Source organism: Sarcophilus harrisii, chromosome 1 (genome assembly GCF_902635505.1).
Source record: "Sarcophilus harrisii chromosome 1, mSarHar1.11, whole genome shotgun sequence".
NCBI classification, from domain to species: Eukaryota; Metazoa; Chordata; class Mammalia; order Dasyuromorphia; family Dasyuridae; genus Sarcophilus; species Sarcophilus harrisii.
This window is the reverse complement of record NC_045426.1, coordinates 288262611-288406789: the sequence shown is the minus strand read 5'-3', so window position 1 is coordinate 288406789 and position 144179 is coordinate 288262611. Positions and strand designations below refer to the sequence as shown.

Genomic DNA, 144179 nt, shown 5'->3' with positions numbered 1-144179 from the left:
TCCTTGGCTCTAATATATGGAAAACTTGTCAATAGAATATTAAACCAGGAATCACTTATTCAGCTGAGTCAGAGCTGTGCTAGTAGGATGGTACATATATACCCTAAGAACTGGGACATGGCTTCCAACTCTAAATGTTACAAAATAAAATGAGTACAATATCATATGGCAGGCACGAGCCCTATTCCTAGTTTTGCTATTTGTCCTTTGGTTTTGAGATGGATAAATGACATCAAAGAGTGAGGCAGAGTTGCACAAAGACACAAAATTGCACAGTCTTACTCTCTCCTCATGTCCTTGGAATTAAGTAACAAGACAAGTGTCAAGATTGCAAGTGACCCAGGATATCTCCTAGATCTGCTATACAATGATTAAATGAATATCAGAAAATATTTAAACATCTGATGTGGGAAAATTAGGATAATGCATTGTTGATGGAGTTGTGAACTGATCCAACCAACCAAATTGCTGGAGAGCAATTTGGATCTATGACCAAAGGACAACCAAACTGTGTGAACTTTGATCCAATAGTGTCTCAAAGAGATCATAAAAAATGACCTTCTTGTGCAAAAATATTTATAGCAACTCTTTCTGAGGTGGCAAAATATTGGAAATTGAGGAGATATCTCTCAATTAGGAAATAGTTGAATAAGCTGTGGTATATAAATGAAATGGAATACTATTCATTGTGCAATAAGAAATGATAAACGGGCAGATTTCAGAAAGACCTGGAAAGACTTGTATAAATTGATATAAATGAACAGAACTAGGAAAACGCTGTACACAGTTTGTTATGTGATGATCAACTATTACTCAGCTCCTCTGAGTAATGCATTTATGCAAGATAAGCACAAAGGATTCACAAAGGAAAATACTATCCACATGAAGATAAAGCACTGATGGAGTCTGAATGCATATCAAAGCATATTCTTTCACTTATGTTATTCTTTTTCATGGTTTTCCCTTTTTGATGTGTTTCTTCTTTTACAATTGTGACTAGTAAGGAAATATGTTTTACAAGATAACATATATGTTAATTATATCAAATTGCCTACTTCTCTGACTCTTTCCAGTAGCATATAAGGTTCTTATTCATTTGTCTTTGTCTCCCAATCATTAGTAGAGTGCTTGGCACTTGCTTCATAAATCTTCTTGTCTTCCCTGCTCCTTACTAGAATTTCAGTGTAAAATTTGAAGCTTGGGGAACAATTTGAGATCCAGGAGCTATGAATTAAGACATTATTGCTTCAGAAAAAGAGAGGCTGTTAGGCAATAAACATGAGGATTCATAATACCTCAAATGTCCTAAACATATATTCTTTAATATAGAGGAAGAGTTTCACAGTCAAAAGCACAGGGCTCTTGGAGGTGAATATGGAGTTAAAAAAAAAAAATCTGGCTGAAGAAACAGTGGGTTAAATAAGAAAGAATAGGAATCTTTGGAGAATAAAGTGTTCTTCATCATCTCCCTTCAATGAATAAACCCCTATTTTCCCTCTCTCTGTAGATCCTATTTCACTCTCTAAAATACTTGCTTAGAATTCATATCCAGCTTCAGATCACTAGCTATGTGATCCTAGGCAAGTAGCTTAACCTCTGTCTCTGGTTCCTCATCTATAAAATGAGGAAATGTACTTCTATCTTCCATGGTTATAAACACTAGTTACGTTTATCTTTGAGATTATATTTGCGCCCAAGATATTTCTTTTCAGATTGTACATATTGTAGTTAACAAAAAAAAAAAACTTGTTTAGACTTTAGCAACTCTTTTGCGGGTATACTCTTTAGACAAGTTAAGTGACAACCCACAATCCCTCAGTGTGCACCAGAGACAAAATCTGAACCCAGCCTTTTCAGGACTATACCTCTAAAAAATATTACACAGCCTCTATTGAGCCAATCAGTTAACATTTATTAATCCTTACCATGTGTCAGGCACAGGCAAAGTGCTGGGAATACAAAGAAGCTTAAAAAAAGAAGTCTTGGGACTCCAGCCATGAGACCCCTTCAGCTTGTAGCCAAAGCTCCTATTATAAAAGAGCCAAACTAAAACCCTCTCTTTGCAGAGGTTCCAAACGTGCCATGCTATGCCATGCTAGGCTATGCTATGCTATGCCAAGGAGCCTCTGCCCATTGGATAATATTCTTTTCCAGTGCCACCCTCTCTTTATCCTCCTATTTTCCTAACCAGACTTTATGCTTCTCTGTCAGAATTTCTAACCTTCCCAATTCCTATAATAAATCTCTTTTATCAGTCTAGGTTTTCAGGTCTGTAAATTCCTTTACAGAGAATCTCTGTGCCGCCAGAAGGGAGTTCCCCAAAACTCCCTACCCTTGCACCGAATCCCAAAGGGTTGCAGGGGAGCCAAACCTCTCCATTTGGTTCCCTGAACCCCAAACTTGCCACTAGACCTTATCATAGACCACCAGAAATTCTAATATCATTTTGGTTCCCTAAATCTAGACCTTTATCATTTGGTTCCCTACTAAAGGAAACCCCAAAACCTAAACCTCATCAATCTGAGCAATAAAAGATAAAAGCAGCAAAGTTGGGAAATATTGAATGACACATATGAATGTTTAGAGTTGTATTTTTAATTATACAGCAGAATGGTATTTTGATTCTGGAAAGATTTTTATAGTTGGATCATGATGAATATAAATAATGGATTCTCTAATGTAGGTACATTATTTGAATTTACATTATATATCTCCATTGATTTGGAACTGTTTGGGACAAAAAGACCTACCCAAATTGACTACTACCAAGATCACTCATAGAAAGCAGAATTATTTATTAGAATTTCGAGAAGCGGACCCCATCCTGTCTGCAAGCCAAATTTCACAGCAGGATAGGGAAAGTAGAATTGGAGATTGAAGATTGAAGGAAGTAGAGTCCTGATGGCTGGTACTACAACCCTGAAAGATATATACATGTGTAAACTCGAGGTAAGCAATCAGGAGTCTGGGAGACTATTGGCTGGGTCAAGGGAGACCCCAAGGGATTAGCCCTCCTAAATTTGTTTTTGTGTTGGGATTGCATTAGACCCCAAGGAAAGGACTTCTGAAAAGACTCTCGGGTGGCTGCAGGACTTGAGGGAGGACCTCCACCAAAGACCAGGGTGGTATAGAAGCAATCCGTGAATTTCTATCAGCATTTTGCTAGGGAATTCAAGAAAAATAGAGCTCTGCATGTGTCTGTGTATGTATGTTTGTCTGCTTTGCATTTTTTGTTCTGTGTTAAAAGTTAGCAAGCTTGTAAGAGATAAGCCTCTGTGTTGCAGGCTTAGAAAATTATCAGGCTGAATTGTGGGAATTGGAATTCCCAAAAGAGTAGTAACTCTTTCCTGGCTTACTAAAGAAAAGAAGTTTGAATGGAATATCTAGGTAGATTAGATCTAGGTAGAAAGTTCACAAACTAAAGTACTGGTTAATTTAAAAATAATTTTAAATTGGTATGTGTGTTAAGATTGGAAACTTAAGATTGGAAATAAGAAGTCGCAGATTTTGGAAGGGAGGAATAAAAATAAGAGTAAGAGAGATAAATAACTGAACACGAGGAGGCTCTCTGACCTGTTGGATCTGTGGGAAAACTAGGTCTAAAAAGAAAAAAAATTTCAGGAGAAGAAAGAAAAATCATTATTAGCAAGTTTGCTTTCATGGAATTAGAGAACAGAAAGTTTAAGAAGACTAAACTGGGTAATTTTTTGCAACATTTGATTGAGTTTTGGGAACTGACTATATTTTAAGGAGGTACTATAATTTTGAAAATGAAATAAAATTGAAATTGAAATAATTTTGAAATAATTTTACTGTTGCCTTGCACATGTTAGATTTAGTAAGAGGATAAAATCTTACAAATTGTTTGAATATTATGGACTTTACAACTGAAGAGAAAAACTTTTTTTATTATTATTTGGTGGACTTCAAATTGACATATAGGTTATTAAACAAAATGCCAGTAGTTTCTCTTGGTTTGTATCTCCCTACTTAAATGGTATGTTGTTTTCTAGAAGTATTGGATAATTTGTAAATCATAAGTTTTATGAAATTTGGTTCAAAATTAATTGTGAATCTTGAAGTTTAAAGTTTAAAAAAAAAAGGTGATTTAAAGACAAGGGAAAAGAGAGATTGATTTACAAAAGCAATTAATAGTTTAAATGGAGCATCTAGTCAGAAGGGTTATTGGTTTGGGAGTGTTTAAAGTATGTTGGAGAAGGTTTGAGCAAGTAGGCATTGGGAGGAGAGAGACAGAGAGATGGGACAGGAGAATGAAGGTGATTTAAGAAGGATTGATTAGTGGGAGCAAATGATTTCAAGAAGAAATCAGTGGGAAAAAAAAAACTGGTTGGAAAGGGTAGTCAGAGAGAGAAAGCTGTGAAATGGGATGTGTTTTTGCAGGGGGAGAACAGAAGTGGAAAACTGCAGCCGCTTTTGGCTAAAGAAAGTAAACTGATTTAAAGGGACAGGCTGCTCTTACAAGATGTTAATTGATTGAAAATTTGTTTCTTTAGATACATAATGGTTTTCATATTTAAAGAATATGATCAGAAATGTGATATATAGTTTGAAAGGATTATTTCCAAAAAAGTTTAATTGATGTTTTTAAGAATTTTTCAGATTCTTTTATGTGAACATAGCAAGTTTTAATTAACTCTATTGATGCCAATTATTTAAAAGGACTCCAAGGATAATAGTTTTTGCCTTCGTCCTTTTGAAAATGTTTTTGTTATGGACAATATGTAGTTTGGGATTTTTCTGTGTATTGGGTATTTTAAAAGCAAAATGATTAGTATAATATTCAATTTATGGAGCATCTACTTGGGTATATAAGAATTGTGTGAACATTCTGGGATAAATTTTTTACTGTTAAAAGTCTTATAATATGTAGATGATCCTCTTGTGGCAGGGAGGAAAATGAATGACCTTGTCCAAGTCACTATCAGTTTGTTAAATTATTTAGGATCACAGGGACTGAGAATTTCTTAAGACAAATTGCAATTTGTGAAATGTGAGATAAAATATTTAGGTCATTGTATAAGTGAAGGGAAAAAGAAATTAGATCCTGTAAATTACTTGAGGGAAAGAATGGAAACAGTAAAGGTAAGGGATTGGTCATTAAAATTTTGACTAATCTTATGTTACCTAAGAATGTTGCAATGATTCATGTGCAGGGGCACCAAAGAGGAGATTCATTTGACACAAGGAGAAACTGCTTTGCAGATGAGGAGGTGAAATGGGCTGGAGAAGAGGAATCTGTAAGTATGGAGGAGATGATACTCCGATGCCTCCACCTTTCCTTACCCCACAAGAGAAGCAGGAAATCCAAAGCCTGGGTGCTCAGGAAGATAAAGAGGAGCACTGGTTCCTTCTTGACGGCAGAGAGGTACTGACCACAGCAGATATGAGACATGTACTCCAACATTTACATCAGGGCAGTCATTGGAGTGTCTGAGACCTGTGTGATGCAGTGCTGACTAAGTTTGTGGCACTGACTTGTACACAATATCAGGCAACTTGTCAGCAGGTGTCCTGTTTGTCAGGATGTCAGGATGAATAGGATGGCCCAATGACAAGTCCAAAAAGGAGGAAGGCCCTTTGGTATCAGGTCTTTCCAAAGCATACAGGTGGACTTTACCAAACTGCCATTAGTGGAGCGCTTCAAATACCTGTTGGTCGTAGTGGATCATCTGAGCTCATGGGTGGAGGCCTTTCCCCTTACCCAGGCAACTGCCTCAGCAGTTGTAAAAGTCCTCCTTGAGCATATCATTCCAAGGTATGAGTTGGTGGAGCAGGTAGATTTGGAACTAGGCACCCATTTTATGGCTAAAATCCCCTGATCTGTGGCCCAAGCTCTAGAAATATCATGGAACTTACATATCCCATGGTATCTGCCCTCATCAGGTAAAGTAGAAAGGATGAATAAGGAAATTAAACAGCAACTGACTAAATTGGCTGAGACACAATTGCCCTGGACCAAGTGCCTTCCCCTTACCTTATTAAGAATAGAATAAAACTCCAAAGGGATGTGGGATTATCACCTTATGAATTATTGTATGGTCACCCTTATCCAAAAGAGGATTCAAAATTCTTCCTTGGATCCAATATTTGAAACCAAGGATTTGTTTTTAAAGAAATATGTCATGTCTTTACTGTAACATCTGAAAACTTTACAACTAAAAGGGCTTATTGCTCAGACTCCTTCCTTAGGATTCACAGTGCATAAGTTCTAGCTTGGAGACTGGGTCCTGGTTTGGATGTGGAAGGAGGACAAGCTGACCCTGAACTGGAAAGGACCATTTCAGATCCTCTTGCCATCAGACACAGCAGTGCTACACAGGAAAGAGGGTGGACTCAGCATACCAGAATTAAAGGACCGGTGGACACTCCAAGGGTGTGGACTTCCAAACTGAATCCAGAGAACAAGCTGAGGCAAACATTGAAAAGGAACTAATGAACTGTGCATGTAAAATCTTGATAGTGGTATTGATCTGGGGGACCTTATTGGGAGAATTGCCTGAATCAAACAGGTACAGGGCCATGCATGGATGGGAAAGGAAGTAAGCGCAAATGGATTTTTACTTGTTGACCAGAGAGGGTGGATAATCTATAGATTGTGGTGAGCATGGAAACAGATGGAGCAAGTTAAGTATTGTTTGTAATGATGGGTCAGTGCTTAATTGTGTCCACCAGCATTTATGAGAGGGTAACGAAGACAAACTGGTGATGATCCAGATGAGGAGATTAACAAGCAATGTGTAGAGATGTTAATTGAATTTGACCACAATGTAAGTTCTTAATGAGGAAATATATATATACAAATATATTTATGAATAACAGGGGGGACTGTGTGGGAAAAGGTGAAGAACTTACAGATTAAGCACATGTTGATCAGAGACTGTTAGCTAAAGTAGATCAAGCCTATAGACCTCAGTTTCAGCTTCTCCAGGTCATTTTAGATAAGGCCTGGACTACATTCCATTGTCCAACAAAGGGATTACGTGGCCGAAGAAGCTATAAATTACCTTATCTGCTTCATTCCATGACCAACTAGGGGAACAGTAGACTTAATGTGACCAATCACAACATATAGAGGATGGGATTTTGGAGGTTCTTTGTCTGAAATGTATAAAAGCTGTAAGCATTTTCAAAGCTCTGGCCCTATCCTGCTGTGAAATTTGGCTCACAGACCAGGATGGTGTCTGGTTCTCAAGATTCTAATAAATAATTCTTCTTTCTATGAGTGATCTCAGTAGTAGTCAATTTGGATAGGTCTTTTTGTCCCAAATAGAACTCATTGCCATTTGTTGTTTTTCAGTCTTATTTGAGTCTTTGTGATCTTATTTGGGAATTTCTTGGCAAAGATACTACAGTGTTCCTCATTCTATATATGAGGAAACTGAGGCAAACAGGATTATTGACTTGCCCAGTGTCACAAAACTAGTATGTACCTGAGGCCACATTTGAATTCAGGAAGAAAATAGCTGCCCCACTGCCATATTTTATATAATTATAACTTCCAACAGTATAAACTCAAATACATGTGAGCACTTTCAGGAGGTTCATTACTTGTAATAATTGGGATTTTTATTAGTCATCATCAAAATAAAGTTTTTAAAGATAATTGGATTTTTACTAAAAAAAAAAAAAAAAAAAAACTTCATAAAAAACCAGCAATGAATGAGAAACTTTTCTTACATTTATAACGAGAGAAAGTGGGTGTTGATTAATAAAACCATAAGTACAAATTGAAAATATAATCTATAACCTTTCAGTTAATATACCTTGGAAAACAAAATTCCTGGTAGTTTTGTTAAAAAGAATATTTTGCTAAATGGTTGTGAAAATCAGTGAGATGATTATTCTAATAAATTCTGTTTTAAAACATGGCTTGCAGTGAGTTTTTTAATGGCTGTAAAAATGATGATAAAGTGACTTGTGCAGTTTCTCAAGTACATCTACAATCTCATCAATATTTTTCATCTGCCTGCTCTGCCAAAAAAAAAAAAAAAACAACTAGATAGATAGGAGAAATTCAATTGTTTTTCCTTGCTTCTTATTTATTATTGATTAAAACTGCTCCATTGTGGGGAAAACTTGTATGAACTGGCACAAAGTGAAGTGAGCAGAATGAAGAGAACTTTTTGTATAACAACAAACATCTTTGAAAGAACTAAGAACTCAGGCCACAGAAACTGATGATAAAGGATACTAACCCACCTCCTAATACAATTTACTCAAAATACAGAATGAGACATACATTTTTGGACATGGCCAATCTGGGAATGTATTATGTTTGACTATGCGTGTTGGTTATGAAGGGTTTGTTTTTGTTTTTTCTCATTCCCAGTTTGGAGAGAGAGGTGAAGGAGAGAAAATAGATTTTTGTTAATTGAAAACAATTTTTTTTAAACATTCAGATTATGTGATAATCAACTGTAATGATCAACTATGATAGACTTGGCTCTTTTCAACAATGAGGTGATTCAAGGGAATTCCAATAGACTTGTCATAGAAGGAGCCATCCACCTCTAGAGAAAGAAATATGTAAATTTTGTTGTTGTTGTTTTATTGTTGTTTGCTTGGTGGTGGGTTTTTTTTCCCTTTCTGGTGGTTTTTTTTTTTTAACCTTTTGATTAGATTTTTCTTTTGCAACATGATAAACATGGAAATGTTTAGAAGAATTGCACATGTTTAACCTATACTGGATTGTTTGCTGTCTTGGGGAGGGGGAGAGAGAAGGAGAAAAATATGAAGTATAAGGTTTTGCAAAGGTAAATGTTGAAAACTGTCTTTGCCTGTATTTGGAAAAATAAAATACTGTTAAAACAGAGGGCAAAAAGGAACTTGCTCTGTATAAATAAGTAGGTAAATAACAGTTACGTTGGCTTTAGTAACTGTGTGCTATATGCAGTGATGAACAAATGGCCTAGAACCAAGTTTTGACTAGTTCATTACCAATCATAGGCATGATCCCAGATGGGGAGAGTTTTGCCTTTCAACACAGTTCTGTTTAGAAATCCTCTACCAAGGTCGCATATTATTACCACTATCAACATACCCAAAAATAAAGAAAGACCCATAGCTAGAAGTAAAAGGTAATTGCTTCCCCTTCCCCTCTCCCCGGCAATTGGGGTTAAGTGACTTACCCAGGGTCACACATCTAGGAAGTGTTAAGTATCTGAACCAGAACTCAGGTCCTCTTTACATCAGGGATTGTGCTCTGCTAGCTGCTCCAGGTAGCTGCTTTTGGAGTATGATTTGAGTGATATCAGTTCTTAATATTCATCTCATTAATAGATCAGATAAATAGGGAAGGAACATTGTATCAAGAAGGTTATAACTAAAATTCCATTAGCATATTCATTAAGGCGAGTTTTTCAGAACTTGAAGGAATGAAATATAAGATATACAAGGGTTCCTTGGTGGTGACTGTCATATACTCTAGTGAATGGTCAAGCAAAGGGACCTCAGGCCAGAGAGAATAGAGCTAGAGTGAATTGGCATCTTAAAAAAGATGATTAGAGAATGAGAGGTCGAGGGAGGAATTAATAAAACTTTCATTACTTTACAAATTCACTGAAAGTAAGCTCATTTTGCTGTATATCTCAAATGTTTCTTTCACCAAATAGGTGAATATTAATAATAGGTAATAGAATTGTTTAATTGCCTAAGCCATAACCCAAGAAAAAGTTCTCCTTCCCACCTCAAATCTTACAGTCACCAGGAATTTGAGGCCTATCCAATCTGCAATCAGAAGAATTAGATTTCAATTAAATTCAGATGTACAAGTGACAATAGGGATTGGGAGAGGAAGGAAGATGTCAGTTAAGGTAGAGCTGAATCTTTTAAAGGTCCTTTGGATTTACAGGCAGCATTGTATAGTTAATGAAATATTAGACAAGAAGGCCTGTATTCAAATCCTAATTATATATTTCTGGACAATTTCCTTATCTAAACTTCTTTGAGCTTCAATTCATCTGTAAAATGGAAATTATGGAACCCCATTCACAGGGCCTTTGTAAAGATCAAGTGAAATTGTGTTTAGAAAGTACTTTGAAAATCTCAGCATGTGATATAAATGTAAACTATTATTACTGACATTACAAAAAAGCTAAATATAGATGTTATTTGTGAAGATATTAACATTTATATTACAAATAGTATAGCTATTAAGAAAAAAAAGTTGGTTGAAAAGGAAGGCTCCTTGAGGAAGGAAGCAAGTCAAGTCACCAAGAGTTTGTGGTTTGAGAAAGAATCAATAGCTTGACTGAGAAGGAACATGACAACAAGGATTACCTGGAAGTCATAGGGGTAATGATTTAAACTCGTGTCAACTTCATAACGTGAGACTACATATTTGTAACTTTCTTCAACTGTGTCCAAGTGCCCCCACACTGCAGTAAAAATAGTCATGCACTACAGAGTTTGAGTGAGTTGTACTTCAGTAAAGGATAGAGTAAAACAGGAAATCAAGGAAAGATGCCATCAGAGAAGAGAAGTGAGAAGAAGGTCATTTATTCCAGGTTCCTATTTGGGGATAATCATCAGAGTGTTTTGTATCATTTCTTAAAGAATAGACCAAGGCAAAAAACAGAAGAGGAGACACATCATAAGTGCTTAAAAATTCAGACTCTTCTTTTTCCCACCTCCCTTAGCAGTTACACAGAGAAGTCAGTAAGCTCAGCCAAGTTGGCATGAACTCAAGTGAAGATGGACACTGCTTCCCTGCTGAGTCAGGACAGGTGGGCATAAATGAGCCAGCAGGTGGCAGTAACCTCAGTTCTGATATGATTGAAGGTCAGACCTCAGATTTTACAGTGACTTAGAATTGCAAAGCTTGCGCATGAATTTAGCTACAGATTCCTGTAAGTGTGTTATAGAGAAGAAAACCTGGAATGAGGCAAAACATGCTTGAACAAAGCAGCTGGGCCATGTGGGTGATGAGACAGATAAGCAATAGATAATTAGGAGCTAGAGACTGGGCAAAGCAAAAATCACACATGTTGGGGCAACTCTTCATAGTAAGTGCTAAGTTATCAGAGACCACCCCTGAAGTGTTAGCCTTTTAGTAGATATTTTGGGTTTTCCGGGACAGGCTCACCAGTTAAGTATGTACTTTCTGTAGTAATGGAATACACACAACTGCCAGAGTCCTCTGAAACAAAAGCTGTGTCTTTAGAGTAGACAGACCTGAGGGACTCAGGCTATAAAGTGTTTGGGGCAATTTGCTTCCTAATTCATTTCTCAGGGAGTGTAACCAAATGTCTTGAATAGGGACTGTGAGGTGCCAACAAGAAGAAAACAAAGGAAGGATGGTCTGAGAGAGTGATGGCTAGGCAAACAGAAATTAGGAAGTGGGATGGAGATTTAGGTTCGAGAAGTTGGGAATAGGTAGAACTTTACAAAGCTGACTGGTAAGAAAAGTGTGGGGATGAAGCCAGTCTGTTAAGGGAGGAAAAACATGGGAACACAATCCCAGTCCATCTTGAAGGAGGTGATAGATACTTGTCATATCTTGGCTTACAAGGATATATGTCTATATAATATTTTATATACTACACTAATTATAGTACATTATATAAATTATAATAGTACATGAATACAAGCCTTCACTGACAATAAGATAATCAAGGTATCTGGTTATCTTTTTTTCCTCCTCCAGACTTATGATTTTATTGGTATGGGAAACTGGATGAATAAATATCTTCTGCCAATGTAGCTGGTCCTTGTTCTGAAATTGATAGTCTAACAACAAAGTTTCTTAGAAACATTTTTTGTGTCATAAACCTTTTTGATGGTCTGGTAGATTCCTTTTCAGAATAATGTTTTTAAATGAATAAAATAAGACATTGAGAACCAAAATATGTTGAGGTAAAGTCTAGTTTTGGGGGTTCATGGTATGGGAACCAAAATATGATGAGGTTTAGGTTTTGGGGTTCCCTTTAGTAGGGAATCAAATGATAAGGTCTAAATTTAGGGAGCCAAAATGAGATTAGGGTTTCCAGTGGTCAGGGAGTTAAATGATAAGGTCTAGTGGCAGGTTCGGTGTTCAAGGAACCAAATGGAGAGGTTTGGCTCCCCTACACCCCTTGGCACAAGGATAGGGAGTTTTAGGGAACCCCATTCTGGTGGCACAAAGATTATCTGTAAGGAATTTACAAACCCAAAAACTTAGCTTGATAAAAGGTTTATTATAGGGATTGGGAAGTAAGGTTAGAAATCCTGACAGAGAGACATAAAGTCTGGTTAGGGATATAGGTGAGGGTAAAGAGAGGGTGGCACTGGAAAAGAATATTATCCAATGGGTAGAGGCTCCTTGGCATAGTATAGCATAGCATAGCCTAGCATGGCATAGCATGGCATGTTTGGAACCTCTGCAAAGAAAGGATTTTAGATTGGCTCTTTTATAATAGGAGCTTTGGCTACAAGCTGAAAGGGGCTCATGGATGGAGTCCCAAGTTGACTCATCTACAAGCTGGGTTTCAGCTTGAGCTGAAATTTGAATAGAATAGAAGATCTTTAACTGAATAAGGTTGGAATTGTTTTGCTCAGGACTGAACCAGCCCCACCTAGACAACAGAATGAAACTGTTTCTCTTATTTCCCTAGGTCTCTTGAAGGAGACTTTCTCCTTCAAGGATTTTTAGAGTTTTGGGATCCCTTCTTGACTCTTGAATTTAATAAATAATTCTAAAAAGTAGTGAAAGGGAAGGAAGTATACTACAGATATAGGGAACAACCAGTATAGGGTTCTATTATTCCAATGTGTTTTAGTGTTTTTAACCTGCTTGTGTAGTAAATTTAGTTAATTTTTCCCTGAGGCTATTGGTCTAATCATGTAATTTTTATGATTTTTGTTATTAATGTGATCTATATGCTTATAGTTTTCCCAGTGCTAAATCATCCCATGCATTCGCAGCATGAACAATCTTTGACTATATTATAGCAGTCTTGGCTGATATTTTATTCAATATTTTGAGTCAATAGTTATCTCTTCCTGGCTAGAATATCAGAAATATATTTGTCTTAGGGAAGATCGTAGGTGAATGAGTGTGCAGAGACAAAATTGATCAGGGTACAAGATTTTGAATTTTAAAACGTCAGAAGAACCATAAGAAGTCCCAAATGAAGTCAATAGAAAATGGAATCAATAACAACTGAAGTCAGTAGAAAAGTCCACTGACAATGGTAGCAGTGACTTATGACAGAGGAAGCACCTGTAAATAGATACAAAAAGCTAGTCACCGGAGAACATCAGCAGCTTTGGTAACCATGAACTCTTAGAGAAGTACTGCTTAGTGTCTCTACAAAGGGACTTACCTTTGAAATCCAAAAGGAAGTATTGGGGGTGGGGAGAGGAAAGAGAGACTCAATGAAGGTAGAAAAGCACTTCCTGATAGAAATCAGGAGGCATCCCTTGACTGTTGCACATCCTCCTTATATGTAAACCTTATTACTATTGTACTATCTCTGGGGAATATGTTTCCAATTTGGGAGAGAACTGTTTTGTAACCATCTTGTTATACCTTCTCAATAAGTTCTTTACTAAAAGCTAACTATTCTCCTAGTGGTTGATTGATCTTAGAGAACACACAACAAGAGAGCTTTGGGGCTACAGTGTTAAACTCCAGCTCAATCAGGAACCCTGAGGATAGAAACAGTCATACTTTGGGGACCCAATCTGTGAGTTTAGCTGTGAGCTGATAGAAATGAGCCCAGAGTGGGTGATAATGAGAGACTGCTTAAAAGACATTTCATGTTTACCTCTGATCCATATGCTTGTACAACTCATGAATCCAGATCTCTAGGCATAGCTTGGACTTTCATTCTCAAGCTAAATCACATGCTTTGTAGTGGTAATTTTCTCAGAAGCATGACATTTGCAGAAATCACCTCCAGTGGGAGGTATTAAAACTTTCAAAGTATGGAGCTCACAAGTGTGATGATAAGATTAGAAAGATCCTTTTCAGAAACACTTTTCATTCACCTATGCTCAGTAATAGAAAAAACAAAACAGAAGAGGCAGTTAGGGACTTGAACTCGTGTCAGGTTTCCCTTGGCAAGTGCATATTTTTGCTGCCATGGGCATGTAGCTGTTATAATTGTTGTTAGAGTGGGAGAGGGGAGAGAAATCACCTTCCTCCATAGCCAGAAGTCTGGGAACAAGTTGCTATTCATTAGAAACCATTTTTATCTTGATCCTTTTTTTTTAAACACATGGAGTTGCTGACTTTTTCTAGCTCAAGTAATAATGACAAATGGAGGAGTTGTCAGTCATCCATTAAAAGGATCTAGAGCACATATGGCTCACTAGAGGGTTCTTGTCTAGAATACAAGTCTCCAAATGCTTCATAGAATGGTGCTTGCTACATAGCTTGTGTTTTGCCTAAACATTTACTAGCTATGTGATCTTGGTCCAGTGATAACCTCACTCAGCCTGAATTCCCTCAACTCTAAAATGAAAAAAAAAATAAAAAAACATATTTCATAGAGTTGTTATAAGGATCAGACTGGATAATTATATAAAGGAATTAACAAATCTTAAAGCTTGTTATACAAATGAATGATTATTGTATTATGATGATGAAGTAGTAACTGACTGTATAGGGTAGATCATTAATGTAGTTTGCCTGGTATTTATCACTTCTGAAATTAACATCGCCAGTGTCTTTAATATTTGGCATCATTCCTCACAACTTCTCTGTCCAAGTCTCTCCTTTACACACCCCAGATGCTATCCTTTTTTTGTATGAAAGAACTATAGTTAATATACTATCATAAATCAAATCTCCAAATTTATATTAGTACTAGCTCTTAACCAATTCATGTGTGACTATGTGTGTATATAGATATAGGTATAGATATATACATATACAGATAGATATAAACACAGAGATAGATATAGATATGTGAATAGAAAGACAGAGATATATATAGATAGATATAAATCCAACCATTTCATTGATGATTTTTGCCTTTCTCTCAGTCATTTTCTACCTCCTTCCAGATTGAAGATTCCATGAAGAATTAAGGAAGATCTGAAAAAGCAATCTTTTCTAAGGATGTACCTGGTTGTGTTCTCTGTGGTTGTTGCCTACCTCTCAGCCATTGTAGAGGGCTGAAACTATTGAGTCGATGCACTGAGGTCAGGACTGCCGAGCACTTGAGGCTAACTACTTATTGGACAATACTCTATGGGCATATGCTTGGAAAATGGCCCTTCCCACTATCTGTGCTGGCTCAATGATAGGTGTATACAGAGGATTGTAGGAGAGACTAGGGGGTGGAGTAAGACTAGCCAGAGTCACTTTTTGCGGTAGACGAGGAAGAAAGAAGGAGGTTGTGGAGATTCTGCTTCCATCCTGTTCACTTCTATCCCTAAAGACCAAGAATAAAGACTAAGGACTTTTGCTTATCCTGACTCCAGCTGATTCTGAGGTGTCCTGGGTGCTAGCACGGTCATCACAAGCCATGAGGGATGAGGTAGATTTTACATCTCTAGAACATGTATTGGTTTTTTCCATTATTCAGTGTTTTTAATTATCATAATAATTTCTCTAATGTAATTTGTGTCAACTACAGCAGGCCATTTATTAAATTTGCTTCTATGGAAGCTATGGAAACGTCCTAGCAAAACGATGTTGAGCTGTTTCAATCATGTCAGACTTTCTGTGACCCCATTTGAGGATTTCTTGGAGTGGCTTCTCATTTCCAGCTCATTTTACAAATGAGGAACTGAAGCAAATGAGTTAATATGACTTGCTTAGAGTTACATAGCTAGTAACTATGTGAGGCAAATTTTGAACTCAGATCCTCCTGACTCCAGGGCCTGTGCTCTATTTAAAACATGTACAGCATTTAAAATGAATAATTCTAAATGCACCTGCATAAATGGAATTACATGTTATTACAATAGCAATACACATTTGGTATCATATTTGTCATGAACCATTTAGTGACTATCAGTGATTTCAGTATTAGTAGAAGTTGATGATGCTATTTTCACCACAAAATTAAGTTTATTTAACTGATGACTACAACCTTCTTGTGGTCTTTGCTACAATTAAATTAGGCTTTGGGATCTGACACAATGAACACTTTCTGCTTGTGTTTACTCTTTGGTCCTCAGAACTAATTGTTGTTTTAATGCCATTTTGATAGTCTAAGTGTCGCTAAGGAAAACAGTTAAGTCAATAGTTTAACCAGCTCAGACTATTCATCAGTCTTGGGCTTAGTGGCAACCCATTGTTCCTGGATCAGTATTAGCACACAAAATGGGACTTATTTTTCTAAAATGCAGGTGTCCTCTTATGCATTTCAGATTTCCTAGGAAATCTTTGATGAGTGCTCTGTAAATTTAATCATTTTCAGATAAAGTAGTTGCAATTTTCTATATTACAGTCAACACTTTAAGATATTATTTACATAGATTTCATTTGACCACTCAGGATGAAAGGATCTATTATACAGTAAGGAGCTTTATGGGTGTTATTCATTCTGCTCTTCAGACTCTCAAACTTTTCTTCTTTTTTTTTCCCTCAAATTTTTCAAATGCAGTATAGACAAAATAGCAGGCTCTTTTTCTTTAAAGGTCAAAAAAAGTCTTTGAACTTGAATAATTATTAGGAGAGGCAGTCCCATACAGTGGAAAGAATACTATTGATATGAAGATAGGCATTCTGAGTCCAAATCCTCTCTTCCACTTACCACCTATGATCTTGCCCCTCTGACGCTCAGTTTCCTCATCTGAGAAATGAGAAGATTGAATTAGATGACTTCTAAAGTCCCTATTCAGTTTAGTTTAATTTCCTTTAAAAAAAAATCATGAACACATCTTTGGTTCCAAACCAGAATTTTTAGGACAAAGGAGACAATTGAACACTGTATCACCATTGGGAGGAATAGGGGTGGAGAAAGAGGAGAGAGAAGAAGAGAGAGAAGGAATGAGAGAGGGAGGAGGAGGGAAAAGGAAAGAGGAAGAGAAAGGGAGAGGCAAGGGAATGAGTGCAAGTGCTCAAGAACTCTACCTGGAAAACTTAATTATAGCTTCCCACTGTGCATATGCTTAGAAAAGAACACTGCCTAAGATATGTGGATAATTCTTGCAATTAAGACTAGTTAACTCACTCGTCCCACATCATTATGCAGCTGACAATGTTTCAAAGGACTACAAATAGCAAGATTGTTTCCCAAATGTAAAAATTGATGTACAGAATGGCAACTATTATTTGGTACTTGGAAGAAACCAAGGAAATGAATTTCTCAAGCAGCTTGAGCCCAAGCTGTTCATTAGTCAGACCATTATTCTTAGAGATATCTTAATTGTCATAGAAGTTACAATTAATGGAATTGAAGAATCACAGCAGAATGGAATGGTGGATTTAAATAGGATAAGGACATATGAGGAGAGCCACTAAATTGTTTAGAGGAATGTAGTGGGTGAATGGAAGTCCTGTTGCTAACAATCACAAGTGAGTTTGTAATGAGACTTTCACTTTTCTTTAGGGAAAAAGATTTGATTAGGGTTTCAGGTCAGTTACAGAAGTTATACAATTTAAAGCTTGACAGATGACATGGGCCAAGCAATAAAAAATTCTCATCCTTTAAAAATCAATAACCTTGATGAGCTAGATGGCACACTAGAAAAAGCGCTGACAGGAGGATCTGAGTTCAAATGTGGCCTCAGATACTTAATACTTACTAGCTATGTAACCCTGGGCAAGTCACTTAACTCCAAATGCCTTTCAGAAAAATCAATATCCTAAAACATAGGCACACTTTTTATTTTTAATTAAAGGGGGAAAATAATTACTCTTCCTAAATTTATGTTTTATTTTCTTGTTCAGTATCATGCCATTTGAACTACCAAAAAACTATTTTAAAGAACTAGAAAAAAATAACAAAAATTCAAATTATTGAACAGAAGCATTAAAAAACTAATGGTCCTTAATCTACAAAAGCTAATTCATAAAGGCCCAGATCTTTATATAAAAAGATCAGTATTTCAATCAAATAATGAATATTCATTAACCAGAAAATCAGTAAATTCTCCCTGTGTCAACAATTTTGTGCTCAACATGGTGGTGTGTTCAAAGCAATGACTGTATCAGGGAATATTTATTAAGTGCTTACTACTGTCAGACACTACAAAAATACAGAAGAATATGAAGGCTCCTGCCTTCAAGAAGATCAAATTTTAATAGAAAGGACAAAATGTAATTAAGTAGGCATATACAAAATATCTAGAGAGAATAAAGGAAGGCAATTTCAGAGGAAAGGGACCACTAGTGGGGGAAACCAAGAAAGTACTTCTGAGAGACAGAATTTGGACTGAATCTTGAAGGAAGACAGGGAAACTAAGACACAGAGGTAAAGAATAAGAGCAACTAAGTGGTGCAGTAGAGTGCTGGGACTCAAGTCAGGAAGACATCTTCCTGAGTTCAATCTGGCCTCAGACACTTGCAGAAGACGTAAAATAAGCACTAGAAGTGGTAAAGAGAAAAAGATTTGGGAGAGAATGTGATAATAGAAAAATTATTATGACTTACATTATGACTATTATTACATTGTGACTACAAATAATTACTATAATATGGTTATAAATTAACTACAAAGAGCATGTGAAGAAAGACACTATCTGCATTCAGAGAAAAAACTGATAAATGGAAGTATATATAGATTCATTTTACATACACACACACACACACACACACATATATATATATATATATATATATATATATATATATATATATATATTTGTATACAGATAAATGGTAGCCATGGCAGGGGCAGAAAGGGAGGAAATATTACATGATAACTTTAATATAAAATTCCTTTTTATATAATTTCTTTTAAATAAAAGGAATAGTAAATTGTACATAATAGATTTGAGGGGGAAAAGGGGAAGGGGTATATCTAATCATTTATGGAACAGTAGATCAGAGTTGGAAGCCCTCAGGCGACATGGATTTATAGTAGTTGTAGAAATATTTGGGACCCCATTTTTAGAGGGTTCTATGGGGAAAGGACTATGCTTATCTGTACTAAGTAGGATAACTTCATGAGCATATCAGGGCTTTTTTAGTGTTATTAGTGCCTTACCTTGTATTTTGTATTGGTGCCACTTTAGCATAGCAATTTTTGGTTTTATTACATATATCTGGTGTTTATCTGCAGCCACAGGCTGAGGGCTATTTGTTGGGACCTAGCTGACTTCTCTTAATTAAGCACATAGTCTCTGGACTTAATTTAGGAAGCAGTTTTGGCAAGTGGCTTCTATGTTCTTCCTTAGACTCTGTTTCTGTTTATTATCTTACTATTGTAATTTGTGGGGTGGTTGTAGGGATCTTGATAAAATAAAATTACAATATACTTTTCTAGAGTGTATTAAGATTTTTGAGAAATAGCATGGCATAGTTGCTAAGAAAACTATTCTCAGGTCCAGGAACATTTGGGTTCCTTGCCTTCTTCTCAGACTTCTTACTGTGCCAGTCACTTAACTTCTCAGTTTCCCCAGGCACCTCTTAAAAATTATACATTGCAGACTTACATTAATATAGTTTCCTTATCTGGCAATTCACCATATTTAAATGAAATCTTAAATCCAGGCTACCTGACTTTCAGGTTTCTACTTTAGATACACTACTGAGTCAAATGTGATTGTGTATCATCTTTTTGTGACCAACTACTGTTAGTACTCTTCATACTTGAAGAATCCAGATGTAGTTAAGGGATTGTGTATGCTAGAATGGGTACTAGACCCCTTACCCAAATTGACTACTCAGAGGCATCTTCAGATGCAAACAGGAAGCATTTGTTAGGTCCTTGCAAGGAAAGGTCCAAGCACACCAGCTGAACAGACCCAGAGCCTCTCAGTTCAATGCTTTAGGCATTGTACCTGGCCTAATGAGCCCAAAATGTTGAATAGATTAAATAGCAAAAGATTTTAGTTCATTGGATGGACTGAAAAGGAAGTATTGTTTATAGGAGATAGGAGAGAAAAAGATAAATGTCTGAAAGAGAGGAAACAATGGATGGTCCTGGAGGAGATGGAAAGGAAGGAGATTTAAGGCCAGATAAAGAAGAACTAGTCTTGATGAAGTGGGACAGTGCTTCCTAATGGACCAAAAAGTGGAAGAAAAGGTTCAGAGAGTTTAAATAACTTAATCAAGGTCACACAAGCTAGTGAATACCAGAGATAAACTCAAAGACTCAAATCTCTCATCTTTTGACTTGGGATAGTGCTTTTCCCACATCATGCTGGTTCTCAATAACACCTCTAATAGTGTTCTCAGTCCATTTGTTGAAAACTGGAAGGCCAATCAACACAATGACTTATGAAAGTCATAATCTTTTAGGGGAAGGGCCACTTTCCATTATGGAAGAAGGCAGATATATAGTTCCAAGTGCCACTTTGGAAGTTATTTATCATAAGACCTCCTTTATCAGGCCATTAATTGTTCTAGTACACAAAAAAATCTTGAATAATTATTGTCCTTTTGTCCCATCTCTAAGAAATGTCCTACCCAATTGAACAGGCCATTTTTAGCCCGTTTTAATTTAAATATAAAAGATTATAGGGGCAACTAGGTGGCAAAGTGGATAGAGTACCAGCCCTGAAGTCAGGAGAACCTGAGTTCAAATCTGACCTCAGACAATGGGCAAGTCACTGGGTTAAGTATAAATACATTTTTATGATTGGGTTAAGTATGTTAACCTAGAGGATGCATATTCCCACTAAACTTTTTTAAGCTCTGTGAGCAGACAGTTATAGTAGATAGGTACCAATTATAAATGCAAAACCTATATCAGACATCGTTGGTGGAATTGTGAATACATTCAGCCATTCTGGAGAGCAATTTGGAACTATGCTCAAAAAGTTATCAAACTCTGAATACTCTTTGATCCAGTAGTGTTACTACTGGGCTTATATCCCAAAGAAATCTTAAAGAAAGGAAAGGGACCTGTATGTGCAAAAATGTTTGTGGCAGCCCTCTTTGCAGTGGCTAGAAACTGGAAATTGAGTGAATGCCCATCAATTGGAGAATGGTTTAATAAATTGTGGTATATGAATGTTATGGAATATTATTGTTCTGTAAGAAATGACCAGCAGGATGAATACAGAGAGGTTTGGAGAGACTTACATGAACTGATGCTGAGTGAAATGAGCAGGACCAGGAGATCATTGTATACTTCAACAACAATACTATATGATGATCAATTCTGATGGATGTGGCTCTCTTCAACGAGATAAATCATATCAGTTCCATTTGTTCAATAACAAATAGAAACAGCTACACCCAGCGAAAGAACTATGGGAACTGAGTGTGAACCACTATATAACATTTCCAATCTCTCTGTTTTTGTCCGCTTGCATTTTTGATTTCCTTCTCAGGTTAATTTTACATTATTTCAAAGTCTGATTCTTCTTGTGCAGCAAAATGACTGTATATATACATATACTTTAATATATTTAACATGTATTGGTCTACCTGCTATTTGGGGGAGGGAAGAGGGGGAAGGAAGGGAAAAGTTGGAACAGAAGGTTTTGCAATGGTCAGTGCTGAAAAACTACCCATGCATATATCTTGTAAATAAAAAGCTATTTTAAAAACCCATATCAGCTTTACTTCTGTAATTCAGCCAAAAAGTGGACATAGTTAATGATAAACCTAAAGTATCATGTGGTAGTTATGCATAGTGAATTTGATATAAAGTGACAAATTCATATTATATTTACACAACTAAACCAAGCCATTAGTGTTTTGTTGTTGTTGTTATTTCTATTTTACTACTCAAGGACCTATAAAAAAGCATCAACATTAAGTTTTCCCAGAGCCAACCTACCCTCTATATCTTCCATGATCCAGGACAGATTCTTATATTCTCTCTTGATAAGTGTTCTTACTATTTCCTGGTACTTCCCAAAAGACCAAACAGAGAAGGAGTTTTTTATGTAGACTGTCCAAAAATGAGAGCATCAGACATCAAAAATGATCTTTTATATGAACTCTACCTTCTTAAACATTTAAAGCCTTAATTACCAAATGTATTGTTTCAGTCAATAAACATTATCTACAGTGTGCCAAGGAGAGGTGAAAAGTTAATAGATTATGATTGGATAAGAGGTTTAGAATTCTTGAATATAGAAGTGATACATTTGTGGATAATTGTAAAGGGCTGAAACTCTGAGTAGGTGCTCTGGAATCAGACAACCAAGCACTTAAGGCTAATTACCCATTGCACAATATTTTATTAGCATATGCTTGGAAAATGGCCCTTTCCATTATTCTGTGCTGGCTCAGTCTTTTGGTGTATACAGATAATTGTAGGAGGGATAGGGGGTGGAGTAAAACAAATCAGAGTCACTTTTGCAGCGGATGAAGAGAAGGGAGGTTGTGGAGAGCTTGTGTCCATTCCCTTCACTTCTGCCCCTAAAGACCAAGAATAAAGACCAAGGACTTTTGCTTATCCTGACTCCAGCTGATTCTAAGGCATCCCGGGTGCGAACTCGGTCTTCACAGATAATGGCAAGATCAAAAGTATGACTATTTTCATGTGTGTCAGGTGAGGTGGATCAGTAGATTGAGGAACTGAGTTGTTAATGGTGCTTGATAGAGTGTCTATGTTGAAGTCCTTTGGTATAAGGAAAGGAGTTGGGGAAAAGAAAAAATTTGTGTCACGTATCAAAGAAAAAAAGGGGAGTGACCTTGGGGTTTATAGACAATAACTACCAAAATTTTGTTTGAAAAGTGGATATGAGAGATGATTCAAACCAGTTCCACTTGTGCAGTGATGAAGAGAGCCATTTACACCCAGAGAGAGAACTATGGGAACAGTGTGGAATACAACATAGCATTCTTACTCTCTCTGTTGTTATTTGCTCGCATTTTGTTTTCTTTTTCAGTTTCTCTTTTTCTTCCTTCTTGATCTGATTTTTCTTGTGCAACAAGGTAACTGTATAAATATGTATACATATATCGGATCTAGCATGTATTTCAACATATTTAACATGTATTGGACTACCTACCAGCTAGGGGAGGGCGTGGGGAGAAGGAGGAGAAAACTTGGAACAAAAGGTTATGCAAGTAGGTCAGTGTTGAAAAAATTACCCATGCATATGCTTTGTTAATAAAAAGCTTTAATTTTAAAAAAACGAAAAGAAAAGTGGATATGAATAGCATGAACCTCAAAGGAAGTTGAGTGATGAATATAGGAGGAGAATCTGAAAAGTAGCTAATGGGAACCAAGGAATAAAGATGCAGCTTTTATTGGAAAAGGTATCCACAGAGAGTGTGTGATTGGGGATGAAAGGCAATCAGATTTCATTAAGCAAATAAATGGAAAGAATGGGAAAGGAAAAGACTGAAGATAAAGGGCAATTTGTTATATATATAACAGGCATTCCAGAGAACACAGTTGGGTAGGCTGGGTGGTATTTGGTTGTAACTTTGGGATGGGAAGGTTCTTATAGGAGGAATCAGGTGAGGTTTTGAATGACATTTTCTTACCTCAATGCAACAAAATTATTTTGGCAAATAGATGCTTGGTTTAGCTCTTTTTTTGCAGGGAGGAATTCCTCAGTCAGGAAAGAAAAACCTCTCTCTTCCACTTCTTCCCATGCTATAAAGTCTGTCCTGCCTAAATAGAAAATCTATTCTTTCTATCTTACTTTTCCTTTTCTTGGTTTAAGCATAGATGTGTCTTGATCATTCTTTGTCTTCTCCTATCTCCACTTGATCCCTTTCCTAATTTAGCTAATTTAGGAAGGCATGAGTAAATATTTTTTAAATTCAATTTTATTTTCAGATTTGAGTTCCATTCTTCTTCCCTCTCCCTCTTCAAGAAGACAAGAGACAAAAAAAGAGAGAGACAGAGACACAGACAGACAGAGACAGAGAAAGACACAGATACAAACAGGAAAGGAGGGAGGGAGAGAAGAGAGAGGAAGGGAAAGAAAAGGGAAGGAGAGGGAGGAGAAGAGGGAAGGGAGAGAGAGATCATGATTGTGTTTTAGTCTGCATTCTGAATCCCTAAGTCCCTCAGCATTCTATCAGGAGGTGGATAGCATGTTCCATAATGAATCTTTTGGAATTATGGTTGGTCATTTATATTGATCAGTTACTAAATCTTTCAGAGTTTGATTATCTTTACAATGTTGATGTTGCTGAATAATTTATTCTTCTGGTATACTTTATTTTGCATCAGTTCATACAAGTCCTTCTAGGTTTTTCTGATGCCCTTGGATAGTTTCTTGGATATTTTACTCTGAAAACGGCCTATGTATATCCTTTGACCATTCATCAGTTGGGGAATGGCACCTATTCTTGTTTTTATCAGAGAAGCTTGCTGCAGATCACTCCTCCTCCCCTGCCAGTTTCCTGCTTTTTTTCTTTTCTTCTAATTTTAGTTATATTGCTTTTGTGGTGCAAAAACTTTTTAATTTTATGTAATAAAAATTATCCATTTTATTTCCCAAGAAATCTTCCTCCCCTCCCCATCATGAACTTTTTATCTGTTTATAGATCTGACAAGACAATTTTTTCCTATGACCCACTAATTTGCTTGTCACTTTTTGTATCTAAATCATGTATCCATTTTGAGCTCATCTTGATATACAGTGTGAAATGGAACTCTATGCCTATTTACTGCCAGAATATGTCCTTGTTTTCCTAAGTTTTTGTCAAACAGTAAGTTCATGCCCTAATAGCTGGAATCTTTGAGGTTAATTTAATATTTTAAAAATATTTTTTAAAATATCTTTAAAAATGTGTGTACCTAATCTGTCCCATGTCAACTTCTGTGTTTCATGCCCAGTACCAAATTGTCCTGGTGCCTACCAGAGTTTTATAGTATATTTTGAGATCTGGTACAAGGGGTCCTTCCTGCCCACTTTTAAAAACTTGATTTCCTTGATATTCTTGACCTTTCTCCCTACAGATGAATTATTTTTTCCTAGCTCTATAAGAAATTATTTGGGAGTTTGATGGGTATGGCAATCAAGAAATTGTCATTTTTATTAAATTTGTTTGTGAAAAGAAATTTGAAATTGTCTCCATATAATTCTTATGTATCATCTTGGCAGGTAAGACTCTCAAATATTTTATACTTTGCAGTTATTTTAAGTGGAATTTCTCCATCTCTTCCCACTTAGTTTTGTTGATAGTATCTTCAATTTTACTGTAGTTAAATGTTTTGATTAGTTTTTTAGTTGACTTTGTAGGGTTCTCTGAGGGAAACATCATAAAACCTGCAAAAAAAAATGGGTTTTGTTTTCTTCTTTACCTAAACTTATTCCATTAACTTCTTTTCCTTATTACTAGACATATTATTATTATTAGACACACTAAGTAGTATATATCAAGTACAATTTTGAATGGTAATGGTGATGATGAATATTCTTATTTCACCCCTGATTTTACTGATAAGGCTTCTAGATTATTCCCACTACAAATAATGTCTACTCTTACCTTTACTTAACATTTTTTCAAGAAAATTTTCATTTATTTCTAAGTATTTTAGTGTTTTACTTAAAAAGAATGGGTATTGTATTTTGTCAAAAAGGCTTTTCAGCATCTCTGAAATAATAAATTAAGCATTTAATTTGTACTACTTTTGATGATTTTGCCATTGATATATACATCAATAATACTGATAGTATTCCTAAAAATAAACTAGTCCTGGCTTCCTAGAATAAATTCAGTTTAATTAAAGTGTATGACTTTTGTGATATATTACTGTATTCTCTCTGCTAGCATTTTATTTAAACTTTTGCATCAATATTTTATTAGGAAAATTAGTTTATAGTTCTTTCTCCCTTCCATTTTAATCTCCCTAGTTTAGGTATCAAACTATATTTATCAGAACCCATTCTTTATCAATTTTTTTCAGTTTATACAGTATTGGAACTGCATATTCTTTAAATATTTGGCCATGTTAATTTATGACTTGATCAATTTCTTTTTCTAAGACAGTTGAGAAATTTCTATTTAAAAAAATATTCATGTATTTAATTTATAGTCAGTTTCAATGGCATATAGTTTGGCAACATGGCTCTAATCTCTTTATTGTGAATTCACTTTATTCATTTTTAATATTGCATATTTTTCTTTTTTAAAAAGTTGAAGTGGTCAGTGGTTTTGTCTTTTAAAAACACTATTTGGTACATATAGTGCTTTATACTTACCTTTATTGACTCTCACAACTCTTTTGAAAGGTAGGATTTAGGTGTATTGGACTGGGCATGGTTGAATTTAGACTACTGCTGGACTCAGACCATTCTCTGGGTTCAGAGTGACTCATATTTGGTCTTGATCTCCTTCTTTTGTCCACTGTAGGCTGTGTTGGGCCATGGGCTAAAACTGTTTATGGACTCAGATCCACCCAGCTAAGTTCCTGCCACTTGTTCCATGATCAGCATTCAGATAGGATGGACTTGGACTGTCTCCCTAAGACCATAATTCTCAACCCTAAGTCTAATCAGGAACTAGATAGTGACTGATAAAAAATACCAGATAACAACCATTTCTTCATTTGTTGCTTGTTCAGGAATCCCTTCAATCTCTTACTAATCCACGGCCTTTTGCCCTTGGTGCTCTTTCTCGATCTGTTTTTCATTTCTAGGAAATAGAACACTATCAGTGAGCCCCCCACTCTGATGCTGGCAGATCTATTTGTCTTCTTAAGCTACATTGGACTGCAGAAATGATTCGTTTTTGCTTGGCAAACTTTGTTGTGATAATTGGTTGTATTTTCTTTTTGGCTTAAAAAGGTAGTAATTGGTCATTTTGTAAATGATTTGAGAATTTTGTTAAAAATACTTTGTTTAAAAATTTTTTGCTTTTACGCTGAATAGGATTTGTCACGTCATAAGAAAGGAAAATATTTTTATGTCATAAGAAAGGATGAAATGCATGTCCAAAAACTATTGTGATTAATGTGAGATCTTAGGATCCTGATGTTTCAGCAGGTCAATGAAAGCAACATCTGCGATCTGAAGGCTAGTGAATAATAATTTGTCTCTGAGAATAAACTAGGAAGGATACCTTGAAGGATAAGATGGATTTTTAATTAAGAATTTGAACTTTCTTGTGTCATCCTAGTGGGAAATTTTATGTCCATTTTGAACATGTTTTTTACTAGAGACAATTTTTTCATAAAATCTGTTCTATACAAGTAGATTATAATTAGAATAATAATTCAAGGAAAAAAAAACTCAACTGAGACTTATTGGAAATTGCTATTTAAGACCTTATGGGATCATTAATTGATGATGCTAGGTATATTCATCAAGCTGTTATTCATGATGCAAACCTATGAGGTTTTATTCTTTTACATGCTAAGAGCTTATCATGGGGAAAGGCTGGAAGAACAACTATTTGCATAAGCTGAGGTAGGCTTCTTCTGATCAGTTTGCCCAACATGATATTTCTGAAATGGAAACTCACATCTAGCTCACTCATGGTCATCTGTACGACTTGTCTGGAATTGACATCAAAATAAGCTACACTTTCCCTTATGTTCCTGTAATCATTTTGGATAACAGCTGAAAAATATTAAGTTTTTATAAGCTAATTTAAAGAGCACATCTAACTTTGTATATATATATATATATATATATATATATATATATATATATATATGATATACTAGCTACATATTGCTGGTTAAGTTAAAGATCTTAAATTTTCCAGTGCTCTGGGGATAATTAACTGTCTTGTTCACGTGAAGGAAAGGAATAAATACCTTGTAGGAGATGTAATATTTGTTAAGGAGTCTGTTGATTTGGAAAGAGCTAGAAGTTAAATAGTTTTATAGTATATAATATATGCACTGCTTTAAATTTTAAACTGGGATTACTTTGTTATTCAATGTAACAATATATTCATAGCAGAACCTTTTGTTAACTTTAGATAAATTTGATAACTTTAGATGAATTTGTTTTCTGCATTGGAATACATCTTTATATATATATATATATATATATATATATATATATATATATATATATAAAATCTGATATCTATTTGTTTAGACAGGTGCATAGGTGATGGATATTGGTGGTAAGTAAAATTGAATTCCCTGGTTTAATAAAAGATTCCATAAGGTTTGAACTAATTTTCACTATCTTACCTGCTGACAAGAGAAAACTTTTTCAAATCAATTTTGTAGAAAACTTCTACACGTGACCTGAGTTGGAAAAGAACAGACCAGACCCACAGGACTGCACCAGACAATCTAGAGGAAGGGAGATATCTATTTTTTTACTTTGCATCTTTTACCTGTAAGGTATACTGATCAAAGGGGCCTGCCCTCTTTTACTTTGTCAAAATTATTACAGGGGATTACCACCTTTGCTTTTCCATGTTGCCATCCATTTTCCCTTTCCTATTGTCTTCCCTCATAAGTCCCAAAAAATCCTTGATAAAGATCTAAAGGAGATGGCCAAATGACCATTCTTTTTAATACTCTGTTGGCTTTGTTAATAAAATGGTTGTCTCCCCTCTAACCCCCTCCCCCCCCCCAAAAAAATGACTCATCTTTCCTTCTGTTTTCTGATTGGAATCAGTCTATTCTGTTTTCTAAGTTGTTATGATGTTTTGTGTTGAGCAAATTAGGCTTCCTCTCACTCTACCACCTTGATTCCACCCCATAATTTCTAATTTGATCAAAATGGAAAGGAGGCTTAGTATATTCAAAAGAATGCCAGTCTTTGAAGCAAGATGCCTGGATTTGAATCACAACTCTACTACTTCCTTTTTAATCTTGAGGAAGCTATATCACATCTCTTTGGCACATAGGTGCACAGTGGATAAAGCACTAGGTCTGGATTCAGAAAGACTTGATTCAAATCCATCCTTACCTTAGAGTCCTTATTAGTAAAATGGAAATTTAAAATAGCCCCTTTTGTCATAGAACAAATAAGATAACATTTGTAAAGTGCTTACACAGTCCCTAGCACATAGTGGACAATAAATACTTGTTCCTTTCCTCTTTGCCCTAATCTATAAGATGGAGGTGGGGGTGGTGATCTGGCCAACATTATTTTTAAGATCTCTTCTAACTTTAAATGTTAATGCCCGCCTGAAATATGACATAATATACATCAATTTAGCAAGTAAAACAAGACATAACTTCTTCCTTTTTTTCTTTTCTATATGTGGTGTGTTTTGATACCATATTCAGTTACCACGTTTATATTTGGAATATATTTTAATTCTTAAGAAAAGCAACACCATACACTGAACCATTGCACTGTATTGCTTTTTATTCAATTAAAACACATACAGATTTCATTATCAACACATATGTGTATATATATATGTACATATACACACATTTATAAACATATTTAACAAAGCACAACAGAGAGTGCTTTTCAATATTTATTTGATTCTGTGGAATACAAAGTTAAAAACCATAATGCACTGAATTTCTACATCATATTTCTGGTCTTCAGACTTCTCAGCAATATGTATGTATATGTAAATTATATACATGCATAAGAACCAGAACTTGGGGAAAATATTACACAGTCAAAAAGCTTGGCAATGAGATGCCATGTAGGAAAAGCTCTAGCTACGAATAAGTACAAAATTAGTTAAAATACTTTTTAGTCCATTATGGCTTTGCATAATTATTGGAGGAAGAAAATTTAAGATATTTCTTGATAAAGGCACTTTGAGAGCAGTAATAAAATACTTCTTTGAACTTAATTTAATCCAAGTATTCTTATTCCGTTTTTTACATTTCTGCCTAGACTGGTACAATGTCCTAAAGGCAGCTGTAATGAAGAAAAATAGTTAACATTTTAATACAAATATGAAAACATGAAAAAAAAATACATACACCTCTTGAAATAGCTTTTGGTCCACATGAAACAAGAAACAGTACTGAGACTGTAGTGTTTCATTTAATATTGAACTAACGATAAAACCCAACCCCTTCACAAAAATGATGTGTTCTAGTTCCAGTGTGAGATTTGTCCCAAACTATAGACTTCCCCCCACCCCATTCCCCCAAAAATATAATGTTAAGCCCCATCGGATCTTCAAAGTCTGTTTTAACTGAAAAGCTGCCATCATATAATTTACTAGGAATGCTATTTTGATGTGGTGGTAGGGAACACCCAGAATGCAGTCAAATTTATAGTTCAGTATCTCGGTATCTGGCTGGTTGTCCATAATATCCACGCTTGGAATGTTCTGACAGCTGCTGGCGGTATTCTTCTTCTTCAATGTCACTGTTGTAACTTCCCCTAGAATCCTGGTATGGTCTGGAAGGTAGTTTCTGAGGTTCAGGAGGTCTAGAACTAACAAATTAAGTATTATCAGTTATACAACCCAAGCATTTGTCTCCCTTTAAAATCAAGGCTTATTAACCATTTGAGGGACTATTGTTGTTGCTAGTATCATGGACCCTTGAGCAATCTCAAGAAACCTGTGGATTATTTCTTAGAATAGTATTTATTGCATCTATTTATAATGAAAAGAGGTGCTAGGGCAGCTAGATGGCTCAGTGGATAGAGCACCAGCCCTGAAGTCAGGAGGACTTGAGTTCAAATTTGGCCTCAGACACTTAACACTTCCTAGCTGTGTGACCCTGGGGAAGTCATTTAAACCAAATTCCTCAAAAAAGGAAGGTGAAAAGAGGTGCTAAATTTCAGTTACAGATTAGTGACTAAAGGTGTCATTCCCCACCCTCCTTCTCCCCCCATCTAAATTCATGGAATCCTTGGTAGTTGGTAGACTTTAATTTAAAAATCTCTGCTTAAACAATGGTAGCAGTATAACAAAGAAGAGTTAAATCATAAAAGGAATGCCATTTTAAATTCATTTCTTGAAAGGGTAAGCAGAGGTAATTTTTTTTTCTGAATAAATTAGGGATTATTTCTAATCCCATCTAAGATCAATATGAGAAAATAGGTAAATTCACAGCCCTTTGGGGAAGATGGTATCTAAAGCACTGATTCATTCAAGTTTTGCTTTCATCTTGGTGAATTAAGGTTGTGACTTTATATTCTGTGACAAGTTTTTCTGCTATGGGGTGTGCAGATCTGATTCACAGAATGGATGAACTGCCAGCTTCAATTACCCATGTCAGTACTCTCATTAATTGAGACTGATAATTCAAATGAATATGCTACACATTTTCTCCTCTATTAGTAAAGAAGTACTTCATAAACACTAGTCTACTAAGTTTTATAACTCCCTTAAGAAGTAAACATTTTAGCAAACGAGTTCTAATTTTACAGGTGACAGAATAGAGATCTCAAAAGGCTTACACAGAAATCACAGAAGAAAATTCTATAAAACTGTGCTCTGATTTAGGAATTTCTTTGTTCTTGTGCTATTCATTCCATTGCCATTCAAATATGACTTCTCTCAAAATAGCTCACTTAACATTTCAGTTGTTCCACTGGGAAATAAATAAATATGTGAATTTTCAGTATATTTACAGAAATATTTGACATGTCCCTTGTCCTCTAATATTTTTATTTTAGTTAGTCAGGAATCAATTGGCTAACTTGGATTTCTCTGGTATTAAGAGAAGAGTAGAAAGAAGAGACTAACATGGCTTCAGGAAATGACAAACATAAAATTTGTAAACCTTGGCTCCTAACAACACTATAGTCAGTCATTTAAGACTTAACAATTAAGAACAGACCTTCTGCCTTACCTTGTGACCTGGGATGAGCTGGGGTCTGGTTTTGGTGCTTTCATGGGGACAGCATAGATATCAGGATGCTTCTGAGCAATTTCAAGCTGTGACAAAAGATGAAGGAATTAGAAAATTGACCAATGGAGCCCATGCTTTCTTTCCTTCCTGCTTCCATTACCCAGAGTGAGCATACTAGTGGAGTGTTTGAAATTGATATTTGATGAGAAAGAGTTCTATTATTAATTTATAGGAAAGGAACAAAAATGGATGAGGTTATCCCATACTTGTCTCTGGATATAAACCACCCCACATTTTTCACCTCCCTTGGGTTCAGTTTCCATGTTAAAATGTGGGTGTTAGGCTAATGAAATTCTGTGGTTTCTTGTAGTTCTACATCCATGTTCCTATGATGAGTGGCTTATATCCAGTGACAAGTGAAATGTCACGTGAATGAAATGTCAAATGCGAAAGATATCCACAAGTATTCATGCTTATCTGTGACTGACTCATAATGACAGGCATATCCACTAAGCAAAAGAAGTCCTCAAGACTTTTTATTTAGCAATAAGAAAATATTATTTTCAGTTTCAAAACTTTTTGAAACAGTTCAAACTTCAAACACTCAATAATGTAAATTTAACTTTAGAGAAAAAAAATGTTTTACCTTATCTCTAACACTAAAATGAAACCAATATGCCAATATACACAATTTATTCAAGTGATCATAGAATTCCACACAATCAATAAAATAATCCAAGCCAGTTTTATTTTTCAAATATATCTTACCCTTGCATTCTGTGCTTCTTGAAGTTCTTGCATTCTCTGTATCCTTGCCTTATGATCCATCTTCTCAAATATTTTAACTTTGCCCAGAACTGACTTTGGAGTATTGTCTGTTTCTTCCCCATTTCCTTCATCCTCCTCCTTTTCTTGGGATGGGAAAATAGATGGCTTCAATATAGAACGTCCAAAGGCAGGTTTTAGAGGAACAGGTGGAGCATATGTTTTAGTGGCTGCCCCGGGAATTTCATTATTGGTAGTAACAGAGTTGTTGGTCTTGTATTCATGGGACTTAAATATGTCAAAGGATTCATCTTTGTTTTGGAGTTTGGCCTACAGATAGCAAAAATAGATATAGCTTGAGTTTTTATCATAGGAGTATAGATAGAACATAGAACTACAAGGAACCACAGAATTTCATTAGCCTAACACCTACATTTTAAATATGGAAATTGAACTCAAGGGAGATGTAAGTGATTTGGCCAATGCCATAAAAATATTAAGAGCGAAGAGATAAAATTTAAATCCAGGTCATAGGATCATAGGATCAATAACTAACCTGGAAGGGACCCTAGAAGACCAAGTAATCCAACATTTTTATTTTACAGAGAAGGAAACAGAGGCTTAGAGACATTATGTGATTTGCCAAAGGTACATATCTAATAAATAGAAAATTGAGGATTTGAATTTAGCATCAGTGATCATTCCAACAGAACATGCTGCCCTCCAGATGATCTGTATCTAAAATGAGTGGGTTATATAGCATATTCTTGGTATCTGTTTCTGCAGACACTCTGATCTTGGTATTCCAAAATAGGAGGGTAAATGGATTCTTGTCAGTTTATCCCTTTCTTTCCTAGAAGGATAATCTCATGAACATTTCAAAGAAAACCAAATTAGACTAGATGTCCAAGTCTAGATGCAAACTGTAAGACTAATCCTAAAACTGATAGTAGGATATTGGGGCATCAGACTTCTTGTTTGAGTCCATTTGATTTCAGAATATCTGATAGGTTTTAATTAACAGCATGTTGTTCTTGATCAAGGCAAAAATTTCCTCACTTCTTCCCTCTATTCTAAAAATACCAAAGTATTAAATTAAAGGGAAAATTTTTATCAGAATAAAAATAAGTTGTTTATGAAATAGTTTCAATTTGTGGTTAGAGAGATGTCAGATGATATAAGTCTGTATTGCCTTGTATTTATTCTGTGCTCCTCTATACTTCATAAGTTAGTTTAGGTACAGACTCTTACAGTCACAAAAAATTTTCTGAGAATAGCCAAATCCTAAAATGTGGACAGAGAGCTGTCATTTGATAGAAAGAAAAATATAGATATTTAGATATCTTTAATTCCAAGGTTCCAATATTTCTAACAATTGTGTGAAAGATTAAAAACCCTAATATTTAAAGGCCCAACATTTCCTTTCTTTAGAGTGCTATTCTTATATTTTTTATTTCCTAATGTTGAGCTTCCAGTAGGCTAAAATAAAAATAAAACCTAATATTTACATAGGGTTTTAAAGCTTACATGTTATATAAAAATACATATACAGAAAGTGATTTAATATGTTATAGCTATAATAAAGGCTAAAAGTGGTCCAGTAAATAAGAGTGCTAGCCCTAGGGACATGAATTCAAATCTGACCTCAGACATTTACTACCTGCAACTTTGGGAAAATTACTTAATCCTATTTGCTTAGTTTACTCACCTGCAAAATGAACCATGGAAGGAAATAAGGCAAACTAGTATTTATGTCAAGAAAACCCTACAAAGGTCACAAAGAGTTGGACATGACTGAAAAAACAGTATTTAACAAAATAATCTCATTTGAGACTTGCAATAATATTCTAATTTCTATAAGGTATTATTAATACTATTTTTTCAGCTAAAGTTGAATTACCAATTCAAAGTCTAGAGCTTAATCCAATATGTTAAATTCACTTTTAATCTTAGGAAAAAAAGAATTAAGTTTTTATTCTTATTACAGAATATGTGCCAGAGATAAGAGTGCCATATTGGAAAAAAAAAAAGTTTCCCATCAACATACCTTTGGTGGCTCAGGCTTGAATGCTGGAGGTGGGCTATTATCCCTAAGTTGGTCTCTACTAGCAGCCCTTCTTATCTGACCTCTTGGCTCTGGGCTAGGTTTCCTTATGCTCTACAAGAGATAAAGATTTACACAACAAGAACATCAATGCAGAGGCTTAAGTGACAGCTTTTCTTCCTTCCTGGGATGTTGTCTATTTTGTCTTAAGCTTAAGTACAGGCTTGAATCTAGTAGGCTTAATTTTTTTTGAATCAAAAATTTAAGTAAAAATTTGATTATTTTAACTTTTTTATTTGTTCTAACCCAGTGAATTCATTAGTGGAGCAAAATCTTTCTACTTTCTAATTTATATAGTCTTAGAAAAAATTGTTTGTGGCACCAAGAAGTTAAATGACTGGCCTACAGCTACCAGATACGTCTTGACTGCGACAGGATTTTGAACCTGGGCATTAATCTTCCTGAATTCAGGGCTAACACTTCTATCTATCTTGTGTTCCACAGAATGTCTATTACTGTTACAACCTAATGTAAGTTAGGTTTCTGAAGTTTATCTAATAAATAGTATAATAAAACTCATATAAAACTAAAGATTTTTTTTCTCCAAAACTCCTCTTTGTAGTTTTATGTAGTTGTTTTTAGGAAGGATGGCCTTTTTCACTCAATTTTATTTTCCCTTTTCATTTAATAAATAGCAAATTCACATGTTTCAATCATTAAAATCAACAGTAGAACAAAAGTAGCAGTAGTCACACATCCATCCAAACATAACATTTGCATAGGTCAATGTATGTGCAAAGACTATGCATAGTATATATTATGTACGTGCATGTATTGTGTGTATATATACATACATTAATCATAATTTAAAAATCAAAATAGGGGAAGCTGATTGGAGAGATAGAACCAAATAACAAACATGAAATTTATGCTAAAGGAGTATTAAAAAGGAACATTAAACTATTGAGATCCATAACACTGCAAATGGCTACCTAGATTACCAATGGATGTCTTTTACTATTTAGTTTACTAATAAATGATTACTAAAACTCTTATTGTTGAAGTAAATAAACAAAGTGAGGAAAGAAGAAAGATGAATAAGAGAAAATCATCACTTCACTTACTTTACAGGATTTTTCTTCCTGCCCACTTACCAAATTGCTGGTGGGTTTATCTCTTACCTCTTCATGTTGCACTGGTTCAGATGAACGGGTAATTGAAGAAACTTGAGGCTCCTCTGTTGGTTCATCAAGTTCATTATCAGTATATGCCCCTCCCTCTCCATCTGTATCTTCAAAGTCGCTGATCAAGCGGCTGTCACAGCTCAGATAGTCAGCACCCATAGCAGTTAAGTAGGACATTCGGTCATCCATGTCATCATCCATCCCTTCCAACTTAGGATGTAGAAAAGGAAAAGATTTTGTGGAGTTAGTAAAGTTTGTCAATAATATTGAAAGTTAATGCTGAAAATTCATTTAAAGGTGATAAAGTAGACCTCGTCTTTTAAAATTGACTTTTTCTTGATGGGGTAAGACATCATAGCTACCTTTTAAATTTTAATATTGCATTTTAATGATTCTCCTTTTGGATTTTAATATTGACTACAATCTTCAGTTCTAAGGCATAAAGTAAATTCCTTCAGCTGATCTGCACATCCAATCTGCACAGATTTACCTATCAAAATGTAGTCAACTCATTCTTTGTAGCCTAGCTCAAATTTTTCTTTTTACTCCATTTTAGTACCAAGTTTGTGTAACATTTGTATGAAACTTATTTATTACATATTGCCTTGTATTGTAGCTATTATTCTGTAAGCTTTATATCCCTCTTACTAAATTTAAGTTTCTCAAAGGCTGAAATCGCATTATGCACAACTTTGCATCTCACATACAAGCTAACTAGTGGATGCAAACTAAATGCTAACTAATGGATGACTTATTTACATTTGTTGTCTGAATAATGACATCCAGAAAATTAATATCGTTATAGAGCTTTAATGTCAATCACAAGACCTAAAAATAACAAAGACTTTCAACTATATTAAATTAACAACAATGTATCTCAAGTACAAGATAATTTTACCAGAGAAATCCAGGACTAGAAGTCATACAATCTCACCCTCCAATTAACAATGGGAGTTGAGGGAGAAACTTCCAGTGAATGGGGAAAGCCATAAGAGCAACTCCCTTTTTAAAAAATTATCTTATTTTTTCCCAATTACATATAAAGATAATTTTTAACATTCACTTTCAAAAAATTTTGACTTCCAATTTTTGTCCCTCCCCTCCTAGTTTATTTGATATCAGTTATATATGTGATATCAAAGAAAATACATGTCTATATTAGTCATGTTGTAACAAAGAACAAAAGGGAAAAAAATTACAAAAAAAAGTGAAAAATAGTATGTTTCAATCTGCACATAGACAACAATCTCATGGTTCTGTTCACTTCGCAACAGTTCATGTAAGTCTTGCCAAGTTTTTCTGAAGTATGTTGTCTACCCCTCCTTTCTTTTTAAAACTCCCACTGAAATTCAAGTCTCCAGTCGTTTTCCTCCTTTCACCATTATCCCTTCAGCCTTCCGGCTTTTTTGGGGGACAGCTCTTTCAGTAGTTTTCCTTTAGTTTGTCTGCTACCTTCTCTATCTCCCCCCCTTCTTATGAAAATTGACTTGGGTCTACATATATATATATTTTTGGTTAGAGTTATTGATGGACTCTTTTAAAAGAAAATTATTACTTGGCTGTTGGTTATTTACATATAAACAAAATATTTCTGTTTGTGTGCATGTTTGATTGTTTTTGGTTTTTCTTAGGGGGAAAGGAGGTCTTGCTGATTCCCAGAAAAAAATTTGGTAAGGTCTAGGCAAGATGAAATTTTACTTTCTCGTAAGGACTACATTTTTCTTTTGAAATAACCTCTCTCACCAGTAGCTATACTAGTTTAAAATACTTTTATCAAAGGAGATTTTTTAACTAGCCTCACTTATATATTCCAAAGAAGGCTATTTTTAAACTTCTTTTTAAATAATTAATTTCATTGCTTTTTAAACTTCTAGTCATATCATATTTTTAAAATTATTTTCATCAGCGGTTTTTTCATTTCCAAGTTCTCCCTGTCTCACAAAAACTATACTCTGCCTTGGATATAAGGGAATTTTAACACAACTTTGTAGCTTAAAAATAAAAAAGAAGTGTGTATAGATTTCTATACATTTTAGGTGTCTCTTTTCCAAAGTACTCTACATTTCCTACTTGTTGAAAAAGGATTTGTTAAATTCAGAACTGTGCTAACCAGATGTTTAATTCAATTTTTTGGAAATAACATTACTACTTTGTTTAAGATTCTGAAAATGAAAAAATTGGGCAGAGTTATAGGACATCTTATTTACATACCTTTCCTTCTGATACCCAAACTGCTTCTCCTTGCTGCTGTTGAATTAAATCTTTTAAGCTGCCAAACCAGCTGTCATTAGCTGAATTGAGACTGACTGTACCTATTGAAAATAAAACATTTTTGTACAAAACCATATTTCCCAACAAAAGATAGTTTACTTAAAATGTTGTTATTCCAGCAGTTCTGTCATACATAATAACAAAAACTAGCATTTAACATATGCAAAAATTTTATATATGTTATCTCATTTGATCCTTATAACAGTTTTTTGATAGGGGCTATTATTACCCTCCTTTCTTAGAAAACAAGAGTGTAGAAAATGATTGTGATTTCCCCTGATTTAAACCACAAGTAATTGTTTAAAGCAAGAATTTGGGCTATGTCCAGTGCTTTATCCTGAGTCACCTAGGTGTGGCTACATAAAAAAATGTTAGTGATTGTACTAATATCAGACACAGAATAAAATGAAAACTTAGTGATTTAGCTGTTAAAATAAGCATCATAGATTTAAAAGAAACTCTGGATCATCAAATTCAGTCCTCTCAATTTGCATATGCTGTAACTTTGACCTAAGTGATAAAATTTGTGAAACTGGGATTCAAACCCAGGTTCTCTTATTTAAAATCCTTTTTTATTTTTTGGTCAGGAAATTTTATTTGAGGATTTCCTATTGACATTTCTATTTCAGAAAAGTTTTTTTGAAAACATCATTAACAACAAATGAAATTATGTATTTTCAAAATCACAAAATATTAGGTAAGTTATAGATAAATATCTTAAAAAAGGATTATATCATAATGTTTACTTGTCTGTATAAAACAATGACATGTTTTATTAATATCCCTATCCAATTTAACAGAATATAGGGGAACTCCCTTCAGAAAAACCTCAACAAGTTTCTAACTTCTAGCCTTCACAGCTTTGTCTGAAGCCCAAAGACATTAAGTAATTTGCCCATGCTGAATAAGTGTTAGAGCTAAATTGTGACCTCAGGACTTTCTGATGCCAACTCTATCATTATCCACTGTCCATGCTGCCTCTTCGACTTAACCTTTATATAGCACTTTAAGATTTTTGTAAGATTTTATAATCATTATTCTATCATTTCATAATGGAGCAAGTATTGTATTATGAGGTTCGAATTTTGGATTCTGCTGCTGAGATTTCTTAGGTGTGTGAACCAAGGGTACATCACAACCTCTCTGAGCCTTGGTTTCTTCAATTATAGCACCCAAGATATTAACAGAATATCCTTCACAAAAGTGTTGTGAGGACCAAAATGAGAAAAGGAAAAGAAGTCAGATTTAATGTACCAAGCATGACCTTAAAATACTTGTCAATTCCTTTGCCTGTGCCTGGATTACCCATAGCTAGGCTGCTTTAACAACTTTAAGCCAAAGGATTTATGGGCTATTGCCACCCACTCTAAGTTGGTGGGTACTCAGAGAACATAAACAAATAATCCTGATTAAAGTATAATCTTCAAAATGTAATTTAGAAGAGGGGCAGCTAAGTGGTCAAGTGAATAGACCTGGAGTCAGGAGGACTGAGTTCAAATGCAACCTCACATATTTGATGTTTATTAGCTGTGTGACTGGGCAAGTCCCTTAACCCAACTGCCTTGTGAAGATCCTCTAGTTAAAAAAAAAAAAATTCAAAAATGCTTTCTAAATTAAAAAAATGTTTTGATCATCTGTTGGGTTTTAGAATATCCATGACCCTACTCCCCTCAAGCAAATTTGTCCTATACTAAATTTGTACTATACTAACAGTATTAGATTTATCATACTTCTAAATTTATGCAAATACTTTTAGTATTTATGAAAATTTTAAAATTTAAAAGGATAATATCTACTAAAAGCTATTTTTCAAAATGTGACAACAAATAAACATTCACAGGACAGAAAAAAGCAAACAGGAAAAAAATGAAAGATATGGGTTTAGGAATATGGCAATCTTATTTATTTCTGAATGGTGATAACCCAAAATGTTAATTTTTAACCACTCTTAGAAAAGTGGCATCTCTAGGGCTAATAAGGATAAATCAGTCACACAAATGGTAATGGCCAATAGGTCTAAGAAATGAAAACACTTTAAAGAAAAAAGGCAAAGCAAATAAAGAATAAAAATGCTATATTATTTTATTTCTGTAAAACAGAAATGTATACACGTATTCATATACCCCCTAAACAAATGTGAAACCATAAAGATTGATTTAATAAGTAGATCCAATTATTAATGATAAATATGATTCTTTCCAATTCTGAAATTGGCACAATTTAAACAACAGAGATAAATGTGAAAACTACTATGTACCTGAGTACTATCATTAATGGCATATAACATTATTTCTTTTAATGAAATTCTATTGATGACCTTTGTATATCTCAACTCTTAAAGTTGTTCAAAGAAGTTAGAAAATTACCAAAACACACAAAAAATGTTCCAAGGAGGAAAAAAAAAATCCCCAAACCTTGGCATTTGAGGAGTAAGCTGGAAATTTCAAAGAATAATTATGATTTATTACTTCCTAGTTATGGTCCCATATGATTTGTGCCAAAGATTTTGCTATCTGTGGCCATATGACAGTCTTGTAACATAAGAGAAACAATCTGAAAATAGTCCTTCCATGACTAAGCTCACAGAGCATAAAATGGGAAATTCTGAAAGAGCATTAGAGCACAAAAATGCTCTTTCACTAAATTATATTTCAAGTACATCTAAACTAAAAAGGGTAAAAAAAGGGTGATACATATTCAATCTACTTAGGAACAAGTGGAAAAAACACATTCCTGTTATAAATATATTTTTTTAAAATAAGAGCATTATAACAGTTAATTTACTAATAGTATATAAAGGTGATACTTTTTCATTAACTCCTTATTTATTTGGGGTAGAGTGAGAAAAGTTTAAAAGTCTGTAAGTTAAAAGAAAAAACATCAAGTGTTACAATCAACTATCACCTCTGAATCAATCTCTTCCAGCAGAAAAATCGGCAATTTTAGTTTAATATGTCAACGTCATTTTAATCAAAGTCCTACAAAATTTACTGATGCCGTAAAATGGTCAATTTAAAATAAATGTATGCCCTCGGTTTTGATGCTTAGGAAACAAACACAATTACACAGTAATTCATGGAAGTCACATAACTTACACAAATCCTTATAAAAGAAAAATATCGTGGCATAGTGAATACACAAACTAGCAAAAAACCAGGAAATCCCAGGCTCAAGTCTGGAATCTGATACATAGTGGCTGTGTGATCAATTTACTCAAATTCTTACTACTCTAGGTAACTCTCTAAGATCATAGATTACAGAGAAGTTGCTAACATGTATTGGTACGTGGACTTTGCTTACACAGGTCCAGTTCCTATTCATGGAGATCTAAACTGATATGAATATAACTCCCGAGTAGTTCTGTAACACATTCTAATTCTTACATAAAGAATCAAAGATCTAATTGCTTTCATGAGCAGTTTGCACTAGATGTCCACTCAGAACCTTTCTAACTTTCTTCTGTGATTCTATGAATAATGCCCCATTTCCCACAGAGTAGTTCTATACTCATTTGTTTAGACCAAGAATACAGGTATCAAGAGGGATAAAATATCATCAATTATTTCACCAGTATGTGAAAACACTGTTTCCATGAAAGTCCTATACAAAAAGTTCAAGAGAAAGGCTTCTGAATTTGGAGCACACAACTTACCATTTAATAGTAGAGCATATGAGCAATTAGTTTGAAGTCCCAAAATAACAAAACAAAACAAAAGAAAATCTCTCTGCTAGACAGAAGCAATGTCAAAGGACAGAGATTCATAAAGCATCTCTGACAACAACTCTGTGATTTTTGGGCATATTGCTTAATGTCCCGGGGCCTCAATGAGGATAGACTGGATTGGCCTCTAGGATCACTTTAACTCTAGATCTAAATTATTCATGTATCATGGCATACTCAACACTGTAGGATTACACTGTTGTTTCTTAAGTTTCATAAACTTTTTCCCAAATTCATTATTTAAAGCTCACACTTATTCCTTCCCTCATCAACCTTTCTTGCCTCTCTATCTGAAGAGTTAAAGTTTGCTTACCTGTAAAAAGATGAGCACAAGTCTTTTTTAGTTTATTGGCTTGATCATATAGCTTCCGAGAACTCTTATTAGATGTAGGATTCAACCTTTGTCTCATTGCTTTTACTCCCTGTCTAGAGTCTGGGTTGAAGAAGATCACAATGGGGAACCATTGGGTATAGTTTAACAAATCCACGGCTTTAGGGGTCACATCCAGAAGTGCATGCTTATCCTGTTATGAAAATAGGGATAAAAATATGGATATTTTTGTACCACAGCAAAAGAAATAATTTATATAAGTAGACAAAGTAATAGAACACTTGGAAATCAATCAATCATGTATGATAGTAGGGAAAAGCAGCAGTAGCAATCACTAAGCATTAAGCATTTATATTCAGTTAAGGATAACAAGGAAACTATTTTTTTCCTAAAATATTCATGTTTTCCTCATTAGCACTTCTTTCAGAACAAATCTCAGCAGCACATTATTACTACTCTGTCAAGAACACATACACTCTAAATCCCCTTCTATTAAAAAAAAACAAAAAAAAAACCTTCACCGAATCTTGCCATTCTCTTTAAGTGATCATCCCTTCTTCTTACCACTGAATTCTTAGAAAAGGCTATCTAAATTTTGTACTCCACTTCTTATTCCCTGGCAGTCCCTTGCAATCTGACATCTAAACCTTACAATTTGACTTCAATTGCTCTATTCTAGACGATTAATATCTCTTTAATTGCTAAATATATCTTCCTCATTCTTCTAGACCTCTTTAGCTTTTGAGTATTCTCTCCTCCACCAGCTTTTGTGACTGTCCTCTCTTAGTTCTCTTCTTTGTCTAATCACTTATTTTTCAATCTATTGTATCTATTATAAACTCCACCTGAAGTATGGATATACCCCAGGGCTTTGTCTTGAGTCCTATTCTCTCCCTATACTTTCTGGATGATTTATCTCATGGATTTAATTATTGTATCTATCCTCAATTTATCTTGATTTCTTTGGAGCATTTGGTCAATTTCTTATCTCTGAGGGGGTTTTTTGGGAGGGAAAGAAGTTGGATGTGACATTGTACTCTCTTGGTTCTCATATATTTCTGACTACTCCTCAGTGTCTTGCTTGATCATCAGCTATGTCATTTCCCCTGACTTTATACATACTTGATGATCTCATCAGTTCCTACAAAGGTGGTATCTAAATCTACATATGCTCCCCTAGTTTCTTTCTTGAGTTCCAATCCCACATCACCTAACTATTCATTAGACACTTTGGAGTGGATGTCCTTTAGACACCTCAAACTCAATATATCCAACACAAAATCTCGTCTCTACTGAACTCAAATTATACAACAAATTATTAAACAATCTTGAATGACATTTAAATGCCCAACAGGCGTCTCAAAGACAATGTGTACAAAAAGAACTTATCTCTTTCCTTAAACCCATCCCTCCTCCTAACTTTTCCATTTCTTATAAGTATAACAACTTCCTTCTAGTCACCCAATTTAACAACAATGAACATATTGTCAATTCTTTCTTCTTCCTGACCTTTCATGTTGCCAAATCTTGTCAATTTTACCTCTCTGTGATATATCTCACACATTTCCCCTTTTGTCATTTAAATAGTCATCCTAGTTTAGGTCCTAATTATTATTTGCCCATACTATATTGAGAATCACCTGAACCTTTCCCTGCTTCCAATCCCTTTCATTCTTCCTACAGACATCAATATGATTTTGCTTTTTAAAAAAGCACAGTTCTGATTAAACATTTTCCTTTTACCTTTAGGACAAAATATGAACTCTGTTGTTTGACATTTAAAGGACTTCACAATCTGATTCCAGTCTACCTTTCTATTTCCCATTCTTCCTATTCACTTATTTGTTATGCCAGACTGGCCTACTTTCAATTTGCTACAGGCAACAGTCTACCTCTCTTCTTGGTACCTTTGAATATACACTCTGGTTTCCATGCCTGGTTTCCTAACAAACCTTTTTGAATTGTCTGCCCCATTTACTCCTGATGAAAATAGAGTAGTTGAATTATCTTCTTGTTGTTGTTCAGCTAGTCATGTCCAACTCTTTGTGAGCCCCAAATACTGGACTGTTTTGTCATTTCCTGCTCCAGCTCATTTTACGGATGAGGAAATTGAGGCAAACTGAATGAAATCATTTGCCCACGGTCACCAGATAACTCCAACAATCTATTTTACTACCTAGCTGCTTCCTGAATTACCTTACCTGTTCAATAATCTGTCTTACAGTATTCAATCGCACAACTCCACTGGACTTCTCGGATCCTGCATCTTTTGGTTCTGTCTCTGTGAGAATAGTATTTTTGAGAAATACAGATTAAATATTTTGTATACATAAATAACTAAATCATTAAAAAAAAAAAAAAAAAAAAAAAGAAGGAACAGTGCGACTTACTGGCAGTTTGAAACACACCAGGCAATTCATTGGCTAATTTCTCCATGGCTATATCAGCTATGGGTCCAAACAAGACCACAGGCCTCTTGAAACCAGCTAAAGGAGACAAGAAAAATCTTCTGGATACATATACAATTTTAATACTGTGAGTGTACCTAAAATGGTTGTTTGGCCTCTAGGATAGTAAAATTTGATGCGAGTGGTCATATAGAGCAGGCCACAAAAAATTGATCTCCAAATCAGGAAGACAAGGTTATAATTCTGACTCTGATATATACTAGCTATATAATTTTGTCACACAGTCACTTAATTACTAAATGCTCCACAACTTTTTAACTTATAGCTGTAGAAGAGATATAATTTGCATTTGTAGAGGTTTCTTCATTGGGAGTTCCCTATATTAAAGAAATCACAGATCCAGTTCGAATGAAAACTTTTTTTCCAAAAAGAAAAGTTGTTTTCCTCACTTAAATTCAGAATTTAATAATCTTCCCTGTCTCCACAGTTACCTCTCTGGAAATGGTCATTTGTTCAGCTCTTTAAAAAGAGAGCAAAAGAGACAGAGAGAGAGGGAAAGGAAGGGGGGGGGGGGGGGGGTAGAAGAGAGAGGAAAGATTAAAGAAAGAAACCATGGAATTAAATTTCTTAAGCTAGAAAAGAACTGAGTCTGGAAGGGAATGCAAAAACCAGAAAATACTCTATTTTTGACTTAAACTCCCCCCCCCCCAAACTTTTTTAAATACCAAGAAAGGGCTTTTCCATACATACTGACCATAAAAAAGAAGATTGTCTATAAAACCACAGAATATTCTTTAATATTTCCTATCCTTTTCTGATTACAAACACGAGAATAAGGTTAGGATATAAATTTCTGAATAGCACTTTAAAAGAAAAAGGAAAAAAAAAAAAAGGAATCCTGAAAATATTCCCTCAGAGAGTTTCAAAAACACTTTTACTAAGAAATTGGCATAGTTTGTTGTCTGGGTAATCTCTGATAAACTAAATCTCAACATAATCCTATTCTGAAGGCAAATAGGCCACTATAGAAGAGAAATCACTTCTGTATTTCTCACCCTCTCGAAGTAGAACCCTTTCATAAGCTGGGAATTTGGTGCTAACAGATACTATAGCAGTTAAGTCTTCTCGACTTTTTCTCAGATTCTTTTTAATTCCAGATCTCTGACCACGCATTCTCCAGAAATCTGCCCTGTCTCCAGAGTTGTCCCTCTGAGCATTCTGTACACTGGCCATTTGTTCTGCCCTAAAAATAAATAAAGAAAGAAAGGAATTAAATTTTTGAATCCAGAAAAGGATTGTGTTAAATACATATTACACTGAGAAACTGGGAAATTATACAAAATATAGTCAATTCTCAAACTTGTTAAAAATGCTTGTTTTTTATTATGATCTTAAATGACAAAAAGGGCATTTCCAAAAACACAGATAACAAAAAAGAAAAATGTGTGTAAAACTGTTTATCTTCCTTTTTTTAAAGTATGTAATAAATACCACATATTACTTTCATATACACACACACACACATATATATATTTATTTATTTTATTATAACTTTTTATTTACAAGATATATGAATGACTAATTTTTTAGCATTGACTCTTGCAAAACCTTCTGTTCCAACTTTTCCCCTCCTTCCCCCCACCTCCTCCCCTAGATGGCAGGTAGACCAATACATGTTAAGTATGTTTAAGTATTACATATTACTTTCAAATTTGTTTCCTGGTCTCTACAGCTTTCTGAATTTCTTTTTATTCCCTTCTGTGTAGTTTAAAACATGTTTCAGTTTATTTTTTTTAAGGCATCACCATTGCTACCTCCCTTTTCCTCCAAACCAAAAACTGAAAAAGGGAAAAAAAACAACTTTCTATCCAATAAGCTCAGTCAAACAAAATGAGCCCACAAAGTCACATCAAAATGTCTTTTTCTGCATCTTAGTCCATCATCTGTCAGAATGTAAAATGCTTCATCATGTGTCTTTTACAAACATAGCTAGATGTTGTATTGGTCAGAGTTAAGTTGTTCAAAGTTGTTTTTTATTTACCATGTCCTGGTAAAAGAACTGTTCTGCTTCTAGTTCATACTATAGCAATTTATACTGCTCAAGATTCCGTTATATTCCTATATCAAAATTTGTTGAGCTACTTACCTCAATTGATGAGCTCTTAGATACTAGTTTTTTCCTTTTTCCCCCTCTTTTTATCACTTCCTCTTCAAGGATTTTGTTTTGTTTCCAATTATTCCCTTCCAATATTATCTACCCCCTTACTAACCAGCCCCCCAAAATGATCCCTGAATAATGTTCTGTTCAGTTTATTTCTGCACCAGACTCTGAGTGTGTTCATCCCTACTTGGTCCATTTCAGACAAGTGAGGTTTATTTGGTGCTCATGTTCCTCTCTTCCCTCAATTTTTGTATAATCTTCTCATGTATCCCAATTATATCATTATATTTATTCCGTTAACATTATCTCTTTCCCCTTCTCACACGCTCAGAACAAAACCACTCCTCTTTCAGGACCTCTGATTTTTAATTTAACTCTTTAAATACTCTTTGAGCAATAGGTTTTGAAGGGCCACTTATTCTCCTTGAATTAAAATGGTAGTAGCATTATACCACCATACAACTGCCTCTGGTTGCGCAAATAAAATTCCTAAAGTTTCTCTTGATTTATGTATTTCTAAACTTCTACTTAGCTTGATCTTCTCATCAGAAAAGCTTAAAAATCCTCATTCCATTAAAGGGTTCTCCCCAACTATATCCCACCCCCCCACCTTCTAACACTCTTTTCTACAGGAAAAATTAGTTTTACAAGATCAATAATTATTGATTATAAGTATTTATCTTTTGTCTTCAGAATATTATATTCCAAACTCTTTTTTTAATGTGTAGAAGCTGTCAGATTTTATGTCAATCTGCCTTTGTTTCTTTGGAAATTGAATTTCTTCTTCCTAGATATTTGTAGTACTTTTTCTTTAACTTGGGAGTTCCTTGGGACTTCTCTTTTGGTGTTTCTTTCAGATGACCTGTAGATTCTATCTTTACTCTGCCTTTTGATTCTAATACAGCAGGGCAACTTTTACTTATGCATTGCATTTTACACTAAAGCAGATTGATGTTAGTTAATATAAAGAACTTTTAAGAACTATTTAAATCTGAGCCATTATTATTAAAGAAAGCACTTTCCCACTAAAACCATAGGTTTTAGTGATCGGTTCATGGTACAAATTGAAACATAATTTTTTTGAACATGGCCATTGTGGAAATTTGTTTTGTTTGCAACTGTATAATAGTTACAAGGGTTTGTTTTTCCTTTTATACCAGAAAAGAGAAAAAAAGAATTTGTCAATTGAATTTAATTGAAAAAAAATAATTTATAATAAGCTATAATAATAAAAAGCTATACTTTTTGGGAACTGCTCAGGATCAATTAATCAACAAGTATTTACTAACTAAACAAAAAGTTCATAGCCCCTTTCCTGAGAGTCTAGGTTGAATGACAACTTAAATTCAAGTCAAGAAAAGAAATACTGCCTTGGAAATGATTCAAATGTGAACATGAGGTAGAATAGTTATATGTATATCAAACATATATAACAGAGTTGATGGATCCCTTCCTTTCATCTTTAAGCCCAATTTATAGGGAAAAGATGAACACAGAATACATCATTATAAATTTGATTAAATAACCCAGAATTTGGGGATATTTGCTTTTATGGGGCATTTATGAATGTCATAATTCACATACCTGCTTTTATTTGGAATTAGGCCTTTTTCCAGTTCATTTCCGATTCTCACAGCTAGCCAGTTACCCAGCTTGCCATCATACAGCGTATCTACTACTCTGAAAATCTCCCCTCTTGTGAATGCTAAGCTTTGAGGTGATTCTTTCTCACATTCAAAGTGGCTCCTGATGAAAAACGAGTCCCCTCTGCCACAGGCCAGAATGTCCCTATATACTGGAAAGGACAAGCATCTTTTAGATTGGCTGACTATGATAATCCTTCACTGTCAATTATTTCCTATGTCTCTATGAAATCATCCTTTCTTGCGAGTTCAGCTCATTATGGAAGAATATGATAAATCTTTTTCCCATTAGTCTTCCACAATTCAAAGCCATTGGGACATATCACCTTTTCATGACAAAAGGCACGAATGAATTTAGATTAAAGAAATGATACCCACCCTGCTCCTAAAGCCAAAACCAGAGACCCAATGACCCTTTCAAGTATAGCTCCTTAAGGTAGACTTTCCATTCCAAAATGTGTTCATTTTTATGCAGTTTTTGAAACTGTATTAGTAAAATACACACATGTATAGCTTCCCCAGTTTTTTTCTTTCCAAAGGTATCCTGACTATGAACTCATTACACATTTTATGAGCCTATCTTTAATACAAAAAATAATTTTTTTCTTAATTTTATCTAGCAACCAAAAGTTTTTACAATTAAAAAAATTCTTTCCATATTTTCTCTTGACAAGTTAGGGCCTCAACAACCTGATCATTAATGACCAAACCAAATTTCTCAGCATAAAGAAAAATGTCCTTACCATCTGCTCTGCTCTGAACTAAAAGAGTCACCATTTCACCTTTGGGGATTTCTAATAGGCAGAGAACTGCATCTTCTCTAACCAGGCCTCTGAAATCCTGAGAGTTCACCTAATGCAAAAAGAAATAAATAGCAAAGAAATGATATTTCTGGACATAAATTATTCCCCAATTTCTTTTAAAAGAAATGCATTAAAAATGACACTCATTCAGAATGAATTGTCTTCACTCTGAGACAATTCAGTCAGTCTTAGCTTTTTTTTTTTTTTTTTTAAATGTCATGGACTTAAGAGTCTTGTGGAATCTTACATAGTACATGCTTGAAAGAAAGACTAAATTTCAACTGGAGGTTACTAACAACCAAAACAAATTTTCCCCCAGTCAAATTCTCAACCCCCTGAAAATGGCCGGTGGATCTCAAGTTAAACTCTTCATTTCTCTCCATTATTTTCCTTATCAGTTTTGGCATGTATCACTTTCTACTCATGTGTTTGCCTAAGCCTCTGTATTGTGATGCTCTATCCAGTCTGAGGACCATAGCTGAATTGATCCTTTCTCAGTTCCTCAGTTAAATTTCAAATTTACCTGACCCAAAGCAGTCAGTTGATAAACATTTATTAAGTGCCTGCTTTGTCTCAAGCACAGTGTGCTAGGGAAATAAAGGAAAGCAAAAGACAGTGCTTGTTTTTAAAGAGCTTCCAGTCAAAAGTGGAGCAGGATATCAACATACAAACAAGATAAATTGAAGGAAATAAACTGAAGGAAGGAATTAGCATTAAAAAGGATGGGAAAATCCTTGTAGAAGGTGAGGTTTAGCTGGGACTTAAAGGAAACCAGGGAAGACAGGAGGGAGAGAATTTCAGGCAAGAGAGATAGATGCCCATGTGTCTTATGGATTTTGCATTCGAATTTGTGCTGTGTTACTATGTCAAAATCTTTCATTAGCTATTTAGTAGTCTGTTCTGATCCTGAAGAGGGTTCTGTATCAGCTACAGATTACAATTCATTAATTCAACTTATTTGTTTTTCTAGCACAAAAGGCTATTCTCCTATTCTTTGCAGAGGGAGGGTAATTAATATAAAATTTAATTGGGAACAAGGAACATCTACTTCCTGATCTCCAGATGTACTTATTTGTAAAAGTTACATCCTACAGTTTGTCCCACATTGTTAGAATGACAACAGAAAATAAAACACTTTGTTGGGTATAAAATTGAATGCTATTACTTTCCACATTTTGAAAAAACTGTTTTGTCTTTAGCATCTGACACAAAGAAATGTAATATTGTGATGCCACAGCTTTATTATTATTATTATTATTACTACTGGAATTTAGATTTCGGGAACACAAAAAACATCTCTGAAATTTTCCAAATTTCTAGATCATTGTATTGTTTAGGTCTTGCATTATTCCAGACATTCATCCATCTCATGTGTGTGTGTGTGTGTGTATATATATATATTTTTAATTATTCAGTAAAAATTTTTATTCTGTGCTCTGCTTCAACTGTACCCCTCTAATGCCTATACTATTCTAAATACTATTTTTAGTGCCATATAGTATCTTTTCAACCTTGAAGAGAGGAGCCCAAAACTCTAAAAATCCTCTTTTGCCTTAACTCTGCCTCAGTGAGGGACCCTGCCCTGAGGAACAGTTTCATCCTTGTTATCTGGGTAGGGTCAGTTCAGTCCTGAAACTCACTGAATTCAATTCAAATTCCAGCTCAAGCTGAAACCCAGCCAACTTGGGATTCCACCCACCAGCCCCCTTCAGCTTGTAGCCAAAGCTCTCATTATAAAAGAGCCAAATGAAAACCCTCTCTTTGCAGAGGTTCCAAATGTGCCAACTCCATGCTTAGCATGTCACAGGCCTCTGTCCACTGGAATATTCTTTCCAATGCCCTCCTCTCTTTATCCTCACCTATTTTCCTAACCAGACTTTATGACTCTCTGTCAGGATTTCTAACCTTGCTTCCAATCCCCATAATAAACTTCTTTTATCAATCTAGGTTTTCAGGTCTGTAAATTCTTTTAGAGAGAACTCTGTGCCACTAGAAGGGAATCCCCAAAACTCCCTACCCTTGCACCGAATCCCAAGGAGTTGCAGGGGAGCCAAATCTCTCCATTTGGATCCCTGAACTCGGAATCTGCCACTAGACCTTATCAACCTCACTCTGAGATATCTGTAAATTTACCCTTTCTGGGATCTCGATTGGTACCAATGAGGAGTCTACTATTTCAGTGGAAAACATTAACAGAGCTCATGATCAATGTTTGCTTTTCATTTGCTTCAGAAATGTCTCTCTCCCATAATGGGGCAGATAGTCAAGAAGAAAGAAGACTATCTTGTACTTACCTTTTACTATCCTCTTCCTTTAGGGATGATTACTACTAGATCTGATTTCCTATTCAGACTCCCTCCATCACTTCAATCTTTTGTGCTATTCACTGTTTTCTAAATTAAATTTTAAAAGTCCACTTTTTTCAAATAATTTCAACAAACAGGACAAAGTTCTAGCAATGATTACACTTACCTTCAAAATTTGGTCCCCTTCTTGTAAACCCTCTTGTTCTGCTGAAGTTCCTTCTTGAATGCCGGCAACAAATATGCCAACATCATTTCCACCAGCCAGTCGAAGGCCTACACTATCTCCTTTCTTGAATTTCACCATTTTAGTGTTTGGGCTAGAAATATTTTGCCAGTAGAAGTGGGGGAGAGAGAGAGAGATAGAGAGAAGGCGAAAAAAAATTTTTTTAATTAAATTAAAGACAGATAATGTTAATAAAAATAAATTTAATTCAGATTTAATTGAAATTATTTCAGAGACTTGTTTCCTCACAGACTGCTAATGGGGCCACAATATGAACTAGGGGATTCAATAATAAATTGGCAACAAAAAAAACATGAATTGTAATCTGCTTCATTCAGTAAGGGGAATCACTTGAACATGATGAATTTAATCTTCACATCTATAAAATACAGATATTATCGCTGTATTTCAAAAGAAGCACTAGGAACCATCACAAAGAAATGAATCCTAAAATAGTTATGTTTTCCCCAAAGCCTCTTATCTAGTGAATGCAACTATTTGGAACACTGTCAAGAATTAGGCCTTTGAGCAACTGAAACAGATGTCACAAACTATGAATTCAAAGTTCATGTATACATTGTACTCACAGGAGAGTTCCATAGACCATTTCTTATGGTGCATTTTATATCTAACCCAAAGATTACAAATGAAGGAACAATAACAAATTAGGAAGTGGAGGAAGGGAGGAATGATAGAAGTGGGTACTGTCATAAGTGACACCCTGACAGTAAAGGAAGCTGAGTACAACAAATAATTTTTATAATGAAGTCTCTAAATCAAAGTGTTTATTCTGTTTTAGAGAGATTAGGTTTAATTTTAAAAAATCTTTCCCTATTCAGTTATTGGGGTATTCTGGGAAAAGATTCTCAGATCATGCCAAATTAATGGGAAAAGACAGAAGATTTTAATAGTATAATTTGGATTTATTTTTTTAAATTTTACAGGAACAATTATATAGAATAAAAATAACTTAATTATGGAAAACTATAGAAAACAACCTGTAAAATATATGATGAGGACTAAACTGAAAAGTAAGAGATTCTAAGACTCTAAGTATTCAATATATATTTTTTAATATACTCATTTTCAAATTTCTCTAGTAATTAGATTCTAGATTTCCTTTTGGTAGCTCATCTAATTATAACATTTTTAACAACTTTGTACAATTGTTAGCACTTACAGCTTAGAATCATGAGATTAGAGAAGGAAAAAATCTCAACAAGCCATTTAATCCAGTACTTCCATTTTACAGATGAGAAAAATGAAAATCCCAAAGGCTAAGTGACTTGTCTAAGCTCATACTCATATAAAAAAGGTCAGAGGAAATATATGAATCCATAGAGGTAATGTTCTTTCCACTGTCCAACACTGGTTGCCTACTTTCAAGATTATGGCCTCCAAACCTTTTGTACTGAGATGCGTCTTGTTGGCAGGAGAGACACTGTGCTGCTCTTGACAGAATTGCAAATAAACTAGGTAGTTTTAAATGTCAGGTTTCCTGGCTGAAATATTTTGAAGGCACAAAAAATTAGCCATAAAAAGAATATTTTTTGCTATAATGATAGGCAAATCACTTGACTTTTCTTAACTGTAAAATGGGGAGGATAATAGCACCATCACTACAGAATAGAATAGTTGTGAGGATAAAATGTAAAGAGCTTTGCAAACCTTAAAGTACAATACAAATGCCAACTAATATGTATTGTTGGTCAGGTAGTAATCACCTACCCTTAGGCAATTCTCAAGAGTTACATTTTTAGGGACAGCTAGATAGTGTAGTGGATAGAGCACCAGTTAGGAGGACCTGAGTTCATATGTAACCCCACACATTTAGTATTTCCTAGCTGTGTAACCCTGGACAAGCCAATCAACTCCAAATACCTCAGCAAAAACAACATAACAACAAGAGTTACAGACTTTTCCAGTTTGTACTGGTAAAAAAAAAATCTACAGTCCAATGGGAAAACCACAGGTTCGGTCAAAAACAAAATACAAAACTGTGAGCTCACAGCTACAAAATACAAAAAATATTAAGAAGGGTAAATGGAAAGAGATCATTTGTCTCTATGCAAATATATTTTTATGGGTTTTGCAAGAAATACAGTCAAGTATTAAAGCATTAACACTCATATTTCACTAAAGAGGAGACATACATAAGAACGCACCTATCTTGGACCAAAGGAGTTTAGCTACTCAAATTCCATAAGACTTTGAGGTGGTCTCACACTATGGAACATTGGATTACAAGACAACACCATTATTGTGAAAGATCCTTGTATTGGAGCAAGTTGGGGGCTCCCCCCCATGGGGGTGTCATGGGGGCATGACACCATAATGCGATGGACTAAATCTGTATCACAAATAAAAATAAGTCCAATAACATTATAGTTATGCCTTTTCTTTCTCTTCTAAATATCTTTATAGCAACATCCCTGTTCTACCTGACATGGGTTATAGCCTCCCAAAAAAGAAAGGGAAAAAAAAAGAGAGAGAAAGAAACTAATCATTCGAAAAACAATAAAATTTAAAACACAAAGTTGACTTCTCATTTTTATTGAACTAGTAAAACAAAACAAAACAAAAAAACACAAAAAAAATTCCCCCAAAAGAGTTTGTATGTAGAAAAAGTATATATACTTGCGTGTGTGTGTGCGTGCATGCACATATGCACAGATATGCTTTGCACAACCCCAATGAAAATAATTTTGTTTTGTAATAATATAAATGAATGAATAAATCAGAACCAAGCCCATAATCGACTATAATATTGTGGGGCCATTCTCTTCCAAAACTCTCTTTTTGTTGGCAGAACACATATTAGTATTTCATATTGCAAAATGAGAAAAAAGCTAGCAGGCTAATTGAATCACCTATGATCACCTAAGCTAAATAAATAACATAGTTAAGATGCCTTTGAGATAGTCAATAACTAACTGCCCTTATTTATATATTATCTCACCTAATATTGTATTTTGAAGTGTTTTTGATTATCTTCTCACATAAAATCGAATGTGAATATATATGTATGTATTCATCCACACAAATACAACAACACACATATGTATGTGTGGGTGTACATGCATGTGTCTATATTGTTGTCATATTTCTTTTGTTTTTTGTGTCCAATTAAGAGAATAGAAAATAAGAATAATAAAAGGGAGGAGGGAGAATCAAAACATACCCATATATTGCTTCATCTTCAGAACTCGGCCGAAGAAAAGTTCTTGATGCTGCTTTAGGATGAGAAACTGCATTTTTTTTTTTTAAAAAAAGTGTCTGTTATTAACAAATAAATTATTTCAAATTCATTAAAATATTTATTAAATACTCAATATGTACAGATCATTGTGTTAGGTAGTGAGATAACAATAGTTTCTGACCTTAAGAAACTTATATTTTAAAAAGAGTTGGACAAAACATGCAATGAAATAAATATAATAAAAAGTTTGATAGGAACAAAGAGCAAGGGGAAAATCCTGACAAAGTGCTCTAGAAAAAATCTAAGGAAAAAAAAAACTATTTTCATTCAACTGAAAGAAGGAAGAAGGCAAAATCCCCAGAAAAAGTATGCTGAAGGAAGACTTTAAGAAATGAAGATAAATAAAAGAGTAACGAATTCCAGATATGGTGAGTTACTGTTGCAATTGCATAGATGCTAGAAAAAGCAGCAAGAAATAAGAAACAAAATTAATAATTTAGTCAAACTATACTGGTGTAAAATAAGAATCGACAGGTAGCATGGAGTCAGATTGTGGATAGCTTTAAATGTCAGGATAAGGAGGCTATGTTTTATTCTATAAGAAAATGAGAGCCAAAGAAGATTTTGATCATGGAAGTGAAGTGATCAGACCTTGCCAACGGTATCAAAAACATACTGGAGAAAGGAGAGGCCAGAGACAGGGAAGCTGGTGAATTAGCTATTTTAATGTAGTTTAATTAAGAATTATTGATATGAACAATTTTCAGATGATGAAATTAAATCTATTTCTAGTCACTGGAAAAAATGCTCTAAATCACTATTGATTAGAGAAAAGCAAATTTTAACAACCCTGAGGTACTACTTTACACTTCTTAGATTAGCAAAAAAGACAGGAAAAGATAATGATAAAGAGAAAACTGGAATACTAATTGTTGGTGGAGTGGTAAATTAATCCAACCTTTCTGGAGAATAATTTGAAACTATGCTCAAAGGGCTATCAAACTCTGCATATCCTTTGATCCATCATTGTCTCTACTGGGTCTGTATCTCAAAGAGATCACAAAAGAAGGAAAAGGATCCACATGTGCAAAAATGTTTTAGCAGCCTTTTTTGTAGTGAGAAGGAACTGGAAATTGAATGGATGCTTATTGAGTGGCTGAATAAATTATGGTATATGAATATAATGGAAAATTATTGTTCTATGAGAAATGATGAGCAAACTAATTTCAGAAAAGCTTGGAAAGACATGAACTGATACTAATAGAAGTGAGTAGAACCAAGGGAACATTGTACACAGCAACAAGATTATGATATGATCAACTGTAACAATGTGACTCTTTTCAAGGCAATTCCAATAGACTTGTGATGGAAAGAGCCATTCGTATCCAGAGAGAACTATGGAGACTAAATATGGATCAAAACATAGTACTTTCACACCTTATTTTCTGTTGTTTGCTTATTTTTTCCCTCATTTTTTTCTTTCCTTTTTTGAACTGATTTTTCTTATACAGCATAATGAATATCAAAATATGTACATGTTTAACATTTGTTGAATTGTTTGCTATCTATGGAGAAGCAGAGAGGGAGGAGAGAGAAAAATTTAGAAAGCAAGGTTTTGCAAAAGTGAATGTATTACAGAGAAGCTTGGAGAGAATTACATGAACTGATGCTAAGTGAAATGAGCAGAACCAAGAGATCATTATATATGTCAACAACGATACTGTATGAAGATGTAATCTGATGGAAGTGGATTTCTTTGACAAAGAGACCCAATTCAGTTTCAAGTGATCAATGATGGACAGAAGCAGTTACACCCAAAGAAAAAACACTGGGAAATGAATGTAAACTGTTTGCATTTTTGTTTTTCTTCCCGGGATATTTCTACCTTCTGAATCCAATTCTCGCTGTGCAACAAGAAAACTGTTTGGATCTGCACACATATGGTGTATCTAGGATATGTCCTAGTATACTAGGACATATTCAACATATATAGGACTGCTTGCCATCTAGGGGAGGGGGTGGAGGGTGGGAGAGAAAAATCGGAACAGAAATGAGTGCAAGGGATAATGTTGTAAAAAAAAAAATTACCCTGGCATGGATTCTGTCAATAAAAAGTTACTATAATAATAATTAAAAAAAAAAAAGTGAATGTATTGGCTAAAATAAAAAGCTATTTAAAATGAAAAAATATTATTAAGGAGCTGAAGTAGGAGGGTATTAAGTGGAAGGAGTCATTTGAAAGAAACTTTGTAGATAGAACCCAGAAAACTTAAAAAATTAACTGGGTGAGCCCAAGATAGAAGGAAGGGGACAAAGATGTCTTTGGAAGCTGGATAACAAGGGAAGAAAAATGGGGAAGAAGAAGGGAAGAGTTAAAAAGAGAAAAGGATGTTCAGATATGAGTTGAAATACAGAAGACTTTTTTAATTTTCAAAATTAAATCCTTACCAAGGAAATCTTCTTGGTATTTGGGTTCCTTATTGTTTTCTGGAACAATAGGAATATCACTAGTGGGTTTAAATGGCGTGGGTGTTGCTCCCATTTTGGAAAGTCTATTTGATGTATCCTCTCTAATATGGAAAAAAACACATATGCTTTATTAATTATGCATGTTTTAAAAATGTGAATTTTATAAAGGCAAAAATAAAAGACACCATCTTACTTTGTTCTTTCTTTCAGCTTTTCATTTGAGGAATTATAATCAAAATCAGAAGAATGGATCCTTTTCTCATCTGGAGAAAATGATTGGTTTGATTCTATTTCTGAAATATCTAGTTTTTGAAGTAAAAAAAAAAAAAAAGCATATTATTAAAATATTTAATTGAAATTCTAATAGCCCCTAGGCATAAAACATAGAGAAGGAAAGAGGCAAGGAATGCACAGTATTTTATTATTCCTCAAGAAAAAAAGTGTTTTTAAAATTTTACTAAAATTAACAAAGAACCAGTTTTAGTATTTCAAGTGTCTTCTAAAATCACTAATCCAAAAACCCTTTGTGAAGTTGCACCCTAGTATTATCTCAGGAATTTATCTTCTCCTCTTAAATAGTTCTTTGAAAATGAGATTCAAGTCTCATTTTTATATAAGCACAATTATATCTTATTAATTGATTACAACAGGGATTCTTAACTTATTTTGTGTCATGGAACCTTTTCACAATCTGGTGATTGTCAAATACACAGGTAAATACATAAAATATGTGGGATTAACAAAGGAAACATGTTTTATACTTTTATGGTAAAAGATTGTGTTAACAGAATAAAGGATTTTGTTTTCCTGCTTTTCCTTTCCTTCTTTTAACTGTTGGACAGCGGAGGAGAATACTCTGAGTTTGAATCCTGCCTGGATCTTTTGATCTCATTCAGCCTCAGTTTCTTCATCTGAAAAGTTGGGATAATAATACCTCACAGGGCTTCTATAAAAATAAAAAGTTAAATCATCATATGTAAAATGCTAACTACATAAATACTGCTATTTCATACTCTTCACCATGGGAATAACCTTAACCTCATCTTTGGGCAAAAAAATTCCAAAGCTTCATTTCCAGCTCCAGATTTTTCCATCTAGGGATGGTATTATGCCAACAGCTCTAATTCAATAAGGTCCTGAACTAAACTCCATCATAGTTAATAATTTCTTTAAAACTAGGCAGAACTTTAGAGATAATTGAGCCCAATATCCTTATTGCTATTAAACATAAAACTGTGACCTAGTAAAATGCAGTAATTTAAGGTTACCTGGATAGTTGGTGGCACATTCAGGATCAGAACTTAAGTGTCTTGGTACTTGGTACAATTGGTCTGATAACTGATACAATTCTTCCCACTGTATCACAACTACATTCCACAAAATCTGATCCTCTTTCCACTTCCTGTGTTCACTGCTTTATGTGTGGTACCCACACCATTTATCCAGGCTCAAAACAGGGAGGCTATCATTTATTCTTAATCTCCTTCTTCTTTCATATTATTAATAATTCCATTTCCATATTATATTTTTCACCTGTTACCTTTCTAATTCTCTTCTATCATTCTGGTTAAAATCATACTTAGTTTCTGCTTAAACTAACTTCCTAATTTATTTCCATGCCTGCCTTTAGTTTTTTTATTCCATTCTACTCACTTCTTTGGAAGATTTAAACTTCCTAAAGTATCACTCTGGAAAAGCCACTCTGCTGCTTGTAATATTCAAGAGCTCTCCAGAAGGCACCAAATAAAAATCCAAATTTCTTATTCTGATATCTTCTATGATCTTACTCCATTCTATATTTCTAGGTTTATTTCACATCATTCCAATTCATCCACTTTAGGTTTCAGGGAATCTGTACTTCTCAGTTATTTGTCAAATTTCCCCACTACATTCCCCTACCTTTCTACTTTTGCTACTGTAGTTACCTAAACCTAGAATGACTTATCCGTATACTTCAAGATCCAGCACAAATGCCCCATCTACCAGGAAGTCTTTCCTAATACCCAGGTTCTGATTCACTACCATACTTTAACAATGAACTAAGGATGACATCTCCTTTCTCTGAAGTAGAACTTAGTTATAATTTTTAAAAATTTATACTATGAGAACAATTTGTTGGGGCAGCTAGGCGGTACAGTGGATGGAACATTACCCCCTGAATCAGAAAGACCTAAGTTCAAATTCAGCCTTAGATACTTAATAGCTGTGTGATCCTGGCAAGTCACATAACCCTGAAAACCTCCTTTGTCCCTTTCCCTCATTTCTTAAAGGTAGAGAACCTATATATAAAAAATATACAATTTCCTTGAATTTCAAGGTTGGGGAAAACAAGGACAGAACTTTACTCAAAATTTTATATTATCCCTTTCAGTTTATATTCAATATATTTGCTGAATGCCACAAATTGTCACAAGGAAGAACAATTAGAAAATTCTTAACTTTAATTGTATATAATTTGAAAGGGATAATCGTTCATATTAGGAACAAGTTTTGCCTGAATACAGGCTATTAGTTTAAAGTAACCCCCTTTGGAATTTCACAAATATGTTTGATTTTCCTGGGAAAAAGACCAAATAAGAAAGGATTACTTAAACTAAATTTTACTAACCTTCTGAAATTAAAATATTAACATTTAAATATGAAACTGAATTTTTAAATTATTCCTTGAAATCTTATATGTCTATATCTGTCCTTTTCTAAATGGTTTTATGTACGTGGACAAAGAAAATAAAATAATTCTTGAAACTAAACTCACCTTTATGTCAGCCCAAATGCTATCTTACCTTCAATTTCTGAGTCACTGTCATGTAATGAAGGTATATTGATTAGAGTCTGCTTGCTGTCTCTCAAGACTACTAACTGGAGTTTCCCTCTTGATTTCTCTATCAGTTTTCGGGCATCAGCTAAAGACATATTTTCTGTTACAGTGCCATTGATCTGTGAACATCACGGACAATGTAAATATTCATTAAAAAAAACAAAAAAAAACAAATTATTTTGTTTTCCAGAAAATCCAGTAGATTTTTCAAACATTCAAACATAAGTGTAAGACCCAACTAGACTTAGGCTTAACTTTAAAGTTAATTCTCCCTCTCAAACAGCACTATAAAAACATTTATATACTCGATTTAAACTGTATTCTGCTTGTTCATAAAATGTGGCTTATCTAAATCTGTGGGATGACTTAAATAGTTCATTCAAAAGCAAAATGATTTTAAAGAATTAATCAAATGTTTGAATTTATTTTCTTAATTTTTCTCTCTCCTTGTGGGCGATACAAGCTTTCACAATATGAAAGGGAAAAAAGAAAGTACTTAAACCTTGTGGAGGAAAATAACACAACCCATTGCAACACTTTCTAGGTATTCTTAATATCTTTTTCAGAGAAAACAATAACATTCTTTTTCTCCTACTTCTCTTTACCTTCAAAATTTTATCTATTTTTAAAAAGTTTTATAAATATTTTGTATTTTCATTATAATATTTATAGATTGCTCTCATTTCATAAAAGGTATCTTGTAGTAAAGTAAAAACATTTAAGACTAATAATACATCTGAAAGTGCATGCAGTATTTTATCTCTATAACTCCCCACATTTCTTTATTACATGTTCCCCTCCTCCTAACTTCCCAACCCACAGAAAAAAACAGAAAAACAAATTTCTTGAAACAAATATTCATAGACACACAGATGGGGTCGCAATAGCATATGCTTATTTCACAATCTTTTACCTATACCTACTTTAAGAATTATGTCTCCTTCATGAAGATTGCCATCCTTAGTTGCAAGACCAGTTCTAGTCATTTCTTTTATGAAAATCTGACTCCCAAGTCTGAGTCCATATTCTAGAAATCAAAAACATATCCACCATTATATTTTATAGAAAGTCTGTGTTACTTCAGTTAATTGGGTAAAAAAATATTTTTAAAGTCATCACTCACTACTCCAGACTACCTGACATATAAATCATTCTCTTAAAACTAAAGATCAAAGTAGTTCTCAGAGGCATACTAACATATCATGTACTCAATTCAGATGGTACACAATTTAATTTATATTTGAAATTTGTTAGGTTGACCACAGTGTCATTTGAAAAGCCAAACTTTAAAGCTGAATTTCAGTAGAAGCAAAGAAAGGAAGGAAAGTTAAGCTATAGTATAAGAGTTTAACTTTTTGTCCCTTAAATTAATTCTTCAAATCCCTCATTTCCAATACAATTGAAGAAGTATCACTTCTGCAAAGTCCTTTTCCTGGTCTCTCCAGCTATACTGCAAACTTCTTTCCCTCCCCACCAGATTCAGCCTTGCCATCAAACTATTTTTCAGTGGGTTTGAACTGAGACTGAAAGAACTGTCAAATTATTATTATTGTATGTTACTTATACAATTAAGTAATGCTAAAAATATTTTAAAATATTGTCTTCCATTTTGCATTTAAAGCTCTACACAACTTTCAAAATATGTATAATTTTAACTTTTAAAAATAATATTACTTCAAATTTGCATTCCAAATAAAATATTACACTTACAACATCTGATTTTTGTTCTATAATTGAAAATTTTTCAGCGTTAAGCTTTCTGAAATTTAAAGTAAAAAAGTGGGGAAAGATCAGAAGAGAAGTTTGTGATACTTTGTATATTTTATAGTGCTACAGGTTTTAAATTCCTACGAATTTAACCCCCACCTTTAACTATTATTATTATTGTTAAAAATTGTTGGAACTATATCTGGGAAGGGAGTGTGTGCAAAAGGATTGCGAACAAGAGAAATTTCTATCTCATCCCCATTTTATTTTTATTTTTTAAAATAAATTATTTTTTTAATTATAGATTTTTATATATAAAACATATGCATGGGTAATTTTTCAACACTGACCCTTGCAAAAACTTCTGTTTCAACTTTTCCCCTCCTTCCCTCCATTCCTTCCCCTAGATGGCAGGTAGTCCCATACATGTTACATAAGTTAAAGTATATGTTGAATATAATATATATAGACATATTTATATAGTTATCTTGATGTACAAGAAAAATCGGATTTAGAAAGAAGGTAAAAATAAGTTGAGAAGAAAAAACAAAAATGCAAGCAAACACTAACAGAAAGAGTGGAAATGCTATTTTGTGGTCCATACTCATTGCCCAGTGTTCTTTCTCTGGGCTCACACCCCCATTTTAAACAGCAGTGTATCATATAAGTAAAATCATCAGATTTTATAAGAGAAAGCTTTTCAGGACCATTACTCTCTCTTTCAGATAACCTGACATAAACCATTCTTTTATAAGTGTAAGATCAAAATGATTCTCAGAGGCACACTAATACATCATGCACTACTTTTAGACATTCAATTCACATACCACACAATTTAATTTTTAACTTTTGAGTCAAGAGATTTAGATTTAAAATTCCAGATCTGATTTGTCTTCTATTTTTCAACTGCAAAATGGAAGAACTATACTAAACAAATTTAAGGTCCTTTCCAGTTCTAAATAAATTATGAGTTATTTTATTCTCTGTCTCCCTTTGAAGCTCAGCTGAAGTATATCTTCTTTTGTTTAGTTGTTTCAATTTTGTTCAACTCTTTGTGACGCCATTTTGGTGGATTTCTTGGCAAAGATAGAGATCTATACTAAAGATACTAGAGCTATTTCTTTTTCCAGTTCATTTTACAGGTGAGGAAACTGAGGCAAACATGCTTAAATACTTGGCCAGGGTCAGACAGCTAGTAAGTGTCCAAAGCCAGATTTGAACTCAAGAAGATGAGTCTTCCTGATTTCAGGGCCAATACTATCTCCACTGCACCACTTTGCTCCCCTTGCATGTGACCTTTCCTAATCATCCAATTATAAGTTCTCTACTGAACTAAAAAATAAAACAACAATAAACCAACCTCCTTTATATTTATGTAATAACAGATTATATTTACATAGTTGTTTTAAGTTTAGCAAAATGCTTTATATATGTCATTTCTTTTAATTTTCTTAATTCTTTGAAGTAAATACAATTTTTATTCACACTTTACACAACTGACAAAAGACTGATTTACTCAGGGTCACTTAATTAGTAAGTCTGAAGAGGATTTGAATTCATGTCTTCTTCACTCCAAGACAAGCACTCTATCCCCTTTGGTATTGGTATTAAACTCAAATAGAAACTGGGTTCCTAAATCAATACTATACATCCGAAGTCCTCTATGGATTAAATTTTGACTTAAGAAAATCACATATTATCATCTAAGTTTTATTGTTCTTAAATTTTATTTTGTTAGATATTTCCCAATTTGGTCCAGCCTTCATTCAGAAGTGTTCGTGATCTGTGGGCCAAGCATATGTTTTGAAAAATAAAAAGTTTTAATAAAAAAAAATAAAGAAATGGGGTGTAGAATGCTTATAAATGACAAAAAGGTTGACACATTTGAAGAAAGAAAAATTTCTAAGTGCAAAAATTGCCCCAAAGTAGAATTGCCTCACTAAGTAATGGATACCTTTTACTACAAATACTTTAAATGGAAGCTATATGACCACTTGTTTGTGACACTATAGAGAAGACAGTTCAAATATGGCAAGGAGTGGAGTCTTTCATCATTTTGATTCTGTGACATGGAAATAAGTTAGACAGATTTTTGTAGTTATCAGTTTAGTATCAAAGTAACCTGAAGTTTATAGTAACATGCTTTCCTATATTAAAATGCAGACTCTAGCCCTTTGTAGAGATTGATTCTTTTGGGGCTTAGTTGAATATTTTCCAGAAAATAAACCTAAGCACAGCTAAATGTTATTTCTCTTATTCTGAAGGTAGAGAAAATGACACTTAAATCACAAATGTACGAGGCTGAAATATGGAAAATGATACATCATCTAAGAATAGACAAGGAGAAACAAATGGGTATCCTAGAGCAATGATGCTGAATAAAAGCATCATAAGTTCAGTGGGGTAGGGAATAAATCAGAAATTCTGTAAGGTGAAATTCAAGCTGCTGGCATAACTCATTCGAAAAACATTCAACACTGAACAATGTGGCCTTATAATAAGTTCACTTATTTCTGTTCTCACACCTTTTCTAAGTCCTTCATTCATCATGGTAAGGAAGACTGCTTGCTTTGTGTCCTGCCATGGTGAATAGTTAAGGGTTTCATAGAATCTTTCTCCATTCTCCTACACTGAACTTTCCAAGTACAGTGTTAACAAAAGAGCCTGTTAAAAGGAGATTTCTTAACTTTCACTCTTAGTAATGTGAAACTTTAAATTGAGTCCCAGAAAATAACATTCCTGCATAATCCCTCAGTCAACCATTTCTATCGAGTTATATAACTAGACCCTTTATACTCTTTTATTAGAACAAATAACACTCCTCTCCCCTCAAAAAATATTTCAAAACTAATTGACATGATGTGTCCTTTGAATACCAATTAGATTTAAATAAAACTATATCTTTCTTGGGGTTATAAAAGTACAAAAATTTTGCAAAACCAAAATGAGCCTTGATAAAATAGGGCAGTTAGAAAGAAGGTAAAAATAACTTGAGAAGAAAAAACAAAAATGCAAGCATTTTTGCTAGAGACAAACAAGACATCCTTATAAGTTGCAGAGAATACCAGAAACCAGGGAAAAGCTAAACTAGAATTATATCAATCTAATTCTAGGCAGCTTAGTATCAATCAAGAAGATGGCAGAATAAGTGGATGACTAGTTTGGCTCATATTGAATAAACAGTCTTTGTCTCATATTTCACTTCTAAAAATACCCCCACCCAAACAAATACCAAACAATTAAACTTCAGTGGCTTTTATAGCAGATATACATAACTTTATGAATTAGATATGCCTTTTTAAAAGTTTGTATATAAAGAGAATCTGTGTTGAATACTATTTTTCTTTTACTTATAAGTTTGGACAAGAGTTTCTTTGGGGTAATAATCACTAGCAGAGAGAAGCATTGAAGAGGACGGCATCAAAATTATCCCTCTGTAGGCAAAGAGATTCTTTCAAAAAGAACATTAGAATGTGAATGTTAAAATTTTGGTCTTTTAAAATAAAATGTGCTTAAATGGTAAAATTGGTCTTTCAAAAAACATTTTTTTCTCAAGGAGGATAAAACCAGTCACTTAAAGACTGGTATCTTTTGTAGCAGCTTCTAAATCAAAACAATTTACTCTGGGGTAAATAATATTGATCTTTTCCCCCACAAATCACTTATTTCTTTCTTTAATTTGGACAGAGACATGGAATAGAAATAGAAGAATGAAAGAAAACAAGTGATTATAAAGACAGGCCTCTGCTAGCATGTTTCTTTGGTTGCTAAATCAGAAGGACACTCACTACAGTTGGATTCAGAAAAGCTGTTAAAATCCTACTTCCCCTACTTACTGCCTGTGTGACTTTGGACAACCTGCCTCACATTTGTGGGATGTAGTGTCCTCACCTATAAAATAAAAAGCTTAGACTAGATAACTCTTTTCCAATTTTAAACCCTATCAATCTAGAATCTAGGTCCAAACTACTTATGCTATTATCTCTTTTTATACCTTATCCTCTGATCTTTCTGTAGAGTTATTTTCCTTTAAAAGGAATGTGCCTTTGGATTTTTGCCTTTAAAAAAGATACCATTTTAATATTATAATCTTATTTCAGAAGAAATTTGCATATAATAAATCACCATTACCTTCACTGGATTTACTTTTTGTCAAAAGAACATCAATGGGTCTTTCTATGTCATGCTGCTCCATGTGATCTGGCTGATGTATCTCAGGAGTGGGACTTCGGGAATGCAGTTGATCTCGACTGTGGCTCTTCTTCATCTCATATCTAACATTAGCTGGATGTCTCTGGTTACATTCTCCAGATGGACTGTAATTCCTTCGATAACCATGGTCATAACCAACATCTCGATTAATAGGTCGGCCTCGGCTCTGGTCTCTCCTATAGTCCTGATCTAAACCCCTCTCTAGACTGCGGCCCCGACTCCGTTCACGGCTGTAGCTCCTTTCTCGGCCACCACATTGGTCATGAGGAAATCTTTCAGGGCTATTTTCCCAACTGCGGCTACGTTCTCCATTGTCACTGTGCCAGCTTCTCTCACTGTATCCACTGCGGGCACTTCTGCCATCGAACTCTGCCTGATCATCCATTACATGGAAAGCCCGTTCATCTGGATCCATAGAAGGGCTGCCCCTTAGAGGAGCAAGCTGTACTTTTCGGGGTCTTTTGACAACCTGTTGAAACATGTACTTGTAATGAAAATGTGAAATGGTCATAAAAATACCAATCCTATTAGTAAAAAATAAAATATATAAATTGATATTTATATCTATATTCATTTAATTATTCAAGTATTTTTTTCTCATTGATATTTCCTATTAACTTTAATGCATTTCTTTAGAACCAAAGAGATTGGTAATATTTACATTTGCTTCTTTTCATATCTGCATTTGCTTATCATGAGAAAGCCTTCTCATGTACCCACGCAGACAGCTTGGGTACTTGCAACAATGAAAAAACATATGCAGCAAAAAATATTAAATATAAAATTTGTCTTTGGCAGGGATGATAGACTATATATACAAAATGAAGACATATTGACAGATATGATCAATGTGCTCATTTGTTTTACTTATAGTCTTTAGATATAAGGATTCCATTGGAATATGAATAGGGAGAAAATTTTTTAGTTAGTCCTGTTTGGATGTAAAGGAAAAAAAAATAAATTTGTGTACAATTTTAGAGAAATAAAATAAAACCTGTCCCTTTGTTTATTAACACACATATAGTTTTGACTGCTAGAGGAGAAGCTGTATCATCATACTGTTGTTAAAGCTTTTTCAAAATTTATTTATAATAAACAACTTAAATATGTAGATCCCTTGTAAAATGTCTTAAAATTCTCTATTGTATTTTATTTTTACTCTTGCAGTATACTCTAATCTTTTCACAAAATATTTCATTTTTTAAAACAGGTTGTTATTGAGCCTACAATGATGTACTTTGGCAAATTAGAAGCTTATGGGAGATGGGAAGGGGAGAAAGAAGTTCTTCCATCTTCTCCTTTAATTAAAACCCACGGCACCCATTCCAAGCACATAATACATATATAAATACATACAAAAAAAGCATTAAAAACAAAAAACCAATTTTATTCTAGATTATGTAATTCCTTCAGACAATTAAAAGTTACCACTTTTTTTCTTCTGGGCAGAGAAACAAAAAGCTATTGAAACAAAACCAATATAAATCCATGGCTTACAATAGCAGCTATCTTCCCACTTTTTCTCAATTGTTGAACAGCAAATGAATGGGGTACATCCTCCATTGGGGTGCCATTAACCATAACCACTCTGTCATTTTCTCTATAAACAAAAATATAAAACAAATTGTGATAAACCACATCAATCCCAAGCATACAACAATTTTAAAACATTCAGTGAGTGATACTCATCAATGTCATCTGTTACAAGGAAATAAATTTTAACTCCACAGAGTTTTAAAGGTCATATCCATTTGAAATAATTTAGAAAACCTATTAGGGATGATCACAATATGGTGATTTTTTTTTTTATGTCAATGTAGTTTTCATTTATATTCAGTAAAAAAGCAGTCTTTAGGAGTCATGGGGAAACCTAATGATTCTTCCCTTTAAAAAAGTGAAAGTGGTTAGATATCTAGATGAAAAGAAGAAAAGGTTAATATTGTTTAGCTCCAGGCTATGTATCAATTCAGTCACTGAGTAAGGGACTCAAAGCTCAAAGGCTCCCAGAATCTGGGATAGGAATTCATGCCACAGAGTCAATGGTCTGCACAGACCATAAAATTAAGGCTTCAAAATTGAAGTAGAATATAGGTGGCAGTGACTAGACCATCTAGAACCAGACTCACCTAAAAGGTCTAATTAGTAGAATACTTTTCAGGCAGACCCATTAGAATATAGATGGAACTTGAAAACTATCTTTGCATGTATTTGGAAAAATATAATACTATTAAAAAAAAAAAAAGGAGATATAGGAATAAGTAGAAGAAACATTAGATTTCAAAGATCAGAGCACAAAGAACTTTAGAATTGGGGTGTATCACTCTGAGATACCAGTACACACCTGTCAGATTGGCTAAGATGACAGGAAAAGCTAGATGAATGTAGGAGGGAATGTGGGAAAACTGGGACACTGATATATTGTTGATGGAACTGTGAACAAATCCAACCATTCTGGAGAGCAATATGGAACTATATTCAAAAAGTTATCAAACTGTGCATACCCTTTGATCCAGCAGTGTTTCTACTGGGGTTATATCCCAAATGGATCTTAAAGGAGGGAAAGGGACCCACATGTGCAAAAATGTTTGTGGCAGCCCTCTTTGTAGTAGCAAGAAACTGGAAACTGAATGGATGCCCATCAATTGGAAAATGACTAAATAAATTATGGGATATGAATGCTATGGAATACTATTGTTTTGTAAGAAACAATGAGCAGGATGATTTTTCAGAAAGGCTTGGACAGATCTACATGAACTGATGATAAGTGAAATGAGCAGAACTAGGAGATCATCTGATACAAGGCAACAAGACTATATGATGATCAGTTCTGATGGACATGGCTCTCTTCAACATTGAGATGATTCAAACCAGTTCCATGTGCAGTGACAAAGAGAGTCATCTAAACCCAGATAGAGAACCATGGGAACAGAGTGTGGAACACAACATGGCATTCTCACTTTCTCTGTTGTGATTTTGTTTTCTTTCTCAGTTTTTCTTTTTCTTCCTTCTTGATCTGATTTTTCTTGTGCAACAAGATAACTATACAAATATATGTGTGTATATATATATGTTGGATCTAACATGTATTTCAACACATTTAACATGTATTGGACTACCTGTCAGTTAGGGGAGGGGGTAGAGGGAAGGAGGGCAAACTTTGGAACAAAAGGTTTTCCAAGGATCAATGTTGGAAAAATTGCCCATGCATATGCTTTGGAAATAAAAAGTTTTAATTAAAAAAAAAAGAATCAGGATGTATCCCAAGACAGTCAATAGTATATCTTTTAAAAGAATTTCTACTTAAAGGGAAGAGAATAGGTCTAAAAACTTTCACAAGCCATGAGAAATGCAAGGTCTTCTAAGAATGAATGCATAAGCTGGAGCAGTACTATAGGAAAATGAAATATACCTTTTTCACAGTACCTGTATAAGACTTCTAATCCATCTTGAAAAGGATCCAGCACACTAAGACATAGCAGTCTAGTCAGCCAAAGCTACAACAAAGACATTGGAACTGACCCAATACTAAGAAGGGGGAAAAAATCCTAAGAAACACAATTTAAAATACTTAGGTTTGGGGACATTCTAAGAATATCTACAATTTCCAAAACATACTTTTTTGTCTGTTACTAAATGCTTCCTAGCCTTTAGAAGAATGTTTTTCTTGTACTGCTTTGTAATTAATTTTTTTTTATAATACAAAACTTTGTACTAGGATCAGGTGAACTGGAAAAGGAAGAGGGTTAGATTACTGCTCTCCTGCTAGAGTTGCCAGAAACACCCAGGAGATGGAATTAATCACCCAGATTTTAGGCCGGAGGTCAGAAAATGAAATAGTCACATGGTAGAGGGCAAGGATTCTGATCATCCTTCTCCCTCCAGGTACACACTAGGTAGCATTAAACTGACACCTTAAGAAGGATTGGGTTGTTAAGAAAAGCTTTGCCATTATATATCTATTTCCTGGAAAACAAAACAAAAAATGTAACTCCTGTAACATAGTAGCTTAAAAAAAAAAAAATATATATATATATATATATATATACACATACACACATATATAAATGTGTATTTTCCTAACAGTGTTCTACTATAATATTTCTCTTGTAATTCTATGCACTTTTAAAACATTACATGGAAAAAGGAACGATACCTTTCAGGAGACAGCCAAAGATGTCCATGACAACAAAAAAGGTTAAGGACACTTGCCCTAGAGATTATCCTAACAGTCAAATTTGAGAACCTTACTTTATTAAATATGCAAGACTGCTGAAATGACATCTCACAGGCTCTAGTAGAACCCATGTGCCATGGACCCCTTCATTCAAATGACTTACTTTCTTGATCATTCCCCCCCCCCCAAAAAAAAAAAAAAAAAAAACTATCTAAAGACCACTGCAAAATTAGCTTTAAGAAAAAACTACACAACTGAATTTTCTAAAGGCAAAATCTAAAACTAGAAAAAAATTATGAACCATTTAACATTGCAATGTATTTTTTTTCAATAAGGATAGCAACATTTAGTAAACTAATGCTTCAGAACAATCTGAGTAAATGATTCTTAGGGCTAATTCTCAAGAGGAAATTTAGCTCACTCACTTCAATAAAGGTTCTCTATGTGAAATTCATACATATTTTAAAAGAGAGAAAAATAAGTTTGAGAGAGTGTTATTGAGGAGAAAATAAAAATAAAAGGGAGATTTTTATTGTTTCTTTCTCTCCATCATACCCCATAAAACCAAAGATTTCTCTTTGCTTTTTATTTTCCACTTAAATATTATTCCATGGTGACATGGTCTTTTGATTTAAGATGTAGCCAAAGTGGGAATGAGAGTTCAGAGAACAATGTTTTGGAATCTATATTCTGAATTCTCTTCTATAAATACACCAAAAAATAGAGAGATTGGATCTATGATTTCACAGGTTTAGCCATGAATCATAGGTGAGGAAACTCACCCTGCCTTCTTTGCAATTAATTGTGTTGAATACTAAAATGTCTTTGAGTACCAAGAAGTTCAGTGACTGGCCAAGTATGAAAGGTTAAGAGTTGAAGCCCTTGTCTTCCTGACTCTGAGACTAGCTCTCTACCCATAATGCCAGATCACTTTACATATAGAACTTTCAACCAAGGTTCCTTAATCTTGGGTCCATGACCATGTGTTATTGAGAGAGAGATTGAGACAAAGAAAGACATAGAAAGAAAATAAACTTTATTTCAATATAAAGATTTCCTTTATAATACTAGGTATTTAATTTTATGCACTTAATTTCTGAGAAGGCATCACACAAAAAAAGATTACAAACCTTTACTCTAAGCTTTCTATCAGTCCAAATTATCTTTGGATCTATTTTACATAGTTGTAATAATTGCATACATATTATATTTTTGCCTGAAATTTCAAATATTTATTTTCATGGTACATATACATTTAATTTTTAATATTTATATGGCATTGTATCTGATTAATATAGCATAGTTGCTTATTTACTCCCCAATGGTCAGATCTTTATGCTGTTTCCTCTCCACCTACCCTCAATTATACAGGTACTCAAAGGAACATCTTTTACACAAATTACTCTTCCCCTTTCTAAAAATATAATTTCTTGGGGGATAAATATAAAAGTAAAGCCAATGGATTAAAGAGTATATTAATGGGAGCAGCTAGGTGGCACAATGGATAGACACTGGCCTTAGACACTTAACATTTCCTACTTGTGTGACCCTAGGTATGTCACTAAATCCTAATTGCCTCAGATAAAAAAAAATCAAGCATCCAATAGTAAACACTCAAAAGGGTGTATGAATGGTTTTGTGGTTCTAGTTACATTTTCATAGGACACAAGATGATAGGAAAGAATCTTAGAGGTAGCTGAATACTACTCCATCAATTACACTCCAAAAGGAGATACAAAAAGATTTATAATACTAAGAGCAATGTTTCTGATTGAACTTTTTACATGTATCTTTTCTCATTTAAAAGATGTTGAAAACTTAAGAATTATTTTCATTTACCATTTATTTAGTAAGGCTTATGCACTAACTTTCCCACGTCCTGGGCACATTATAAACTCTAAAAAGAATTCTAATTTAAAATAATTATATTCTTTAAATAAAAACCTTCTTATCTGTAGATAAATCTGTAGGGGAAGAAGAAATAAAGACACTTACTGAAGTAGTCCATCTGCAGGCCCACCTGGAAGTACATCTGAGATGACAATCGAAGTTTCACCATTTTCAAAGTGAGGGTTGTCCCTTCCCCCAGATACAGCGATACCAAATCCCCTTTTGGAATCCTTTTGTGATGAAGAAAAATTGGATGAGAAAAGTTAGCAGAAATTCATTCCATGTAGATTATTCATATTTCAATATAAAGACTCATAGGAATAGGGGTAAAAGCAGTTGCCAAAATTGTAAGTCAAAAAGTATGCCACAGTTTGTAGGCAGAATTAGAATTTCAAAATCCTCATTTAAATGATCCCATCTTCTAAAATCTAAGATGGAAAAATGGTAATATTGACCAGGACATCAATCCAAGCTAGCAGAAGATATAAGGTATTAATTAGTATTAATATCATTATTTTGATAGGAGCAGAAAAGGCAAATGTTTGAGTCATATTGGCCTGAAAGAAAACTATTTCCATCTGAGCTTACTTATATGAGTAAATAAATCCATGAAATCCTGAGTTTTACTGAGACTTTCGTTGGATATCCAAGGTGAAAATTTTCATAATAGTATCATGATATTATTTGCCTAATATTTTAATGAAAATATTGCTCCCTTTTCCATCTAGCATCTGTGAGTCTAGATTTTTGTTATATCAAAACAAGGTATTACAATAGAATGAATGCTAAAGTAGATATGTTGTCTTCTATTAAATCAGACCTTACAAAAAATATGTGAAAGTGTCATCCTTGATGAGGTCCTGAATGGTGTTTTGGACCAAGAGAAACTAAAGAACTGATCTCTGAGGCAAGCAGGTAGAAGGTACTGATGGATCAGTTTAGCTCCATGGTCCTACCCACTGGGGAGGTCATTCTGAAGTCATTCAGTCTGAAATCCAAGTTATGTCAAACTCCTGAGACCCATCCTATGTAGAGATCTCCAGCAGTCTCACCTTGCCTGTGAGACCTTGCCTCACTTCTGCCCTGTCAGAAATCCCAGTCATGTCAACTGAGATTAAATAAAACCTCTTGTGAATCATCCCATGGGCTGCTACCTTTCTTTGGGTCAGTCTGCCATGACACTCTGCCTCATGGTATCTTTCTCCTTACACTCCTCCCCCTACCCACATAGTATCTCCCTCTCCCATAACTCCACTATGCTTCCCAACCCCACTTCTCCTCCTTACAATTAACTCTTTTAGTATGGTAAGTCCCTTTCAGGATTTAGCCTCTCAGCTAAGGGGATGCCCCAATCCCATGGGATGCTCTCTTTCTACTGGGTAATTGTGAGTTCTACTGAGGAACTTGTCTTTCATATGCTCTCCTACTCTATTTCCTATTTATTATTCCCAGTGTCTATTGTATCCCTTTATTTTGTCTGTAACCTATTCCCCTAAATAAATCTACCTTTTGCCAAAGAGAATGGTCAATGTGAATTCTTCACATGACCGAACCCCAACTTTTGGTGCTTTTCATCATTTGGTGACAAATCCCACATCACAGACCACATCAATCCTCATCTTTTTTGTTTTGGAAAAACTATTTTTCATAAAAATATTACTTGTGTTAACTTTTAATGGGCATACTATTGTTCTTTTCAAATGAGTATTTTATATTTCTATTCATTTTTATACCCCAAATAGTAAATATCTATATGACAAAGCTCTTGGTCTTCAATAATCATTAAACTTTTAGGAATCCTCAATAATTTTTGATATTTCAAATTTCAAAATATTGAAAAATTCTGGTAGGGAAATCTTTAAGAAGGAAATTTTCTCAACAAATGCAAATTTGCAAGTCAGTGAGCCTTTCTGCCTCAGTTTCCTCAACTCTAAAATGAGTATCTACTTCATAGGGCTATTGTCAGGATAAAATAAGATAATATGTGTTACCACAATAGTACCTAGAATAGATACTTACATGCTTTTTCTTCCCTAAACATCTGAAAGGCAGAAAAACCACTTACCTTTTGCAGTGTCACAGTATACTGCTCCCATACCAGCTCCTCCATGCCTGGAGCCTATAATATAATAAAAAGATCCAATTAAAAATCACAACAGTATAAGTACTGAGACTGAAATGAGAGTTCACAAATTTATCAACACACACTCACGGAATTTTGACACCCAGGAAGCAATAAATCTATTCTTTTGGTAAATAAAGCCTTGAAGTTGTTGGGCTGTTTCTTTGTTTTTTAAATTAGTGTCGTTTCTATTTTTTATACCCGTGTCCTCCAAACTAAAAGATCATCTAACTTCAAAATCAGACAAGAAAATGTAAATTCAGAAAGATTAAATTATAATCCCAAAGTCACACAGCTAGGAAACAATATCCTGATCAGAACCAGAACCTAGCTTTCCAGATTCTCTGCCTTAGTCTCCCAATCATACACCACAAACATTTAATAATTTCCTGGACATCTCCAGCTATAATGGTAATGGCCAAAGTAAAAATAAAAGATGACCCTGAACTTTATGGTTTGTTAGCAGTTTTGGGAAAACATAGAACAGAAGGATTTTTGAAAGGAAGATTCTAAACAATTTCTTTAATTCATGCTATCTCCCTGGTTTCCAGTAACTCAACAGAGTACCCTAGTAATTATCTTTTACATTGGCCTGAATCACTACTGAGAAAGAAAGATTTGTGAACACAATAAACTGGAGCAGAAACAGTGGCAACAGTGTGGTTGTTTATCGAAAAAAAATGACAACCATTCCCCTCTAGGTTCCACAAAACGTGAATCTTCAAAGAAGACAAAACATTTGTAAATGACCAGAATTACTTTGTGTGAATTTCCTATAAGGACTTTCTCCCACACCCAGTGCCTTTCAGGCCTGGAGGCTTTACATTATTCCTTTTCAAAGCACCAAGGTAATTGAAACACTAGTTTCAAAATCAAGCCAAAACACTTACTTTCTTAAAGGTTTTTGGGAAGGAAACCAGTTAAATTAGAAAAGAAACAATAAATACCCTATTTACTCATTTCATCTCAGATTAAATCTATTTACGAAATAATGCAATGATATTTAAATTAGTATAATTTTTTTTAATCTGCTCAACTAATTAATGTGTGGAGTAACTTACTAGAATGTTTGCATTATTCCAGAGGTAGCTCTACTTTGGTAATAAATTTTCCAAACACAAAATACTGGAGGAAAATTAGGACTATTTATCTGGATTTACATACATCCCGAAATGAGGTGAACTTGTATAAAACACTTAACTGTACTCAAAAGTAGAATTAATTTTTTTTTAAAGTAAAATGGGGATTAAGAATGTATGCAAGGATGTACAAATGAGACAATAACTATAACAAGGACTTTGGGAATCATAAAATATTATAAAAATGTTAGCTAGTGTCACTATTTCAAAAAACAGCACATTTAGAACTATGCCCTAAAGGTCTATAATCTGTGCAGCAATATCACTACAAAAGAGGGGAAAGGATCCACATGTGCAAAATGTAGCAGCTTTTTGTGATAGCAAGGAACTGGAAATTGAGTGAATACCCATCAATTGGGGAATGGCTAAATAAGTTATGGTATATGAAGGTAATGGAATATTACTGTTTTATATGAAATAATGAACTGATTTAAGAAAAGCCTGGAAAGACTAACACAAACTGATGCTGAGTAAAGTAAGCAGAACCAGGGAAATATTGTACACACTAACAGCAAGATTATGTAATGACTATGATACTTATCTTTCTTCAGCAACAGCGATTTAAGACAATTCCAATAGATTTGGGATAGAAAATGCCATCGGCATCCAGAGAGAGAACTAGGGAGACTGAATGCTAATTGAATCATACTATTTTCACCTTTTTTTGTTTTTTTTTCTCATGGCTTTTCCCTTCTGTTCCGATTTGCTTTCACATGACTAATAAGGAAATATGTTTAAAATGATTGAAGATATATAACCTATATCAAATGGTTTGCTCTCTTGGGGAGAGGGGGGGAGTGGAGGGAAGAGGGAAAATTGTGAGTTTTTTTTTATTTTTTATTTAAGCTTTTTATTTTCAAAACATATGCAAGGATAATTTTTCACCATTGACCATTGCAAAATCTTATGTACCAACTCCCCCCTCCTTCCCTCCATTCCCCCTCCTAGATGGAAAGTAATCTAATACATGTTAAAGATAGTAAATAAACATGTAAATCCAATATAGGCATACTTATTTATAAAATTATCTTGCTTCACAAGAATTATCAGATTAAAAAGGAAAAAAATGAGAAAGAAAATAAAATTCAAGAAACCAACAATAAAAGAAGTGAAAATGCTATGTTATGATCCACACTCAGTTCCCACAGTCCTCTTTCTGGGTGTAGATGGTTCTCTTCATCACAAGATCATTGGAACTCTCCTGAATTGTCTCATTGTTGAGAAGAGTCACATCCATAAGAATTGATCATTGTTGTATAATCTTGCCGTTGCCATTTACAATGAAACCCTGGTTCTGCTCATTTCACTTAGCATCAGTTCATGTAAGTTTCTCCAGGCCTCTCTAAATTCATCCTACTGATCATTTTTTATAGAACAAATAATATCCCTTAACATTCATATACTATGACTTATCCAGCCATTCTCCAGTTGATGGGCATCCACTCAGTTTCCAATTCCTTGCCATCACAAAAAGAGGTGCCATAAACCTTTTTGCACATGTAGGTCCCTTTCCCTCCTTTAAAATCTCTTTGGGATATAAGCCCAGTAGAAACGTTGCTGGATCAAAGGGTATGCAGAGTTTGATAATCTTTTGAGCATAGTTTCAGACTGGTGAGAGGGAAAAAACTGTAACTCAAAATCTTACAAAAGTGAATGTTAAAAACTTTACATGCAGTTGAAAAAATAAAATACTATTGAAATGTAAAAAATAAACAGCAATGGGGCAGGTAAGTGGCTCAGTGAATAAAGCACCAACCCAGAAGTCAAGAGAAAATGAGTTCAAATGTGACCTCAGACACAACATTTCTTTCTTGGCTGTGTGACACTGGGCAAGTCACTTATTCTCAATTGCATTAGTTAAAAAAGGGGAGGGGAAAAAAACCAGCAAGATACTGAACAAGATGAGGTGAGATCTTTCAAGACAGTTGTGAAAATCTAGTAAGGCCATCTAATTTCAAAGTTTGAGTAGGCCTGAAGGACTTTAAGCATGAAGTCAAGGGCATACTTAAATTCCCTCCCTGCTATCCCCTAAGTGCATACTTAAGTCCCCCTGTTATCCTCCTATGACATCAGTGTCTTTCTGTTTAGGTCAAATATGGGCAACTATGTACTTATGGGTCAAGTTCAATTTCTTGGGTTGTTCCCGAGGTTAAAATGTAAAATCCTCAGCCAATAAGGATGAGGGTAAGTGGTGGGAGGGGGTATTTGTGTTAGGGATAAAAAGTGTTGACCCTGCCCCCTACGGTGCCTCCTCCCTTCCATTGTCTGCTCAATGGGTGGGACTCCAGTTTCTCATGAGAATTTTGCTTTGCTTCTAGATATCTCTCCAGCTTTTTTATTAAATGCTGTCTGAACCACACAATACCCTCTGAATTTCTTTACTATTTCATCCAACCAAATTAGGTAAACCATATATACAATGGACAATATTCTAAAGCAATGAGGCAAAAGCTTATAATCCAAGGCTCTTCCACAATAAGATCTCAGTGCCCTCTAATTATTCCTGTGCTTCCAGCTGGGCAACTGAAATTCAATTTGTCATAAACAGAATTAATTCCTCCTAACAGGGAAAACTTAACCAGAGAGGAAGATATCTTGCCTTAGAGCTTAAAGACCTCATTTAATTAGCATGAAAGCCAAGTCAACAAACGGCCATTTCTCTTTTCATTTTACTGGAGAGAAGAGGAAAACTCTTTGGTGGTTAATAACTGGTTGGTTATGGAATAATAATTCCCAGACAATGTGTTACCAAATTTGTGTATTCCCAACCAAAAAAAGCAATATGGGCAAAGTGTGTCCAGTACTGGGATTCAGGAAAGGTCATAATTCACAACTATCAACTAGAAAATCAAGGCAAGGAGGAGGGGAGGAGAAGATAAGCTACATTACAGGCTTTTTCTCTTGTTAGTCCATTAAGATTCCTTCTCCAGTAATAGTGGACATTTATACCATGCTTTATCTTCACAAAATCTCATGCAGTAAGCAACTGAGGTATCATCTACATTTTACTGATGGGGAAAATGGAGGTTTAGAAGATAAATGTGGTAAATAAAATTTAAATTAAAAAAAAAAAAAAAGGGCTCCTCTGGCAGTGAGTAGAGCTCTGTAATCCAACTGGATGAAATCTTCTTAAACTTTCCAATGCTCACTCCCTAACTCTAAACAGACATAATCTAATTCCTATTCCACAGTCCCATAATTCTTTCAGAATAATGCACCTCAATTCTGAGAAAGGACTTTGTTAAATTGTAAGAGGCAGCAACCAAGTCTTATGTAAACTTTGTTAATCTTCCCCTTCAGCTAATACAACAAATTCAGTAGATAATTTAGACATTTAAGGGCCTTAAATGCTAGGAACAGGAGTTTGTATTTTATTATATAAATCATGAGGAGTACCATTGGAGAGATTTTTGAGAAAGGACATGACAATTCAATACCTAATAAAATAACAACCTGACCAATTTCAGGTAATGAAGAAATAAAGAAACCCCTTTCTCCTGTTTACTTAGAGGAAAAGTCAGCATTGTGAGTGAAAGATGTATACACTCTCATACACAGGACAGGCATAGTTCAACAATTTCAAAGAAAATTCTACTGGGTAGGGCATATCCAAAAATGAATTACATAAAGATAAAAGGCACTGGAATTTTAAAATAATGATAACAATTTTAGTCCCCTTCTATCTTTGAGGAAAAATAAGTCATAATCTGAATTCAACTTAATGAAAGTTTCAAAAAGAGATTAATAAAAAGTTAATTTTAAATTATTTATTAATTACTAATTAAATTATTAATTAATACTTAAAAAACTATTTATCCCTCAAAATTATATCAGATATGTGACTAATATTACTCTCTCAAATTCACACTTAGAAAAATGGAGGTAGAAATGATTAAGTGGAAAAATAATCCAATTCAACAAACAGTGAGGAAGGATTACAATGTTCAAAGGATTTGTGCATGTTGCTGAGGTCAAAAGGACAAAAAAAAAAATCTCCACTTTTTGAAAACTGTATTCTCCATAGTATGGGGCTGTGAGGAAACACAAGATAATCTGGGAGAGAAAAACCAGCAATTAGAGGGAATTAAGAAAGACATTATGAAGGAGGTAGGGCCTGAGCAGTCTTCAAAGGAAGCCAATAATTACGAGAGATAAGGAGTGAATTACAGTCTGCCATGGTTTTTTCCAAAGTCAAATAAGTGGTTTCAATTAGATCATTTCTAAAGGCCCTTTTAACTCACATGCTACAATAGCTAAAATTTACAAACTTCCAGGATGAGATTGTTATACACTTCACTTCAAGTCAGCATTATGCCTTGAATTTACATGGCTTTCTTCCCCCCCTAAAGGTCCCAGAAGCTATCAGTGGGAAACAAAAACTAGAACTAGCTCTTTAAATCACTGTGAATTTAGCAAAACTGCATCTTTGGCTGAAGGTCATAGATTTGCTATTAATATTCTGAGTCTGCTTGCCAGGCCAGCTGCTTAGAGGTTTTGGAGAGATTTAAATACAGGACTACAGGAAGACTCTCTCTCTTTCCTCTCAAGCTAATATTCAGGGCAGCTGTTGCCTATAGTAAAAGAAAAATGGCAATTTTTAGCTGAATTTTTTTTTACACTTCTGTGGGGATGCAAAAATCAATATGTAAGTATTTATTAAGCAATTATAATGTGTTGCTACAAAAGCCTATTTTTAATTACCATGCTGATGCTATGTGTTGACAAGTAATAAATTTTAATTCTATTTAATATTTTCCCCCAGTTACATTCAAAATAACTTTTGTATAACTTCACATGTGGTTTCTTAATTGTGAATGGGGATAAAGGAGAGAACCTAAAACTCAAAATTTAAAAACAAATGTAAAAAAGTTGTTTTCTATAACATTTTCATAAAAGTCAAGATGTGAAAAAAAAACATAGATCTCCCACTCTAATGAAAACAAAAACTCAAGAATATAATCAATAAATAAACTAAGTGACCAAAAATATAAACTGAGTAGACAGAAAGTAATAACTCCATTACAGTTAGAAAGACAGAAAAAAAAAAAAAACCTCCCATTCTTCCAGAAATGAATAATAGGACACATTAAAAACGAGGAAGTAAAAATGTGAGAAGGAAAGAATTTTCTGGAATGTGTAAATGATAGTATGGGGTCATAGCCTCATAACTGAATCTAACATATAGGTTAATGTTATAATGGTTTTGTTACTAGATATTTTTCCAAATTCTGCTGATCTAAAATATTATTAACATTAAACAGACTACAGTTTGATTTTTATAAATGGCTATAATTTCTTTAGTGAATTATATGCAATCTAAAAAGAAAAAAAGCTGGAGAGAAGCAAGAGCAAGTATTCCTAACATTGTCAGGAAGGATAGATGAAAGAAAGAAAAGAAGGTTGATTTCAATCTTTTGAATTAGGTATAGTCGAAAATGTATACAGGTACATAGAGTATCATAGCTTAATAATACAGTGCTGAGATAACATCAAAACTTTCTTTATATACCTTTATTACCAACTTAACCTAAAAAATGCTATTTTATTTAAACCCTATTGTGTTCCCCATTGAAGAGTTACTGAATAGTTCTCCTTAAGACTTAAAAACAAACAAACAAACAAAACGCTCAACATAAAATTTAAGGGACTTTAAAATACCCTGACTATAAAAGGTACTCTACATCACTACTGATCAGAGAAATGCAAATTAAGACAACCCTTAAGTACCACTACACACCTCTCTCAGATTGGCTAAAATGATAGGAGAGGGTAATTCCAAATGTTGGAGGGGATGTGGGAAAACTGGTAACTAATACACTGTTGATGGAGTTGTGAACTGATACAACCATTCTGAAAAACAATTTGGAACCCAAAGGGATATCAAAATGTACATACCCCTTCTACTAGATTTATATCCCAAAAAGATCTTAAAGGAGAGATAGGAACCCATATGTGCAAAAATGTTTGTGGAAGCCCTATTTGTAGTGGCAAGAAATTGGAAACTAAGTGGATGTCCATCAGTTGGAGAACAGCTGTATTTAAGCTATAGTATATGAATGTTACATAATATTATTGTTCTATAAGAAACAATCAGCAGGATGATTTCAGAAAGGCCTGTAAAGATTTACATGAACTGATGCTAAGTGAAATGAGCAGAACCAGGAGATTATTGTACATGGCAACAACAAGGTTATACAATGATCAACTCTAATGGACATGGCTCTTTTCAACAATGAGATGATTGAGGCCAGTTCCAATAATCTTGTGAAGGAAGAGAGCCATTGACACTCAGAGAGAGAGGACTATGGGAACTGAGTGTGGATCACAACATAGCATTTTCACTTTTTTGTTTTTGTTTACTTGCATTTTGTTTTCTTTCTCATTTTTTCTTTTTTGATTGGATTTTTCTTATGCACCAGGATAATTGTATAAATACGTATGCATATATTGGATTTAACATATTTTTACCATATTTAATATATATTGAATTACTTGTCATCTAGGGAATGAGTTGGAAAAGGGAGAAAAACTGGAACACAAAGTTTTGCAAGGGTTTGTTGAAAAATTATCCATGCATATGTTTTGAAAATAAAAAGATTTAATAAAAAATAAAATGAAAAAATAACCTGAGTATTAAATAGTTTATAATTTAAATATATTTCTCATTTCATGGGAGAAGGAACTGAAGGTAACAGGGTGATAAATTTGTTTTTTTTCCAGTTCTTAATGTCTAAGAAAAACAGGTTTGTAAAGTTAATCAATGGAAAGAAATCTATAGTTAGAATTTATTTAGGCCCTTTTAAGGTTCAACCTACTTTACAGATGTTATCTTATTTTATATCAATCGTGAGAAGTTAGTGCTATTATTGTTCCCATATTATAGAGGAGGAAACTGAGGCAAATAGGTTACATGATTTGTGTAAGGTTCCCTAACTATATTAACTGAATCAAAATACTTTTAACTCTCAATTTGTAATCCTTTATCCTGTAAATCCTCTATAAATAACAGTTCCCCAGCCAGTTATTCTTTAATTCTTAGAAAAGTAAGAGGAACAATGCTAAGCACTAAGAACATTTTGGTTCTCTCTCTTCTGTATCACAGAGGGTCCTGAAAAATACTAAATATTTTTGAGCATTCACTTTACTTGGTACATCCCATACAGAAACTACAAATAATGTTTGTCTGCTTAGCAATTAGGCGACATAAATTGTGATATATAAATGTTATGGAATATTATTGTTCTGTAAGAAATGACCAGAAGGATGAATACAGAGAGCCTTGGAGAGACTTACATGAACTGATGCCAAGTAAAATGAGCAGAACTAGGAGATCTTTAAACACTTCAACAACAATACTCTATGAGGATCAATTCTGATGGAAGTGGCTATCTTCAACAATAAGAGGATCCAAATCAGTTCTAATTGATCAGTAATCAACAGAACCATCCACACTCAGCGAAAGGACACTGGGAAATGAGCGTAGACCCTAACATATAATTTCTACTTTGTTATTGTTTGCTTGCATTTTTGTTTTTCTTCTCAGATTATTTTTACATTCTTGCTAAATCCAATTTTTCTTGTGCAGCAAGATAACTATATAAATATGTATACATATATTGTATTTAACATATACTTTAACATATTTAACAAGTATGGGACTACCTGCCATCCAGGGGAGAGGGTGGAGGGAAGAAGGGGAAAAGTTGGAACAGAAGTTTTTGCAAAAGTCAGTGTTGAAAAATTACCCATGCATATATTTTGTCAATAAAAAGTTATTTTTAAAAAATGAGTAATTTCTGACAACTATTCCTTCAATTTCAGGGCACTTACCCAAGATTTCTTTTCACAAACTGACTCCTCACTCTTCTTTGCAACAAGCTATTCATTAACAAACTAGTCTCCTCTGTAATTAATAGTTTTGAAACAAAATTTTTCCATGTTTCCCCACATAAATACCACTATTATCCCTTATATCAAAGCAGTAAATAGCAGTATGACAATTAGGTTCAAAGGGTTCATTAATTCATTCACACTACATGTGAGCAGAATTAGTGTGTAAAACAGATACTGGCAGGATTTCATTTTGATGATGATGTGGACAGCCCCTCAAAGTTGCCAAGTTTCCTAACCAAAATGGAAGCCCATTTACAAGCTATTGTTTAATTTTGTTTATAGAACACAAAGATTCAAGTACACTGCCTCTCATTGGCCCTAGTTTGTTTATATATATATATGTATATAATAGTGTAGTTATATAAGTATAAATTTAATCTGTTTTCCAATGTTGTTATTCCTGTTAAAAACTGGTGATACTTCTATACTCTGTGAAACCAAGAGGCTAATAGGATGTAGAATTCTTATTCTTAAGGAACTTAAAATTGAGTTTGGGATTTTACAATTTCTATTTTTGTTTTTGGAAGTAATGGGATTAAGTGACTTGCCCAAGATCAGAGTTAGTGTCTAAAGGCTAGGTTTAAATTCAGGTCCTTTTGATTACAAGACCATTGCTCTATCCACTATGCAACTCTCAATCACAATTATATTAAGTCTTTATTTTTTCTTCCCTCCTTTGCAATTTTTCTTAAACAATTTTCTTAATTCTTTACAACTTTACATCACACTCTAAAAATCAATCAGCCTACCTGGAAATACATTCTCCTTCAAGAAATAGATTCCATAAATTCACCTAAAAGATTCACAATATTCTGTCATGTTAAAAGAAAATCTTCACTCTGAGAACCACTTGCAAATTTTTAAATATGTGAAAGCCTGTATTTACATTTAACCACATCCATCTAAATTCCCTACCCCCTCTTTTTTTTGCTAAGGCAATTGGGGTTAAGTGACTTGCCCAGGATCACACAGCTAGGAAATGTAAAGTGTTTGAGGTCAAATTTGAATTCAGGTCCTCCTGATTTCAGGGCTGGTATTCTATCCACAGTACCACCTAGCTGCCCCCAGCACAAGATTATTAAAGAGATTTTGTAGCACATTTGTTGTATAAAACTTGTATATCCTCAGTCTAACTAGTTTAAATTTTTTAAAAGACTTAGGAACCCCGATCAGCACAATACCAGCCACAATTTCAGACAACTCAGATGAAACATCCTACATATCGCGTGATAGGTGACATAGTTAATGTAAAGGTTAAATGTAGTTAAAAATGCAGATTAAAGTTGATGGGGTTTTTTTTTTGGGGGGGGAGGACATGGCTAATATGAGAATATTTCACTGGATTACACATGTTTGAAAGGGATTTTATTCTTCTTGTCTTCTCAGCTGTGAGGTGGGAATACAAAGGGGAAAGAAAAAGGAAAAGAGAAAATTCAGATCTAATTGAATTTTCAAAAAATTTAATGAAAAATAAGTTATATATAACAGACAATTATCATATTGTATATAATACATTAATATTGGGTGTTGAGTTTAGAAAAATGAATGACAAGTTAGTGGTGTATTTGAAATATATAAAGTGATAAATGATAATGAAATTTAAAGTAAGATAAATATAATCATGGAGATCTAGACCTAAAGGGAATCTTAGAGATCATACAGTCTAAACCCTTCATTATATTTAGAAACAGAGACTCACAGAGAGTTGTCCCATGGTTTTTGTTCAGTTATTTCAGTCATATCCAACTAATTCCAACCTCATTTAGTAGTAAACATCAAAGGCAGATGAATGCTCTTTTGTTTGTATCCTGCTGCATCAAAAAGATTACTGGTAGGAGAGATCACTTTAAATTGGGAGAAATTTTTAAGAAATGAAACCCAAATCCCATACAGTTATATTTGTTTTTAAGGTGACTGATTAATCCAAAGTAAATTGGATTCTATGAAAACATATGAAGCTGACCAGAGGCCTGCTTTTTTCCCTTTAGAAATCACTGTTTTCAAATTCTCAACCAGATGTAGAAGTTAAATTAAGTTATTAATTTACAGAGACTTATTTATGAAATCTCCATTAAATATTATCTTTAGTATTTGACATTCCTGCTACAATGCAAATTCTAGAAATAAGAGGTAAGAGATGCTACTGTTCAGAGTTATTAAATGGTTTATAGAGGCACAGAATTTTAAAAGAGTTGAAATACATCTCAAAGGTCAGTCAGCTAATTCAACATAGGCTTGAATCTGAATGCCCACTAGATATCATTACCAAATGGTCACCAGCCTCCACTTGAGATTCTCCAATGAAGGGAGGAACTTGCTAAAGCATCCTTTTGTACTACTGAGAAATTCTAGTTGCAAGGAAGTTTTCTCTGAAATCTTCCTCTCTGAAATTCCCACCCAAATAGAACAAATCCAATTTCTTTTCCACATGATCACCATTTAGGTACTTAAAGACAGCTAACAAATCACCACTACCTTTTCCAGGATAAATATTCTCAGTTCCTTCAATTCATGTTTATGTAGCCCACTCTCCTGTCCCCTCATTATCCTGGAGGTTAATCTCTGGGTATACCAGTTTATCAATGCCCTTCATAAAATGTGACTCCCACAACTCAATAGTGTTCCAATTTATTTATAAATAAACTAGGATTTGAAGTGTAGCACTCTAGAGAGAATGCTAGGCCTGAAATCAAAGGAGTCAAGTTAAACCCTATTTAGACACTGTATGACCCTGAAACTAGCCCACATCTTCCTCTCTGAAATTTCCATCCAAATAGCATCCTTTTCTCTTCATTTCACTTCCACACTTAGTCACTGAGTCTCTCAACATCATTGTTTCCTTATCTGTATCTAATATAATAATTCTCACAGAAATTCTTGATTATTAGATATTTTTATAGTATCAGATTAAAATCTCTACCTGTCCACCCCTCAAAATAGTTTACTGGTTTAGATGGTTGAGATCTTTTTAAAGGATACTAACTCTGTTGACTAACATCCCTCCCAGATTTCTCTCACCTTTCTAAGTCACTTGAAAAGAATAAATTTGTGCAAAAGACAAGAGTAGAAAGTATAATGAGAAAGAAAATAAACAGAAAACACAGTGTGGGTTATGAATGAGTATAAGAAAACTAGATAGGGGTCCCCCAATATGCATGGGAAGTAATTAAGAATTTTAAAAGTAATATACTAATAGGTACAAATTAAATTGTGGAACAAAGTAAATCCTGGAAAACTTGAAGTAGAGAGTAATTTTTTGATAAGGGACATTGGTAGACATTGAGAGGAGAGTGGGAACATACATGTACCCTCTCCCCCACTCCACAGTGCAAATAGAGGACAGAATGTATAAACGACAATATGAAGGCCCTTTTGTCTAAAATATAAATAATATGCTTTGGTCCAATAAGAATACTTTGGTCCAAGACTGACAGACAAATGAATGAATGGATGCATGAATAAACAAACAAACAAAAAAAATGATGAGGTTCCATGGATACTAAAATATAGTATTTGCAGCATAATTTTTTGATGGGAACAAAAATTTATTGATATGTATCATATGCATGTAATACAACAGAACAGCTCCATACTATAAAATGTGAAAAATAAAAGAAAGTCAAAAGCATGGAATGACTGGTCACAATGAATACAAAATGAAATAGAAGGAAGAATCCAGTATAAATACAAAATGACTATTATAACATCAATAAAAAATGCTTGGGCTGAAAAAATTAATAAAATACATTTTCACTTTTCTTTTGGAAGGAAAGGGAAGAATCATAAATGCAGACTGCTGTATATATTTGTGAGATCACTATTTTAAATGTTTTTTTTTTGTTATAATATAGGAATCATTGGGTGAGGTGACAATGAAGTATACATGGAAATAGTTGTAATGTCAAAATAAAATAAAACAAAAAAGCATTAATTTATTTTTAAAATGAAACACATCTAGATCTTTAATTAGATTAATAATTTCTGAAGCCATGTGAAAAAGACGTCTTTTCATTTTCAAAAGTATCTAACCAGGAAGATTTTTTTTACATATATTCAGTATCAACATGCTGCACCCTGCACCTTCAAAAAGGAACACAAAACTCTTAAGGTACAGAAAGGAAATACAATTTGATTTCCCAACATATAAATATTATCTGTTCAGAAAATATGAAAGATCAATAAGTTTGTTAAAAGGAGTTTTTTTTTTTTTTTTTAACTTCAATGATTCTATAGTTTCATTAAAAATAAAAAGACATGTTAAATCTACAGTGGCATACCAATAAAAAGTTAATTAGTAACATTATACTAGAATATAAAATTTAGCTAGCAACGCACTGAAAAGTTAGTTTTATATTTAGTTAGTAATCTTGAGAGTTAAGAGGATAAATAATCACTAATTATAGCTAATATTGATGTTGTCTTTATCATATTTACCAACAACGCAAGAGGTCAATCACTAATTGGGTTTATTTCATATGATGCTTAATAACTGAAAATTCACAACTGAAAATTCACAAAAGGTCAAGAACTAATTCTCAGAACCACCGAGCTGTTGACTCATGAACATGAGGAGTACCAGGCGGCGATAGGAAGGGGAAAGGTGAGGTTTCCTGTCTCAAGTTCAAAATTAGTAAAGTAGATCTATCTACCCAAAATAAATAAAGAACAAAATAATATCTGCTAAAAATTGGCTTTACTTATTTAAAAAAAATGCATTAAAGGCAGCTAGGTGGCACAGTGAATAGGGCACCAGCCCTGAAGTCAGGAGGACCTGAGTTCAAATCTAGTCTCAGATACTTAATCTGATTTGGAAGTGTGCTATGTGACCCTGAGCAAGTCGGGGGGAGAAGGAAAGGCACTAATTGAAAAAAACTAGCATAAAATTGATTTTAACACCCAATACTTTTCAGATGAAAAGGCCAGAATCAAATACCAATGTTAAACAATTAAAGTATGTTTTCTACTTCCTTCTCTTTATTCCTTTACCAACATCTTTTCACTCAGTTTCTTCAAACTACAGTATCATCCTGATTTACATCTGGCCAATGGACCCAGATGACTCTGGAGGAGAAAGTGAGGCAGGTGACCTTGCACAGCCCTTCCTCACTTTAACCTAATTCAGCTGCATGTCATGGCATCATCTCTATGATGTCATGGTCCTCTTTGAGAGAGGAGGAAAAACAACAACAGTATAGAGAGAACAGCAAAGAATAATGTATAATAACCAATCCATATTTCCACTAGATGGCAGAGTTAATACAAAAATATTTAAGAAAAGGGATGGACTGCCATGCAAATAAATGTTTAAGAAAAATGAATTAATCTGACTACTTACTGTTTAAAAAAACAACAAAAAAACAGTTATAACATGCCAGACATTGTGCAAAACACTAGAAATTCAAAAGAAAGGTAAAAGACAGTCCCTGCTGTCAAGGAGGGGGAACATTGTGCAAACAAGGATGCACAAACAAGATATATACAAGATAAATTGGAGATAATCAACAGAGGAAAAACTTTAGCACTAAAAGTAAAGAGGAAAGATTTCATTTGGATGGGAGGATTTTATCTGGGGCTAGGAAGAAGCCAGGACAGAGAGGAAGAGGGAGAACATTCCAAGCATTGGTGACAGCCAGTGAAAATGCCCAGAGCCAGGAGATGTAGTGTAAAAATCTGTAGAGGGCTTAGCATAGTGCCTGGTGCACAATAAGTGCTATGGAAAAAATATTTATTCTCTTCCCTATGCAACTTTTTTTACACTACTATATTATAAGGTACTGCAATAGTGTAGGCCTGAGGCAAGGAGGGTCCCCAAGGTGGTAGCAGTGTCAAAAGTGCCAAAAGTTGTTAGGAAGATAAAACTGACAGGGTCCCTGACAAAAGAACAGACATGGAATGAGAACAGGTGAGGAGTTGAGGAGTACCTAGGTTTTGGGGTGACTGTAGTGTCCCTAAGACAATAATGAAGACATTTGGAAAGGGGTTAGGGTAGCTAGCTTAAAGTTTGATTTTGGACTCTGAAGCTACCCAATAAAATGGTTATGAAAAAATTACCATATATACCTCAAAGGTTCTTATCCTTTGTTATGGGTCATTAATTCCTTTGATGTATGATGAAATTTATGACCCTCCAAAAATTGTGAAATCTACAGATTTTCAGAATTTTTTATTTTTAGGATTTTTGGTTTGTTTGTTTTATGAGGCAATTGGGGTTAAATTGACTTGCTCACAGTCATACAACTAGTTAAACCACAAGCCTCTGAGACTCAATTTGAACTCAGATCTTCCTATTTCAAATCCAGTGCTCTACCTATTGCACCCATCAGCTGCCCTTAGAATGTTTTTAAATGAATAAAATAAAATATGTGGGACTACAATGAAAAATAAATAAATTGAAATTTAGTTAACAAAACATTAATAACAAGTTCACAAAATGAATAAAATAAAATATGTGGGACTACAATGAAAAATAAATAAATTGAAATTTAGTTAACAAAACATTAATAACAAGTTCACAAACTCCAGCTTAAGAAACAATGTGAATTAAAATACTATATTCATGTTGAATTATTAGTGTTATATTCCTTGCTGGAATTTCTTAATGAGGCATTGTGGAAAAAGTTGGTGTTTGGGCCAGGAAGTTCTGGGCTCTAATCTTACTTTTGCAGCACACATGTTATTTGATATTGGCAGGTGTTAGTGCTCAGGGTAAATCTCTAAGACTATCCAAATTGCAGAGTAATTAAAGACTGCCATTAGTAGAGAGAATATTGCATCCTCAGACAATCTGCACTGATAGAGGGGTTCTGCCATTAGTAGAGAGAGTATTGCATCCTCAGACAATCTGCACTGATAGAGGGGTTGTAAAATTTCATTTTATAAAACTCTCATTCTAAAAGGTGAGGTATGTTGTAAAAGAAAAAACATTGAGAATCAGCAGAAATATGGGGTTTCAGTTGTGCCTCTCATACAAGTTATGTGACTAGTCAGTTACCTCTCTGGGTCTCTATTTCCTCAACTCTAAAATAAGGATTATTGTCTGGCCCATACCTATTTCATGGAACTGTTTAAGGATCAAATGAAAACACATGTAAAGTACTTCTTAAATCTTAAAGCTATACCTACCTACACACACACACACGTGAGGGGTAGGTATGATGCTAGATATTATTTGATCCTCAGAATATATGTAATGGTGAAGTGGGAGAGAAACTGTTCCCTTTACTGAAGCTGTGCTCCCTTTAAGATTATCACCACAAAGCTGTGTTCCCTTTAAACTATGTCCCCTTTCTGATCTCAGAGACAGGATCTCCCAGGCTCCAAGGAATCTAGAGAGAGGGCCCATGTTCCCAGGGTGAGAGAAGCAACACTATTCAAGGGCAAATCAACTCCCATTAATTTTTTTTGAAATTCTAACTTACTTCCCATTCAATTGAGAAATTCTGATCAGTTCAGTCTGTCCCAGCCTCCCACCAAGAGATACCCATATAACAGATTCCCTTAAACTCACTCCTTGTGGAAGGACTAAAGTAGCTTGATCAGGTATTAGGACTGCCCACTGAGAAAGCATTCTCAGAGCCAAATTCCATTTCCCCAATAGGACTCTGCCACTATAGAAGTCAATCTCTTAGCAAACTGGTTTCTATCTAACAATAAACTTTCATTTTGCAATTAATAATTCGGGAATAAGTGAATTCCTACACTTTAAACCTGCAGCCGATTAAAAGGGGATTTTTGACAACTCTCTTATTGCCATTCACCTCATCACTCCTGGGGAATTAAGGGGATACAAACCTCATCAGTGGAAAATTATTATCCTCATTCAGGTCACAGATGGAGTTTCCTTTCCATTAAACCCTAACCTGATTCTAAGCCTGCCTATTTCAAAGAATGCTTAAAAGATCATTAAAGAGAAAAAAATGTTAATATCTATTTAAAGTTGTAAATTGAAAAGCATTATATCAACTCAAAAAAATATCAAATGGTTATCTCATTGGCATAGAGAATGAATGTCCAATAAGGAAACTTTCTCTGTCAATGCAGACAGGCTAAAATTCTCCACATTACAATCTGAGAGTTACATTGACAGGTTAGGTAAATTCCCAAAAATCACATGACCAGTATGTATCAGAGGCAAGACAAATTTAAGGTTTTAGTAATTCAGTAGCCAGTTCTTTCTTGTAAGACACTGGGTCAGGAAGGCCTTAGGTACAAGCATTTATCTCAGATATAATATCCATATAAATCATTTAACCTCTCCTAACCCTTCCCACTTTGTAGTTATCAAAAACATCATTCCTATTACTGGGGAGCAACGACTAGAGTAGATCAGAAAGGATTTGTACAAGTGAAAGAGACAGCGTACATAAATGGTGGGACTATTAAGCCACAGATTCATATGCCATAGTTGTTATTGGCATATAGTTGGGAGTTGTTATTGTGATGGAGTTTGTGCTAGCTAGATCTTGAAGAATAGGAGTAACAGGTATAGGAATGCAGAAATCTTATTCACCCCATCAGTGGTTATTTGAATACATGGAGATGTGGAGTGAGTTTATAGATGGCTGAAAAAGCAAGTCTTTTCTGGAGATTGGAGACTAAGTGTTAGGAAGCAGAAGAATTAAGTTCCTACAGATTGAGTGGGGCCAATTTAAGGACAAATTTGAATACCAAGAAAGGAGGTAAGCCTTAAAGATGAAGTCTTGCTCAAAAAACATTAATTGGCCTAGGAGTAACACTCAAGTACATATTAGGCAACCTAGAGAAAAGCTGAGTTTTTCAGGTATGCCTAATGGTGTTTACCTCACTACAAGTAGAGAAGGAGTAACCTAAGGAGTGTGTGAGTGTAAATAGAGCTTAAAGAAATACTAATCAGTCATTCAATATCATAGTAAATTAAGAAACCTCTGCTTAGGGATAATATTAAAGCTAATTAGGGGAATATGTATCATACATTTCTAAGAAATTAATAGAAAAGGGAGCAAAAAAGAAAAGTTTTACAAAATTCTGAAGCTTTAATTTAGAAGTATTCTAAACATTCCCCACATAGGAAATGACTAATTATTTGAAAATTAAACAAAGAATAGCTTTGAAACAAAGCAGCTCAGCAGCCCAACCCAAATGGAAGTTTTGAGTCCTCCTAGGCTGAGGAAAAAAAACAGGTGGTCAGATCAGGAACTCTTCATCCAGAAGTTCAAAACTCACCATACCTCCATTCATCTTTTGCTTTTGTCTCTAAGGAATAAGTGGCTCTCTGCCTAGCCAAAGTTCACTGCTGACGTCTACTAATTAGAAAACCCAAATAAATGTTTTAGAAATATTTTATCATAAAGGGAATTTTAGTCCTACATTCCTTTTCTTAAGAAAACCAAATTTTCTTTAAGAATCTTTCTCTTCTAATTTTTGTGGTGGCACTAAAAAAAAACAAAAAACAAAAAAACAAAAAAAAACCCAAAACCTTTTCAAATAACTGCTTAATTGAGGAATTCCTCAGAAAATAACTCTTCAGTGCAAAATTTCTTGTGTATTGTGTGTGATAGGCTCTTTTGGCAGTCTGAGCCCAAGAGATGCTCAAGCCTCAATCTTCCTTCAAGAAATGTTTTTAAAGCATAAAATAAACTATGTAGGATTCTTGTGTGAGACAATGACTCTTACCCAAATTAAAATCAGAGACTCTCTAAGTAAAAAGCAAAAAAAAGATTTATTACCATCTTGTGAAAAAAGGCAAAACACAAGATTTTACAAACCCTTAATGTAGAAACCATCCCCTGTATTACACCACCACCCCCACCACCCCCACCACCCCCACCACCCCCACCACCCCTCTGCCCCTCCCCACACACCTTTTCTTCCATTGTCTGGGGAAGTCTAGGCTTACACTCTAATCTTAGAAATTTATCCCCAAAACAAAATACTATATAGGCAGTCTGAGTGTTAGACAATCTAAAGATAAACCAGATCACAAAAAATGAAGAAAACATTTCTATTAGCAAACATACAACAAGGAAATAGGAAACACAAAGTGGGCAGGGAATAGAACACTCTAGGTAAACAAAACAAGCAAGTTTTAACATTTGTTTATTTTTTTCCTGAGAAACAGAATTTCCTGTAAGGACAAAGAGTCAAAATCTAGTAGGTTGTTGAGTATGGGTTTAGTTTTTTTTAGCATTCTATATACAAATTACTTAACAAAGTACTCATTTTCCCTATCTGTATTTACAGGGCTTGAATTAAGTCCCCCCCCCCCACCTTTTTTTTTCTGAGGTAATTGGGATTAAGTGATTTGCCCAGGGTCACACAGCTAGGAAGTGTTAAATGTCTGAGAGTAGATTTGAACTCAAGTCCCCCTGACTTCAGGGGCTGGTGCTCAATCCACTGCACCACCTAGCTGCCCCATTAAGTTCACTTTTTAACTGACAAAGGAGAGGTATATAATTTCAGTAGTGTCAGGCAGAAAATTAGAATAATTTACACTTAGAAACGACATTAGTTTTAATATTTTAAATGTCATAATCACATATAGCTAGCTGCAGAACTTTTCAGTTCTCAACATTTTTAAAATTTTTAAAAAGTTACCTTAATAGGATACTTAATGGATACTAGAAGCTGACTTGTCCCTATGTACTTGCCCTAAGTTTTTCCCCACGGAGGAATGCCATATTGGTATTTCACTGTGCTCTAAGAATTTGGACTATTTAGTCCAAATTATATGATTTTATAGCTAAAATTATATGCCTTATTTGGAACTATGCTCAAAAAACTATCAAACTGTGCATACTCTTTTGATCCAGCAGTGTTTCTACTGGGCTTATATGCCAAAGAGATCTTAAAGGAGAGAAAGGGACTCATTTGTGCAAAAATGTTCGTGGCAGCCCTTTTTGTAGTGGCTAGATACTGGAAACTGATGTATGCCCGTCAAATGGGAGAATGGATGAATAAATTATGGTATATGAATGTTATGGAATACTATTGTTCTGTAAGAAACAACCAGCAGGATGATTTCAGAGAGGCCTGGAGAGATTTACATGAACTAATGCTAAGTGAAATGAGCAAAACCAGGAGATCATTATACATAGCAACAAGACTATATGATGATCAATTCTTGTGGAAGTGGCTATCTTCAACAATGAGAGGATCCATATCAGTTCCAACTGATCAGTAATGAACAGAACCAGCCACACCCAGAGAGAACACCATGGGAACTGAGTGTGGACTACAACAGAGTATTCTAACTCTGTTGTTGTTTGCTTGCATTTTGTTTTCTTTTGCAGTTTATTTTTCCTTCTTTCTTGATCTGATTTTTCTTGTGCTACAAGATAACTGTATAAATATGTATCTATTGGATTTAATATATATGTTAACATATTCAATGTATTGGATTAACTGCCATTTAGGAGAGGGAGTGGGGGGGGGGGGGAAGGAGAAAATATGGAACAGAAGGTTTTACAAGGATCAATGTTGAAAAATTACCCAGGCTTATATTTTGTAAATAAAAGACTTTACTAAAAATTTTTTTAAGTTATATGACTTATTTTTAACTGGAAATACGAAGTGAATAATTTTATATCATTAGTACTATCTAAAACCAAGAGCTAACATGAATTGCATACAGAAATATTACAAGCATTTCTAAAAAAAAAAATCAGGGGTAAAAGCATAGCTGTCTATGGTTATTGTTGTTTATAAAAGTTCTAGAAAGCAGTATCATCTCGTTTGTAAATAATCTTGGTGAATGAAATGAACTCTGTTAGCCCAGACATATATAATCTTGACTGTTAAGTAGGTCCTGCCTTTACTTGTCTAATTGCTTGTTAGGAGGGATTCTCCATTGTAATAAAATTACTTTTTGCTTTTACCTTGAGAAACTCCTTGATTTATTTGAACCAGTGGTCTTGTCCCACACATTGGGTTCCTTAAAGAATAACAGCATATCTGAATATAACCAAAATTATCTATTTTATGATCAATAATTAATATAAGCTGAGATATTTTGGGGGAAAGGTTGGAAAGGCTCTGATGTGAATTGTGTACCCTTTAATCTGTGGGGGAAGAGTGATTCAGGGTCTCCAACTCTCCTCTAAGAGGGGTACACCCTCCTGTCCATAAAGGAAAGGATTATTTCTCTAATCTCATTCAGTTTTGAATGGAATTGAATTGAAAATCAGTCTCTCAGATTCATCCTGAGTGGGGCCAAAGATCAAAGCAGCCCCAATATATCTAGCATTGTATGTCCAGACATTTCACAGAAGTCCTAATAGGATTTTACCCACTGATGGAAGATATTTTCTTCTCAGTCTTAACCCACCTTTTCCAATTCCTAATCAGGAAGTCCTACCTTTCTGGCTTTAGCCCACTGATGAAGATATTTTCTTCTCATTGTCAACCCATCTTTGCAAAAATCATCCTAACAGTATTGTTTGCCCACTAAGAAAACTGTCTTCTTAGCAAGTTTTCTTCTTAATGTAAATAAATCCCCTTTCGCCACAAACTTTGGGTTTTGCGAATTCTTTCACAAGGAATCTGAGACAGCTACCAGAAGGGATCTCTGGCTCTCAATTCACACATTCTATCATAACCTATGTTATTCTAATTTGTTTATAATATCATTCTTTACATCTAGATCATGAACCCATTTCTACCTTCTCTTGATATACTGTTTTAGGTGTGGGTCAGTGCTTACTTTCGGCCATACTGGTTTCCAATTTTCCCAGCAGTTTTTGTCAAATAGTGAATTCTTATGCCAAAAGCTGGTGTCTTTGGATTTGTCAAACACTAGATTGCTATAATCATTGACTATTTTGTTCTGTGAACCTAACCTATCTCAACGATCAACTTCTCTATTTCTTAGCCAGTTCCAAATGATTTTGATGATTGTTGCTTTGTAAGATAGTTTTAGATTTGGTACAGTTAGGCCACCTTCATTTGCTTTTCTCTTCATTAATTCCTTTGAAATTCTTGACCTTTTGTTCTTCCAGATGAATTTTGTTGTTATTTTTTTCTAAGTCAGTAAAATAGTTTTTTGGGAGTCTGATTGGTATAGCACTGAATAAATAGATTAGTTTTGGGAGCATTATCATCTTTATTATATTCACTCAACTTATCCAAGAGCACTTGATATTTTTCCAATTGTTTAGATCTGACTTTATTTGTGTGGAAAGTGTTTTGTAGTTTTGCTCATATAGTTCCTGACTTTCCCATTGCAGATAGATTCCCAAATATTTTATCCTATCGACAGTTATTCTAAATGGATTTTCTCTTTCTATCTCTTGCTGCTGGATTTTACTAGTGATATAAATATGCTGATGATTTATATGGATTTATTTTGTATCCTGCAACTTTGCTAAAGTTGTGGATTATTTCTTATAGTTTTTTATTTGATTCACTAGGGTTCTCTAAGTATACCATCATATCATCTGCAAAGAATGATAATTTAGTTTCCAAATTATCTACTCTAATTCCTTTAATCTCTTTTTCTTCTCTTATTGCCAAAGCTAGCATTTCTAATACAATATTGAATAGTAATTGTAATGGGCTGAAGCTCAAATTGATGCACTGAGGTCCCAAGCACATGAGGCTAAATAGTAATTGGATCATACCCTATTAATATATGCTTGGAGAAAGAATGGCTCCCGCCCAGTCTTTGTGCAAGTTTTGATGTGTTGTATAGAAAATTACATAGGGACAATTTTGGTGGGTGGAGAGAGGAGGGGAGAGAGGCAGAGGGAAACTGCTGGCCGGGTTCCTGTTGCAGCTGCTCACATTCCTATGGCCATCCCACTCTGCCTCCACAAAGAATAAAGATCGAGGATTTTCCCTTAACCTGAATTCCTGACTCTGGATGATTTTAAAATATGCAGTCATCACATTAATGGTGATAGTGCAGACAAGATTAGAAGGGAAGCAATAAACTGGGAAAACATTTTTATTCAACTTTGAGATACCATTACATACTTCTCAGATTGGCTAAGATAAAAGGAAAAGATAATGATGAATGTTGGAGGGAATGTGGGAAAACTGAGACACTGATACATTGTTAGTGGAATTGTGAATACATGCAACCATTCTGGAGAGCAATTTGGAACCCTACTCAAAAAGTTATCAAACTGTGCATACCCTTTGAATGAGCAATGTTTCTACTGGGTTTATATCCCAAAGAGATCTTAAAGGAGAGAAAGGGACCCACGTGTTCAAAAATGTTTGTGGCAGTCCTTTTAGTACTGGCTAGAAACTGGAAACTGAATGGATGCCCATCAAATGGGAGAATGGATGAATAAATTATAGTATATAAATGTTATGGAATATTATTGTTCTATAAGAAATGACCAGCAGGATGATTTCAGAGAAGCCTGGAGAAACTTACATAAACTGATGCCAAGTGAAATGAACAAAACCAAGAGATCATTATACATGGCAACAGCAAAATTATATGATGATCAAATCTGATGGATGTGGCTCTCTTCAACAATGAGATGATTCAAATCAGTTCTAATTGTTCAGTGAGGAAGAGAGCCATCTACACCCAGAGAGAAGACTGTGGACCACAACATAGCATTCTCATTCTTTCTGTTATTGTGTGCTTGCATTTTGTTTTCTTTCTCAGATTTTTTTTCTTTCTTGATCGAATTTTTCTTGTGCAGCAAGACAACTGTATAAATATTTTTACATATTGGATTTAATATATATATATTTTTAACATACTTAACATGTATTAGACTACCTGCCATCTAAGGGAGGAAGTGGGGAGGAAGGGATAATTTGCAAGGGTCAGTGGTGAAAAATTACCCATGCATGTTTTGTAAATGAAAAGCTTAATTAAAAAAAAAAAAAGAATAACAGCATATCAATGAAAATAATTGAAAATTATTCAGAATTATGTAAATAAAGTGACTAATAAACTGTATGTGTTTTGATACAGATTCTGTTACTAGTTTTATATATGAAAATATTTATAGCATATTATTGTTCTGTAAGAAATAAACAAGAACATTTCAGAAAAATGTGGAGAGACTTACATGAACTGATGCTAAGTGAACACTGTGCACAATAACAGCAACATTGTGCTATGATCGACTGCTTTTCTTAGCAATACAATGATATTATACAATTCAAAAAGGCTGAATACAAAAAATACTATCCCCATCCAGAGAAAGAATTAGAGTATGAATCCAAATCAAAGCATATCATTTTGTTGCTATTTTTTCTTTCTCACAGTTTATCACTTTTGTTCTGATTCTTCTTTCATAATATGGAAATTTTTTAATATGATTATACATGTGTAATCTATATCAGATTACTTGCCATTTTAGGGAGAAAGAAAGAAGGAAACAGGAGAAAAACAGAAATCAAAATATAAAAGTAAATATTGAAAACTAATACATATATATAAAATAAAAACATCTAGAAATCAAATCATAAATAATATGTGTTATGTGGTTTTCAGAGAGCAGAAGGAAGAAGGATACTGGGAAAAATTACAGTGTTATAAAAAATAGACAGCAATAAAAACTTGTTTTAAAAGACTGAAATCATGGCTTTAAAAGTTAATTAAATGAAAAAAAAAACTCTTAAAATCAACTTTTCTGTACGTTACTAACAAAATTCAACATAATGGGAAAAAGAAATTTCATTGAAAAGATTTTTAAAACATGCACAAAATATCCGGGATTCAACCTACTAAGCAGACACATAAAAAGCACCCAAGCATAAAACAAAACACATACACACAAAATCCCCACTCTACAAAAATAAAATAAGTGAACTGAAAGAAATTAATTGTTCATGGTGACCATGCCAACACAACAAAAATATCATACAATCAATTTTAATTTAGCTATTTTAGTGTCATACCAATTAACCAAGTGGCTACTTTTTTTAGACCAAGTCAAAAAAATAGGAATTTTCTTAGTGGAACAAAAGGTTAAGAATCTCAAAACAAATAATGGGGAAAGGGAAAAAAATAAAGGGAGAGAAATGAATAGGAATGAAGTGTTACCACTTATTAACCTATTGTATGAAGGACTAATCATTTTCATTTGATAATGATTTTAAAAATAGTAAAGTTCACAAATGGAAAAGACTAGGGAAACAAGATACAAAGTGACAGCACGTCATAATCTAAAGCCATGAACTTCTAAGAAAATATTCCTTACTAGACAAATGGTGGTATAAACAGAAAAGCAGTCTGGCAGAAATTAGTTTTTGACATCATACCACAATAAGTTCCAAAAGGACTCTCCTAGGGCTGCTGGTCAGTGATAAGCAAATTCTAGAGACCACTCCTTGGTTCTAGCCCAGGCCATGAAATTATCCTATCAATGACATGAAGAATTGGATAAAGATGACTTTCTCCAGGTAACTTGCTAAATTCCTTTGGAATTTAGATCACTTCAACTGGCTACAATTACAATAAATTTTGCCCCTTAGTTTGAGTTCAAGTCTGCAAATACTTTTGTGACACTACCGACACCAGTCTGTGACCTCCAATCTTTTGGGGTTTCTTCCTAAACTCAACAACACCAAATTGGAAGATGGCAAAAGGGAAAAAAACACATAAGATGGGTTTTAGGGGAAAAAAAAAGTCCCAAAATTATATTGTTGGTAGAGAGCAAAATTAACTGTTTTGGAAAAAAAAAAATTCTAATTATACCAAAATTGACATTATATAATAAAGAATCTATAACCCAAGGAAATTACTACTAAATAACTATCCCAGGACATCAGAGGCAAAGGGAAAAGAACAATCTGCAAATACATATATGTAAACAAAAACTGTTTTAGCAACTTTTTAAAAAGCAATGGGCTAGAAGGAAAATAGATGTTAAGTAACTTTGTAAAGACTGGGGAATGACTAAACAAATTATGGCATGTGACTTTAATGAAATATTATTGTACCTTAAGAAGAGAAATTAAAAGATATGGAGAAACTTAAGAAGATACACAGACTGAAGAAAGTAAACATAAAAAAAAAAAAAAAAACCACCGAAAGGACTTCAGAACAAGGATTAATACCAGAACCAATCATCAAAGTCATAAAACTGAGAGTAAAATATGCCTAAAAGCATAGAAGTGGGTTGGACTAAAGGTATGAAATAAAAGGAAAAAGAAAATTTTCAGATGCAACCAATCATTGATTTATTTCACTTGGTTATACTCATTACAAGGAAGAGTTCTGCTCATTAAGTTTTAAACTGTGAGAGCAGGGCCTCTTTTGCCTTTTTTTTTTTTTTTTTTTTTGCTTTTTTTTTTTTTAATTTCAGCACTTAGCATAGTGATTAACATATAAAAGATGCTTAATGATTGTTTACTGATTGGTAATAGGGATGTGAGGGGGTCACTAGGCACTAAATATAATAAAAGAAAATTAATAAAAATGACAAATATATCCAAATCATGCTTATTTTAGAACACAGAGGCTGAATTTATATGGCTACATACTGACACCTGTTTAGAGAGTCTATAACGTTCAAATTTAAATCAAAACACATTTTCCCCAGAGGGAAAAAAAAATGTTACTGCTCAGTCTACCCCACAATAGCCTATTTAATCATCTCTGGAACCTAGAAAGAAACATGGGATCTCTATCCAGTAGACAAAGCAAAAGAAAGCACTTTCTTCTCATATTTCTAGATACAGGAAAAACTCTTGCCAAAATTCTCAGAGTTATCTTTGACATCCTTCTTTTATTTTCCATTGCCACCTTTTCCAAGGCACCCAGATTCCTAGTGCTCTTTTTCTGTATCTGAAGCTTTGGCACTTTTCATTCTCCCGGTCTCCCCAAAGATCCCCATGGATCATGCATGATCCATGATTCATGTCCCCAAATCGTTTCACCTCATTTTCCCATAACAAAGTTTCCATATACAATCAGCACTGCTCATTAATAAAAAGGCTTGCAAAACATCTTCCAGTGCTGATTGATGCATTTATATATACACATATGTAATCTACATTTATATATGTACCACACATATATGCAATATACATATATATATCACACATAACATACAAAGTAAACTCTGATGAGATAGAAAACTTAGGTTAAGATCAACTCACTGACTTTTGTCAATCAAAGGTCAAAGGGTGCGGGGAGGAGACAATGTGATACAAAATAACCTATGCATCTAACTGGTTAAACTTCAATAAGTACAGATAGAAAACCGAAGGAAAAAAAAACAAATACCCAATATAACAACAAAAGATTTTTCAAAAGGTGGATTTCTACCTCTGCCTTCCCTTGCATTCCTTTACAGTCTCAGTTTTAGGAAATTTCTCTTCTTTCAGAGCCAAATTTCTAACGTTTCCTCCTCCCTTTTTCTTTCTTTACTCCTTAATGGCAAAAACAGTGTTGGCAAATATCATAAAACTGATATGCTCTTATTTTGCTAAATATATCAGCGAAGTAGCATTTTTCTTTTTCTTTCTTTTTTATTTTTTGTTTTTGCTGAGGCAAGTGACTTGCCCAGGGTCAAACAGCTAGGAAGTGTTAAATGTATGACATCATATTTGAACTCAGGTCTTCCTGACTTCAGGGCTGGTGCTCCATCCACTGCGCCACTTAGCTACCCCTAGATTATTGGCCATAAATTAATTTATTTCCATTTTTACTTTTTTTTTTTTTTTTTTTGCTGAGTCAGTGGGGATAAGTGACTTCAGTGCTAGTGCTCTATCCACTGTGCTACCTAGCTGCCCCTTAAGTAGCACTTTTCAACTGTTCTAAAACTATCTATCTAAGAGAAGGAGCCATTGGCCTCCATAATAGAAGCATCCTAGCCTTGGAATTAGAAAAACTTGGATTAAATCATTCTTTGTGTCCTCGGGCAAGTCCCTTAACCTCTAGGACTTATCTGTGAAATCAGAGACAGATTGGGTCTCTTTGCTAAGGAAATCCATCTTCAAATACTTAAGTGAAATAAGATCAATAAACTTGAAATCACTAATTCAAATTGCCTATGATTTCATTACTGGATATAATTTCTCCATCAACAAAATACAAATTTATCCATACCTTAATAGATAGTATCACATGTGGTTTACTTATTTCTAAACCTCCAGTGCTAGACATTTCCCAAAAGGTCTATATGATTTTCCAATGTTCCTACATGAATTTTTCCCCCAGCTTGATAGGCTCTGCCATAACTGTTGGCACAGCCCTCAAGAATCCAAACTTAACTTATATAGATCGACCTTGAGCAGCTCACATGCATACTCACACACATAGCACTTAACAGATTTACAAAGTACTTTATATATGTGTTTTCATTGAGCTACAAATCCAAATCTTCCTAAAAATTCAAAACTAGACTCCCCATACCACAGATTATGTGGAGAGGAATTTATTTAAAATTATGTATGGGAGTTGTCCAATATCTACTTAGGTGGACAGGGAGAAACTAGCACTGAAACTAAACCATGTCTAAAATTAAGGTTAGCTAATAGTTATGGTAACTAGGCAAAGTACCATTCCTCTTTTTACCAGATCTGGAGCTTAATGCTTTCTCCAATACATTAGCTTTTCAACAAAATTATACAATGATCAGTCCTGATGAGTGTGACTTTTTTCAACAACAATGTGATTCAGGCCAGTTCCAATGGTCTTGTGATGGAGAGGAACATCTACACCCAGAGAGAGGCCTGTGGGGATGGAGTGTGGATCACAACATAATACTTTTACTTTTGTTATTGTTGTTGTTTTCCTTTTTGATTCTATTTTTCTTGTGCAGCATAATAATTGTAGAAATGTGTATAGAAGAACTGCACCTGTTTAACGTATATTGGATTACTTGCTATCTAGAGAAGGGGGTAGGGAAAAGGGAGAAAAAAAATTGGAACACAAGGTTTTGCAGAGGTGAATGCTGAAAACTATGCATATGTTTTGAAAATAAAAAGAACATTAGCTTTTGAGGCAGAGATTCTCACTTTGAGGAAGGGAGTATCTCCAGCAACTTTTGATTCACAGTAACATTTAATAAAGGCTTGTTTATTGACTGAAAGGCAGGTGTTGCTGAAGCTTGATTTCTGAAGGAAATGAAGAATTCTTAGAGGTGAAGGAAGAGTACATTCCAGGAATAGGAGATAGGCAGTACAAAGGCACAGAGATGGGAGACAGAGAGTATTGTACATAAGGCAGAAAAACATCAATTTGACTGCACCATTATTCAGCTGTAATCTCCCTTGATCCTTCAGTTAGTGCTTTCCTCAAATCACTTTGTACTCTACATACTACAAGCACCTCGGTTATGTCCTCCATAAGAATTCATACCAACTTGAATATAGCTGTTCTATTTTTGGAACTGCAATGCTTTAATATAATAGATACTTAATAAGTGCATGTTTGTAGAGGACTGAAACTCCAAAAAGGTATGCTAGAATCAGACAACAGAGCACTTAAGACTAATTACCTATTCGATGTGAGACAATGACTCTATTAGCATATTTGGATAAATAGTTCTTCTCACCATTGGTGCTAGCTGAATGTTTGGTGTTAAGATAATCAGAGGCAAGGTTCAGAGAGCCCAGGGAGAGAGGCCAGAGTTGCTTGGTGGCAGGGAGAGGAAGAGAGAAGTTAGTGATTCCGGCCTCCAGAATTGAGGATTCTGCTTGCCTGTCTCCTTCTCCCCCTAAAGACCAAGGACTTGAATTCATCCTGACTCTGGCTGACTCCAAGGCCTCCAGGGAGCTAACTTGTACTCTACACTTGTTGATAATGGATGGGAGCTAGAAGCATCAATTAAATCAATCATAGGACAGGAAGAAAGAAGTTATAAGTTCTATGCCGGATTCTATAGCTTAACCGTGTCTTTGGGCAAGTCACTTAATATTAGTTTTGTTCATTTTTTTTCTTAGTGAGGGGAATTGTATTAGAGGCTCTTTAAGGTCAATTCCAATAAGTAGAAGGAAAACTGAATATGAAATAAAGAAACTAGGCTTCAAAGTCAAGATCTGATATACCAACTTTTGTGACTAGAGAAGTAATCTAATCCTTCAATCTTGGCTTCCTTGCTTGCCAAATAAGGACAATAGCTACGTTATGTACCTAAAAGAGTTTAAGAAAATTACCTCTAATATTTATTAATATGAACTATTATAGATTAAAAACAACAACGATATTCATTTTAAAAAAAAAAAAAAAAAGGCTCCACTTATAGTTTACACTAAGGATTACATTATTAGCAACTAATTAATGTGCAATTCATGATCTTCCTATCTACTTCCTTCAATTGTCTCTATAGTCATACTTTCCCAGTGAGGTAGCCTAAGGAGAAATACATTATTCTGTTTTCTTGTGCAAGAGACTGAAAATAGAGTCTCACCTAAAACAATATGATGGTTCATCATATTGAGGCTGAAATCATGGCTCTAGATAGGCGAACTGAAATTTTTATCAGGAGAGAAATTGGACTTTAGTCAGAAAAAGTACCTAAATAATTCCTTGTAATTTCATGGAATTTGAGATTCCAAGTGTGGCAAAAAACACAGAAAAGATGCATGGTGCACATATATTAAGAATTAATAGGAGGGCGGAGCCAAGATGGTGGAGGTGACAGATGTTTCTTCCTGATCTTCTCCTATGGCCCTCAGACTAATTAGCAAATCCAGCCACTGAATTAGCTCTGGACCAGCAGAACCCAAAAATATTGGGAGTGCAACAAATTATCAGCAAAAGATAATTTCGAAGATGACCAGAAAAGGACTGTTTCAATCAGAAACAGGAGGGAGGCAGCCAAGCACAAGCAAATGAGCACAAAGCTAACACAGACAGCTCAGAATCCCAGGGCAGAGAATTTACGGGGAGGAATCTACAGCAGTGTTGGTCACTCAGCCCTGGCTGCAAACCAATAGATCAGCAGAGAAGTTACAAAACATCCAACACAAACACAAAAGGTCAATAGTGAACCCAGAAATGCCAGAATATCACAAAACCTGGCCACACCCACCCAGCACTAGGAGTAAATCAACACTAACCTAGCACAGCTAGACCCACTTACAAAGGAAGTTGCTGCCTATAGAGCAAGCTTGAAAACTTCCCCCATCCTAAAAGCAGACCTTAACATTTTTTTTTTTTAAAAAATGAGCAAAAAAAGTAAAGAGGACTCTGACAATAGACAGCTTTTATGGTGAAAGAGAAAAATGTAAAGGCAGATTATCTTCAGATGAAGCCCCAAAAGGCTATATAAACTGGTCCCCATTACACAAGGCTCTCCTAGAAGAAATTTAAAAAGATCTTAAAAGAGATCTATAAGAAAAATGGGGAAAGGAAATGAAAACTTTGCAAGAGGGTTTGGAAGCACATAACTCATTAAAAGATAAATTTGATAAAATTAAAAAAGAAAGCAACTCCCAGAAATATAGAATTTGTAAAACAGAAAAAGAAAACCGCCTTAAAAACCAGAATTTGTGAAATGGGGAAAAAAATTACATAGAACAAAACAATTAATTTAAAAATTCAATTGGACAAATACAAAAATAAATTTAAAAAAGTAAACGAAGAAAATAATTCACTAAAATTCAGAACTGAACAAACGGAAATGAATGACTCAATGAGAAAATAATAGTCAAGCAAAACTAAAAAAATGAAAAAAATAGATAAAAAATGTAAAATAACATTGGGAAAACAACTGAACTGGAAAATAGATCTAAGAGAGACAATCTAAGGATTATTGGACTCCCTTAAATACATGATGAAAAAAAGAGCATAGACACTATTTTTCAGAAAATCATCGAAGAGAACTTCCCAGATATCATAGAATCAGAAGATAAAATGACCATTGAAAGAAATGAGCGAACACCTCCTGAAAGAGACCCCCAGATTAAAACCTCAAGGAATATCGTGATTAAATTTCAGAACTATCATAACAAAGAAAAAATATTATAAGCACCCAGAAAGAAACAATTCAAATACTGAGAAGCCACAATAAGAATTACTCAGGATCTAGCAACTTCCACTTTAAAGGCTCAAAGGGCCTGGAATCTGATATTCCAAAAGGGAAGGAACTTGGAATGCAGCCAAAAATAAATTACCCTGCTAAACTGAGCATTTTCTTTCAGAGAAGAAGGTGGACATTCAATGAAATTGGTGAATTCCATTTATTTTTGATGAAAAGACCAAAACTAAACAAAAAATTTGATCTTCAAATATAAAAACCATAAAAGCATATATCAAGCAAAAGGTACAAAGAAAAAAAAACTCTTAAGAACTGTATTTCTGTTATGGGTGATTTTACTGTTATAATATAAAAAAGGAACTAGAGGTAGAAAGGGGATTGTAACAGAAAAAAAAGGAGAAAGTGAAGGTAAAATGAGGAAAATTATATCTCAGAAGAAAGAGACAAAGAAACCTATTATACTTGAAAGAAGGGAGGGTGATGAAAACTGTGAATCTTACTGTCATCAGATTGACTCAAAGAAAGAATATTAGATATATTTGGTTTCACTAAGAAACATCTCTGATCTTATAGAAAAGTGGGAGGGAAAAGAGGAAAAGGGAAGGGGTGGGCTAAATAGAAGGGAAAACAGAAATAGTAGGGGAAAGGTATAAGAAAGGGGAAGGGTTTCTAAAGTGGAAGGACTGTTTGAGGCAAGTAGGGCTCATAAGTAAAATATTGCGGAAGAGGGAAAGGGGAAAAGAAAAGAGAAAAGTATAATCTGGGGTTAATAAGATAGTGGGAAATAGAGAATTAGTAGTTTTAACTCTAAATGTGAATGAGGTGAACTCTCCCATAAAACGTAAGCAGATAACAGACTGGATTAAAAGCCAGAATTCTACAATATGCTGCAGAATCTATTATGTTTCAAGTAAAGTAAAAAAATCAAGGGGTAGCCATCCTGATCTCAGATTAAGCAAAAGCAAAAATAGATCTAATTAAAAGAGGTAAGGAAGTTAACTAAGATACCATAGATAATGAAGCAATATCAATACTAAACATATATGCACCAAGTGGTGTAGCATCTAAATTCCAAAGAAGTTAAGAGAGTTGCAAGAAGAAACAGACAACAAAACTCTAATAGTGGGACATCTCAACCTTGCTCTCTCAAAACTAGATAAATCAAAAGACAAAAGAAATAAGAAAGAAGTTAAAGAGGTAAATAGAATACTATAAAAACTAGATATGACAGATCTTTGGAGAAAACTGAATGGAGACAGAAAGGAGTACAATTTCTTCTTGGCAGTTCATGGAACCTATACAAAAATTGACCATATATTAGGATATAAAGATCTCAAAATCAAATTCAGAAAGGCAGACATAGTAAATGCATTTTTTCAGATCACGATGCAATAAAAATTACATTTAAAAAAAGGACAGGGGAAAATAGACCAAAAAGAAAGTGGAAATAATCTCATTCTAAAGAATAAATGGACGAAACAGCAAATCACAGACACAATCAATAATTTCATCCAAGAGGATGACAATAATGACATATCAAAATTTGTGGGATGCAGCCAAAGCGGTATTAAAGGGAAATTTTATATCTCTAGATGCTTATTTATATAAAATATAGAAGAATTTTTAGATGATATTGAGGTGCCTTGGTACCAGAAAAGGAAGTGGATCATGTGACAGTGGCAAAAGAGAATGCCACACAAAGAGATGCAATACTACATTGAATACATTGAATGCACTAAGAACTGATTAAAAGATCTAGGGGAAAACACACCCAATGAAGTCAGAGATTCACCAAAATAAAGACTACTAAATACTTCCACATTCCTTTTTCAAAAATACAATATTATGTTTATCCCATTTTTCAACCTGAGGAAGCTGAGGGCTTCCAGAGGTTAAATTCATGCCGACACAAGATAAACTAAGTTCTGTTATTTCATCACAAGTAAAACCCCACCACCAAAGCAGCTGTTCTATTAACTACTTCTAGAGTGCCATCTTCATTAAAGGACATTACTTTAAACTCACTTTTTATAGACAGCAAAGTTAGCAAAGTGTTCATGTTGGACTAAAAATATGGATTCCCATTCACTGAAGATTTAAGACAAGTTTAGGATATGTAATGTGGATTATATCTGGGGAATCAACTGATTACTGAAATTGAACTTTCAATTCTAAAACTCTTCTCTTCTGCATTGCACATTAGTAATGACAAGAAAAAAGGTAAACATAATTCGTTTTTACCACTAATGCTGAATAATGCTAATTCTTAAAATTTCTATTCTAATTAAAAAACTAGGGAAGTATATCATACCAACTGAAAAAAAGTTACAAGCTGTGCTGAAGATTGCCAGAAAAATTCTTTTCATCAAGGATTTACGTAATTACATTTCTTGTGATATTCAGTAACACATACTGCTCAGGTTTTGTCACCCTGATTATATTTAAGCTCCTAAAAATAAAATCCAATCACCCTATACACATTTAACTTGATGTATGATTCAGGAAAGATTTGGTTATTAAGGTTTAAATTGTAAAAGAATTTATATGGCCAAAATCGAAGTCTTTTTTTATCTTTGGAACTAGATTGTTGTAATTTTTTTTCACATCATTGAATAAATCATTGTCCCACATATAAAACCAAAATAATTCTAGTTACTCTCTATAGTTATAAATTAAAGGGATGATTTTTTTTTAAATTGGGGATGGGAAATGGGAAAAATTAGAATAGCAATAGTTAGTTCAACATGTATATTTAATCTACTTTTTACAATATAAAACTGAGACTAACAAGAGACTAGCTTTGCATTCCCTATTAAGCCAACTTATATCTTTTCCCACCACATTAAAAATTCTTCTGCCCTCTATTCTACTTCTATTAATTAAAAAAAAAAAAGATTTTTATTTGAAGAACTGAATACTCTATAACAATAAGAAGTACAACATTGTCCATTTATATTTCTGATACAAGTAAATCATAAGCAGAATGCTTAGAAATTTGGGTGGATCTGGATTATCTTCAGTTGCAAATTCATGTGTGAAGAGGAAAAAGGGCAGTCTTTATGTCACAAAATAAAACAAAATCTTAAAGACTACATAATCACAAATGGGATATTGATCTAAAAGTTAATGTTTAATGAGGATAATAACAATTTCAACCATTCCTTTACATGGACATTATGTGAATTTAATGCTTGGTCATACTTTCACAGATAACTTTTTTTAAAAAGTTGAAGGATGCTGTCAAGGAAAAAATGTCACCAGGAAAAATAAACAAAAGCAACTACATACTTCCCTTTCCGGGGTTTCAAAATATTTATGGTTATCTGAAACATTAAAACTAGAGATTCTGTCAAAGAGGTTAATTTGGATAACAACCTTCTCAAGAAGCCCTACTTCTGCTCTATTTTCAACTCTCAAAACAATGAACCCTTTGTCTATTGTATCAACCACACAAACTATTTGTGTGACCATTGTTAGCACAGACTGATTGCATGGAGTTGGGGGTGGGTAGAAAAGATAAAAACAAGACTTCTGTCAATGGATTTCTAGCATAGTGGGGTGTAGTCAACTCCTTGTCAATCAATTAAATAAACTAAAGCTGTTTTGGGAGAGAGATGATTTGGTGTGGTTTTATTTTTGAAATTTCAGCTCTGAACCTAATTATAACAGTCAATTGGAATAGTTGCTACTCTATCTTTGCTAATTTTTTTTCTCTAAGAAGCTCTCAGGAACTTTTTTTTTAATGTTTTAAAATTAAAGAACATCTATTTTCAGTAAGCTACTTAGCCAACTATGTTAAAATCTGAGGGGAACAAAAAAAAATCTAAATAACTATGGTGGGTGGGGTAATAGTTTTGTAAGGGATTGCCTAACATTCAGAAACCAAAAATAAAAACAAACAACAATAAAAATCCACTATTATGATATTCTATCAAAATTAATTTTTAAAAAGTTTTAATTCTGTAAAATATTATTATCTTTTATTAACTTTAAAGTCTTAGAATAGTAGCCAGGACTAGAATAGGCACTATTACCAAATGTTGATTTAGACTAGAGTGTACTGATCAGCAAAAGAGTAGATACACAAAATACTTGATAAAAATCCAATCTCTCACTGTTTCATCTGTAAAAGGAGGTGTGTGAGATAGAGAAGGTAAAAAAAGAAAAAGTTCTCTTTGTCTTTCAGCCAAGTTTTTATTATCCCCTAACTGCTTACTCTCATCAAAAGTCAGAAATAAATCATAAAATAGCAAGAGGCTTTTTGGTCATCAACTCACCTACTTTCATTAAACATATTAATAGAACCAGCTGTAAGAGTTCCTCAGAATATTTATATTTTCTTATCTTAAATGGAAAAAAAAATCTAGATTTTATAATTTGGAAACAATTCCTTAGTCTTACTGTTCTGCCTGTTAAGTATATTTTAGATTTCCATGCACTTTATAAACAAGGTTATTTAAATAACTTTTATTTCATTAGAAATAATGAATTTGTCATCATCAAAAATTTTCAATTTTAATTCATTTTTATTTGTTAAAAAGGTATTTAAAATATAATAATTCACTTTGGGAACAAGACTAAACATGAAATTTTTGTTTTAATGCCAGCTTCAATTATCTTGAGTTAACCTGTAGCTACGAAGGTACAGGATGAAAAAACCAAAATAATATCATCTTGTAAGATATAATTATAGGATCATAAATGTAGAACTGTAATTTTGCAAATGAAGAAATTAAGATTCACAAAGATTAAGTAATTTACCAAATATCACATAAGTAATAAATGAGTAGAACAAGAATAGAACTCATTTACTCTGAATTCAAATCTGATGTTCTCAGCATGTCACCTTTTTACACACTGATTTGTAAATAAAAATTTATAGCCTTTTTCCTCCTGAATTTAATGATAATTAGTATTCATACATTTTATACATAATACTTCAAAAGTATTATTTAATATTTTCATCAAAATAGCCGTTAAGGAAATTGAGGCAAAGGATAGATGACTTGCCTAGAGTCACAAACTGAGGCTGCATCTTAACTGATTTTCTTGATTCCCAAGTCCAGAATTCTAGTCACTATGCTACCCAGAGAGAGCACAATAAAACAAAAACTTAGTATTACAAATAGGAATACTGATCTATTTTTGTCAACATATTTTTGAAAGCATAAAATAAAATACAAATTACAAAGAAAAGCAACATATGAAATAGTTATCAAATGTAAATATGTACTTTTAAAAGTTCACAGACCGCCAGCTTAAAAATCCTTGCTATAATACACAAGAAGAAAAGGAACAAATAAATTGTTACCAGTGCTATTTCTGGGAAATCTCAAAATACTTTCACAGTTAAGTTGAATTCACTCTGATTTCTTCACTCTTGCAGCCAAAACACACATTTCTCACATCTCTCCTCAACCTAAAACACACTCAGACATGGAACAGACCTGACCGAAAGTAAGACAAAACCATGAAAAGAAGCTCATCTGGAGTTGAACTGAGGAATAAATCAGTGGGATATTTGCATTTGTTGAGGAACAATGGAGCTTTGCAAAAGAAACCAATAGGCTTAACTTGAGTCATGTGAAGAGCTCAAGGACTGGTGGGGGGAGGGGGGAGAACATCACACCATTTTTTTAACTTCATTAGAAGAGCCTCCTTCTAAGCTCCAGCAGGAGACAAGGTGGATGTGTGACAAAGATAAGCATATGGAAAAAAGATGGGAAAGTTGGTAGACTCCCAAAATGCATAAAAGTTTCACAGGGGAAAAGGGAGGAGTGGAGAAGCAGAAAACATTTTATCAACAGATTATGTAAAAAGTCCATGGCCTCTGACAAGATACAGAAGACCTAAAAGGACACACAATACACAGCACTGGTACATTATTTAAACTCTAACTGAATAATGCATCTTCTCATTGCTTTTCCCAGCTAAACAGCCACAGAAATACTTCAGCCCACTCAGACTGCCCCGTTGGAACAAGTCAAAAACAAAAACTTTCCCAGATAGAAGTTCTGAAGTGGAGTGGGAAGGAAGCTAAATTAAAAAACCAGAGTAACTAGTGTTAATGATATACAAAATAGTATTATTTGAGGGGGATGGGAAGAAGGCAGAGATTTAAAGTCCCTAGTTCACCCAGGCTGGAACATTAGTGAATTCCACTGCAATGTTCAACAAGGAAGTTCTGATCTGCTTCAGTTCTGACCTGACCTTGTTCTCCCTAGATGCCTAGAGGCATAAAGCTCCCAGAGGCTTATCATGATAGTTTGGACTTCAGACAGATACCGGATCAGCTTTATCCCTCTTGCAGCTCAACAGTCCCAAGTTCCAGAAATTCCCCATATAGCCTCCTCAGGAAAAACAGGGATTGTAAACACGCATCGCTGTAAATATGCTTAGCTGAATAGCATCACAGAAAACTTGACATAAATTCTCCAAAAAATGTTTTCCATGTTTCATGTTTTTGTTAGCTTCCCACAATGTGAAAAATTGCCTTTTGTGAATTACTTTACTGGAGTTTAAAGGCATAGAGTTACCTAGGAATTTACTGAAAATCCTCACTGGTCCAGCATCATACAATTTTATATCAGATGTAACACTTGAGCCTAGGTTTTCCTAACTCCAAGGAGAGCCATTTTTACCATCATATTTCAGAAACATCAATATTGCACCATATGAATTTCATTAATCTAGATTCCCACAGTCATCAATCTCATTAATGTTGCAACATTATTTGATATTGATGTAAACTGAGATTGGGAGGAAGGGTGGTCCTGGGTTAGAAATCTCCTACCTTTCTGGGAGGGACCCCACCCTCCTGTTCACAGGGGAAACTCCCAGATAAATAATATCCATATCCTCCTAAGATTCAATTGGAGATCTTGGCCAGGGGCATAATCACCAACCTCTATTGAGTTGAAAATTAGTTCCTCAAATTGCTCCTGGCTCAGGGCAACAAAAATTCAATATAATCAAAGACTGTGGACCCAAACCTTTGCAAAAAATCCAAAGAGGATTTTGCCCCCTGAGAAAGTTGTTTTCTTAGTGTAATAAACCCATTTTTTGTCACAAACCTCGCTTCATTCATTCAGGTTTGTGAAAGTCTGCTACCAGCCAGAGGACTCCAATGCTGTCAGGAGATCTCTCAACCCTCATTTCTCACATCTTAACAATATGATCCATTTTCATATAACCCTATACAGATTTCTTTTTAAAAACCAAAGTATTTTGTGAGTTCTCTCACACCATCCAAACATAGTTCATTTACTTTTTTCAAAAATATTCAAGGACTTGCTCATTCAAGTACTAAAATTGGATTGTTTTTCTAAAAAATACAATCCAGTACAATTAATACGGAGTTATTTGGAATCACTAACAAACGTAGCATTAATCAACCAAAATCATTACTAAGAACTATTGTTAAATACAATGTTTTACTAATCAGTATAAACTTAATAAAAGTTTACATTAAGTCCATGTGCCAGACTTTGTGAGGCATGGACAAAAAAAATTTTATCCCTCAAGACCTTAACATTCTATCAATCTGACAGATTGTATATACACATAAGTATGCTTTAAAAAAAAAGTATACATAAATAAATTTGAAGGTAATTTGAAAGGGATGAACCAGTAGTTGGAGCTAGGAGAGCCAGGAAAGTCTCATAAAGGAGGTGGTTCTTGAGCTGAGTTTTGAAGGAAATTAGGAATTCTAAGAGTCAGAGCAAATGTTTCCTAGACTGTACAAAAGGCACAGAAATGAAAGGAAAAACAAAAACAAAAACCAAAAAAAAAAAAAACCCTTGCTCTGGGCAAGGAATAGCAAAAAGACATGTTTGGCCAAACTAAAGACTATGTGAAGGAAAGTGACATTAAGCCAGAAAATTCAAGTAAGGGTGAGGTAATAAAGATCTTGAAATGTCAAACAGAAGAGTCTGTATTTGATACCAAAGGGAATAGGGAACCATAGGGAACCAAAAGAGTATGAGTAATGGGACGAATGCCGTGATTAAGCTGCAATTTTGGATTACTGATTTGACGGCTGTGTGGAGGGAAAAAAATACTAGGATTGGAGAAGACTCCAGAAAGATAGACTGATGAAGGTGGTGGTTGTGTGGGTAGAAAGAAAGAACTGATTTTAAAGATGTTGCAGAGAAATAATTTCTTTAAAAAACAGACATTTGATTGGATATGGGAATTAGGTGAGAGAAACTGAGAAGTCAAGAAAGACTCTAGTGATACCAGATGGCAAGTATTCAAGGACTTGCTCATTCAAGTACTAAAATAAGACTCATTTTCTTCAAAAATACACCCTAGTACAATTAATACTGAGATACTTGGAATCACTTAAGAAACAGCATCAATCAACCAAAAACATTACTAAAAATTATTGTTTAATATGATGTTTTGCTAATTAGTATGGACTTAATAAAAGTATACATGTGACATGTCCATGTGACAGGCTTTGTGAGGCATGGGCAAAAAAATCCTAGCCCTTAAGAGTATGGGCCCTGGAGTCAGAAGGACCTCAGTTCAAATCTTCAGATACTTATCACTTACTAGCTGTGTGACCTAAGCAAGTCAATTAATGCCCATTGCCTCACTCTTCCCCCTCCCCCCAAAAAAGAAAAAAAAAAGGCTTTAGGGTTTAGAACCTTAGTAACTGGAAATACAGTTGATACCCTATACTAGGGTTATTTTTTTTTATTTTTTTTTTTGGTCATGGACCCTTTTAGTAATCTGATGAAATGTATGGATCCCTTCTCAGAACAAGATTTCTAAATGCATAAAATGTAGGAAAAATTACAACAAACACCAATTACACTGAAATTCTGTTGTCAAAAGAATTTTTAAAAAGAAGTTTATGAACCGCCAGGTTGAGAACTTCTTCCCTAGAAAGAAATAAAGAAATTATGGAGAGTTGTAGGTTTGGTGGAGGGAAGGGAGGGAGGGGGAAGAAGGGGAGATAACAAAATTCTGTTTTGGACTTGAATTTGAGATGCCTAGAAAAATAACCCATTTCAAAATATCCAAAAGTCAGTTGGCAGTGAAGGACTAATGTTCAAGAGAGATATTAGGAGTGGAGATATCTAAAGCAGTTGCATACAGATAATAGTTAAATCCATGGGAAATGATGAAACCATTAAAGGAGTAAAGAGAAAGAAAAGGGTCTAGGACCAGGAGTCTTGGAGTAGATCCATAGTTAGGGAACAGGATGTGGGTGATGATTCAACAAAAGGGCATGGGGAGTAGTCAGAGAAAAGAGGAGAATGCAGAGACAAGAAGAGCAGCAAAGACCAGAGAATATGCAGAAAAGAGAGGATGTCTCATACAATGTATGTAAATTACTGTCACAGTTTACAACATATTGACATAGCCCTCCTGCACAAATAAGGTGTTTATTTTCTCAATGGTCTTACTCAAAAAGTGAATTAGCAAGAATAAGTTAATGGCTTACCCCTAAAAAAAGATTTTTTCAGACTTTAGCTAGCTCCCAGGAGCAAACAGCCACCTTAGGTCTATTAAGTTTCTTTACAATAAGGATTTTCCTTTGATTTACAATGGGACCTAAAACAGCAAATTACAATCCTTTTTATCTTTTTATCCAATGAAAGATTCTAGTCCATAAATCTCCAAAAGAGGTTCTATCGATGTTTCCTTAATTCTCTCCATGGATGATTCATTTTCATCACAAGTCACATAATTCTTCAATATTATCTTTTATAATAATGTATAAGTCCTTAATAACAGTTTGTTACAACACAATACAGTAACTGGCACTCATGATCAAAATTAACAATCCTAGTAATACAGGCTTGGATTAGAATTAATTATCCTTTATAGACTTCAAAGTTCATATAAGATCTTGGACTCAGTTTCTGATTTTTGTGTAGGATACCTACTAGGTATTGAGACATAGCTATAATTTATGCTGATATAGACTTCTTAACCTGTAGCCATTCTGAAATATTTTCTATAATATTTTCCCTGTTGAATTAGGGAAACATTTAACAAATTCATAAATTATACTGTTATTCTCTCTTGTTGTGCCACAGTTCCCTTTTATTGTCCTGCCTCAGTTTCCCTAATTGCCCTGTTTCAGTTTCCCTGAATTATCCTCCCTCAATTCCTTTAATTGTTTGGTCTCAATCCCCCTAGTTGCAACTCACCTTCCTGATCATTAGGACTGAGATAATTAAGGCTTGAAGATCTGGCCATTCTGACATTTCAAGAGTCATAAAACTCCAGATGTCCTACCTCAGATACCAAATTGGTATCCTCAGATACCAAATTGGTATCCTCTATCTCTAAATTCAGACTTCCTGGCTCTAGTCTGACTACCTCCTTTACTCCCAATTAGTAAGAATTTATGGACCTACCCCCAACTTGTCAGAACCAGATTGATGATCCCCTTCTTGGAAATTCCCCATTTCAGTGTTCTGACTCCGCCCCTGTCTCTATCTACCCTGGTGTATGTATGTATATATATATATATATATATATATATATATACACACACACAGAAAGAAAAAGAGAGAGAGAGAGAAAGAGAGAGAGAGAGAGAGAGAGAGAGTGTTCTTGGGAACCTCACATTGGCTGCTGGCCTGAGGGCAACATGTACTGCCCCCAACACAATCTCTCCCTCTCAAATAAAATAATAAAAACTCTCCAATGTCTATCTTGCCTCAGTTTCTACCGCACTATATTCTCTCTCAGAGAATCTGTTTGTGTTTGTGTGTGCATGTGTGTATGTATGTTTAAGATTAATTTTTTAAAGGCCTTCCACAGTTTGATACAAAGTGTTAATATCTTATCAAATGAAGTCATCAAATGAACTAGGCATTCCCAATGTAGGGCGCCAAAATGTAATGTCCAGACTAGCTTTCTGGAGGTTCTTTAGATGGCCCTTGGTCTTTAGGTGGAGAAGAGATGAAGGCAGGAGAAACCACCATGAGGAGGATGGTCAAAGATGGAATCTGGTGTCTTTTCTTCTGTCTGTTGTCTGAGACTCCTAGTTCTCAGTCCTCGTAGCCTTTCAATACCTTAGCATGATTACCTCACTATAGCAACTGAGCATGTGCCAACTATAGAACATTACATCACCATATCACACTAAGTATATGCCAACTAGAGTATGAATACATCCTTACTATTACATTAAGTATATGTTTAACTAGAGAATCATTATCCCATCAATCACTGCTGTCCTTAATTCAAGTATACCTTACCAGAGTTCTGGCCTTCTATGACATGTTTTTTTTTTTTTTTTTTTTTTTGTCTAAAAGGAAAGTCTTAGCAATTTTTGTTATCATGAAAAGGGATCCTCTCATTTTTGTAGACTAAAACACCAGAGTAAATTGTCTAACATTGAATATTTCTTCCTTTCTATAAAAGATTTCCTAGTGTGGAATGACAATTTTTGCTAAAAACTAATTTATATACCAATAAAAATCACATTAAAAAAAAAAAAAGGATTCCTCAAAGAACCAATTCTGACACCAAACACTTTTCAAAAATTAAATATATTGTTTCAGTTCTTTTGCTGTCTACAATCTTCTAAAACATCACATAAACAAGTTATATTATGATTGTAAAATTACATCCCCTCAGTAATGTTATTTTCTCCCTGACTTTTATCACTCTAAAAATGCCAAAAATATCACATACATAAACAACAATAAAAATTCTAAATTGAGGTGACACAGGAAAGTGTGAAGGCAGTATTAGAAGGAATGAGAATTCATAAAAACAAATGAGGCTTATTGAAATAAAGTAACTTATTTAAGTTTATTTAGTTTCTCTAAGGGATACAAATAAAATGGAGAATAGGTGAATAAGTTATGGTAGGTAAATGTAATGGAATACTGTGCCATAAGAAATGATGAATGGGATAGTTTCTAAGAAACCTGCAAAGACTTGCATAAACTGATCTAGAATTTAGTAAGCAGAACCAGGAGAATAATTCGTACAATAACAATATCATTAAAATAACCCAACTTTTAAAGTCTTAGGAACTTTGACCAACACAATGACCAACCATGATTCCAGAGGGCTCATGAAAAAACATAATAAACATCTCCTAACCAAAAAAAAAAAAAAAAAAAAAAGATGAACTTAAGAGAGCAAAACTGAGCTAGTTTGGGATACATGACCAATGCTAGAATTTGTTTTGACTCTGTCTTGTTACCAAAAAACCTTTACAAAAGGAGTCTTGTTTTTCTTAATAGGAAAAAGGAAAGGAAGGTAGATATAGATTAACAAATAAATCAGAACTCTGACTAGAACTCAGATTTCTTAAAGAACAGGATTTTATGCAAATTAAGACAACTCTGAGATAACACTAACATACCTCTCAGATTGGCTAAGATGACAAGAAAAGATAATGATGAAACCTTGGAGGAGATTTGGGGAAGCTGGGACACGGATGCATTGTTGGTGGAGTTGTGAATGGATACAACCATTCTGGAGAGTAATTTGGAACTATACTCAAAAAGTTGTCAAATTGTGCATACCCTTTGATTCAGCAGTGTTACTAATGGGCTTATATCCCAAAGAGATATTAAAGAAAGGAAAAGGACTTGTATGTGCAAAAATGTTTGTGGCAGTCCTTTTTGTGGTGGCTAGAAACTGGAAATTGAAACCTATCAATTGGAGAATGGTTGAGTAAACTGTGGTATATGAATATTATGGAATATTATTGTTCTGTAAGAAATGACAGCAGGATGAATACATAGAGGCTTGGATAGATATGAACTGATGCTAAGTAAAATGAGCAGAACCAGATCTTTATATACTTCAACAACAATACTATATGAGGATCAATTCTGATAGAAGTGGCTATGTTCAACAATGAGAGGATCCAAATCAGTTCCAATTGATCAGTAATGAACAGAACCAGCTAGACCCAGCGAAAGAACACTGGGAAATGAGTGTGGACCACAACATAGCATTTACACGCTTTCTGTTATTGTTTGCTTACATTCTTGTTTTTCTTCCCAGGTTATTTTTATCTTCTTTCTAAATCCAATTTTTCTTGTGTAGCAAGACAACTGTTAAATGTGTGTGTGTGTGTGTGTGTACACACACACACACACACACACACACACACACATATATATAATATTTAACATAGACTTTAACACATTTAACATGTATGGGATTACTTGCCATATAGGGGAGGGGGTGGAGGGAAGGAGGGGAAAAGTTGGAACAAAAGTTTTTGCAAGGGTCAATATTGAAAAACTACCCATGCCTATGTTTTGTCAATAAAAAGCTATAATTTAAAAAAAAAAAGAAAAAAGAAAAAAAAAGAACAGGATTTTAACAACATTACCAAAGATCTAAATGGATAATGTATTTCCATTTTAGAAAAACTGAGCAAAAGGGGAGGTGAGATAGTCAAATCATTCTCAGATAAATTCAATCTCTTAAACTTATCGAATGCCAGAAAATCATTCTGTGTTTCATTGTCTTGAAGATATAGCTAAGAAATAATGAATATCCCTCCTTAATTAAACACAGGGTTCTCATGTAAGTAGGTACTGAAATGACTAACTGAAGAAAAAATACATCTACATAACTTGCTTAAATGTCAACTTATAGTTTACAAAGTATATTATCTCCTTTGATTTGAGAGATATTATCTCCTCTGATTAATAGGCAATGTGGATATACTTAATTTTGTCCAGATTTAGGTCCATGTTCATGACTTGACACTTAATAGTCATGGATCTTTGAGTAAGAAGTCATTTCATCACACTAGGTTTTTCTCCTGTCAATGTGTATGTATATAGTAGACATACACAATATACATTGAATGTGTATTGCATGTGCATATACACACATGCATACACATATGTATATAAATTGGTATTTTCGTATTAATGTGCATAGGTATGTGTATCTCCCAGGGATGTTTTAAACTATTTTATAAACTGTTTAAAGGCTAAGGAAAGTTTGATACATTTTTGGTCATAAATATCCTGAGAGATAGAAAGAGCAGGAATTACCATCTCCATTTGACATGACGACACTAGTATGACGATATTAAGGCTTACATATTTTGTGAAAAGCGAACAAGACCATAATTCTTACTCTTAAATCCAAGGTTCTCTCCAACATAACCTGCTGCTTTTCAGAAGAGCTAAACTTGCTACATCACACCTGTAGTGCACAGCCACCATCTAGTCCTCAATGTTGGCTTTAAAGAATGGTGATTATACCATTGAATTTGACAAGTGTACCACTTTTAGGAAACAATATTGATATTTCCCTAGGAAAGAAGTTAATTCCAATCAGGTAAAATCTAATTAATCCAATTTTAATTAATTTTTTTCAATGAATAAAAATCTACCTCTTTTTCTTCTTACTTCCTTCCCCTGCTCCCCTCTAGGAAAGAACCAGTAGAAATTATCAATACTTTCTATATATGTTCCAAGTGTTCTAACTAAAACTTGCATTTGCAAATCCTGTCAAGATGCCCCAAATTATTAGATATTCTGCCCAAGACATCTTTCAAGAAATGCATTCATTTGCTTTCCAACCTGATCTGTTGATTAGGGACATTTATAGACTAGATAAGATTTCCTTAGGTAGAGGGAATTTTTCTAGATCTGGAAAGGATTCCAAAAGTCATCTAATCAAACTCCCTCATGATTATAGCAGCCATAGTATGCCTTCCCATCATCAACCTCTGTCCCTGTGAACAGATGATAGGGCCAGGAACTCTAAAACCTCCATTTAAAAGAAGGAAATTGAGCTCAGAATATCTTCCCCATTTCTCCCCTGTTTGTATTACTTTGGGACTTCTTTCCTACTTATTCCACCTCATGGGGTACCTTCCAATGTCACCTCCTAATAGCCTCCTCCTTTATTAACTTGCTTTAATTTATGATATAACCATTAGACTATGTAATTCTTGAGGAAAGGGATAGTCTTTTCTCTCTCTCTTCTCTCTGTAACACACACACACACACACACACACACACACCCCTAAACTTCTAAAATGACTTGTCCTGCAGGAGATTAAATTTGAGCTAAGGAAGCCAAGGAAATTGAGAGGAAAAAAAAAGGTGGGAGAGAAAACATTCTAGACATGATAAAGAACAGCCAATGCAGAAGAATAAAGGTAGGAGATGAAATGCTGTATGGGAGGAACAACAGGTAGTGAGTGCTTGGAGTGGGGAATACAGTGTAAGAAGATAGGCTAATTTAAAGAAGGGACCAGATTGTGAAAGGCTTTGAAAGGTAGACAGAATTTTATATTTGATCCTGAAGCTTCTAGGGGAGTTCAGGAATTTACTGAATGGAAGATAACATGATCAGACCTGAACTGTAGGAGATTGCCTTAGAGAAGGGAGAGGCTTAAGAAAGGGAGAAGGTCTTTTCAGCAGTTCTGGAGTGAGGTGATGAAGCCCACGCCATGGTGGTGACTAAGTAGAAACAAAGAGACATTTAGAGAGATGTTTGGAAGGTAGAAATGGTAAGACTGGAGATCAGATTGCATAGTCAGAGTGCATATATCATAGATGATTATGGAAAGCACTTTGGAATTATTCTTTTAAAAAATAATTTAAAAGTCCATATCCTTTGACCCATAAATTTTACTATCAGATATGCATTCCAAAGGGGTTCCACATACATAACAACATTCAAAGAAGTACTTTTTTTGTGGGAACAAAGAACCAGAAACAAAGTAGATACCTATCAGTTAAGTAGTGAAAAAACAAATTAAGTTACATGAATAAAAGGAAAAAATAATATATTAAGAATTCAGAGAAATAGAATAACTTTAAATCACACAAAGTGAAAGCAGAACTGGAAAAATAAAATATCCAATGGCTACAACACTGTAAAGAGAAAAAAAAACAAATTGAATGCTCTGTAGTCAGGATGAGTAAGCAAGGTTCTGACACAGTTCAGTAAACATACCTCTCTTTATTGGAAAGATGGGAGATGGCAGAATACATGCATATTTACTTTGTCAAACAGTTGATGTGTTGGTTTTACTGGACACTATTTCTCTCTCTTTTTTTTTTTATTATGAAAGTTAGATTTCTTGGGAAGCTGAGAGAGGCAGATGAGGAAATAAGAATAATAGCAGCTAACATTTATATAGTTACTTGCCAGGCATTTTATAATTATCATCTCATGTGATCCTCACAGCAACCCTGGGAGGTAGATGCTATTATTATCTGCATTTTAGTGATGAGGAGACTGAAGCAGAGATTAAGAGATTTGCCTAAAATGAGGTCAAATTTGAACTCAGGTTTCCCTGACTCCAGAACAAGAGCTCTATTCACTGTGCTACTTCAATGAAATGAAAGCAATGTCAAAAACAAACAAAAAAATTCATAAAAATATAAAAAAGAAATCAGTTCTGACAGGGATTTTACTCATTGAAAAAGGAGGATTAATATCAATGTTTGAGATGGACTTTAAAAGATGAGTACAAATCCAACAGAAATGGGGGAGACTGTACCTTTCAAAGCAAAGGAAGTACCATAATGGAAGACTGGAGGCAATACAGGATATGTTTAAGGACGAAGAGTAGTTCAGTTTGACTGAAGAGTAAAGAGCAATAATGTGAGATAGGGCTGGCAAAGGAGGGTGATACCAGATTGTGGAGCAATTCAAATAATCCATTCAAGAAGGATCTGGTTAAAAAAAAGTGGGAGCTACTATTTTTAAACAAAGGGCTCCCAAAATACAGGTGACCTCATCTACATTAAAGGGAAGAAGAGGAAACTGATATTTAATCTTTAGTCTAAAGGACCACAGAAGGTCTGGGAGCTTAAAAGTAATATGAAAAGTTCTGTGACTAAGAGGAAGATAAATTATCTGGTGGTATGAAGATCAGTAGGATAAGCTGGAAGGGAGAAGTAGAGGTCAGAAAACCTGTTTGCTCAGAATCTATTTCAGTAGTCAGATAGTTTTAGAATTATTTTCCTCTTCATAATCTTTCTGGCTGGATTTTCAGTTTCCCTATCTTACCAACCTCAAATGCACTGGGTTAGTAGCAAAGTCCAACTGTGAGGTGACATGCAAAAAAAGCATTGCAAAAAAGCCACAAACAGCCTAAAGTAACTAAGTTCTGAAATGAAAATAGAAGCAAAGGACTACATATCCCATTACCAAACCCTGAAGCTAACCACTCCCAAATTCCTGAACATTTTAACAAGTTAAAACTATAGTAGGGATCCCATATTGCTCACAACTGAAACTACAAGAAAGAAACAAAGGAGAGAAGAAAGGAAGGATGAAGGAAGGAATAGAAGTGAGAGAAGGGAGGGAGGGAAAAAGAAAGGAAAAAAGGAAGGAAAGAAGAGAGGGAGGGAGGGAAAAAGGAAGGAAGGAAGGGAGGGAAAAAGGAAGGAAGGAAGAGAGGGAGGGAGGGAAAAAGGAAGGAAGGAAGGGAGGGAGGAAGGGAGGGAACTGACAACTGAGGGTACTCTGGAGCAATATTAGCAATATTATGGACCACTATCCCAGAAGGTCATGATTCAAGGTACAGTTTTTCTAAGTCTCTGGGTAGAGTGGACCAAAGCTGAATTTTATTCTGAGCTACAACATTGGAAAATGGGGAAAACCAATTCTTAGGATGAAGGGTCCCAACAGCAGTCCTCAAATTAAGCGTTAATTCTGGGGATGCAGAGCTAGTTTTCCAACATTGAGGAGCTGGGATTTGCTGGAGGTGGTTTTCCATGATCCTTAGCAAACATTCCCAATCTCAGATACCTTTGGAGCGTCTATGTAGAGACCAGAGAACTAAAAGTACTCCTCAACATTCAGCCTGAGCTTCTGGAACAAAGATGCCTAACCCTGGATCCAGTACTCAAGCAAAAATAAGATACTCACAGAGACCCAGGCTGACAGCTCTCGCTTATAGGAAAACAATCGCTCTCCTTCCACCGGCATCTTGAATTCCTGGAGGAAGGAGCGAGATAATCCTCGCAACCCAACTCCTCTCTTAACTGGGTATCTCAGCACTTTATACAAGGCGTCTGATCTTTTAGGATTCCGGATATCATGCACTACCACTACCAAGGGATCCACATGTGGTTTCAAGTGAGCTCTCACCCTCTAAAAAGACCTGAGATTTCCAAGTGCGCGGGGATCCACCTCAGGCCCCTCCTCTCACAAGTGTTAACCCCACTGAACCCACAAGGCAACTAACTCAGAAACATTCCAATAGCAGAGCCCTAATTCCTGGTCAACATTCTACCGTCTGCTAGAAAGGGGAAAAGGGTTGACTAATGAATCACATGTTTCACACGGGTGTGAGTAAAGCAGGAATCTGTTCTCGTCCATTGAGTAATATGTATTTCTCATAAAGAAGGAAGGGCTCGAGGGAGAAAGGTAGTGGGAGAGAAGATAAAATGACTGCCGATTCTTTCCTTTCTCCCCCTTTCGCAATTTTTTTGGTTGGGTCGGGGGAGGGGGGGAAGGGAGGGGAGTGAGTGGAAGGGGGAGGACCTCAGAACTAACACATTTCTTTGGGAAGGGCTAGTGCAAAGTGCAAACCGAGAAGATAACCAGGGAGATTGGCCTGTTCCCAAACTAGGTCATTATTCTGGCTTTAAACTAGAAGGATTAAGTCAAAGTCAAAGACAGAAAAAGCAAGAAAGTAAATTTACAAAGTCTGTTGCAGAAAAAGATACAGCCACCTTCCTCAGGAAGAAAATTAACTGAAAATGGAAAAAAGAAACGAAAATTATTTATTATGTTATCACCATGTCTATTAGATCTTTAAAACACTATGACTAAAAAGATCTTGTCAAAATATTTATCTCCTCAAAGAAATGTCTTATCCTATACTGCTTTTCAAAATTATGTAGTCATAACTGAGATTATATGAAAATAATTAAATGTATATTTAAACTTTGAAGTTCACAAAGCAGAAAGTACCAAAATAGTAGCTATAATTTCTTATGCCCTCATTAGGTTTCACCATAGAGTTTTATCAACTTCCATCCTCTCCCTCCCACCAACACAAATTTCCACAAAAAAGTTTAGAAATGTTATTTGAAAAGCTGTAAGTAGGTTACTGATGACTAACCTAATGCTTTCCACTCAATGGATGATTAAAGTTTGTGGAATGAATAGATGGTTCTTACACTGATTCTGCATTTGATAACATCTTAAACCAATCAAAGTGGTCTTAATCATCATTGTGACATCACTACAATCAGTCTTTTAGAGAATTTGTCAGGCTCTAACAACCAATTAATTATGACTAACCCTTATTCTAGGTGTAACATGTTGAGTTAAAATGTAAGATAACTTTATAAAAAGAAGTGTCTGGCCCATCTTGCCAACTCTCCCTTTACCCAAATTCAGGCCAAAAATTCAGCCTATTCTCTCAAGGAAAAAGTAAAAAGTACAATTTATTTCATTTGACAAGACATAGATGTCAGGCTTCCTTTGAGAAGTTGCTTTGCTTACTGACCAATACAAACTAGTTTGGCAGATTAGAAAGAAAAACAAGTCTGACAAACTCCTCTCCTAAAGTTTCTCTTCTCATATCCCTTTAAGTAACAAGGGATTGTTACACACAAAAAGATTGAAATTTACTATAATAAATGTCTTTTCAAAGTAGCTTGGACTTTCTTAATTCATATACTTTGGTTGTAATTTCTGATGTGCCAAATCACTCTACCAGCCTTTCTAAAATCCTACAAGTAGATATACCATCTTTCTACAAAATCAATCTATCTTTCTCTCTCTCTCTCTAGCATACAGATATTTTGTGTATTAAGTTTTTCATAGAATCACTCTTTCATTATCCTTTATATCACAATATATAGAACATATGATTTAGAACTAGAAAGAATCGTGGTGATTAGATATCTAGCCCACTCCAGTCATTTTACAGATGAGGAAATTGAAACTCTGTGACATGAACTAAGTTGTCTAGCATCAAACAAATAGGAAGTAGGAAAGCCCCAGATTTGAACTCAGATTTTCTGTTTCCAAAACCAATACTTTTTCTACAATATCAGATAGCATTCTCTAAAGGAAACTCCCCAACAATCCTGACTTTTTAAAAGAACTCTTTTTCATTACATTTTGGTCAGGCAACCTAATATTTATGAAATACTACGTACTACATACTGTGCTAAGTGCTAGGGATACAAAGAAAAAGAACAATTTCTGCTCTTAAAGAACTACAATCTAATGGGGGACACAATATGAAAATATCTATATACAAACAAGCTATAGGCATTTCAAGTCAGGATTTATTATTTTTAATGTATTTGTAAGCATTGAATGGAGAGTAAAGGTTTGGAGAATTAGAAATTAAAATTCGTTAATTAATTAGAAGTGAAGCTATTATAGCCAGAAATAATTATGTGATAATATTTTAAGATGGATTGTAGCTGACCTTTATATTTAGTATAAAGATTTACTAGACAAAATAATAAATGTTAACTGGTCTAGCTGGAGGGCAAGAAATTTTCCCTAAGAGAAAAAAAACTGAAGGATTCTCAAGCACTTTAGGAATAAAACTATTAAAAACACAAATCACCTCACCTCTAGGTACCTGTTTTATCCTTCATAAAATGAGATTGGCTTAGTTCAGCTCTAGATAAATTTAGGCATATTATAAAGCAATGTAGTCAACTTCATTTAATCAAGATGGAATAATCACATCTACTATTTTATTTATATTAATGAAAAAAAATCAGACTGAGTAAAGTGGGGTTCTTAACTTTTTGTCATGGATCCCTTTTATCAGTCTCATAAATTTTCCTGACTATAATGGTCTTAAAAGCATAAAATAAATTACATAACTATCATAATGAAATACGAATATCTACCTCTGTGTGTGTGTAAGTGTATCTTTGACACACACACATATATAGTCTTTAAATCTCTAATTCTGCAAGTTTCTATCAGAGGATATGGTCTGACTTTTAAAAATAACTAAAATCATTAGAACCTTGAGCAACAAAGACTAAATCTTTCAGAATAAAACAATTGTGAGGAGATGTTTATTTTTTGTTTGGAAAGTGAGAATTTTAAAAATTAGACTGATATTATTGTAGGGATCTCCTTAAAGGGAGAAGAGAAGGAAAGAGAGAGACAGACACAGAGAGACAGAGACAGAGAGTATCAGAGACAGAGATAGAGAGAGTATGGGAGGCAGAGAGTATGAGAGACAGGAAGAGAAAGCATAATTCAGAGCTAATTTTGGGGGACAGCTATATAAAACACAAAAGACCTCCAGGGAAACTAAAACAGTTCCAGAAAAGGAATAACTGCATAAAAAAAATTCTCACATGACCCTGGCCCACAGATAAAATCAGCCAGCCCAGAAAAGATTCTGTTCTGTCATTTTGTTGTTGTTGTTGAGGCAGTTGGAGTCAAGTGACTTGCCTAGGGTCACACAGGTAGGAAGTGTTAAGTGTCTGAGGCCAAATTTGAACTCAGGTCCTCCTGACGTCAGGGGTGATATTCTATCCACTGCACCATTTAGCTGTTCCCATTCTCATTTATTCTTATTAATACAGGCCTGTCTAAAAGAAATTTGGCTAGGCCTAAAAGAAATCAATCTTCCAGTAAATTAGATTCTGAAATATGGCTAAAAATATTAGGAACTTTTAAGTTTAACATGTTAGCCTATGTACCACCACTATGACATTAACATAGGTAAGTCAAAATTAATGTTATGAAGGCTAAGACATTTGGCAGAGCATATTTTTTCAGCCTTCTGAATACCAATGAAGAGACCTAACAATTTGAAATTTTTTATCTCAGACTCAAATAACTGCAAGTCATTAACACTGTCTAGTAAGGAAGTTTCCCACTGTGAAATGAATATATTATTTTTTTTTTTTCCTACCTGAGATGTGCTGTGAAAAGTAAATTATGCTTTTATGCCAGTGACCTCTACCTCAACCACTTTTGGATAAATTTAGGCATATTACAAAGCAATGTGGTCAACTTCAGTTAATCAAAAAAAATTATCACACTTACTATTTCATTTATATTACTGAAAAAAATCAGACTATGTACAGAGCAGTTCTTAATCTTTTTTTTGTGTCATGAATGCCTTTGGCAGTCTCATAAATCCTCCTGAATATAATGGTCTTAAAAGCATAAAATAAATTACATATGATTACAAAGGAAACCATTATAATGAAATAATCCTTGTATATCTATCTATCTAAAGTTCATGGACCTCAAGTTAAAAATTCCTGATGTAGAAAAGATTCCATTGCTTCTAGAATAGCTGTCATAATACAGTTACATAAATATAGTTATTTCTTCCATATGATGACCTACCCTACTGAGGTTTTGATATATTGTAGACTGGCATAAGAAATTAAATGGGAATTTTGCAGATGCCACAGATGTCACAGAAAAAGTTTACAAACTCAGAGATGCATAGTATAATGTCTATCATAAAATATAGTATAGTATTGTACATTATCAATCAAAAAAAAATTAGTACTAAAGAAATTAGTTCTCATTTCAGGAAGAAGTTTGGGATCATTGAAAGAATTGTGTACATTTAACCAAAAGCAACCCAGCATACTCTTTACTCTTTTCTTGTTTAATTCTGGACCTATGTCATTATCTTTTTGCAATGGCTTTTCAAGATATAGGTAATTGACATATCTGTTATATAGGTTGTTTATCCAACTTCATATTCTTGGTTTCTCAAAATTCTTTTGTGTGATTATGGATCTAATTTAGAAGGCTATATAATGTTATATGGCTTGATACAATGAGCACAATGTCATCCACAAATAGGAGCATGTGGAGGATCTTAGTACTTATAGATATACCATCTTTGACCTGGATTATCCCAGCAAATTCTCCATGGCAGTGGTGGATAAGTTTGGTGAACACATATCTCCCTGTTTTATATCTCACTTAATATCATGATCAAAAATAATCTTTATATTAATGTTACTTCTCTCAGGTTCAAAGTCTTAAATCATTTTATACTTCTGATTCACTCATACCATTCACATCCAAAAAATTACATTGTCTTGTCATTACAACCTCTGAAATATTTTTATAGTCTTACTTTCTTTTTAATTCTGCTGTCACTATCTAATTGACCCCCTCCCAACATGAATTAATTAAACATAACATTAACTGTTCTTCCTATTTCCAATCTAATTTAAAAATCTGATTACATATGGACAGCTAGATGGTGCAGTGGATAGAGGACCATCTTTGCAGTCAGGAGGACCTGACTTCAAATCTAACCTCAGATACTTACTAGCTATGTGACCCCTGGGCAAGTCACTTGACCCTGATTGCCTCCCTTCTCTAGCCTCCCAAAAATCTGACCACAAATAATTCCCTTGATTAAAAAAAATCTTCAGTGACTCCCCATTTACTACTAAGTAAAACATAAACTCTTTTAAGATGGGCATTTAAGATGCTTGCATTCTGGTTCTAGTCTAATATGAGCTTTACTTTATGTACTTTTTGCTTGGTTCATCCTATTATCTTTAGGTTCAAATACAAATTCTTCTCTAACATTTTTTAAAGCCCTAAACTACCAGACTCTACCTAGGTTTCCAACCTATAAATTATTTCCTTTCACACAGTCTCTAGTCTAGCTAAATTGTACTTCTTATTGTTCCTCACACACATTTCTCCATGCTTTTATGTAAGCTGTCACTCCTGCCTGGAATCTCATCATTTCTGCCTCTCCCTTTCTATAACAGTTATATCTAAGGACTGCCTTCTACATTAGGCCTTTTCTGATCCCCTTCCCTATATGCCAATGCACCTATATATATTTTATGTACTTATATTTACATATTACCCTGGATAAAATGTAATATTCTTAAGTGTAAGAATTATTTCATATGTTTCTGTATCCTTAACACATAGCAAAATACTGCCTTGAAAAAATATTTCTTTATGATTAATTTGACATAGAAAAATTCTCAATTAATATACTGCGTGTCAATTTTCTTGCTGGAAATATGAAACGATTTTTCAAATTCTTAAGAATGTTTCTATTTAAACAAGAAAAATTGTGATTACTCACTAACACATTAATCTAGGACATTATTTTCCAAGTCATTTTCCTGTCACATTTCATATGCTGCAGTTAAAAGATATGAACGTATGCTATAGTAATTATTCACTATCCTTATTCCTTACTACCGAAGGAATAGGTAACATACTGAATAGAACACTGAACTTGAAAGCAGGAAAACCTTTAAATAATGCCTCAGACATTTACTGTGATCCTGGACAAGTCAATTAGGAGAGGTAGCTTGATATAGTGGATAGACAATCTGCCTCAGAGCCCAGGAATCAGGAAGATTTGAGTTCAAGTATCTTCCTTGGCAATACAGTAGATCTTTGGAAAGTCATGTAACATCTTGGTACTTTGGAAAACTTTATTATAAGTAAGGGATAATTTACCAACATGCATTGGTAGAAGGAGTCTCTTAACATGGGTAACCTGATCACATATCTAGTGCTTATCCCTATCCTATTTTTTCCAATTTTAATATAATTTTTATCCTATTTTTTCATTTTAATATAATTGCAATATTTAAGCATTTTTTTTTTTGTTCAAAAAATGTGCTTAGTTTGGACACTAAGGATATTAACTTGCAACATGGGGTTATAATATAATCAATAGTGAACACATATACATATAGTACATACTATTTATGATTTCATACAACACATATAGATATATGTATATGTAGGCAAAGATGTAGATATAAATGAATTATAAATAGTCCAAGAGTGGGAATTATAAATGCAGTTGCAAATGGAATGAATAGTTTAGTTAATGAGCAACAAGTACCCAAAGTCCCAAAGGAATCACCTGGTCCAACCCTATTCGGAAATACAAATTCCTTCTGTTTTTCCCACTAAATGAATGATTCAGCCTTTTCTTGAATATCTATTAACAACAATCAATATTGTGACAGTTCTAATTGTTTTAAAAAAATTGTTTTGTTATACTGAGTTAAAATTTGATCCCCTGTAACTCCCATTCATTAATGCTAGTGCTCTCTGTGCCACACCTTTCTCTAATTTCATATAGAAAAAATAATCTTCTACTATAAGTTAAACAAAAATTTATAGTATGCTATGCTAAAAACCAGTTAGGCTACAAATCAATCAATGAGTATTGATTTAGATTTTAGTATGAGTAAGGTATTGGTATAAAATGATAAAATGACCCAGTTATTGCCTCCAAAGACCTTACATTCTATAGTAGAGACAACCCGTGCATATTTAAGCTTATACAAAATAAATGCAGGGTAATTCTGGGAGAAGGCACTAGTAGTTGAGGAGGTAAAATAAGAAAAGGCTTCACAGAGGAGATAGGGGTGAAGACTGAACTTTGAAGGAAACCAGGATAAGAAAAGAGTGCATTTCAATCATATGGGACAACCTATATAAAATATGGAAATGGGAGATAAGAGTATCATGTAAGGGGAGCAGCAATAAAGCCAGTGTGGCTGGATTAAAGAATACATGAAAATATCCTTTGCTCTAACAGCACCAGTACTAGGCATGAATATCCAGAGAGATTTTTTTTTTTAAAAGAAAATGACCTATCTGTACAAAAAATATTCATAGTGGCTCTCTTCTCAGGGCAAAAAAATTGGAGATTGAGGGGATGACCATCAATTGGGGAATGGATCAGTAAACTACAATATGTGTTTATGATGGAACATTATTGTTGAATGAGATGAGGTGAGATCTTTCAAGACAGTTGTGAAAATCGAGTAAGGCTTCATCTGTTTCAAAGTTTGAGTAGGCCTGAAGGACTTTAAGCATTAAGTCGAGGGCATACTTAAGTCCCCTTGTTATTCTCCTATGACTTTAGTGTCTTTCTGTTTAAGTCAAATATGGGTAACTATGTACTTATTGGTCAAGTTCAATTTCTTGGGTTGTTCCCGAGGTTAGAATGTAAAATCCTCAGCCAATAAGCATGAGGGTCAGTGGTAAGAGGGGGTATTTGCGTTAGGGATTAAAAGTGTTGACCCTGTCCCCTAGAGTGCTTCCTCCCTTCGATTGCTCAATGGGTGGGACACCCGATTCTCCTGAGAAAGTATAATAAACTTTGCTTTGCTTCTAGAGATCTCTCCAGCTTTTTTTTTTTTTTAATTAAATATTGTCTGAACCACACATTGTTTTATGGGAAATGATGATCAGGATGTTCAAAAAAAAAACAAAAAAAAAAAAACAAAACCCTGAAAAGTCCTCCATGAACTCAAGCAAAGTGAAATGCATTATAGATTTCAAAGTAATAACAATGTTCTGGGATGACTTTATTCTCAGCAGTCCAATGACCAACGACTCCTCAGAAGGACTTATGACGAAAAATTCTATCCATATCCAGAGAAGGAACTGATTGGGTTTAAATATACATTGAAGTATATTTTACTTCACCTCTCTTTTTTAAAATTTTATTTTTCTTAAGGGTTTTTTAAATTATCTTTAGGGTGGGAAATCTGTATTTTCTTTTACAACATGACTTTTATGGAAATGTTCTGCATAACTTTACATGTAATTTTTTAATTGTGAGTGGGGATAAGGAAGAGAACCTAGAATTCCAAAAATTTTAAAAACAAATGTAAAAAAAGTTGTTTTAAATATAACTGGGGGAAAATATTAAATAAATCAAAGAGAGAGAAACACATGAAAGAGGTTAATCAGTTTGAAAAGGCAGTCTGGAGCCAGGTTGTGACTTATTTGAATGATAGATAAACAGAGGAATTTGTATTTGATCTTAGACTTCATACTAGAAAATATTCAAGAATGCAGAATAGGAAATTAACATAGTTTAGCCTACATATTAGGAATTTCATTTAGGTAGCTGTGTGGAGGTGGCCTAGAGAGGTAAGTGACCTAAAACAAAACCAATTCAGGAGCTTCTCTGTATTGGAGGAAAGGAAAGCCTAAGTGAGTGAGTATGAATTTGAAGAAGGTGAATGAGAAATGTTGTAGAGTTAAAAATCAACAAGAAAGGCAATTGTGTGGCAATCAGAGAGGAAGGAGTCAATGATGGTAGATTAATGGGATTTTTGACCAAAACTTGTCTGAAACTCTTCAGAAGGAAAAAAAAATCATTATTTGAAAAACATTATTCATTCATGCAATCATATCACACTTATGTGATGGGAAGATTTGCCAATGAGGGTCCATTTCTTGGAACATGTTCAAATGAGTCCTTCCTGGTGAGTTATATAAAAACAAGTCAAACGTCCCGTTTTCAAACCATCATTTGATGGTGTAGTGAATGCCTGAGGAACTGGTGTGCGGCGATAAGGAATTTTCTGGATCAGAAACAAGTGAGATTTATAATGGAGCCAGAACTAGGTTCTTATTCAAAAAGTTCAAGTCATCCCTCTATGAATTCCACTCTCTTTTTTTCTGGTTTCCCTCTTCCCTGATTCCCTATTTAGACATACACAGATAAATAACACAAGATAAAACAGTAACTGGGATGGTCAGAAGTTAATATATTAATGGTAATAACTAACATTTATATAGCACCTACTATGTGGCAAGGACTGTGTTTAACTACTTGACAATTATTAACTCATTTGATTCTCACAACAAACCTGGGATGCATGTGCTTTTATTTACAGGAGAGGAAACTGAGGCAAGAAACAGTTAATTGACTTGCCTCTGTTCCTACATCTTTTAAGCATCTGAAGTTGATTTCGAACTCAGATTTTCCTGACTCTAGGACCAGTGCTCTGTACATTTCTCCATCTAGCTGCCTCTCAAGTAGCATCCATTTGTGAGACAATTAGCAATATAACTATCAAATCCAACAAGGATTTACAAAGTACCTGCTACATGCCACACACAAGAGATATAAAGATAAAATGGCAAACAGTCCTGTCCTTGAAGAACATATTTAAATAGGATGGCAGTGTTTGATAAATGGTAAACCAGTGATATGGATAAGTGTAATATAATAGAGTCTAGACAATGGAACCCTATCCTCAGAACAAGCATGGTAAACTTGCTTCCAGAAAGATAAGATCACATGTAATAGAAGGGGCCTTGCTCCACAATCCAGTAGATGTGCATGTATTCTCACTTCACCACATGGGGAAAAAAAAAAAAAAAAAAGAGAGAGCTAGAATTGAGAAAACTTATAAAGGACTATCTTTCCTGTCTGGCTGTGTTCAAATGAAGCAAGGACTTGCCTGCAGGCCCTAGGTGAAGAAACAAGCCTCCCCACTAGGAGCACTCAATAGTGGATAGAGCATCATGTGCCCTATGAGGGTATGATCTCATTGTGACTTTTGTCTGTTGTGTCTATTCTTCATGATTTTAGGTAAATCTTTGACTGAACTTAATGCTTAATGCATATCCTTTAAATGTGAATTCACTTTTCTTAGAATTTGAGGCAATAGTTCAAAGGAAATGAGTTCTTCAGTTCTTTCTATATATTTGCAATAAGTATTCTTTTGTAAACCTAATTGAAGGTAGCCAATTGAAGCCTGATGGGATTAAAAAAATACCCTTGACTCCCCAGATGTCCCTAGGTTCTTTTTGAGAACTGTGTAGGTGGACTGGTAGAGTAAGTTCAGTCTCACTTTATATACATTATAGTAGTGCAGCAAAAAGAATAATGACTGCCAACTGGAATGTTAATCAAGATTCAAAACAAGATGATCCAGGTACAAAAGCATTACTGTATGAAATCAAATCAGGACTACAGTAATTAAAATTTTTTGGTAGTGGTGTGTGTGTGTGTGTGTGTGTGTGTGTGTGTGTATTGTGTTTTAATATTATCTGGATATGTTTTTCAGGCACATACTTGCATGAGAAAAGCTTAGGAAGGAAGGGGTGAGTCCCAAAGTAAGAAAAATTGAAGTTGGCTGACTGGCCTCAAAATCCCTTCCCAATCCAAGGACATACTCTATCTGCCCAGGGTGGAACCTCTGCCTAGATGACTGAATCAGTGGCCTCTGTGAATTCCTGAAGCTGATCTTATCCTGGTTTCCTGTTAATCCAATCATTTCTCCCTAACTCCCTTCCACCCTACCCTAGGTATGTATCCTCACTTATAGCAGCCTAAATGATGAAAATGAGGCACAGACTAGGTCCAAAACGAAACTCATCATCTGAATCATCCAGGTACAAAGCTTTAGAGTCACTTGATTTTTCTATCTCCTCCTCTCCTCATGCTCTGCCCCATAATCATTTTCCAAAAATACTATAGAATTTTACCTCTTTAATTCATCCATGTCTTTTTTTTTTTTAATTTGATGCTATATTTTGTTTTTCCATTACCTTCATTTCTGGATATGTACCTTCCCCAGCCAATGAAACAGACCAAAATTTTAAAAAGCTCATTATCAAAAAATAGAGTAAAAAATAGTATGCTTTTGATGCGGGAAAGATTCCAATCTTTGATTCCCAACCCCCCCTAGCTAATGTAAATTACCCTTTGACTCACAAATCCTGGTCCCTTTGAATTCCAATAGAAGGTCTGGACCTGTCCCAGCCCCACCCGGATCTGAGCCAACTTTGGGGCTACACCCCAAAGCCCCTCGAGCTAAGTCTCCGACTTAAAAGGACCACACTGGGAACCCCTCTTTACAGAGATTCCAAACATGGTCGTCATGTGAGGACCCTCTGTCCACTGGACCCTCTGTCCAGTGCCCTCCTTATCTCTACCTTCACCTATCTCCTACTTCTAAACTCAATAATAAACCTCTTTTATTAATCTAGCTCTCTGGGCCAATAAATGCTTTTATTGGGAATCCACCCCGCTTCTAGACCTCATATACCGCCATATCCTTGCGCCGAATCTAAGGGGGTTGCAGGGGAACTCTGTTTGACTCCCTGTACCCCAAACCTGCCACTAGACCTTAACTAAACCCTAATTTCATTTAGGTACCCCAAATGTAGACCTCAACATGTGCTCTACACCTCAACATTTGGTTCCTGACCTCAACACTTTGATCAGCATTCAGATACTATCAGTTCTTTCTCTGGAGGTAGATAGCATTTTTCCTCATCATTTGAAATGGTCTTAGATCATGGTATTGCTGAAAATAACTAAGTCATTCACAATTGATCATCATCAATATTGCTGTTACTGGTGCTACTCATTTCACTTTATTGCAATTGATAACCTAAGCCTAAACAAGTCTCTCTGATTCCCATTTTTTGTCCCCCCCAATATTATTTATTTTTACATATGTGACTTTTACATATAAAAAAGATATATTTTTACATATATAAGGTTTAAACCTCTCAAAACCTGCTCAAAAAACATAGCATCCTCCAGTGTTTAAAGAAGGAAATCTAAATCGTAGAGACTCTCTGATCAGACTTAAATACTGTCTTTCTAGCATTATGGCATGAAGAACAAAATAAAAATTCCACTTTTTAGGTTAATGGTCAAATTTGGTTATCCTAGTAATTAAGTAGTCTTAAGCTTCTTTCTGATGATGCTGATGTTCTGAATTTCATTTATTTTTTTTTTATTTTTTTTATTTTTACTTTAGTGAACCAAGGGAGGATTTTTAATATGTATTTTGGAGATTTTTGATACATACTGACTCTGTAATCATGGGCAATTCAAGTAACTTTTCAATACTCTACTCAGACACCAAATTGAAAGACAGATGACTTTCTTCATTAGTACAAGGAATTTCCTCACTGGAAACTTCCTTCCAAAATTCAAATAGATTTGTGATCTCATCAATTCAGGAGCTCCCTCAATTGTAATCCATTCATGATTGCCCATCTTAAGCAATTCTCCCAACAGTTCACTAAGGCAAGTCCATATAAATGCTGGAGGGTTTCCTTGTTTTTTCCTCAACATTGTAAGGATAACAATGGAATTTTCTGCATGCTTCTTTCCTTCTTGTCTCTTGTTCATATCACATAATCAGTTCATTTTTTCTTCTAAGATTCCAGGGCTTATGTTCTATTGGCAAAGCTTTCAAGAACCTAGCAGAGGTCCTCAAACTTTTTAAATAGGGGGCCAGTTCACTTTCCCTCAGACTATTGGAGGGCTGGACTATAGTAAAAACAAAAACTTCATTTTGTGGGCCTTTAAATAAAGAAACTTCATAGCCCTGGGTGAGGGAGATAAACGTCCTCAGCTGCTGCATCTGGCCTTGGGGCCATAGATTGAGGACCCCGACCTATGGTCTCTCTGCCTGCCATAAATAAGTATTACAGAAATTTAGATAATATTCCTTTTCTTAAGAGGAAGACAATGTAGAATATTGGATAAAGCTCTAGAAATTGAGTTAAGGTGACCTGAATTCAAATCCTTTCATTTTACTTCTTTCAGCCCAAGAATAGCACTCACCTCATAAGGTGGTTGTGTGTATCAAAAAAGAATACATAAAAAGCCTTTAGAAAACCTTAAAGTGCAACATAAATATCTGCCATTATTCATTCTTACTGATAAATTAGCATCTTCCTAGGGCACTGATAAGGTAGAGTGGCCAGAGGAAAACAACTATTGTGGTAGAGGGTCTTTAATCTATAAAATATGATGAAAGATTATAAATATTGGGCATGTTTAGGTTACTGACTCTGTAGCTATCTTCAAGTACTTGAAGAGCTGTCATATGCAAGAAAGATTATACTATTTTCTGTTTGGTCCCAAAGGACAGAACCAGGAGCAATAAATAGAAGTTGCAATTTCAGGAATAACTTCCTAATAATTAGAAGTTGGCCAGAAGTAGAATGGGCTTTCTTGAGACATCATAGAGTTCCCCTCCTTAGAACTCATGAAGCAAAAAGCTAATTCTTTTTATTCATAGGTTGGACTAGGTCCCTTCCAACTCTTAAATTCTGTGAAACCCAATAAAGCTAAATTCAAAAACTCCTAAAACATTTAATGATAAACGAGAACCTTGCAATGCCAAATGAATCTTCCCAAGGTAAACAGATATATCTTTCATTAAGATTATGAGGTTTTTATTTGCTACATAATTTCCTGGATTTCTAGTTTCTCTTAGCACTTACAACCATATTATTCTATTCATTATTACAGAGAAATAATATAAATACAATATAAAATATTCTCTACATGACAGTATACAGAATAATAACATTTTTATTTTCCATTTACTCCTTCTATTAGTCAGTCTCTGCCTTTGCAAGTGGGATACACCTGTTAGCAAACTCAATAAATGCTCAGTTCCTAAAATTTATGGTTTTAGGTTCTGATTTTCGTTTTGGCTTGTTCCAGTACTGACAATTTTACCCACATGGATAATAATTAAGGCAAGGCTACCAAACAACTCATGGGCTAAAATAATACCTAATGAATATACTTTTATTAAAAATAAGGAAGGCAAATAACACTTAAGACTAGTCAGTGAAGGCTGTGGCACAACCTACACTGGTGTGTGTATTTTATCATCAATAAAGCACAATTCTGTAATTAATTTCAAAGTCTTTTATATAACTCACTGATGTACTTTCCAATTTTACATAGTTACTAAGGTAGCTTATTTTTCAGAGTAGAAAATTTAAACAAGGTCATTTCTAGCTTTAACATCATATAAATCAGTGAATGATATCTTACTCAAACAGAAAAGTCAACATTAGAAAGAGACTAGAACCCTGATGGCTTATTAAGCCTTTCCCTTTAAGGTCAACTTCATTCTTCTATGTATGTATCTGCTACGTTACTAATTTTCTACCTGTTGCCTCCTTTATTTAAACTCAATGAGATGGTACTGATACCTAAACCAGGTAGGCTGAAAACAGAGAAAGAAAATTATAGACCAATCTCCCTAATGAATATTGATGCTAAAATCTTAAATAAGATATTAGCAAAAAGACTACAGAAAATCATCTCCAAGATAATACACTATGATCAAGTAGGATTTATACCAGGAATGCAGGGCTGGTTCAATTATTAGGAAAACTATCAATATAATTGGCCATGTTAATAACAAATTAACAAAAACCATATGATCATTCTCAATAGATGCAGAAAAAGCATTTGATAAATCCAACATCCATTCCTATTAAAAACACTTAAGAGTATAGGAATAAATGGACTTTCCTTAAAATAATCAGAGCATCTATTTAAAACCATCAGTAAGCATCATATGTAAGGAGACAAACCAACCATTCCCAATAAGATCTGGAGAAACAAGGTTGCCCACTATACATTACTATTTATATTGTATTAGAAACTTAGCTATAGCAATAAGAGCTGAAAAGAGATTAAAGGAATAAGAATAGGCAATGAGGAGGCCAAATTATCACTCTTTGCCGATGACATGATGGTATACTTTAGAGAACCCAGAGATTCTGCTAAAAGTTATTAGAAGTAATCCACAACTTTAGAAAGTTGCTGGTTATAAAATAAACCCACATAAGTCATCAGCATTCTTATATATCACTAACAAAATCCAACAGTCAGAGTTACAAAGAGAAATTCCATTTAAAGTAACTACTGATAATATAAAATATTTAGGAATCTATCTGCCAAGGAAAATCAGAAACTTTATGAGCAAAATTACAGACCATTTTCACACAAATTAAGTCTGATCTAACCAATTGGAAAAATATTAAATGCTCTTGGATAGGTGACAAATATAATAAAGATGACAATATTACTAAACTAATCTATTTATTTAGCGCTATACCAATCAGACTCCCAAAAAACTATTTTAATGACCTAGAAAAAATAACAACAAAGTTCATATGGAAAAACAAAAGGTCAAAAATTTCAAGGGAATTAATGAAAAAAAAAAATCAAATGATGTGGCTTAGCTGTACCAGATCTAAAAATTATATTATAGAGCAGCAGTTACCAAAACTATTTGTATTGGCTAAGGAATAGATTAGTTGATCAGTGGAATAGATTAGGTTCAAGGGATAAAACAGTCAACAAATATAGCAATCTAGTCTTTGAAAACCCAAAGATCCCAGCTTTTGGGATAAGAACTTACTGTTTGATAAAAATTGCTGGGAAAATTGGAAACTAATATGGCAGAAACTAGGCATTGATCCATTACTTAACGCCGACACCAAGATAAGGTCAAAATGGGTTCATGACCTAGGCATAATGAATGAAATTATTAATAAATTAGAGGAACATAGGATAGTTTACCTCTCAGACCTGTGGAAGGGAAGGTCTTATGACCAAAGCAGAACTAGAGATCATTACTGATCACAAAATAGAAAATTTCGATTATACCAAACTGAAAAGTTTTGTACAAACAAAACTAATCAGACAAGATTAGAAGGGAAGCAATAAACTGGGAAACTATTTTTACAGTCAAAGGTTCTGATAAAGGCCTCATTTCCAAAATATTAGAGAATTAACCTAATTTATAAAAATCAAGCCATTCTCCAATTGAAAATGGTCAAAGGATATGAACAGACAATTCTCAGATGAAGAAATTGAAACTATTTCTAGTCATATGAAAAGATGCTCCAAGTCATTATTAATCAGAGAAATGCAAATTAAGACAACTCTAGATACCACTACACACCTGTCGATTGGCTAAGATGACAGGAAAAAATAATGATGATTGTTGGGGGATGTGGGAAAACTGGGACATTGATTCATTGTTGGTGGAGTTGTGAACGTTCAACCATTTTAAATTAGTTTGGAACTATGCTCAAAAAGTTATCAAACTGTCATACCCTTTGATCCAGCAGTGTTACTACTGGGCTTATATCCAAGGAATTATAAAGAAGGGAAAGGGACCTGTATGTGCACGAATGTTTGTGGCAGCCCTTTTGTAGTGGCTAGAAACTGGAAACTGAATGGATGTCCATCAGTTGGAGAATGGCTGAATAAATTGTGGTATATGAAAATTATGGAATATTACTGTTCTGTAAGAAATACCAACAGGATGATTTCAGAAAGGCCTGGAGAGACCTTAACAACTGATGCTGAGTGAAATGAGCAGGACCAGGAGATCATTATATACTTCAACAACAATACTAGATGATGACCAGTTCTGATGGATCAGGCCATCCTCAACAACGAGATCAACCAAATCATTTCTAATGGAGCAGTAATGAACTGAACTAGCTATACCCAGAAAAAGAACTCTGGGAGATGACTAAAAACCATTACATTGAATTCCAATCCCTATATTTATGCACACATGCATTTTTGATTTCTTCACAAGCTAATTGTACAATAATTCAGTCCTGATTCTTTTTGTACAACAAAATAATTTTTAGTCATGTATACTTATTGTGTATCTAAGTTATATTTTAATATATTTAACATCTACTGGTCATCCTGCCATTTAGGGAGGGGTGGGGGGTAAGAGGTGAAAAATTGGAAGAAGAGGTTTGGCAATTGTTAATGCTGTAAAGTTACCCATGTATATATCCTGTAAATAAAAGGCTATTAAAAAAAATAAATAAATAAAATAATAATAAAAATAAAAAATAAAAAAAAAATAAATAAATAAACTCAATGAGAGCAGGGACTGTTTTTCTATTTTTCATGCTTAAAACAATGCCTGGCATATTAGTAAATATGTAAATAATGCTTGGTGATTAGCTGATTAATTTCTAAACTTTCACTTTTCCCACTAATCATACTTTCCTATGCATGGTGACTTCTAATTTGACTTTAGTCAAGGTCTGTATAACTCAGCCTACCAAAAATGGTAGCCAAAACTATATATGGATAGGTACTTTGGTTCTACATTGTTTGGGGTTAAATGTTGTTAGAAGCATAGAAGAGCACTAAAAATCAGTAAGAATTTAGAAAGTGACAACCACAGAACACTTAATACCTGATTGTTTAACTATGAAAAACTATTCTTCTGTCATTTCAGACCTTGTCTGAAGGCAGAAACTTTCTTTTAATGAATGAGATCTTATCAATTAAAATTTTACTGCACTTTGCTCAACTATTTTCTCTCCAAAATTAAAAGGGTATTAGAAATTTACCATAATGTAGACAATTTACAATTTGTTTTTCTTAATGATGGATAGCAAATGAATTAAGCTTAGATGGTATATTTGAAGAAATGAAGCTGAGTAATTATAATGATCAATTGTGGCTCTAATAAGAAATGAGAAATCATCACCCATCATAAAGGGATATGAGGCTAAAAGCGTGCAATGTTTGTAAACACTGTCTACTCTGATTGTCAATTGGTTTTGCTTAATCATTTCTCATTTGTCTTATTTGGCTAAGGTTAGGGAGGAAAGGAGTATGTGGAAAGGATCTGTGATGTCAAAACAGAAGATTTCAATAACACTTTTAAAAAGACACAAGTTAACAAGTACCTGGCTAGGCAATCTGTCAGTTGGCACAAGTCTATGATGTCTTGTAGAGTATATGTGCCTAGAGGTATAACTGGGTTGCCAGTCCCACTCACAAGGAGATGACAGCAAAGTTGTATTCTTCTCCCTGAAAAAAACACATCAAATTTGGCCAATTACATGATGAAAGAAAAGCTATTTATATAGAAATCTTGGAAGTTTATGAGGAAAATGAATTTAATATTAATGTTAAATTAATATTAAATGATAAATTCCCACTATAGTATTTTTATTAGCTGTGTGGTCCTGGGAAAGTTATTTAACTCCTCTGTCCATTAGTTTCTTCTATAAAGTGAAAGGGTTAGATCTGAGCCTCCAAGATTCTTTCCAGCTCTGAATTTTTGATATGACTGACTATGAGATGGAATAATGGGTTGTATTTTAGGAAGCAAATGTATTTCATCTTAGAAAAAAGGAAAAAAATTTGAAGAAACATGTAGCTACAATCAACAGGGAATTCCTAAAAAATAAACTGTCGATACAAAGTTAGCAGACAAGTTAGCAACCAGAACGAGAAATGAAAAACAAAGAAAACCATTATTTAAAGTGATTTATCCTCTTAGGGTAAATTTGTGTTTAAATTTACTAGTTTACGTCTAATATAATTTATCAGAACATAATCATTGTGGTTTTCTCCCTCCCCAAAACATTAACAGATGCAACATAAGGTACCCAAATCCTGTTTTTAAAAAAATAATTAATTCTGTATGTATTTCAAAAACCACAAATGGTAAGCTTATTTCTGGATGGAGACGGGATCATTTTAACCTTTTGCTATGCCAAATAAAAACTATATATAGGATGAAAAATTGTGTTATTTCTAGTTAGTATTAGACACTCTTTTTGAGTTACTGGAGAAAGAAATTCTGTTATATTTATGTCACTATTCCCTGAACAATGGAATGTTAAAAATGTGTTTTCCTGTTTCAGGAAGCATCAGGAAATTTAGGCATAGACTAAAACAAAACCATCTGGACAAGCACAAAGAGGTCAACAGGATTAACAATTCAACACAAATAATTTTTATTATTCCTTTCAAAAAGAAATGTTTAACAAAATTATATGAATATGATTAAACTTTTGATCTTGACATGAAAATGTATTTATTCAAAATAGAATGTTTTTCTTTAAAATTATTCTTCTTCCGGAACAGAAGTGAGTGCAAGGGATAATGTTGTGAAAAATTACCCAGGCATGGGTTCTGTCAATAAAAAGTTATAATTATAAAAAAAAAATTATTATTGTTCTTCAAATTAAATCAGTCGAGCATTTCATCCGTCTTGGATCTAGTTTTAGTCCTGAATAAAGTTTCAGTTTTCAACATTTCTTTCACTACTGCTTTACTTGCTCCAAAAAAGGGAAAGAACTTAAGAAGATAGTAGAGGTCAAGAATTTAAAAAATAAAACATTTTTGCCTGAAGGCCTCTAGAGAGCAGATAATTCTTTAGAAAATAAGTCATTTCCTTCAACTACAAAAGTATGGATTAACTTGTGAGGAAGAAGAGAGCTGGTCATTTAAAAAAGTAATATGTAGCTGAGAAAATATGGCAGTAAGATATCAAGGGTTGAAAAATTAACAAAAGCTTGTAGAGAGATTAGTTTTTTCATTTTTCTCACTGGTGCCATTGTGTGGTTCAGACAGCATTTAATAAAAAAGACTGGAGAAATATCTAGAAGCAGAGCAAAGTTTATTATACGATCTCCAGAGAATTGGGCGTCCCAACCGTGGAGCAGACAATCGAAGGGAGGAAGCACCGCAGGAGGCAGGGTCAACGTTTTTAATTCCTAACGCGAATGCCCCCCCCCTCCCACCACTGACCCTCATCCTTATTGGCTGAGGATCTTACATTCTAAACTTGGGAACTACCCAAGAAATTGA

The 144179-nt window shown here is 34.3% G+C and overlaps 1 protein-coding gene across 4 annotated transcripts; it reads right to left on the bottom strand.

Annotated features, from left to right (window-relative positions):
* Positions 1–29257: 29257 nt before the first annotated feature.
* Positions 29258–142380, bottom strand: TJP2 (tight junction protein 2). Of its 4 annotated transcripts, none has more exons than XM_031943540.1 (23): positions 142265–142380; positions 74077–74130; positions 72117–72241; positions 67445–67547; positions 65867–66416; positions 60952–61055; positions 59994–60147; positions 57404–57512; positions 57190–57311; positions 54724–54790; positions 51486–51636; positions 48954–49062; positions 48152–48362; positions 45462–45649; positions 44389–44484; positions 44200–44279; positions 41981–42191; positions 37887–37987; positions 35673–35885; positions 34495–34605; positions 32451–32777; positions 31683–31768; positions 29258–30315 (listed from the first exon to the last, which is right to left on the bottom strand). In XM_031943540.1, the coding sequence occupies exons 2-23, from the start codon at positions 74119–74121 to the stop codon at positions 30150–30152; spliced, it is 3429 nt and encodes a 1142-aa protein (XP_031799400.1). In that variant the 5' UTR covers positions 74122–74130; positions 142265–142380; the 3' UTR covers positions 29258–30149. The 4 variants fall into 4 exon arrangements, with proteins under 4 accessions (XP_031799400.1, XP_031799388.1, XP_031799393.1 ...); XM_031943528.1 differs by lacking the exon at positions 142265–142380 and adding an exon at positions 123896–124441; XM_031943533.1 differs by lacking the exon at positions 142265–142380 and adding an exon at positions 111490–113446.
* Between the last annotated feature and the right edge of the window lie 1799 nt (positions 142381–144179).

What these genes read in the sequence shown, in the direction of transcription:
- TJP2 (XM_031943528.1), bottom strand. Translation starts at nt 123,955, where the DNA reads ATGCCGGTGGAAGGAGAGCGATTGTTTTCCTATAAGCGAGAGCTGTCA. An exon ending in CTAATTCCAAATAAAAGCAG is followed by an intron (nt 45,650 to 48,151) that starts GTATGTGAATTA and finishes ATTTATTTTTAG; the next exon opens with GGCAGAACAAATGGCCAGTG. An exon ending in TCAAGCCTGAGCCACCAAAG is followed by an intron (nt 32,778 to 34,494) that starts GTATGTTGATGG and finishes TGCTATCTGTAG; the next exon opens with GCCAAACTCCAAAACAAAGA.